General features: G+C 39.0%; 6 protein-coding genes across 8 annotated transcripts; 2 read left to right on the top strand and 4 right to left on the bottom strand.

The window, feature by feature from the left end:
• Nucleotides 1–26460: 26460 nt before the first annotated feature.
• galt (galactose-1-phosphate uridylyltransferase) lies at nucleotides 26461–52150 on the bottom strand. Its single transcript, XM_056404481.1, has 11 exons — nucleotides 52014–52150; nucleotides 50811–50980; nucleotides 50551–50626; nucleotides 50096–50144; nucleotides 48777–48906; nucleotides 47824–47880; nucleotides 42400–42522; nucleotides 36085–36217; nucleotides 34427–34510; nucleotides 29089–29243; nucleotides 26461–27293 (listed from the first exon to the last, which is right to left on the bottom strand). The coding sequence occupies exons 1-11, from the start codon at nucleotides 52045–52047 to the stop codon at nucleotides 27201–27203; spliced, it is 1104 nt and encodes a 367-aa protein (XP_056260456.1). The 5' UTR covers nucleotides 52048–52150; the 3' UTR covers nucleotides 26461–27200.
• An 875-nt stretch (nucleotides 52151–53025) lies between these two features.
• On the top strand, nucleotides 53026–57651 carry sigmar1 (sigma non-opioid intracellular receptor 1). The gene is made up of 5 exons (XM_056404219.1): nucleotides 53026–53295; nucleotides 53429–53480; nucleotides 54983–55131; nucleotides 55369–55461; nucleotides 55602–57651. The coding sequence occupies exons 1-5, from the start codon at nucleotides 53151–53153 to the stop codon at nucleotides 55829–55831; spliced, it is 669 nt and encodes a 222-aa protein (XP_056260194.1). The 5' UTR covers nucleotides 53026–53150; the 3' UTR covers nucleotides 55832–57651.
• A 3265-nt stretch (nucleotides 57652–60916) lies between these two features.
• On the top strand, nucleotides 60917–68922 carry katnal2 (katanin p60 subunit A-like 2). Of its 3 annotated transcripts, none has more exons than XM_056403673.1 (16): nucleotides 60917–61311; nucleotides 63149–63219; nucleotides 63566–63732; nucleotides 63878–63911; nucleotides 64021–64111; nucleotides 64219–64317; nucleotides 64607–64678; nucleotides 64826–64903; nucleotides 65293–65391; nucleotides 66327–66390; nucleotides 66555–66673; nucleotides 66798–66889; nucleotides 67043–67153; nucleotides 67830–67992; nucleotides 68221–68323; nucleotides 68458–68922. In XM_056403673.1, the coding sequence occupies exons 2-16, from the start codon at nucleotides 63167–63169 to the stop codon at nucleotides 68595–68597; spliced, it is 1485 nt and encodes a 494-aa protein (XP_056259648.1). In that variant the 5' UTR covers nucleotides 60917–61311; nucleotides 63149–63166; the 3' UTR covers nucleotides 68598–68922. The 3 variants fall into 3 exon arrangements, with proteins under 3 accessions (XP_056259648.1, XP_056259646.1, XP_056259647.1); XM_056403671.1 differs by lacking the exon at nucleotides 60917–61311 and adding an exon at nucleotides 62085–62210; XM_056403672.1 differs by lacking the exon at nucleotides 60917–61311 and adding an exon at nucleotides 62085–62210 and having other exon boundaries at nucleotides 68461–68922.
• Nucleotides 68923–69060: 138 nt separating this feature from the next.
• Nucleotides 69061–74308, bottom strand: hdhd2 (haloacid dehalogenase-like hydrolase domain containing 2). Its single transcript, XM_056403675.1, has 9 exons — nucleotides 74218–74308; nucleotides 72316–72425; nucleotides 71951–72053; nucleotides 71627–71732; nucleotides 71143–71227; nucleotides 70282–70447; nucleotides 70040–70090; nucleotides 69831–69894; nucleotides 69061–69570 (listed from the first exon to the last, which is right to left on the bottom strand). The coding sequence occupies exons 2-9, from the start codon at nucleotides 72414–72416 to the stop codon at nucleotides 69467–69469; spliced, it is 780 nt and encodes a 259-aa protein (XP_056259650.1). The 5' UTR covers nucleotides 72417–72425; nucleotides 74218–74308; the 3' UTR covers nucleotides 69061–69466.
• Nucleotides 74309–75174: 866 nt separating this feature from the next.
• On the bottom strand, nucleotides 75175–77791 carry ier3ip1 (immediate early response 3 interacting protein 1). The gene is made up of 3 exons (XM_056403676.1): nucleotides 77634–77791; nucleotides 77268–77369; nucleotides 75175–76927 (listed from the first exon to the last, which is right to left on the bottom strand). Exons 1-3 carry the CDS (start codon nucleotides 77722–77724, stop codon nucleotides 76872–76874), a joined length of 249 nt encoding a protein of 82 aa, XP_056259651.1. The 5' UTR covers nucleotides 77725–77791; the 3' UTR covers nucleotides 75175–76871.
• A 3119-nt stretch (nucleotides 77792–80910) lies between these two features.
• skor2 (SKI family transcriptional corepressor 2) lies at nucleotides 80911–88932 on the bottom strand. The gene is made up of 7 exons (XM_056404012.1): nucleotides 86931–88932; nucleotides 86222–86285; nucleotides 85335–85412; nucleotides 82854–82919; nucleotides 82539–82637; nucleotides 82239–82306; nucleotides 80911–80967 (listed from the first exon to the last, which is right to left on the bottom strand). Exons 1-7 carry the CDS (start codon nucleotides 88914–88916, stop codon nucleotides 80911–80913), a joined length of 2418 nt encoding a protein of 805 aa, XP_056259987.1. The 5' UTR covers nucleotides 88917–88932.
• Nucleotides 88933–144179: the final 55247 nt, after the last annotated feature.

Below are 144179 nucleotides of genomic sequence, written 5' to 3' on the forward strand. Positions count from 1 at the left end.
TTTATGCCATACTATACTATGACGTTTTTTGACAGTTTTATGCCATACTGGACTATAACGTATTTGGCATTTTTATGCCTTATTATACTATGTCGTTTCATTCCTTACCATACTATGATGTTTTTATGACCATTTATGCCTTAATATACTATCATGTATTTTTGACATTTTATGCCATACTATACTATGACGTTTTTTGACAGTTTTATGCCATACTGGACTATGACGTATTTGGCATTTTTATGCCTTATTATACTATGTCGTTTCATTCCTTACCATACTATGACGTTTTTATGACCATTTATGCCTTAATATACTATCATGTATTTTTGACATTTTATGCCATACTATACTATGACGTTTTTTTGCATTTTTATGCCTTATTATACTATGTCGTTTCATTCCTTACCATACTATGACGTTTTTATGACCATTTATGCCTTAATATACTATGTTGTATTTTTGACATTTTATGCCATACTATACTATGACGTTTTTTGACAGTTTTATGCCATACTGGACTATGACGTATTTGGCATTTTTATGCCTTATTATACTATGTCGTTTCATTGCTTACCATACTATGATGTTTTTATGACCATTTATGCCTTAATATACCATCATGTATTTTTGACATTTTATGCCATACTATACTATGACGTTTTTTGACAGTTTTATGCCATACTGGACTATGACGTATTTGGCATTTTTATGCCTTATTATACTATGTCGTTTCATTCCTTACCATACTATGATGTTTTTATGTCCATTTATGCCTTAATATACTATGATGTATTTTTGACATTTTATGCCATACTGGACTATGACGTATTTGGCATTTTTATGCCTTATTATACTATGTAATTTCATTCCTTACCATACTATGATGTTTTTATGATCATTTATGCCTTAATATACTATCATGTATTTTTGACATTTTATGCCATACTATACTATGACATTTTTTTGCATTTTTATGCCTTATTATACTATGTCGTTTCATTCCTTACCATACTATGACGTTTTTATGACCATTTATGCCTTAATATACTATGTTGTATTTTTGACATTTTATGCCATACTATACTATGACGTTTTTTGACAGTTTTATGCCATACTGGACTATAACGTATTTGGCATTTTTATGCCTTATTATACTATGTCGTTTCATTCCTTACCATACTATGATGTTTTTATGACCATTTATGCCTTAATATACTATCATGTATTTTTGACATTTTATGCCATACTATACTATGACGTTTTTTGACAGTTTTATGCCATACTGGACTATGACGTATTTGGCATTTTTATGCCTTATTATACTATGTCGTTTCATTCCTTACCATACTATGACGTTTTTATGACCATTTATGCCTTAATATACTATCATGTATTTTTGACATTTTATGCCATACTATACTATGACGTTTTTTGACATTTTATGCCTTATTATACTATGTCGTTTCATTCCTTACCATACTATGACGTTTTTATGACCATTTATGCCTTAATATACTATGTTGTATTTTTGACATTTTATGCCATACTATACTATGACGTTTTTTGACAGTTTTATGCCATACTGGACTATGACGTATTTGGCATTTTTATGCCTTATTATACTATGTCGTTTCATTGCTTACCATACTATGATGTTTTTATGACCATTTATGCCTTAATATACCATCATGTATTTTTGACATTTTATGCCATACTATACTATGACGTTTTTTGACAGTTTTATGCCATACTGGACTATGACGTATTTGGCATTTTTATGCCTTATTATACTATGTCGTTTCATTCCTTACCATACTATGATGTTTTTATGACCATTTATGCCTTAATATACTATCATGTATTTTTGACATTTTATGCCATACTGGACTATGACGTATTTGGCATTTTTATGCCTTATTATACTATGTCGTTTCATTCCTTACCATACTATGATGTTTTTATGATCATTTATGCCTTAATATACTATGATGTATTTTTGACATTTTATGCCATACTATACTATGACGTTTTTTGGCAGTTTTATGCCATACTATTCTATGACATTTTTTGGCATTTTTATGCCTTATTATACTATGTCATTTCATTCCTTACCATACTATGACGTTTTTATGACCATTTATGCCTTAATATACTATCATGTATTTTTGACATTTTATGCCATACTATACTATGACGTTTTTTGGCATTTTTATGCCTTATTATACTATGTCGTTTCATTCCTTACCATACTATGACGTTTTTATGACCATTTATGCCTTAATATACTATGTTGTATTTTTGACATTTTATGCCATACTATACTATGACGTTTTTTGACAGTTTTATGCCATACTGGACTATAACGTATTTGGCATTTTTATGCCTTATTATACTATGTCGTTTCATTCCTTACCATACTATGATGTTTTTATGACCATTTATGCCTTAATATACTATCATGTATTTTTGACATTTTATGCCATACTATACTATGACGTTTTTTGACATTTTTATGCCATACTTGACTATGACGTTTTTTGGAATTTTTATGCCTTATTATACTATGTCGTTTCATTCCTTACCATACTATTACGTTTTTATGACCATTTATGCCTTAATATACTATGATGTATTTTTGACATTTTATGCCATACTATACTATGACGTTTTTTGACATTTTTATGCCATACTTGACTATGACGTTTTTTGGCATTTTTATGCCTTATTATACTATGTCGTTTCATTCCTTACCATACTATTACGTTTTTATGACCATTTATGCCTTAATATACTATGATGTATTTTTGACATTTTATGCCATACTATACTATGACGTTTTTTGACAGTTTTATGCCATACAGGACTATGACATTTTTTGGCATTTTCATGCCTTATTATACTATCTCGTTTCATTCCTCACCATACTATTACGTTTTTTTGATAATTTATCCCTTAATGTACTCCCATGCAGCGGTGACGTGTGGCGTAGTGGTCTAAGCAGATGCTCCATGTGAAGAGGCTACAGTCCTTTCTGCAGTGGGCCCTGGTTCGAATCCCGCATCGGAAAGCCTTTGCTGCATGTCATTCCCCCTCTCTCTGACTCCCCATTTCCTGTCTCTCTCCACTATGCTGACCAATAAAGGCATAAAAAAATATACACTTCAATATATTTTTGACATTTTATGCCATACAATACGATGACGTTTTTTGGCATTTTTATGCCTTATTATACTATGTCGTTTCATTCCTTACCATACTATGACGTTTTTATGACCATTTATGCCTTAATATACTATGTTGTATTTTTGACATTTTATGCCATACTATACTATGACGTTTTTTGACAGTTTTATGCCATACTGGACTATGACGTATTTGGCATTTTTATGCCTTATTATACTATGTCGTTTCATTCCTTACCATACTATGACGTTTTTATGACCATTTATGCCTTAATATACTATGTTGTATTTTTGACATTTTATGCCATACTATACTATGACGTTTTTTGACAGTTTTATGCCATACTGGACTATAACGTATTTGGCATTTTTATGCCTTATTATACTATGTCGTTTCATTCCTTACCATACTATGATGTTTTTATGACCATTTATGCCTTAATATACTATCATGTATTTTTGACATTTTATGCCATACTATACTATGACGTTTTTTGACAGTTTTATGCCATACTGGACTATGACGTATTTGGCATTTTTATGCCTTATTATACTATGTCGTTTCATTCCTTACCATACTATGACGTTTTTATGACCATTCATGCCTTAATATACTATGTTGTATTTTTGACATTTTATGCCATACTATACTATGACGTTTTTTGACAGTTTTATGCCATACTGGACTATGACGTATTTGGCATTTTTATGCCTTATTATACTATGTCGTTTCATTCCTTACCATACTATTACCTTTTTATGACCATTTATGCCTTAATATACTATGACGTTTTTTGACAGTTTTATGCCATACTATACTATGACGTTTTTTGGCATTTTTATGCCTTATTATACTATGTCGTTTCATTCCTTACCATACTATTACGTTTTTACGACCTTTTATGCCTTACTATACTATGATGTATTTTTGACATTTTATGTCATACTATACTATGACGTTATTTGACAGTTTCATGCCATACTGGACTATGACGTTTTTTGGCATTTTTATGCCTTATTATACTATGTCGTTTCATTCTATACCATACTATGACGTTTTTATGACCATTTATGCCTTAATATACTATGACGTTTTTTGGCAGCTTTATGCCATACTGGAATATGACGTTTTTTGGCATTTTTATGCCTTATTATACTATGTCATTTCATTCCTTACCATACTATGACCTTTTTATGACCATTTATGCCTTAATATACTATGATGTATTTTTGACATTTTATGCCTTACTATACTATGACGTTTTTTGGTATTTTTATAACATACTATACTATGAAGTTTTTTGGCCTTTTTGTGCCTTATTATACTATATCCTTTCATCCCCTACCATACTATGACGTTTTTATGACCATTCATGCCTTAATATACTATGATGTATTTTTGACATTTTATGCCATACTATGCTACGACCTTTTTTGACATTTTTATGCCATACTGGACTATGATGTTTTTAGGCATTTTTATAACATACTATACTGTGACGTTTTTTGGCCTTTTTGTGCCTTATTATACTATATCCTTTCATCCCCTACCATACTATGACGTTTTTATGACCATTCATGCCTTAATATACTATGATGTATTTTTGACATTTGATGCCATACTATGCTACGACCTTTTTTGACATTTTTATGCCATACTGGACTATGATGTTTTTAGGCATTTTTATAACATACTATACTGTGACGTTTTTTTGCCTTTTTGTGCCTTATTATACTATATCCTTTCATCCCCTACCATACTATGACGTTTTTATGACCATTCATGCCTTAATATACTATGATGTATTTTTGACATTTTATGCCATACTATACTATGACGTTTTTTGGTATTTTTATAACATACTATACTATGAAGTTTTTTGGCCTTTTTGTGCCTTATTATACTATATCCTTTCATCCCCTACCATACTATGACGTTTTTATGACCATTCATGCCTTAATATACTATGATGTATTTTTGACATTTTATGCCATACTATGCTACGACCTTTTTTGACATTTTTATGCCATACTGGACTATGATGTTTTTAGGCATTTTTATAACATACTATACTGTGACGTTTTTTGGCATTTTTTTGCCTTACAATACTATATCCTTTCAATCCTTACCATACTATGACGTTTTTATGAACTTTTATGCCTTAATATACTATGATTTATTTTTTACATATTTATTCCATACTATACTATGACGTTTTTTGGCATTTTTATGCCTTACTATACCGTGTCGTTTTATTCATTCCCATACTATGACATTTTTACGACCTTTTATGCCTTACTATACTATAATGTTGGATTTTTAAAGATTTTAGAGTTAGGCAATACTTACACTTGTACAACATTGAAAACACCAGTATTTACATTTAAAGACATTTATTCATTATACAACAAAGTAAAACATACAATGTCTAATCTTAAGTATATACAGGAGTGTGTGTGTGTGTGCGTGTGCGTGTGCGTGTGAGTTTCTATGTGTATGCGGGTGTATATCTGGGGACACAGCTTAGACTGTATATAAAGATGTATGTAGCCTCTGTGACGTCACTCATAGGTTTGTGAAGAGCGGTTTTGAACCTCAGAGTGGGCTGTGCAAGCGTTGCAATCTTGCCAGTATCTGACTCCGCCAAACTCCCTGCTAATCCAAAAATCGACAAAGAGAAGGGGCACGTGTATATCAAAGACATCGGTGCATGCCGACTTGTTGCAGTCCCATGTTCACCTGCTTTTCACTCAAAGCAGCACGCCCTCAATTATGCAGAACTTTGAGCCTCAATAAAATTTAAACGAGTGAGCTGTATAAAAATTCACCCCTCTTAGAGTTGGCATGAAGGAGGAAATTAGCCCTAGAAACCAAAACTGTTTTTTGAGGTGAGTTCCTTAGTTAGCCTAGTTATAAGGAGGTTAGTTGCATGTGTTACGCCCATCAAGTTGTATACTCCAGTGATGACATACTTTTAAAAATGAGTGCCTGTGAGTACAAATAACGAAGGCACTGTGGGTGAGCTGGTTTTCAGTTGCTTTACTTAAAAAATTTTAACTGCCAACTAAATCAATACAATCATCACAAAAATCAAAATAATCACAACATTAAAATTACACTATTTCAAAAATGCAATAAAACTATTCACCAGATATTTCCATTTTATTTATGTTAATTCTATATCATTTTACTATTTACAATTATAATCTTTCCCTATATAAACAATTATCTTATTCCCCTTTATACATTAAATCACAAAACAATCATATTTACAATGTATCTATAAGAAAATCTCCCTCTTCCTATTTCTGCAGCACTGCAGCCTGTGTGCTTTCTGGTTGCCTAGCAAAGGTACACTGCGCTGTGCTGTTAATCAGCTGCGGTCCTTTATATAAGATCTGTAATATGAGACAAAACCCAATATCTGTCTGAGTTCTCCTACAGTGGCGGGTCTCTTCTCTTTGAGTGCCTGGACTGGAGCTAGGTCCTTAGGGTCAACAGTATAACCCTCTCCACTGACCATTTTCCCCAGAAACCTGACATTTCTCTTGAAAAGCTCACATTTACGGGGAGGGAGTTTAATACCATGTTGCTGGTACCTCTTTAACACCATTTTCACAGGCTGAAGGTGGTCCTCAAAGGTGGAGCTGTGTACAAGATTGTCATCAAGGTACGGCTGGCATATTGTGTCTCTGATACCTGGGGGCGGAGCCAAGGCCAAAGGGGATTCTTGTCCACTGATAGAGGCCCCATGTGGTGATGAAGGCAGTCAGTGGGCGGTTTTCAGGATCCAGGAACCCCTGATGGTAGCCTTCTCCTTGATCGAGGACAGAGAACCATGAACTGCCACTCAGGGAATCCAGCATGTCTTGTATGCGGGGGATGGGATGACGGTCTGGCACTGATTTACTGTTCAACTCCCTTTAGTCACAACGCAGGCGAAGACTTCCATCCTTCTTTCTTACACACACCACAGTAGAGGAGTATGGGGACCTAGAGGGGGTGATCCAACCTTTGTTCAGCAGATCTTGGAGCAGCTTCGGGATGGACATGTATGTTTTCTGCACAGGAGTGGGATCATTGACTGTGATGTGCATGTTCTGTGTTGATATACTTCCAATGTCATTCTCATTATATGTGAATGCCTCACCCTCCTCATGCAAGATCTCTCTCACTGCTTCCCTCTGGTACTCAGACAGGTGTTCCAGACTAACAGGAGGGTGCCACTTTGGACAGTCTGTATCGCCAGGGCTGATGTTTTCTTCCCCTCTCTGTGTTCCTGTGCTCACAGGGTTTAGGCTGACTGCAGAACAGGTGGCATGTCTGGTGAAAGTTGAAACTGAGGTCTCAGGCTGGTCAGGACAGAGTGTTGCAGCAGAGACAGTTTTTACTGCGTCAAGGTGGCCAAGGATGGTGCGCTGGTCCAGTGAAATTGCGTGGTTAGTGGTGTTGGCGATGGGAATGTTAATAAAAGCCCTTTTTTCCCAGTGTTGGTCTTTACCAGGCCCTCCATCACTTCCAGGCCGTCTGGTAGTGGGTGCTGGTCACTACTTCACAACTTCTTGACCCTTGAGCATGGCTCCCAGATGAGCTGGCACAAAAACAGTTGTCACCTCGATGGCAGGCAAGTGGACTTTTCTGCGGCCCGTTGTCACCACTCCAACACTTTCACTTAGGTCTGGGGTTTGAATGAGTTTCACCACCATCCTTGCTATTCTGGGTCTGATGGAGAAGGTAGCACTGACAGTTGCTATAGTTGCAGGGTCTACTCTGGAACCAGGGCTTTGAGTTTTAACCACCTCCTCAATAACATTGTACCCTATTATAGGTTTCTCTGCCAAACTAGGGTCTTCTGACACAAGGATGGGGACAGCAAGGGCCTCTGTTTCTACCTCCTTATTGCACAGCTTAAACTCCAATTTAACCCAGCCAATGAAAGGAATTTCAGTCTGGTTAGCTGCTAAACCAGTCAATGTTTCTGATCCCAGGAGTTCTTGAATGCTGAGGGTGGTGTGCAGGAGATGTTCGGCTCTCCAGGCCCCATTGATGACAGTAGCCTGTGCTCCACTGTCCCAGAGAGTTTCCACTGCAGCGTCATCTATCCTGCAGTTTACCAGACACTGTTTCCCGATGAGGATCACTAACTTTGTCTTTCGGTGTGGCTTCATATAGTTTACATGCAGGGGTTTTGGTGCAGATGTGGAGGGAATGCTTGTGAGCTGTGGTGTTCTTTTGTGTGGGTTTATGCCTGTTGGTGCTACCTCTCTTTCTCTTGCAGGTTTTTGTTGGGACCTGGGGTGTGGAACTACTGGTGGTCCCCTCTCAGCAGCTCATTCTTGTCTCCCATCTGTCTTGGCCTCCTACACCCACAAGAGACATAGCCAGACTCCCCACAGTGGAAACAGTGATCACAGTGATCTCCTCTATATGCCTGCTGACATGCTGCGCAACCCCTGGGTCTTGCCCTAGTTTCTGGCCTTGCTCTCAATGCTTGCAGGTAGGTGGTTGGTTGAGAGGTAGGGGTTATGGGTGCTGGGAGGTGGCTACCATGGCTGCCAGGAACACTTGCCTCATTTTATAGACATCAGCCTTAAGTTGCTCCAACATTAGATGGGTGGCGGAGTCCTGGGCTTGGGCTTCTTTGGACTGAGGCTGTGACACCTGTGCTATCTTTGGGGTGGGGCTTTTCACCATTGTTGAAGCTGTATTGGGAACTTCTGCCTGTATCTTACACATACAAGCTTTCCTACCACTGGTGGATTTCCTCAGCTTGTGACTTCTCACTGTGACATCACTCAGAAAGGGTTTCATTTGAAACTTTATTGAGTCACTCAGAAGACCTGCCTCGATTGCCCGGAGAAACTTTCTATGCACTAATTCTGGGTCATAGTAGTCGTTAGCCTCTCCATCACTTGACTTCCACAGTAGCCTCTCTTTCAGCTCGATGGCGTGGAACAGAAAGGTCTGAGTAGTCTCCTTGGACTCTTGTGAGTAGTAGCTTGTGGTAGATGTCAGAGGTGCTTTCTTCCTTGTAGTGCCCCTTCAGGATGGTTTTGAGTGTGGAGAGAGTTAAATTGCTCTTGATTTCAAGCATGTCTTTGAGATGGAGACCTGGGCCGACTGCTCTTATTACTGCCTCCATCCCCTCTACCTCTGAATGTCTTTTACAGAGGCCTGCTTCAATCTGGTGGACTAGACTGGTGTAGGACAGCTTGTCTTTTTGTCCTCCTTACCTTATCTGTCCCATGATCTTAAATTCCCTCCGGAGTGTGACTGCAGGCACATTGGAGTGATGAGGGTTGCTGCTGCTGGATGCTGGTTCAGAGATGAAAACTGGTCATTTAGGGGACGCTCACCTGCTGGTGAGGCATCGTGGTGCTTGCGGCTGAAAAGGTGGCTTTGATGAGGTGTAGTGTTGCTTGATCCTCTACTCGCCTCTCTAATCTCTTCCATGTATGAGAGTAGGCCTTTCAGGTACATACACTCACATTCTTCATAATCTTTATGAGCCCTCTCTTTGTTTTGCTGGAGAGTCGCCCTTCAGCAGGCATAGAACAGTTTGTGTACTCACATATGTTAATAAGTGAGTGGTCCAACTGGTATAAGGCAGCAGTGACATCAGTCAGTAAAGACTCCATATCTCTGTTCATGTTGCTGTGATGCTACTGATAATGATGAAGATGATGATGATGATGATTATGATGATTTGAAGATCTGGTTCATCTCACTGGAAGCGGCTCTTGCTGATCTCGGATTTAAGAACTCACTCTTGGCTGGCTCGCCAAAAATATGTTACGCCCAGTCTGTAAAAATATAAAACATATATACATATAAAACAACATACATTAATGAGTGGGCAATTAAATTCATAAATAAATAATATTAAATAACTATCCTATGTGCCACACATGCAGGTTCTAGAACTGAGATGCACTACATGTACATGTGTGAACATAAAAGTACCAAATTAACTGTGTGACTAACCATAACTGAAGCCAAGGAGAGAAGAGAGAGAGAACAAAGAAGGGGATCTGGTTTTGTTTGGTGACACCCTGGAGGGTCACATGTCACACATTGACCAACATTGACTGTTTAGTGAGGTCCCTGGGGGAGGGTCATCCCCAGGTGTGAGCAGTGAGGAATTGTGGAGAAGTGAGTTCTTTGTCTCTAGAACAAAAGAACATGTGCTCCATTCCCAACAACATTTTTTTGCCTCACTGTACATCACTTTTTTGGGACTTTTTATGCCTTATTATACTATGACATTTTTATGACTTTTTATGCCTTACTACACTATGACTTTTTTATGCCATACTATACTATGAGGTTTTTATGGCTCACTATAGTATGCTGTTTTTTTATGACTTACTTTACTATGACTTTTTATGCTTTACTATACTATGATTTATTTATGGGGCGGCATGGGGATGCAGTGGCTAGAACTGTCACCCCACAGTGAGAAGGTTCTGGGTTCGAACTTCGGGCCTGGGGATTTTCTGTGTGGAGTTTTCATGTTCTCCCATGTTGATGATCTCTGGGTACTCCAGCTAAAGACATGCACATTATGTTGATAGCTGACTCTAATGCCTTCCTATACTATGACGTTTTCATGCCTTACTATACTATGATATTTGTATGCCTTAATATACTATGACATTTTTATGCCTTACTAAACTATGACTTTTTTTAGACTTACTACAGATATAGACATACTAAAATACATACACACACCAATAACCACAGTTGTTGCTGTGTCTACCACACTGAAAACTTAAAGATTGTAAATTTAAGTTGTGTGAAGGTTATTCTACTTTCTGTTTTTAAAGAAAGGCGCGTATCTATCTCTGTCTCTCTCAGTCAATACTGCCCTGTGTGGTTCTGTCCTCTGAGTAGCTTACCATTGATTCAGTATAGATTGAATGGCCATCACTCGTCAACATACTGACCAAGCACTAACGGACCTGTGCCTTTGTGAATGTAAACTACTGTTATTGGAATTTGACGGGAATATGATAAAACAGATGCAAGCAACCACCACTGTTTCGACTAGCTAACTGAATTATCAACACAAACAAATCAAGTATAAAAACTGCATACTTGTTCCCTGTGTTGAGACAGTGTAGTGTGTTTTTCAGAATAATTGTCAATAGACAACAGGCATGTAAATGAATGTTAACATGAGGTCATGTTAAACTGATCACTCCATGACCAATGGATTGTTATTGCTGGTGTTTGTAAACTGCGTGATAAATTAAACCAGAAATATAAAAACCCGGTGTGAAAACCTGTAGTGAATGTAAAAAAATACCTTCAGAAAGAAAAAAAAATAACAACAGCAACTTGGTGGCATCTGTTTATAGAGGGATCATTGGTAGTCTACAGCTGAGTTAGCAGCACAAACTGGAACAAAACAATGAAAGGAACAATAACATGGACATTAACAATGAGATAAGACAACAATCAGGATACAAGAGAACAAGAGAAATGCGATGAGGCAGAGAGATGGGATTTGAGCCAGCTAAACCAGCACAAGCATACACAGCAGCAGCAGGCTGAATCACTTTATATACCTCCAGCCAGGCTACTTCTGCCATGTGAAGTCACTGTGTAACTTAGGATAAGACTACAGGCTCAGAGCAGTCTCACAGTAGTAAAGCAGGTATACACATTCATATAGAGAGCCAAGAGACGGTGAGATTAAGCATGAATGGACTCCAATAGTCATTTTGCATATGGATTCTACCTAAAGTGTCTTTGTCAGTGCCAAGGTTCTATGGATGGTAAAGTCGGTATGTCATAGGTCAATTAGTCCACCACTTTGGTTCAGATTGAAATTTAAAATTTTCCAGTGAAAACTACTTTTGGATGAATTATCATGAAATTTGTTGCAGACATTCACTTCAACCTCATTATAAACTTTGGTCATCGCTTGATTTTTCTTCAAGCCCATCATGGGGACAAAATTTAAATTTGTCAGTACTCTAGTGTAACACCTGCAAAAATAATCTAATTTGCCTTGTCTGTAATTAGCAAATTTTAGCATGCACACACTCAACTAAGATTTTGAACATGGTAAATATTATATATGCTGAACATATGCATGTTAAGCATGTTACCATGCTGAAATTCCATGTTAAAGCGCCGCAGCCTTTTCTATAGACACACTGACAAATGCTGCTCACTGGTATTCAAAATAATATGGTCCATCTTTGTAGCAATGTTTGAAATTGTGATAAAGTTACTTCACAGTTTTAATCTTTCTTCCTCTGCTATTCTTTGAACTATAACTTTCTTCATACAACTAGTACTGCCAAAGTAAGATATGGCACATAAAGGATGGTAAGTTACAAATTATGTTGTAAGTTGGTGTATTGAATTACAATACACTATGTTCGTACAGGCACTTTAAAGTTAGAGTTAATTTGAATTGGGAGCTGGAAGAAGACAGAATGGGGTCAACGTTAACAAATTAGTAACTTGAATTAAAGGTGGCACAACAATTTGGGCAAGTTGAATGTGTTTAATACTGTGGTTGTGCTGTTGTGCATGAGAGCCAGCTTGAATGAATATATGATCTCACTCAGCAGCTGGACACAGTCTACAGAGCCTGCAGCTCTCTGCTCAGTACTAATCACTAATGTCCAGTCACTGTTTGCTGCAGTTCCCTTTCTGTCCCTCGTCTGGTTCTTGGCTCACTGTCCCCTTTCATCCTCATACTCTCTTTATTTTCTAATTTATGTTTGTCTGCCTTTGTTGCTCTGCCTGTTTTCCAACATACCCACTGAAGCATATAAAGCCCTTGTTTTCTCGGTATGTAAAATAACTGTCACTCTTGTTGTCATTGTCTCTTTCCTTTTGTTCGCTTCCCTCTCTTTTAGTTACTATAATGCTAAGAGCCTGACATATGGAGTTTGATAGACCGCATCAGAATCAAATGGCCTCTTACCGCACATGTAGTGTTTTTTTTTGTTTTTTTTTATTAGTACAGATTTGAATGATTATATGTTCTTCTTTATATTTGCAGAACTCCACTTTCTTCAGCTAATGATTGTTGTGACATCTGTTTGATGTAAATTAGTGGGTGTTGCAGTGTTTATTAACAAAAATATGAATTCATTTCTCAAATTTCTTTAATTACTTTCAGAATGTAAGCTATTTCTGACATGTTTGCTTGGGCTGATTCTCACCATTTTTATTGTTATATTTATTTTTTGTAATGTTGCTTTTGGTTGTTGTGGCCTTTGTTTGGCTCATCTACACACTTGTATCTGCTCCTGTACATAATTATAAAGATAGTATATAGAGTGAGTAGTGATATAACATTTTCAGGTCTCTATATAGCAGTTTGCTCATACAATTCAGAGAGCTGATGTCCTGGGTTTGACCTTTATCACATATCATACCTCCTCAATCTCTCCATATTTCTCATTGCTCTCCACTATCACCTGTATAAAAAAGCAAAATGCCATAAATACAATCTTTGAAATAATAGTATCTGTGTCAGGTCAGTATGATACATTTCTCCCCGTATTATTGTTGAGTACTGGTGCAAAATTGTCAGTTTAAAAATTAGTTGGTTTTATTTGATAAGTACTAACACCAAAAATCTGACATTTACAGCTGCTGCTGCTGCTGCTGCTACTGCTGCTGGAGGAAGCAGAAATATGTCCTGCAATAAAAATCAATCACAGCTTCACTGGAGACACTTGTCATCCAGAGCGATATGAAAATATCTCCAATAAACAACAGCATTGAAATCTTTAAGGTGAATCCTCGTCCGTGTAGGACTTTCTGCTCTTTCCCAACTCTGCGGAGGGACGAGATCTAAATCTTTTATATAACTGACGAAGTAATGAGGGGTAGTAAAGCCCGCAGGTGGAAGCAGGTTGAAGGTCACCTGACGCACACAGGTGAGTTTGTTTCTCTACCAACATGACATCTGTGGCCGTGAGAAGGATGCAGAAAGAGAAAACCTTCACAGCAGCATAGTGTGAAAGAGATTTCTTGGCCATGTCCAGGCAGAGGATAGATGTTAGATGTTTCTGAAGTTGACTTCCTCTGTTGCTGATCAATAAAGAGTTTACTTCCTACTCTACCTCTGCACATTCCTCACTCTGTTAATTACTGTAGAAACACAAGGGTCATTTGCACATGTCAATTAATTAATTGGTTTTCTATTTTTTTATGAAACACAGTGCAAACAGTGTATAAACAGTTAAACGAAGGCTTGTTTTTAATGTCAGTTTGCAGGCATTGTATTTACTTATCTTCACATCAAAAATCAACTGAATGTGGAGTCTCCAGTAATCCTTTTTATTTCTAATATGAAGAAATTTCCATGATGGGTGCCCTTGTGTATCTTTGTCGCTCTCTCAGATCAAAATTAAAAGAATGCAAACAAAGATGGAGGTATGCACTTCAGAAACATCCTGCTGGGAGTCATCATTGCTTGCATTATAACGAGAACTGCAATGATTTGAAACTGGTACCCATAAGGAATGAAAATTTGTGTATTTGACAAAAGAAGTACAATTGCACTCAAGAGAGCACATACCTCCACCAAGGCCAAATAATCCTACACATGTGTTTTGTTTTCATAGGTTTATTTATTTATTGTCTAATTTTTATGCAAGACAGCTGTATTGTTTTATTACCTGTTGTGTGAAACGACTACGTCAGCATTAAACAATTGAGCAGCTCTACAACAGTATGACTCGTCGCAAAGTTCTGCTATTTCTACAATTTTATTAGTTGCATGTTCAAAGAAATACAGATGTAAGCATTCCTAAATGCTGCTGCAATGTTACTTACTCTTAATAATGATAATAATTATAACAACTCGGTGTGAGATTTTTTACATAAAGATCCATACATTATTTCCAGGGAAATTGATGAAAGTGTAGAAAAATGCCCTATTTCACAATGTTGAAGAAATCGATGAAAATAAATTCCTGGATCTGCCCTTTGACCAGATCCACATAAAATTTCTCTGGTACGTGCCTAATCCCTCCACCAAGTTTGGTGCAAATCAGTTCAGTTCTTTTGCGTAATCCTGCTGACAAACAAACAAACAAACAGAGGTGAAAACATAACCTTCTAGGTGGACGGAACTAGAAGGTCACTCAGTTCATAGTAAAGTAACCAGATCTGCCCCAAAATTTAACATGTGAAAACATAACCTCTGACTTAGACTAAAATAGCAGAGGTAAAAATTTCGTAACACAAAATATTGCGTTTATTGCCTTGAAATGTTTAGTTTTCTCAACTTTTTCCTTTTAATGGTGTTGTTCTTTTGTTTTTGTTTTTACAGGATGTTCTAACGGATTTTTGACAAGTCTTCTAGAAAAAAAGGTTTTGCACACATTCAAAGATAAAAAAAAAAAAACACATGAAGGAGGACTTTCTGCTTTCACAGTGAGATTTTATCTATCACATATGGTGAAGACCACATGGTGATATGCATCACCTCACTTGATAAATAAATCCAGGAGCAGCTCACAACGAGCGGACATCCCTCCTTTATATGAAACAAAAAAGCCACAGCTTTTTCACAAAATTCCACACTAGTCGGTGAAAACAGGTTTATATTTGGGAATTAAAACTGTAATCAGATTGTCCCCATGGGGTGAAATTGGGTTTCATCCACTCACTTTGGGGAATAGCTACGATAAAACAAATTCTACAAGACAATAAACAACACAAAGTGGACAGTGAGATAACACATAACAGAAGTGGACTGCACAGGTTAACAAGTGTTTCTTTACCAACACTATGGTGAACAGGATAAAAGACTGTTGTTGTTTTTTCTTGTAGCCCACAGACCTGGAGGCTGATTCCAGAAGTCCTACAGCATTCAATCTTTCCTATCTTGATTTGACCAGAGTTGAGGTTATCACTTGGAGCCTCTCAGTGTGCATCTATGTTTCATTATCTAGTAAGCAACATTAATGTCATTTTTTTTTTTTTAACATATCTGATTGTGGAAGAAGACATACAGTATCTGCCTCCTCTCCAGATCTAATCATTTCTCTCACTCTCCGATGAGAGTGTGGAGATTTTGGGATATAGCTGCATGTTTATCCTGTTTATCTTGCAGACACCAATAAATATTATAATCCAACAGCCCTCTCTATGTTTTTATGAAGTGGAGTTAAGGGAGTCTGGCTCTTTGCTGAGCTACAGCAGCTAATATTAAGTTTCTGAAATCCATCTGCTTGCTAATTCTCGTGGTAGCTATGAAACTCCTACGTGGCCCTGTGGGGCTATCGATTGTATCTGTTTCTCTTGTCACTGCTAAAGAAAAAAAAAAATACGATAACACCAACAGCTGCTTAGTCAGCTCTTATACAGATAAATTATCTTGGAGGTAGAGGAGGAGGAGGAAAAGGACGAAAGAGAAAATAAGGAAGAGGAGATTAAAGAGGGAGATGGAGTGGGAAAATGGAGGGAATGTAGAATGGAGATAAGGAATGAAGAGAAGAGAAAGTGAGAAGGAGGAGGGTGAAATTAGGGATGCAAGTAAAAAAACTGCAAGTAAAATCTTAATGTATACACCAGAACAGTCATTAATTCATGTTTTTCACTGTTGTTTTCCTAATATAATGCTTATTGTCATATATGAACAATTTCCCCAACCATTGTTAACCCCAATCACATGCAGTACTTAAATACAACAGATCATAAAAGGTAGAATAGGATGGTGATATTCACTGACCTCCAAAAGCATCTGTCTCAAATGTTTCTACCATTTATGTATTCAGACAGTTATTTAGCATCTCCTGCCGTCACACTAATACAGTAACAGATTCTTTTTTTCCCCTGGTCAGTACTTCAGCAGATGCATTAATGGATGAATTCATTTCACAAGAGTATTATACAGATTCCTTGTTATAGGGTAAACGTTACTTGTAATCTGCCTTGTGCATCACTGTTGCAATTTAAAAGTCTCTTACTGCCCTCTGTTGTTCATTTACATATTGCCACTTCTATAATGAAGTAGGCCTAAACCATTTTTTTTTTTTTTTTTTTTTTTGCACAGTTTAAATGATAACACTGCCTCTGGGGTGTGTCTTGTTTTCAAAGTGTCCTTTTTTTTTCTTTGTCACACTAGAGAGCCTCCCCATGCCATGAAAACCATCCTTCTTTGTTCATTTTCATTACACCAGCCCTGCAAGACTCCGGGTCCCAACTGTGAGTTTTCATCCTCTTTTGAAGTCTGCTGCTGGTCTGATTTAAAATGGAGCTCCAAGGCAGAGCTAAGTCATTCTTGGCCTGAAAAACTTTGACAGAAGAGAATGATGCATGCAAGAGCTTGATTTTACAGAGTTCATTTAGATAGATAGATAGATAGATAGATAGATAGATAGATAGATAGATAGATAGATAGATAGATAGATAGATAGATAGATAGATAGATAGATAGATAGATAGATAGATAGATAGATAGATAGTAGTGCACCCTCAGTTTTTGAAAGTTCATGTGATAACACCAGTGCTGTGGTTGTGTTTTAATCATGTCTTTGGTTCTCCCCATGTCAAAAAAAAAAACAATCCTCTGTTTACTCCCATTATGCAAGCACCGCGTGGTTGCAGGAGCCAACTGTGAAAGTTTTCAGCTTCGTTTGAACTCTGCTGCTGATCTGATTTGAAATGGAGTTCCAAGGCAGAGATAACTCGTGGTTGGCCTGAGAATTAAAAAAGGCGCACAACTGATTCACTCAAGGGAAAGTTTAATTTCAAGGCTGTTAAATTGCCTTTTCAGTTCGACAGATAAATCCCTTGTACTTTCTCATTCGAATAAAGACTAGACATTTCCTAATTTTCCTCTCTGAAGTGTGCAAAAATCGATCTGTATGTATGTATGTATGTATTCTGTACAGGCCTGAGCCCTGAAGGGCTCACCCGTGTTTAGCCACTCTTCTCTGGAAGACTTGACTCAGCAGAGTGATGGGTGTTGAGACAGACAAGAGTAGGAAATACACAGCTAGAAGGCGAGAGAATGTTGGACTTATAGAGACACAACTCCAAATTAATTCTAAAATTGTTCCGTGTTTGCTGGATGTGTCAATTGTTTGCTAACACGACAGCCACAGCAACTTTATAAGGTGATAATATGTCAGAGCTGTTGTGAGCTCTGGTGCATAGTGCATCTAGTCAGGGTGCACAGATGGAGTGGGAGGGTGCTGTGTCAGAGCCTCATAAAAAAGGCACTCGGGCTATAAACTGGAACAAATTGCAGGAACATCCTACAATATAATGCATAGTGCTATAATAAATAACCTCATAGTATATAACATTAAGTTATTGTTAAGTTTGAGCCATGATCCAACTATGACAAATTTTCTGGCTGCAGTTTGTGCAGGGTGGATGTTTTAAATAATTTTCTTTCAAATTCAGATTAAGTCGCTCTGTGGTGTCCTCAAATCCCGCCACCACACCCCACTCTTGTGTCTTGTGTTTCTCTCTGTGACTCCCTGTGTTTCGCTTTCTTCCCACTTTTTCACTTTAGCATCTACAGCACCCAGTGAGGTGACAAAGGACTTGCTCACGCCTCCCTCTAATTGGAGTCTACTGAGCTGTTAGCTCTGCCTGCATCTATCTCACTCTCATTGTTCAGCCGGAGAAGAGGTTCAAATTATTTTAATAAATCATTTTAAACTAATGTCCGCTTTACTGTCATGACCTTAGTGAACCAAAAAGGTCAGCATCTCAGAAGTGCAAATATAGATATATATTTATAGATATATGGTGTGTGTGCTCACTTTATGAAGGCCTTGAAGAATTTACTTATCAGCTCCCAACTACAAACGATGGGGTCCGACTCAAACACACTATTAATATGCAAATTTTACAAAACAATATCATTCCGTATTATTTTACCAGAGCGTAGCACAACCACAAAGTCCTGATGAAGCAGTTTAGGTTGCAGCTGAATGTAAAATTTTTTTATATTTATCACTTCCACGTTGCAATGCTTCTATAGTTGTTATACTAGTTTCCTACCTAAACTCTCAAGAGGGCACACTCTTCTTTAAACATCAACTAACACATTCAATCCTACCTTGCATATTTATCAATGGAAAGTGCACCCCCTTTCTCCTGTTCTGTTCTGATTTTTCCTCTAGCGCAACAGCGAAAGCATGTATGTGTGTGTGTGTGTGTGTGGGGGGGGGGGGGGGGGGGGGGGCAAAGACTGTGTATGCAGAGCGTCATGTGTGGAGGGTTGGGGGTGAGGACAATGCATCCATTGCGTATGGATGCGCAAATTATTGCCCTTAGCATGTAATCACTACTGAATACCATTTTAATGATAATAAAATAATGATTTAGTATCGCAAAATAATTGCTTTATATCTCAAAATTCAAAGTCTTTTGAAAGTCTAAGAGATACTAAAATTTAAGGGATTTAAGGGATAAAGATATTAAAGTAAGGTAAATGACTTAACCATCAGGCATTTGAGTGCTGGTGTATGTGGCCGTGCTAAGTTTGAGCAACCCACCATAAAAGGAAAAAAAATTAAAAATTTTTATAACACCTTTTTAAAATATAATAAAACCTAAACCATATTTGCCCCATGTCTTTAATCACTCAAACCATAATTAACACTATGGCCTAAATATAATATAGGACACACAAGTTGTTGTGTCTTTTGTGAGTACATAGAGCGGTGAACAACTGATAATAAAGTTTAGTCCAATATAACATCAGCTACTTAATTCTCTGCCAGCAAATAATAAACAGAAAAAGTGTCAAAGTTTATATTGTATTTATATATTGGAATTCATACAAGTGTTCATAATATTGTGCCCTCCCCCTGTCAGCATTCAGTGCCTCCTGTAACCGCACAACGTGTTACAATGAGGAGTTGCAAATTCTGCTAATCAGATTTCATAAAGCACATTTGGCATCATTAGCTGCGTTGGGAGAACAGTTCTCTACCACAACAGTACTGGAAAAGACAAGCAACAAGAATTTGGCAATGCAGCCAAGATATCATCCTTCCTCTGCCAGTGAGGAGATACATAGAGGTTACTCACAAACACAGACATGAACACACACATACACACACACACTCCTCACTGTCTGTGTGGAGATGGAAAGATATATCTTGAATACACACACGCACAGACACATGCACACACAGAGTCTCAAAGGAGTGATGAAATAGATGAGAAGAGGATCCACGGTGAGCCTGGAGGACTGGATAAATATTGACCTGAATGCATGAGGTCTGTCACAGTACATAAAAAGGGCTATACGCTTACTCCAACTCTCTCTCTCACACACACACACACACACACACACACACACACACACACACACACACACACACACACACACACACACACACACGCACACGCACACACACACACACACACACAGTTATACTTACACACTCAATCACCAACATCCATGCCCTCAAAGAACCTCTAAAGAACTCTATAAACTACATCTGCAAATCACAGTTCAACTATATATTTTAACAAAACCTGGAATCAATATTAATATTTATGGATAACTGAGATTGAGCTTGACTGGATGTGGTATAAATAATGAAAGTCTTGAGTGTGTGTGTCTGAACTGTGCGGTTGCCAATGTTCCCTTACATACGCACTGCTATGCATGGTATTTTTTATGTTTTTATGCTTGCAGGTGAGGGTGGGGCGTCACTTGCATATCAATTAAAAGAAGACGCAATAAAGGCTGATGATAATGCATTAAAAAAAAAAAAAAAAAAAGATTCTTCATGATCTGCTTCTGCTATTTCTTCCGTAAATACAACACTGCCAACCCACAGTTAGTCTGTTCTCCACCCGAAAGCCCAAAAAAGTTATGGACGAAAAGTGCGGCTGACAGAAATGCTACACTCTGTGTGTGAAAAGGGAGATAATTCATCATTCATTAGAATAATGAATATGAAATAAAATAAGAGCTATCTTGGGTGGGAAGCAGCAAAGAAATGCAAATTGGAGTTAAAAAAAATGCTTTTCATCGTGTAATCTTGTTAAACACATTAGAGAATATTCAAATAACAATAGAAGTTTCCAAAATTTGCTAAATATTTGCTCATAATTTAAGTGGAAACTGCTATGACCACTATGGGTTTCAATAGCTGGTTCCATGTTGGAGGTCAAACACTGCGCACAAGATGTTCAGGAGTATGTAGTTGTGGGGGATGGCTATACAGCTCTGATGCAGTGCTTCTTTGTAATAAAAGTAAAACTCAGCTTTATCAAAAATGTGCGGGTGGGGTAAGGCAGTAAAGAGTAAAGGTTCCCCTTAATCGGTTTACCAATGGGAGAAATACAAAGGTGAGTTCAGACTTCAATGATGCAACTCGAAGCAACATGAAGCCAGAACCACTTCAGTTTTATCTGTCAATATGTGGTAAACAAGATCTAGTATTCCTAGAGTAATGACAACTGCATGGAACACGCTACCTAATGATATGACATGAAGCTGATTGTCATGAGCCTGCAGGTACAGTCTCTCTGTAGTCTTGGTCCACTGAGCCTGATGTGTAGTGATAAGAGTAACTGCGGTAACGGAGAGTGAAGAGAGACTGCACTCCCATGAAGAGCAACCCTACATTCAGCTCGTGTAAGCAGCTTATTGAAACGTAAAAAGGCAAATGTTTGGCAATTTTGGCTGAGGTGGCTTCAATGATTATCAAACTTGTGGATCAACATTCTGTCTTCCGTTTGCTTTTTGCACAGCCAGCAGTCCAAAGTCCAAAATTGCTCAGTTTACAGTGAGATATTTTTGGTCAAGAGATGACTGCAACTCCAAGGTTCACAGTCTCATCTATTGCAGGTAGGATTACTCATGTAATCTGTTTTGACGGACATGCATCTTGGAAAGCCTGTTGCCAGATATGACTTAAACCAGCCGAGTGCGGCTCCTTTAATCCCAATGACATGTTACAGTATATGGATAGGGAGACAGTGATCCTTCAGCACCGATATTCACAACAAGAATACGGAGTCCTGCAAAAGATGGTCGGACTCCCACAGAGCCCTGATCTCAACATCATGAAGTCAGTCTGGGATCACATGAAGAGACAGAAGACACTCAGACAGCAACAAGCTACCTGCCAAATAAAAACTAAATGTGTACCGAGGGGAACTTGTGCTGTTTTAGAGACAAAGGGTGGCAACACAAAATTGATTTATCTTTTTTGTTTTGTTTTTGCAGTTTGTACGAAGTTCATGGTGTTACTTTTGGAAGCATCCTCTTTTGTGCAGTGCTGTGATTGTAAACCAAACTAGTATTTTAGTGCTTGGAACAAATTTTCAAACACACAGGGGCCTGTGCCAAATTGTAATACCGACACATACCTTGTCTATGGCTGTCATGATGACACCCTCATTAGCTGCGTCAAACAGTGATCCAGTTGGGACATGCATTTGGCCAACAGAGGATCAGTGGTAATGTCGGGGAATTCTGCTTTTACCTGAAACACAATGAGTGATACAAAAATCAGTCAAATTGATTCTTGTGAATCTTCCTACATAGTAAAATTGTTACCGGGGTAGCTCAGAGTGCACAACACAGGAGGAGAGGCTGGGAATTGGAACAACGGTTCATTTATTAACAAGCTGACATTATTTGTTAAGAATGGACAGCAGAGTCTTTGTGGGCAGAGGAGAGCAAAGGCTAGATGAGGGGGAACCGGGGGAGAGGTTGAGGCTGGGAGCAGGAGTCCGAGGCTTGAGACATGAGTAGGGGAGCTGAGAAGGGCAAAGCAGGCGTAGGGCAGAGGCTGAGCTGATCTAGTGCATTTTTCAGACAGAGCAGGAGATGGACAGGCAGGGGTCGGGCCGGAGAAAGGCTCAAACAAGCAAAGATGTTCATAAAGGTTGGAATGAGACTATACTGTGTAGCTGAGTCTATGATGTGGCAGTTGAAGCCCAGTACTTAAAACAGAGAAGACTGGAGATGATTAGCAGTTAGGTGTCTTGGTGCAGCAAGACACTTAAGCACCTGATCCCACTCCTGTAATCAGAGCACAACACAGCCAGACAGACAGACAGACAGACAGACAGAGAGAGGAGCTCCTGGCAAGGAGGGAGAGGGGGCACAAGCTGAGGGCATGACAGAAATACATGATCTCACACCAGTTTCAAATATTAAAAACATTTCAATCATCACGTGTGTTGGGGATTGAAACATGAGTCTGCTCTTTTCTGGAATGTCTTTAGGTGCTGGGTAAATAAATATGTGGAAATGTATGTGGTTTTTCTTTTTGCTCATTCACCCATCAAAAAGGTACATCACAATTCATGTCCCTTTCTGCAAGATATAGGACTTCTCATACTCACTCATGTCCAATTTGATAGTATTTACCACTCAGAAATCTTCTGACACTCCATTAAGATATTTTACTACTGAGGAAATCCTGTTTTATCCAAATCTCACAACTTCAGAAATATGATTCTATAGGTTATAGAAAACACATCACTTGGTTTCACAGTACTGATTCTGCAGCAAAGACAGAACTTCCACAGATAAAAGCAAAACAAGATCTTTTTAACTGGGCTTTGGTTTTCTTTGACACATTACAAACTAAAATACAAAGAAAATATCAAAACATTACCTTGCTCTAATAAAAAGAAAATGTTGTCCACTTGTCTCAGAACTCTGCTATGAAGGGATCTGAATGAATGGATTCCTGTCCTCTATAAGCAAAGGTTCCTTCCATTTTATTTTTGATCAATGCTGTTTCTTCTTCTTGACCTCCCACAAAAATACCTGCCTTTCTCCCTCAGGACTGTCTTCAGCTTCACCTGCAGCTGCAGGATAATCAGGACAGTAATTGGCTTTGGCGTTCTGTTGCTTCTTCCCCTGGTTTGGATCTTGGCTAGTGGTGCCTTGCTTTTCTTTCACAGCTCAACTCGGGGAAGCCAATTTACATCCATGTTAGTTTCCATCAAAGACCACCAAGAGAGTTGACCCAAGGGTGTAAGGCATGCCTCAAGAGCTCCCAAGCACTCTGCCGTGTGATGACACAAAGAGATAAGTTATTTAGACCTAAAAGTTAATAGTGACATAAATTAGAGATTATTCACTGTAATCAGCTTCAGGAAGTTGAGAGTATTCCCAGTTAAGGGAATTCTCTTTTCTGAAAACAGTGGTGAAACACCTTTAGATTCAAGCTGCAGCTCTAACACAATCATAATAGGCTATCAAAAAATGAATTTATAATCTAACATCTTATTTCCAGAATCAATCAACGTGTTAACTTTTGAACCCGTGGTATTATCTCCATCCACTATCCATATAAACAAAGTGAAAATGACGAATGACCTTGTTCTACTCACAATTTAGGATAAGACCTTTTGAAGCTGGAATATTATCTCCCACTAAAATGCATATGAACAATAAAGCGATCATGCATCAACCTGTCTTGGGGATGCTGGGAGGAAGGGGCATGGGGAAGCAGTTAACCTTTTTCTTGACCGGTCAAACTCAGATGGGATTCCAAGCATCCTTGGCATTGACCTTTGACCTAGACCTGAAGAAGATCAGGACAGGGAACATGCCCTAGCATCATAAAGGCCTACACCATGCCATCCTTGAGTGAAATACTGAGCTCCTATTTGCTCTATGGGCATTATTCTGGAGTTGAACCCGACCTCTGACTTGCCTGCTGAGGGAGACAAGTTTACAATAAACTAAAAGAGTTGGAGATTGCATTTAAAAGTTTTCGTACATGTTAAAGCATAGTCAGATTCTCAGCCTAAATCCAGGTCATCTTCCTCACTTTTTAAGCAACACCACCATCTGCTGTTGTCATAGTGAGAGCACACCTCATTAAACATGTCAAGAGTTACCTTGGTCTTTTTATTTGCATGCCATCATCTGACAAACACAAGTGAATGTTTAACTTGTTTTGAGCCATTCACCTGTAATCACTGACAGTCTGCATGAGTAAAGTTTCAGTCTTTTTATTACAAAAATCTTTTTGTGTTGCTGTCTCTCTGCCATGGCTCAGCAAACAAACACTGTCCTTTGAAGCGCAAAGAGGGTGTTTTGTACTGTAAGGACAGGACAGCTGATGCCTCAGTCTAGTGTCAGCTGAACTTGAGAACAAGGATTGTGGATTTTGTCGCCCATCACTAAGATCAAAATCGCTTTAGGAAGGAATCTCTTTGTGCCAAGTATGGACAAAGAAAACAGTTGCAGCAACCAAGAACCCGTTCAAAGCACATATGGGGTTGGTAGTATTGTAAAAAAAAAAAAAAAAAAAAAAGTGACCCACTACTTTAACATGTTGACTTCTTCAACGTCTCTGTCTCTCTCCACTGTGCTGAAGCATTCACCTCTGGTCCCTCTCTCTCTCTCTCTCCATGGTGCTGAAGCATTCACCTGTGGTCTGTCTCTCTCTCCATGGTGCTGAAGCATTCACATCTGGGCTCTCTCTCTATGTTACTGAAGCATTCACCTCTGGTCTCCCTCTCTCTCTCTATGTTACTGAAGCATTCACCTCTGGTCTCTCTCTCTCTCTCTCTCTCCATGGTGCTGAAGCATTCACATCTGGGCTCTCTCCCTCTATGTTACTGAAGCATTCACCTCTGGTCTCCCTCTCTCTCTCTATGTTACTGAAGCATTCACCTCTGGTCTCCCTCTCTCTCTATGTTACTGAAGCATTCACCTCTGGTCTCCCTCTCTCTCTCTATGTTACTGAAGCATTCACCTCTGGTCTCCCTCTCTCTCTATGTTACTGAAGCATTCACCTCTGGTCTCCCTCTCTCTCTCTATGTTACTGAAGCATTCACCTCTGGTCTCCCTCTCTCTCTATGTTACTGAAGCATTCACCTCTGGTCTTCCTCTCTCTCTATGTTACTGAAGCATTCACCTCTGGTCTCCCTCTCTCTCTATGTTACTGAAGCATTCACCTCTGGTCTCTCTCTCTCTCTCTCGCCATGGCATTGAAACACTCACCTCCGGTCTCCCTCTCTCTCTGGTGCTGAAAAAACTCTTTCTGGTTCAGAAACGATGAAACCCAGACTCTGTCTTTCTCTGTGGTGTTGAAACATTCAAACCCATGCTTTATCCCATACCACCCCCTTATTCATTGACTATTCCCTTCCCATTTTCAAATGTACAAAACTTAAGATTCATCATCATTTTGTGTCACCATTGACAGACTGTACAGTGTTGAATAAATGCATCAGTGTATATAGTACAAGACTGTACCAAAGTATCCTTTTTTCGCAAAAGTTGTTATAATAATGTAAAAAACCATAATAAAAACTTTAAAAACTATGGCAATAGCTTTCATTCTATATTTTATTCTCAACAATTTCTTATCAATATGTTTTAAACATTTCAAACCAAACAAATGGATGGATGTTAGGTGCCTAATAAGAATGCATGAAGTAAAATGTCAGGATAATACTCCTCTTCTGCCTGTTTAACCAGTTCTTTTCTATAAAAAAAAACTATGCATTACACAATCACACTCTATTGAGCCTGAAAGCTGACAGTTAACATATTCAAGAATTGTTTTCCATGTAAAAAAACATTCCCAAGAAACAAAATCCTTCATTTGAATCACAAATAACTCACTGTGTTGTTGGAAGAAAAAGCTTTGTGGTTGAAAGCTTTGCAACATAGCCAAACCACAAGCAAAGTTTGTTTAAATTCGACAGAAGGGACAGCGGGGTAGAAAGGAAGAACGTTCTCTCATTATCGCCCAAAAACAGAGAGGAGGGGGTCCATAGCACATTTTGTTTGAGGCCCATTTCATAAGAGCCCAGTAGCAGCTTTGTGTACACAGAAATGTATTAAAAATATATACATATATTGTACACTGTGCAAGTAAGAATATGTTTAAGCCCTGTGTTGGCATAGGCACTTTCACATGTCTTTCTTTTCGAAAACAAAAGCAATACATCAACAACACATTTCCAAAACGTATACTGTGATTAAAATAAAGCTGAGTTCCCATTTGTGTATTTCCCCCTCTCTTCTACCGATCACACAGGTTGTTTCACTTTGACTTCTATTTTCATTTGTCTTCTTTATCTTTTCTTCCTCCCTTTTCCTGGTTCCCTCTGGTTTTATAGTGCTCTTCTGGTAGGCTTCTTAGCTTCTCAGCAGCCTAAAAATACAAACATTGAGCTTTTATACAACTGTAAAGACAAATGCAGAGACAAAGAGCGATTCACTGCAATCCTGGATTTACAATCATAATTAGTGTGCTGGAAGAAGGTCAACTTTTTTTAATGGGCCCGTTGTAAGGGATGCAGGCCTCTCTGACCGTGTGTGTTCTCTGATATCTCAGTTTGCTATTTCTATTTTGCTATTTGTCTTTTTATGTAAGCTACATATGTGTGTGTCAGTAAGCTTCACATCAGATTCCATCGATTAGGTCTGATAATTTTGACTGAAGATTAATGACGCCATTGCACCTGAAAAGTCATCTGTGGCAAGAACCGTGGAGAAACACCCCAGCTGTCACAAGTGAGAAAAGTGAATGAGGGAACTCTGAGGGCAAATGGAGAAAAATTAATCTTGAGAATGACTATGAGATCTATTAAGAGATGCTTCGTATTTGCAGGGCTACAGATGAGCCTTTTCTCTAACAACATCAACAAGAATATCAACATTCCTTGTGTCATGTTTTCCACTGTTGAGAAGCTAACTAGTCCCCCACATATTACTACCCTGACTTTGTGTCTCTCAATAAGCCTACTGAGCTTCTTTTTTGTGTGGTCCCCCAGGGTTCGATTCTTGAGCCACTGTTATTCAACCTGTACATGATCCCGTAACATTGGGTCAAATCACAGATGACAATGACGTTGCTTATCACAGCAGCACAGATTATATTCAACGTAGCTCTTTCACCAGGCGACGATGGTCGCTTAGACTCACTCTATCAGTGCTTAGGGCAAGTAAACGGCTAGGGGCGGTTAAATTTCATTGAATTGAATAAAGACAAGACAGAAATCAATTTATTTTAAAGTTATTACAGAGCTTGTTTCCAGAGCCATAAAGACAAACACCCAAGACAGAAATCTCGGTGTCTTAATTGACTCTGATCTGAGCTTCAGTAGCCACATCAAGGCAATAACTAAATGAGCATTTTATTATCTCAAACAATGAGCAAGATTAGACGTCTCATGTCTACACAAGCTCCAGAGAAACTAGTTCATGCCTTCACCTCCAGCAAGGTGGACTATTGTAATGATCTTCTGAAAAAGACCATTAGACAACCAGCTCATTCATAAGTTCAGAGTTCCAACAAGAACCAGGAAAGGTGAGCACATCATTCCTGTTAAATCCTTAAATCTTTACAATTGCTCCTAGTGACCTACAGAACAGATTTTAAAGTGCTGCTGTCGGTTCCAAAATCAGTCAACAATTTGGGGCCAAAATATATTTCTGATCCAGAATAGGGCTCTTAGAGCTTTAGGAAGCAGTCAGCTGGCAGGACCTCGAGTCAGAACCAAACAGGGTGGAGCTGCTTTTAGCTGCTATGATGCACATAGATGGAACCAACTTCTTGTTGATGTTGACTTTCAAATTTTAATGAAAGGCCTTTGGTTGATTGGTTTCTGTAATCCACTTTTATTTCCTTTGTTTGCCTTTGGGGCAACTTTTAACTTATTACTGTACTGTAACTGCACTACAACTATTATATATTATTATATTATTTTGTTTCATATTTTATATTCTGTTTTATTTGCTTTTATTCTGTTTTTTATTCTTATTTCTTAATGTTATTCCAATGCTTTTGTCTACATCAAGCACTTCTGTCTGAAATGTGCTTTATAAATAAACTTGCATGGCCTTTTCCTTCATAGTCTCTGTATGAAAACAATAATACTAACTTTGTATCTCAAACCTCACTACTATATAACAGTGGAATTGTACATATATATTATATTACTCACCTGTTCAGGGGTGAGGTCTCTCTGCTCCAGAGCAAGCATCTCATACCCGACCATAAACTTCTTAACTGAAGCTGAGCGCAGCAGAGGAGGGTAGTAATGAGCATGCAGCTGCCAGTGGGAGTTGTCTTCCTTTAAATAGGGACCAGTGGGGGCTCCTGGATAAAGAGGGGGAAACATTTGAGTGGAGACACAGGACTAGTTTTACTCTAAATGGAGAAAAGGTCAATCAGAGACTTTGATTAGCAGCTTAATCTAATGTAACCTAACTGTTAATGTGTGTGATACTCTGTCAGTTCCTAATTATCCATTTCAAGAATATTTTAAAAAAATGGATTTGCAATCCATAAAATGAAACACATTTTATTATTACATTAATTTCATTTTGTTCAAAGTAATTTAAATTGTTTGCACATACATCAGGACAGTTTTGGGTTCAGTGACCATTCAGCTGAACAACTGTTCTAAAATCAGTATGTAAGGTATCTAAAACTGTAGGCAACAATGGCAGCTATAGCAACAAAACCTTGTGCAAACTAACTAGTTATGTTTCACAGGTGAAACAGACCAAAACTTGAGTTAAACTGACTGAAAAAAAACTTGGGAAAAAGGAATACTTGTGCTAAGTGGTAAAGGTATAAGCACAATAAAACAGTCTGAGGTGTTCTGATATAGAAAATAAAAGACTTGGACTCACATATGTCTGGTCTTATATATTTGTCTACAAGGACACCTTATTATGCGTTATATAGGGTTCAACACTAATGTCTGCAGTGCAAAAATGATATCATTCATGCTGCAGAATAAATGGTTTCAGATCTGGTGACTGTGAGGCCCAGATGATTTACATCATTTTCATATTCATCAAACCATCCAGAAACCCACCCTTCTTCCCTGTATGGAAGCATCTGCCTTCATCATGTTTTTCTGCTTCTTTATTCAGGTTTTTTCCTTTGTCACCATTTGCATTTGTAACTTCACAAAATCCTGCATGAAAAATTGCATTACTGCAAAAGTCTCTAAATCCTCTCTCTCGAGAGAGTAATTCCAAAGATACATTTTCAGTGATTTCTGACTGTATTTTTCATTTAAATACCTCCTTTGCTGCCTGTTTGGCTATCTGATCTTAGTGGAAGGTAATGAGGTGATTAGGGAGGAAGAAACTGCTGTGACATATCTGTCTTAAAAAAAAAAAAACACAAAATAAGTAAAAAATGGATCCCTGGAGGTATTGTGAGCTTTTCCTTTAGAGTCGGCTTTCTGACAATGGGGGCTGATCAGACACAGATAGGGGCGACAGGAGGGAGACATAAAGGAAACTAATGGATGGCAAAAGAAAAAGGAAGAACAAAGCAAAGACTAACGAGTGTAGATAAGGAATGGATAGAGATGGATGCTCCTATTAGTAGACAATTACATAGTTTTAAATCGTCCTTGTGTTTGTTCTGCTGCAAGTGTGTGGCTGCATGAGTGTGTGCATAATTTTAGAATTAACATAAAAGTTACAGATATTCCTAGATAGGGGGCCACCTGTTGTTACTGGTGTAATAATCAGAGACAAATCATAATAAGGAATAAGCAGGTAGCTTTATCTAATCCATGATTTCCCAGGTGACTCCAACACCATCCAACCACTTCTCCCTCTCCACTCTGCCACTAATAAACCTAGCCCTAAATAAAAGCCGGCTGCCTCTAAATGAGCTAAAATAAAGCCGAAACACAGATGGGGAGATAAAGCAGCTCATTATGTGGTCAGTGTGTACAGTATGTGTGTAGTGTGTGTTTGTGCTCAACAGCAAAGTCTCGTTTCACTTAATCCCCCTTGATGATCTTAAAATAACACCAGTATTTTGGGAGTTGAAAGTTCTTCTTGCAATTGAAAAAAAACAGTTGGAAGTAGTGCAGCAGTGGAAAAACACTAAGAAAGTGGTCCACTGCTAGATGTTACAAAAAAAAAGGAAAAAAAAAACCTTAATTCCACATAGTCAGAGGATCTTGAAACAGTTTTGGCAGTCGATATTTAGGGTTATTTGTTGCAATAGTGGGAAGTAATTCCATTTTAATTTGAATTTTTAGCTTTGATTCATACTACAGATGGCATATTACACTAACTGATCCATCAGAAGAGTGGTGTAGTGGTGTAGTTTATTTCTGAAACCGCTCTCCTCCTCTCTGCTTCACTTGAGGTGGCTGAAAGAGACTCAACTGGGGGAGGTAACGTGTCTCAAGCTGACAGCTGTGTGACGGATTCTTGACGGAAAATAGCAGCTGCAGGTGTTTTGACACAGAGAATGATTGGGGGGCAAACCTCACTTTGCACTTCTTTCCAGTAGGTTGCAGTTGTAGCTCAGGCAAAGCTTGTTAGTTCACTTTGGACAAGGTAACATTACCGTACCTCAGTTAAGGTGATGTGATATGAGCAATGTCTTGACATTACCGCAGACTGTTAGTCTGAATTTGCATATGTGTGTGTGTGTGTGTGTGTTTTTACTACAATGTTTTCCTCCATAACCTATTTAGTTTGCCACTAAAAAATAAGATGAACCTGCTGAATACCTGCCTATAACCTTGAAAACATGGCTGTTACATGACCTATGAGTTTAATGTCTACCTATGAAATAAAATGGACTAGCAGATTAAAGCCAAAACTTAACACAAGATCTGCAGGAGGCTTCACTACAGGCAACTCTAGACTGAGATTTTGCTTCAAAGATTGGATATCTGATAAAATAAAAAGAAGAAAGTGAGTCGATGACTGTGTCCTCTCCTGCCCTCTGTCCTTTTCTCCGCACTACAGTTTGGGAGAGAGTGTATCATCTCTCTTTTTATAAACTATCTTTCATGTGGGCTGCCTTGCTCTGAGCATAAAAAAGCAGCAACAGACTGACAGCAGCAGGTCATACCCGGGTATAGTGTGTTCAAAAAAGATACAGATCTTCATTCTCTGAAATAGATGAGAGGATATAATCATGGCTTGAAAATTGTCTCTCTTCAACATCTTAAATTTTGATGAGTTACTTTCTGTCTGTGGAGCCGTGGACTCAATTAAACAAGATTTATTTCAACCTCATGGTGAGTTCGTATTAGTCGGACAATATGCGGATGGCTTTGGCCTGAGGCTACTTATGAAAAGTGAAAGAAATATGTATATTATTAAATATATATTAATTTGGAGAAAGTAAGAAAAGGGACAAAACAATAGAGGAAGAAAAAAAAATGTGTTCTAAAGAACATTACCAAAGATCAGTGTCCCTGTTTTTGAAAATCGTTAAAACCATTCTGTCAGAAAAACAGGCATGTACTTATGTTATCTTGAATTTTCCTCTAGCTCACGCAGCAGTGAGGTTTCCTTTGTCTAAAACAACTCGGCAGGATGCAGCTGCAGCCGGGATTGAACCTGCAACCTTCAGCCTCTGCAAGGATCAATCTGACCACTCAGCCATGATGACACCGCTCTCCTTTCTGTCACAAATCACTCATCGCATCACCACACTCTGCTGAACCTTCATCCCACTTTGAACCGGCCAAAAGGTGTTTCTGTGACATCGCTCAACAAAAAAAAAAAAGAAAAAATGAAGGTTTTTCCCTCACTGTCTCAGTGCAGGTAACTATCAGAAAATGTCAGTGCTGAGCTTTAGATTCACACGAGGGACAGCTGCCTGGATGTCAAACACCTTTCTGTCTAAAGCTTACAGCCTTGTGTGTGTCTGAGCAAATTGCCTCTTCACGTTCACATCCACATCTTGACTGATGTGATGCAAGTTATTTCAAAATAGATTTATTTTGGATGTTATTGTCTGAGATCTATGCAAATGTGTTTATCACTCTGCGTGTTCTGTCAAAATGAAAAAGTAATTTGGCGCCTGTTGCAAAGGTGACAAGCATCCAGGGTTTTTGCATGTGTGCTTGCTCATTCACTTGCTCTCTGTCTCATTACGGCTACATTTCCTCTGACCTGTGGTGTTTTGCTGTGATGCAAACGTAATGGAGCCAAAAATGATTTTATAATGGTGACAATATGCAAAAAATCTGCATGCATGTATTCAGAGTGTTTAAATACAGCCTTTTTCAGAGTTCAAGTTATGACATAAAATGTAATTTAATGTTACTATTTACAGGTTCCTGTTCAGTCAGTGAGGCTTTCTAAAAGTCCTTGACCACTCTCTCATTTAAATATCGAAAAGACGAACGCTGTGCAGCTTTCCTGTCTCCCCATCCTACTTTAACTGAATTACACCATGAGTGCTCTTTTCCTGTGAGAACTCTGGCTTTCTATAGGAGACACAACATTAAGTATTCTGATGTGTCTGAGTGTGGGCTGAAGGGGTAATGAGAGAGTGGCATTAAAGCTGAGAGTTTCTTGTTTGCCAGTTTATTCCAGCAGAGATGACGCTAATGCAGCCAGAGCTTTCTAACCTGTAGAGAACGAGTTCTTTACTGTGACATTGGACAATCAATATTCATATGCGATATTAATGCCATGTTGGTGCATGATGTGAGCTAATATAAAATTACATTGGACAGAAAAGATTGGAGCACGCTGACTGATGAGACAAAACGATGGTGGAAGATGAGAGGAGAACCCCTCTGTGTGTAAAATTATATTGATCTTATGTTGTTACCAGCATAATACAGAGTGAAAATTGACTTCAAGGACAAAAGGAATGAGAAAAGGATGGAAGGATGGCAACAGAGTTAAAGAGAGGATAAAGAAAGGGAATAGTGTGATGAGATGGAGGGAGGGAATGGGCAACGGAAAGCGAGGAACACAAGAGGTGCAAAGAGAAAAGCGGGAGGTGGCATCTTTTCTGTTGCTTGACATGAAGATGTGGAGGTGGAATGTATTTAGAGTATTAAAAACCTGCAGGGTGTCGAGCTGTCATAAAAACTTCAGGTGATGTGTGACAACATTTTAATGCATGTCTTCCCTCTTTATCGCTTGTCATTCCTGTTTAGGAGTATTTTACAATCCTGACTGTGAAAAGACTCGATTTCACATATTTCATCACAGACTCTTGCAAATTACGGTCACAGAAGAGCACACTGCCTCCAGACAACTGTCAGCGAAGCTCATTCACATATCAAATTGACTAAGAGCACTAGCTTACAGCCGGCCTGATATGTGAATAGCCCCCAGTTTGTAGCTGTGCTCTTGGGTTCCAATGCACCACCAATCCGCAGATTGTCATGTATTTAGACTGAAATTATCTTTAATCTTTTCCCCCATCTGTCCCTTACTCCGTCTGTCACTCTACAGACGAGACTTTAAACAGGTTACCACATTTAAACCAAAACTTTTTTTTTTTTTTCAACCCTCCTGCTCTCCCACTTTTTGTCTTACCATGCCAGCCCATGGAGTAGGGGAAAGAGACTTCAAACAGATTGTCATACTTGGTCAGCAGTCGCTTCATAATGTCTGCCAGATCTGACAAAGAGAGAGAGACAGAAAGAGATAAAGTGAAAAGAAAAAAAAAACAATACAAAAGTGGAGGAAGCAAGATGATATTCGTTATTGAGTATTGTTAATAATGAATGACTTGAGTAAGGGGAGCTGAAGAAAGTCCATGTAAGAGTGAAAACTGAAAAACAGAAACTGAAAACTGAGCGAAGACTATACGGCTGGAAAAGTAGGAAATTGAAAAGAAGATAAAACTTTCATTCATCTTGAGGGGGAATGAAATATAAAAGAAACACCTGAATATATGATGAAAAAGTCAGACAGACCAAAAAAAACAATGTGCATACTGTAGTTACATAAACACGCACACAAGTTTCTCTGTTACACACAAACCCTGGACAGATCTACCATAGTTATTTGAATTATCAATTAAATTAACATAGTAGTACATTATTTCAGTCATAAATAAAAAGAATAATAAAATTGAATAATGCAGATAAAATGTAATAAAAAAACCAAATAATTACTCAAAGTGTTGATGATTTGACAAATGCCCAAACCCAATTAAGCGTCATGGTCCATGAAACCATGCATGATGATTTGTGTATGGTAGAAAACCTACTGAAAATACCCACAGGAACGAGTGTCTCTGGGATACATAAGTACTGTTGTGCCAACTTTGCACGTAATCGGTTAAATACCTCCTTGATTGAGCAAACTCTTAATGGTAATTAAGTCATCATTTTAGGCATCAGGCACTAGCATCAACAAATCAACCTGCTGCTCTGCTGGCTGCAGGCAAACTACTGGCACAAGTTGTGAATCCACGGTATGAAATGACTTGAAGTGCTGGATCATAAGTTGGTTCAGACCACAAAAACAACATCCTTTCTGGAATCTGCCGACCACAGGAGCTGATTTTGATTTGTTTTTCGGAGCTGATGCCTTTCCCATGTTTAGAGTGAAATAGTACGGATGGGCTGTGTCTCAGAAGACACCAACCCACTGATGCTTCTTTTCTATGTGCCTTAGGCTCCACATCTTGACTTTACACAAGATCAGTCAGCTAAACAGTCTCAACTGTCAACATACAGTAGGTCTTCCAAGTGAATCCGTAGTTAATTTGCAGAGGCAGTGGTGTATGTTCTTGAAGGAGAATGGGTTATCTTACTATATCGTCTCAATTTTAAGAGAATTAATTTTCTGAGACTAACAACATCTGTCAGAGTGAGTTAAACCCCATACTGTAGGAAAAGAGGGAACTGAACAAAATAATCATTTTATTTAACTATCAAGGTGCGTTTTTATGGTTTTATAAATTCTATAAAATTGGGAGGGCTGACAGGGATACAAATATATGTTAAATTTCATTAGTCTTTAGATCTGACTGGATTCATTTTCAATTTCTATCATCAAACACTATAAGCACCACTCCATGAACTAAAATAAAGTGATTCCTCCTCCCCAAGGGGCCCTGAGCGGGAACCAAACCTGCAGCCTCCACGCTGAGCTACTGACTCACCTTAGACAACTCAAAATTGCCTTATTTTTCTCTTAGTCACTCACTTGGTCAGTATCTTTGCACAACCACACACACTCACCCTCCCTCTCATCTGTTGTCAGGTCGCCGAGTCTGAGGATATGTCGTCGTGGTAACAGCAGCGTCTGGTAGGGCCACGTTGCCCAATATGGAACCACCGCCAGCCAACGAGAACTCTCCACCACCACACGCTCCTAAGAGGAATGACAATGTTTTTGAGTGTCAGGGGAAGTAATACCACATGTTTATAGATTTTATTCTTTCCAACTAAGTCTAAAACACAATGCTGAAAAGAAACCAGAACTTTTGGGATCTGTTCCAGAAGGAAGCGAACATCATTCAAAATGCAGATGACATAAAAATCCAACTTTATACTTTGGTGCAGCAGTGTGATTCACTCAATTCATCTCAAACATTGTATGGTTTAAAAAAAATTTGCAAAATTGTTTTAATATGGCAATATACCACACCAGCTTGTTGAAATCAATGGGAGCCAGTGAACCTGAATCTTGGGCATCTATGCCAATCATCATTCAATTGGTTGAGCTCCTTGAACACATCTCCTCTGTGAATTTAAATTTTTCAAAAACAGTTGAAGCATTTTAACAGTCAATTTATCCACCAGTAGATTACAGAGGACAGCTGATCTCACAATATGCTACTGCTTGACTTGTCTCAACCTTTCTCATTTCATGATTTTGTTCCTCCTTTTCACATTTTGCTTTTTTACAATCCTTCTCTATTTAGCTTTGCTCTGTCTGACAGATATCCTATAGACAATACAATCCAGCATATGTCAGCTGTTCGTTGCACGTAATTACTGTGCGACAGTGTAAGCTGTTTTACAGATGAATGGTGATTGAACATGCTGATGAACAAACCGTACTTCACATTTACCCACCTAATGTTAGAAGTGACATGCATATACAAATAAAGAAAGACAGTACAAATTAACTTGAGCAGACTGCTTTTGGCTTATGGACCCAGAATCAAAAAGACAGAGCAAAGGTTGACTGATCAGGTTTTCACTGAGTTTAAAATGGTAATAATACAGGTCAGTCGAGATTGGCTGTTTGCAGCAAGAAGCCTAATTATCATAAACTGTTTAAATGCAGAAAGTGTCAGAAGCTGAGATTTAACAAGCTGATGAGCAGGCACAAACACGACCTAACCTTAGTATTACAATCCATTAGAAATAGATTAGCTCTATGTTAGAGTGTGTGTGTGTGTGTGTGTGTGTGTGTGTGTGTGTGTGTGTGTGTGTGCGCACATTTTAACATATAATATCATACAATAACTGTTATTATAGTTATTATATTGGATTCTTGGCAAAATCGGAGGCACTCAAGAGGGTGGTGATTAAAAAGTCTTTATTTCCTCATGGCTTCATTATAACAATAAAAACATCCCTGCGTTTCAGCCATTAGGCCTTCAAGTATAAAATGGCCACCTTTGGCCTCTTCCATTTATAAAGTAGCATTAGTCACATGATCAGAATGGACAGAGAAGTTGTAACATGATAGGTCCAAGAATTTGCCAAGAATCTAGAATGATTTAGATCCCCACACTGAAGAGCACCAGAGCCACACCCAAGCAGCACTCCTAGCACTTTTTTTTAACTGTTATTATATATTTCCTAACACAACTCCCATCAGTTATAATTAGAGCATATGATGCACTGTATTAATTGATTTTTTTTTTTTTTTGGCCATTTTGGAGAGAGGAACTCTAAAACAAGCATACAAAACACACAGTCCTGACCGTTAATCAAGTTACTTAAAGGGGCTATTCGTAGGTTTTCTCTCCCACCAAACATAATTTCTTGCCAAGAGCGGTTGGTGCTGATTGTAGCTTGACAAGAACTTCACCATTGTTGTCTTTATAAAACAAGAGGTTATAATACGCCCTCTGAGCAGCACTATATCAGACTGGAGGCTACAGTGAGCCGCTAGCTGGTTAGCGTGCTAACTTCAGTAGAAGAAAAGACATCATAGAGACAAGAGTTAACATTGGTGTTGCTTTCCATCTCTGGAGACAGCTCTTGGTGAGTAAAGGAATGAAGTTTAATGCAAAACATCAAAACATTTCTTCTAGGCTGGTAAGAACTGTTAATGCTAACATTGGCTATGGAGCAATAGCAAAATTTACAAATGGCCCCTTTAAATCATGTAATATCAGCATTTCAGCTCAATCAAACACAACCTGAACAGAGACATAACTGGCCACAATGACTGAAACCACCTGTGCTGGTGTGCAGGGCCAGAGGCATTTACCACTGTCATCTCACACCATTTAATCCCTGGGATCACAACTCTCTAAAATTTGTGAAATTTACATGTATAACCAACAGAAAGTATATACTGGGAATCCTTCTGCCAACACTCATGGTGCTGGGCTCAGAACTGGAGTTGTTCCAAAAATCCACTGGCACGTATTTCCACATATTTTTCAAGATGTTATTTGGCTTTACATACTATGTCTACAAAGCATTGTACTGTTGAATGATAAGTCACCGCTTTATCTGTCAAGATGTCAAAACAAATTCCTCTTTCTTAGACTGGATACCTGCACATCATTTAAATATAAAACAGATCATCCTTTGTACACAATCTTTTAGTTTTACAAATATCTATTGTGTCTGCGACTAGGAATTTTGTTTTAGAAGGCTCTACTTTTTTCTCTCATTCTTTCTTTCACTCTTTCCTCTGATTTTCTTATTTTTTATTTTATTACATTTTTGTCTTAACCTTGCATTTTTATGGTATGTCAGACAATTGTATTTAATATTCTTGCGCTGTGTCAATAGTATGAAAAATAGTAAAACAATCTGATCATCTGTAATCAGACAAAGCAGAAAGAGTAAGAGCATCCAGGGCTATAATCTCCCAGAGGTTTGAACAAACTTGTCCAGCAAGGCATTAGTGCATAATTAAGGAATCTACAGGGAATGCTGTGCTGTTTAATAACTGTGGAGGAAAACAGAGAGTAATCTAAAAGAATCCCAAAGTGTTCAGTTCTCTTAATGAACTGCACTTGCAGTATAGAATTCTACTTAGTGCCTGGTACAATAACACTTTGACTAATGCCTCCCTTTCAACAAATAGGATATTTTGAGGAAGGAAAATGAGATGAAAAGGCATAAATATTATGTGTATCTGCAAAGTATTTAGTGACACCACTGTGAACAACATTTTAGGTGGTTATGCATTATTGATTGGATCCATTATTTTTACTTAAAGACAAAGATTTTACGATTTTTATTCTGGTGAAGGTTTCAGCTTTGTGCTCCTCTGCCTTTAACAGTATTATAGAGGAGAATAAAGATAAATAAGAGAGAACACGGATGGAGAGGAAAGATTGAGGAGGAGTGGGGTGAACAGAGAGAGAGGAAGCAAGTGTTGGATGTCCATAAAACACACACCTCACACGAGGCAAATCCTGCAGTTTTTTCATTCAATTAGCTTTAGAAAGTTTTTGTTACAAAGTCAAGTGTGTCACCTGGGAGCCCGAACCCCAATTCCGAACTCCTCCAGACACTGCAGTGTGCCAATTTACGGTCCTAACCTTGGGTCAGACAGACAGGAGCAAAAATACAAGCACACGCGCACACGCACACGCACACACACACACACACACACACACACACACACACACACACACACACACACAAATGCACTAACGGAGGACAGGACCAAGTAGTTTAAGGTATTCTTCCAAACAGACACACACTTCTGCTCCCACTCTGATTTTATAAAGGTCAGTCCCCATGAGCAGCTGTCTAGGAGATTCTAAGTGTCTACTCTGCTCTTCTCAAAACCTTAATGCTATTCTCTCTCACACACACACGCATGCACGCACACACACACACACTCCCTGTAGAACAGGTATCAGCTCATTCCCTGAATGAATCAGTGGTTCTCTGATTTCCCTTTCCTTCTTACCTCCACATCTCTTTCTCTTTCTCTTTCTCTCTCTCTCTCTCTCTCTCTCTCTCTCTCTCTCTGTCTGACTTTGTGTCTCTGTTTCCGTCTTTACTTGTCTCTCTCCATCCCTTCGTCTCCTTCTTTTGCTCTCTCTCCTTCCCTTTTCATCTTACCCCTCTGCCTCTGTCTTACTTTGTGCTTCAACTCTTTTCGGTTAATTTTATACTTGCTAATCAAGCCCATTCTCTGTCTCCAACTATTCTTGAAGAGGAGTGAAATACTTTTTCTTTAGACACTCAAAGAATCAGCTTGAACTCAGGAGGAGAAAAAGTAGAAAAACCCTCCTATTGAGATAGTCCCCAAGTGGATTTCAGCTTCGTGTGTAGAAAGTTCTAGGTCTTATTTGGTCCAAACGTCTGAAATGGGATATTCCTTGGTCTTACAATACATTTTTTTAAATCACGGTTATATTTTCTAACAACATGAATGCTTAACTCTGCATATCAAATGTAAAATGACATTGAGATGATGTTTGATGCATTGATAACCCTAACCAATGTCTGATGAGTGGATCAATACCAACTCTGTGTTTTAAAGAAACAGTCCAGCATTTTGGGGAAAACTTATCTTCGCTTTCTTGCTGAGGGTTAGGTAAAAATATCAATAAAACTCTCATGTCTGTGCGGTAAATATGAAGCTCCAGCCTGCCACAAGTTAGCTTAGCTTAACATAGAGAGTGGAAACACTCAACTGCTAATCTGACTCTGTCAAAAGGTTAGAAAATCTGCATACCAGCACAGTGTTTTAGTAATCGAGTCCAGGACTAAGACTCAAGTCCAACCTGATTTTAAGGACTCAACTTGAGCATTGACTGCTTTCGGACTCAGAAGTTTGAGATGTGGACTCAGACTTTTATTCCTAGTTTTAGTGGCTCGACTACAACACTGTACCAGCACCTCTATAGCTTAATTATTAACAGATTGCATCTTGTATTAAACAGACTGGAGTCTCCAATCCTGGCCAAGATAACCACAAACAGATATAACATGTTTGTAAGTGGATTTTGTTACCTTTGGACAATGCCAGGCTAGCCGTTTACCCCCCCATTTCCAGTATTTATGCTGAGCTAAGCTTAACAGCTGCTGGCTCTTGCTACATATTTACCATACAGACATGAGAACGGAACACAATGCCTCCGGCCCTGGTGAAAAAAACTGAAAAAATTTTTGTTATTGCTGTATAACCGCAATAACAAAAATCTGTTCATTACTACTTAAACTCAAGGACAATTTAGAGGTTTAGAGGTCACCTAAAAAGTAAGGTTACAAAGTGCTTCCTGTTAATCTCATTAGGACAAGATAAACTGGCAGCACATTTTATTGGCTTCTCACTGGATAAACACACATGAAGCCAGTTTCAACAAGGGGTTTTAGCTGTGAATATAACCTGAGATTAAGTATATTAAATAATTAAGTAGCATAAGTAAGACATCTTCTTACAGCTTCAGGCACAGAGAAAAAAAATTTATGGCTCTGTCAAGTTTAATTCTCCTGCAGAAAGTTCATGGTTTCCACTAAATGTCTGCTTACTAATAAGACATTTGCCAGCATGGTAAATGTGCTCAGACCCTGTCTTTTTTTTTTTTTTACTGTTATTGAACCTCCACACACATGACTGGAGAACCACTCAAAAAAACACCCACACCCACACCAACACCCAAACACACACACACACACACACACAGGGTTGGTTTTCCTTCACGCAGGTTGAAGATGTACGCTGCAGCATTATGCTAATTAGCATCTCTGCTGTCCAATCACACGGTTCACTGACTGAAAGACAGGCAGAGGATGCTGATGGGAAAAAGAGAGAATGATGAAGTAAGAGAAAGAGTGGGAAACATGGCAGGAAAGGGTGGAAGTAGATGGATGTGGGGAGAGGCAATGAGGGCAATCACAGTGAGAAAAATATGATGCCACTGTTTTTGAAAACATTCCTCTGATGTTTATTATAAACCACGAACATATAATTATCTAAAATGAATTTGATGTTCCCTTTATCACTGATTATATTACTGATATTACCCATGTTCATCAAGTCCAAATTTCAATGAGGTAATTCAAACTAAGTAGTTCATTTATTCATACATACCTTTTAAATTACGTATTACCCATTATTCATTTACTGTATCTGGGCCCAGGTTTGTTGCGTATCTTAAGGTTTATTCACTGTATTACCCTAATTGCTGCAAATTGTCTGTTTTCTCCCACAACAAGGGGGAAAACTGCCTTCTCTAAGCGATTGTTGAAAGGTATTTAGGTGAACCCAAACTCAAGTTGGACTTAATGAGACTGGAAGAGAAGTAAATTACGACTTTCTGAGGGTAAAATCTATCATTAAAATTCCTTTTGAAGAATCATTTGCCGGTGTGTTTATATGTGTATCTGCTGTACCTTTTTCTCAGCCTCTTGCTTGGCGTACTGCAGCAGCAGCGGCTCTCCATGTTTCTGATAGTACGCTCTCTGACAGCGGTCTGACAGAGCCGGCTCATTAGGCAGGAAGTTGCTGGCCCACACCTATAATGTCACAGGGAACAGGAGGAAGATGGAGGAAGTTGATGATGAGACATGACAAAAACCTCTAGAAACTATCTATAAAGTTAGAGTTATGTACAGTAATACTGCACTTTATTTAGAAAATTAAAGGAACCTGTCAACTTTTTCCCACCGCCCTGATTCCAAATGGTCACATTATACCTGTGATTTGATGGGGTTATATAACAACAGCACTCAAATAAATATTTCACAGATGCTGAGATTTCTTGGTTACAAAACTCACTTTTATTTTTCTCTTTCAGGCTTTTTAGATTGATAAATGGGTTTTCTACTGCAGCCACCACTTTCATTTATTTCAGTACACTGTGAAAATCAACCTGCAGACACTAAAATGTAATTGAGATGGGTAATTCATCACAGTGAACAACATCAGCTTGGTTTCATGTACAAGCATAAATGGCCTTGAAAATATGTGTAGGGTCCTACAGTAGATGAACACAAATCATCTGTCAAACTTGGAACAGTTGTGCTGATTTCACGAGACATTTTCTGTATTTTGTGTTTTGCCAAGTGCTCAGCTCACTGGTCTGAAGTGAAGGCGAGTCTCTGCTGAAAAAAGGTGAGGTTATGTGCTTCTGTATATAAATCACAACTACCAACATTTGATTAGGTTTTTGGGGCTGTGTGCTTATGTTGTCATGCAAGTGTCAATCAAATCTAACCATTAGGAAGCAGCTTCGTTTTTTGAGTATTATTTACTTATGAATATTAAATGTTATTCAGACTTCAGTTTTCAGGGCTTTAAGCATATAGTAGCTCTTGGATTAAAATAAAACTCACTGTAGATGCATACTCTGAATTTATTTATCAATGCATGTCTATTGTGCATTTACGTCTGCATGAGTATCCTATTTTTGATCATACTTGGAATATGGGGTTTAAATGGATCATGAAAAACCTGGTTATTCAAATCCCTGTTTACATGATCATAACAGTATCCAGGTTTCTGATCATGCGATTGCAGCCGCGTCTTGATTTCTAACCATATCAAGTTCTCGAGGTAGTGTATCCAGTTTTTTAAAATTGGGATATGTACACATGTGCAAAACATAAGCAGGAAACTCCAAAAACCCGATCATAACATGGATACTAGTGAACACACTCTGTCTGTCCACTGTCCTCACTCTATCCAGCAGTTCTCTGATTCATTTACTCAGTAAATCCCTTAATGTACTGTACGTCTGCCACTTTCTCCCCTCAGTCACATCTCTACCAGATACAAAGTAAAACACTTTAAAAAAGGGTGTTGATCCCATTTACTATTACAAAAACAAATACTCTCAATAATTCTGTTGTGCACAACATTAAAGTCACACCAAATTATAGCTGTAGCAATCAGTGTGAAACTGATTATTAAACCAACACAACAACTGATTCAGCTACAGTTAACAAACTGTAAATGTCGGAGCGATATTTAACGTGCCCATAGAGACAGAAACACACACGCACTGACAAAATCAGCTTCCTGATTGTGGTTAATAACATCTCAAAAAAAAAAAAAAAAAAAAAAAGATTTACAAGTTCAGTAACAAACACATTGTTCAATCTTTGCTCTCATCAGCCACCAACTGGCATTCTGTACCACACACTATTCACACAACATGAGACAATGGTATTAACTGTGACTGAGGAAGTAAACATCCCTGAAACAATAAACGTTTGATGCCAAAAAACAGACAGATACTGTAGGTCATTTAATTTGTGGAAACCATTCATCTGTGTCACTCACCTCGACAAACAGCACTGCAGCCCATTTTAAATCATGTTTTGGAGTAAACACTTTTAGGCTGCAAAATTAGCTTCATAATGCACTTCTACGGCATTTCAGAACGCTTTTTATGGTCTACAGTGAAAATCACGACAGGCATCAAAATAATTTATTTTGCACTTTATGGCATTTTAATGGACGTAAAAACAGGCAAAGACTGCCAAATGACTGGGGTGTTTACATATTGGTTTGTCAAAAGTGGCGCCCAGAGTATGAAATTATGCAATGTATATTCATGCTCTGAGCATCAGACCTTCACCAAAATATTGATTAGTGATGGCTGCACTGAGGAGTATAAATGTGTGTATGTGGCCTACAGATGGGTTCCTTGTCATAATTTGTGCAAGTTGTCCAGGTTAGGAATTGCTGGAAACTGCTTTGTTTTGATTTCTAGAGAGATTCTAGGCCTTTTACAGTATAGTTTTACTGAAAGGAACATATTTGTGCCACCAAGAGTAGTTTTTCCAATTATTACATTCCATCGCATCATGAACAGAGTAATAATCAGAGGCATTCTCTGCTGCTTTGAGCAGCACTGCTTCAGGCTGCATGGCAAATTGTTTTCTGATTAAACACTCCTCTTCTCACCCAGAATGCAGTGCAGGAATCCCACTGTCATAGGCTGCTATAAAAGGAAAAGGGAAAAATAAGCCGCATTAACTCCATGGGGAATGTAACAAGGGTCCTCTTGATGATTAGCACCTTCATCATTTTTTTATTTTGAGGCAGTTTATAAGTGTCCTGCTGGCCTTGCCTCAGGGGCACGTGTCATATAATGCAGCTGTATCCTCCTCTGTTTAGATTCATGAATAATACGTAGTATGTAGTAAAGCAACTGCAATCAGATAATTGTTGAAAAAAAGCTGGGAATTAGTAATGTTTCCTGGCAGTTTTGCCCTAAGCCTTGGTAAGATTCTGTACACAATTGCTGCAATGACAGTAAACAATCAGATTAGCGTAATGTTAATATTAATGGCTTTTGAATATTGGCTAAAGGCTGTGCCATGTTTATAATCATGATCCTGGAAAGACAAAGATACAAACACTGTGTGAACTGTGTGAATATGCGTCAATATTCTACATCTGCAAGCCTCCACGCATTTTTAATAGTATCTGCACGCCTGCCAACATCTGTAGCTCTGGGTCTATTTGAACACCTGTTTTTTTGTATACACAGATCTATCTCCTTTCCAGCAGCAGACTGCTGATTCACAGAGAAAAGTAGAAAGAAGTAAAGATAATACACTCTATTCCTATCAGAGAGAACTTCTGAAAATGACAAGTATTACTCTTAACAGCTATTATGACACCATCTCCGCTTTTAAATTCAGCATCCAAGTGCTCTTCAACAGTGAAATACGTAGTTAGGGTGTAAGTATGAACTCGATAACCGTCTGCTCCTGAGAGGCAAATGTTTTCAAACACATTCTCTGCACTTCACAGAATTAATACTGTATATACTTTGGGCTGCTTATATTAAAAAAAAGGATATTTCTATTCCAGAGGCATAAGTTTCCCTCCTTCACTTACATGAAAATACATACAGCTCCATTCCTCTGAGACCAAAGTTATCAGAAGCAACACTGCCTCCAGAACATGATTAACATTTTCTGTTCGTTATTCTTCAAAGTTTTAGATCTATGCTTCATACGTTTTGGCCTGGAGGGTTTGCCTGGCTGTACTCACAGACAGGCACATATTAACACTACTCCTCTCTTGGACTTTGATGTTGTAAGAAAGGGAAATCTGGACTGCAGGAAATAAGAAACAAAACCGCTAAAACTTTTAAAAAGCTCCATCAAAGGCCGGATCCAGGTTTGATTTTGAGTTCTTTTATACTGGACCACACGAAAACAACACAGATATTCTTTGATCTGGTAACACTTATACAAGTTCACAAGACTTTGACAGCACCTGAAAATATATATTTTTGGGCTTTTAAACCATCAAAAACATGAAATTGAACGTGTTGAAGCAACTTTCTGAAGAAACAAATAAATAACAGCCCTTGGCAAGGAAAAAGATCTGTGATGGCAGATTTTGATAGTGTTATTCTGAGGTCACATACTGCCCTCTGCTGTTCATTTCTATATCACAGTCTCAGAAAACTTGGAAACAAAAGCCTACTTGGATTTTTTTTGCTCTATCTGTCTGTCTGTAGAGAGTCAGTTATTTATTTTACCCCAAAAGCCTGAGGTTTCCCTGGATTTGAAATGTCATAGATTAACCAGAAAAGAGGGACATCAGCGACTAAATGCAGTCAGCTGCTGTACTGTGTAACAGCAGCTGTTAAGTTACAATAACTCCTTCAATGAGCTCCTCATCAAAATGACATTAAACTTTTGTAACTTTTCCATTTCAAATATCCATTATGTTTTTGTAATGTGCTACACAACTGTCATTAGGAACATCTTTTCTGTTTGATATTAAAAGCAGCAGTGTGGACGGCAGTGAATAATTAGTGAGCTTTGATAGGCATTATCTTAGCTATTTGCCCCTGCTTTCAGTCTTTATGTTGCGCTAAGCTAACCAGCTGCTGGTTACAGCTTCATATTTACGGGACAAATATGAGAAATATGGTATAGATCTTCTTATGTAACCGTCAGCGAAAGAGCGCAAAAGCTTATTTCCAAAAATCTCAAACTATTCCTTTAAACATTTTCAAAAAGCACTCAATAAAAACCATCAGCTCTTGTTTGAGTACTGTCCTCAGCATGAATGAGACTATATTCTCAAAAGGTCTGAAAGTGGTTTTCATCTGTTTAACATATTTTTCCATCTCAATCACAATGAAATTTGTTTACATTTTGCTCAGTCAGTAATATTCTGATCATAAATACAGTTAAATTTGGTATAATAGCCTCATTCAGAGTGGCATCTGTGGCCAAAAAGTCATCTTTATTTGCTTGGATAACATATTATTCTGACAATATTGGAAATTCAATATATCACTTTGTCTGCCTCAACTAACCATCCTTCTATTTTTGTCGTTCTCCCTCCTGATTGTGCTGTTTCTCAGCATCACACTGTGAAGTAATAGTCTAACAAGAAACGTCTCTGTCTTTCCGAGTTGTCAGTCTTGCTTGAATCACCTTACCGAATGGACAAACACGAAAAGACAAGAAAATGCCTGAGCAGTGATATAGGTGTGACTGTCTATAAAAAGCAATAAAGGAGGAAATAACATAAACACACATTCACTGATGATTTTAACGAAGAGTCAATTAACAGCTTCTATGTTGAGACACGCCTGGCTCAAAAACTTTTTAACACATGTCAACGTCATTGTCACACTGAATCTGAAAAGCCAGATGTGCAAATTGGACCAAAGTCAGATTGTATTGTGCAAAAGTACAAACATATTTTAACAGGTGGAGCTGAAATCACTCAAAATCCAGACAAGGTTGGAATAATGTAGCAAAAAAAAGGGGTGATGTGTTTGCGCATATGTAGAAGTCAAAAGAACAGCTTGCATGTGTACGTGAATTTCCTACCTGACAGTGAGGATGTGGATTTGAACAACCCATCATGGCTCCTTTATTCTCAAATATCTGAAAACAGAAAATAAGAGGGCAACTTAGTCCTGACTTTAGTTCCTTTCATCCTTTGCAAGTATGACATTTTACTGATCCCCTGGTTTAGAATATGAGTTAGAGAAAACCTTTTTATCCTAGGTTGACCTGTAAATATGATCTAAAAATGTCAATCCTTTACAAAGCACACACTGGTTGAATTACTGTGTAGACTGTGCTGGAATATATAGGCTAGTGATCTGTGATTGACTATTTGATCAATTTGCATAATACAATCCTTCGGTTAAATTGTCTCTTTAATAAAACACAAAAGAAAATGGATGAAACCCTTTGGACATTCAGCCTTGGATATTTTTAAACTCAGCAACTATAGTGCAACAATTTGTTAATTATTCCTCAAACTGTAATTTTATGGCTGTAGGTTGTGTCTTCTCACAGTAATGGCACATGAGGATATCCAACACACTGAGCTAGCTTCAGTGTGCATACACCTATTAATGTACATGGAGATGTACATCAGCCATTAACCTCTAAATCGACCAGCAAAATGCAGTATCTTCATTTGCTGTCATATTCTCTGCATGCGATATAAGAAACGTTTCAATGCTAGCTGTATAAACTTTGACATCTTATCTTATCCATATCCTTCTCTCTCTGCTGCTACAGTTTGAATTTGCGAGTCTGCCCAGAGGCATCATTAAAGTTTCAACTAATCCAATAAGAGAGGTATTAAAATGAAAAATTGGAAAGCGCAGAAAACTGGATGATCAGTGACGCTGGAGCACAGGGTGAAAAGTTTACGTCATACAATTTTACAAGTATCCAGCCCTGGGAAAAATTAAATCATAATGTGCATAATGTGATTAGGAATGTGTGTGTGAATGTGATTAGGAATGTGTGTGTGTAGCACATACCTGAACCCAGGGATAGGTAGTGCCAAGCTCTGCAACAAGCTCCGTCCACTTGTCAATCACCTTAACAACCTCTTCTATTTTCATGAGAGGGAGGGTGACGTCAGACCAGGGATGGAAGCACATGACCTTACTGTAAAACACATAAGACAGAGAGAAAAGCAGCAGAAAGCATGTACACATTAGGCAGGTAACAGGTGCTGCAGTACTCTGAAACTTGAGGAAGTTGTATTTATTTTATTATTGATGTTAAAGTGTTGTTAAAAATGTTTTTGTTGTCGCTCCTGTGATTGTTCTGCTAGTCATGAGTAATAAATGTTTTGTCTTTCTTGGGTTTTCCTTGATGTACACTGATTCCATTCAGTTCAAATATATTATTCAGTTGTGTGTCTTTAAAGAAAAAAATATCTACACAACAGGCTGAGAATTTGCAATGGTTTTAAGCTACTCAGCTCTCTGCTGTGCGTGTCACGCTACTGTGTATTGTGCATCACAATTGTAGTATTGTAGATCAGAAGGCTGGTTCGAAACATTTCACGTTCATGACTTACTTACAGCATACTCCCAGGAATAAAGATATGCAAAATCTGACCACAGGTAAAGCTCTTATTCCCTGCTTACCAATATACAGCTTCTGAGGTAAATATCACTGCACTGAAATCTATGTCATCGTAAACATCTTTCTGCAGTTTTTATTAGTGTGAAACACCCCCATCTGCTGGTGGCACATTGGAAACACACATCTTAATGTATGTATTACTGTGTGTTTGTCATTTTGTTTTGCATCAAGACATCCATTAAACAAGTGGCACGCAGTGTGTTGATTAACAAAGTGAGCTTCACCAAAGAGGTGATTATGATGATGCCAACCGCAACAAGTAATGAAAGTTGCCTCATCATGTGAGTGCCCTGATTGCACTCATCAGTTCAGATTTAATTAGTCATAAATATGAATTTATGAAAAAATTATTAAAAGTATCATTCATTAAGATACATCCCTTAATAAATTCTAACCTAATATACTAATTTATATTATGTCATATTACATGTCATATTATATATTCACTGTACATTTCTTAACTATATGTGTCATTAAAACGATTGTATTATTGGTATTGTATTTATTGGTAAAGGATCAGGCACAACATCAAACATATCTGTTGTTTGATGTTTGAAGTTGTAATTACCCTTCATTGTCAGTCCCTCATCATGTTTCAATAAATGACGCACAAACTTTTTATACAACGAGAACGAGAGAATTCACATGAACTGTTCAAGTACTGTACAGTATGTCTGTCTTTGACATCGTGCTTTGCTCTTACCAGACACCCCTGGCAGCTTTAGACTGGAACAATGGGTGCTGAGTCGGACCTGAGGAAGAAACAGGAAATGTGAGTTGTTTCAAAAAGTAATAATGTGTGACTGTGTACTTTCAACACTTTATTTGCTTTGTAATTTTGACTGAGCAGTTTATTGGGCTTGAAGTTATCTCAAAATAAAATATTTTGTGCCAAAATATAAACAAAATACTCCTCAAATTATTCAATTTAAGCAGAAAAATGCTCTACACATGCATGCTAAATAACAAAAACAGAATAATCACATATATAAACGCAGCAAGCAAAGAAGTCAATGTGTAGTGAAGTGGAAGTATGGACTATGCAAACAAAAATTGGGTTTGATTCTTATATAAATATAGCAAGTAGTCGTTTATTTTCCATTACGAGAAGTAATGACTTGTTATTAGTACTTTTACAGTATCAGAAATTGCACTCACCTGGATCCGGAGCATCTGGCTGAAGAGCAGGGAAATCATTTCCAAAAACAAAAGTACTGTCATAGTCTGGATTTACCTGGAGGGATGGAGACAGACAGATAAACAGACAAAAAGGGGATTGAAATTCAACATTTATTGCGTTGTCCAAATTGAATACCATTAATAAGGCAACATATGTTGTTTGGTAGCTAACCATTACTAAACTAACTGTCATTCCCAGTGTAACAGTTCACATCTGCTCATTTATTACATCGACTTACCTCTCCATTTGCACGTGTGTTGCCAGGACAGAGTGGATTGCGGGGGTCATATCTGGGAATGTGCTCCTCAGGAGGTTTTTCTACCTGACCTGCCCAGGGTCTCTTCATGCGGTGGGCCGACACCAGGACCCAGCTGTCCCGCAGAGGGTTATAACGCAGGTGCTGATGTTCTGAGGTATATGATACATGCAATAAGACAAGGCAATTCAATTAAACATACATGCTTACAGAGAGTGCTGGTTCTTTTGATATCCAAAAACCGACCTAATCATGCTATTTGTAGTGCTTGTACAGCTAGATGGAATTACTTATGTGTCTTGTTGAATGATGCCAAGCATGGCTTCAATTAATTATTATTTCAATTATCTATTAACATATCATTTTAAAAATCATATTTTACAAAATAATAAATCACTTAGTCTATCCAATGTCAAAAAGAATAATATACTCCTTGTTACACATAAGCAACACATCCAAACGTATTCAGGAACAAATGGGTTAAGTGCCTGTAGATTCTTCAGGATTCATTGTAGTAAGCAACAGGAACTCAAGTCACGAGGCTGCACAGCTGGCTGTGTACTAATGTAAAGCAATCAACAGTGCAACCTGTCAGTGCAGCCTGACAAATTAGCTTTATCATTACATTGTGTCAGTGGGCACACTGAGTTGACATCACAAAACATACTGATTTCAGGAAGCCTACCCAAAAATATACAATCTCTTTTACATGGAAACTCAACGAGACCAAATTCGGTTGAAAAATATGCAAATTTTACCGTTGCTCTAGTATCAAACAAATCTACCTCATTGTAAAATATAGCTGAAGACATTTTATGAATTGCTTTGACCTACCAGTAAATTTGGCTGGTAAAAATTCCACGAAGCCTCACTTTGGTTTGCAATATTGTTCATTTTTAATCATTTGGTTACAAGTGTGATACGTTTTAATGTAGGGTAATGGAATAGTAATTCTAGAGGCTGCCAATATCGATGGAAATGCTCGGTAGAGTAATGAATCCGAGCAGAGTTCAACAGTGTATCCTACTTATTTGCAAATTGTCTGTTCGTGTGTATTTTGAAGTTCAGCAAGGTAAAGTAAAACTGCCAGACTTTAAATGGAGTTTGGAATTACTAGCTTTGCACAAACGTTAACAGTATCTGCTGCAGCTACGCCTCCTCAACTTTGGTGATAAAACTCCATACCTTTAGGATCAAAACTGACTTCTTTTCCGCTCATTTCGGCCGTGTTGTTACCTCTGTGTTAGCTCTTTCTGAACTTTAGGTAGCTATTACTAGAGCCATGCAACGAGAGAGTCGCATCGGCGCAGGTCCAAAATGCTTTATCGTCACGTGATTCATAGATCCCGGAAGTTCATAGCGGGGAATTTGAAAATGTAAATACAGAGACACAGAACTGCAATTTTTGGTAATAAATAGTCAGTTAATTAATTGGTTTACGATATTTATACAGCAGTGACTTTCAGATAGGACAGAGGGAGATCAATGGGTGACTATCAATGATTGTCATGAATTAATTTCATTAACTTTCATTACATTTCTAATAAACTCAGAAACATGAATAACATGATAATTAGTTTGTGCCCTTTCCTCTTTGTTGTCGTTACCTATAATCTACACCACAAAGGGGTAAAAATGGTTAGCTCAGGTCAGCGGGAGCAACCTTACCATCACTAAAGATGCTAACAACAACAAAATATGTGAGAAATTCACTTACCATTTGGAAGCTTAATGTATGGCTCATTAAAAATAAGAAACAGGGTAAGGCTTTTAAAACCTCAGCGAACTGAGACATAGGGTGACGCTACTGTCTCATTGCATGGATTCTTCAGGCTCCATTGAATTTCCCTATGGTTCTTGTGGTGAACGAGAGGGGAAGAAAAAGACAGAGAGAGTTAGACAAACCTATATGTACTCTACATGTGATTAAAACCCTATATATAGGTACCTATACCAAAAGTATGGGTAAAAACGGCCAACTAATAATAACATGAAATTTAAATCTTCGTTTTAAATAAGGTGTCTTAAAATGTATCTTTGTGTGTTAATCTTTTTCATATGAATATGCGCAATAAATCAAAAACCACCTAAAGAGGGTTTTACAGTGTGCTGGCAACCCAGGACTCGCTGTTGCCGACACGACAAACTCGGCTTGTGATTGGCCCATCAGCCACATCCCGCCCCCACCTGAGCAGGAAGAAGCTGTCAGCTGGACTCCACGCCTCCTCTGCCGATGGCGTGTTTGGAGTAACCTGTCTTCCCCCGTGTGCACATGTAGTCAGACCTGCTGCTGTGTCTCTGTCCCTACGTGTTGTTTCAGCCATGTCTGTCGTCAAAATGAGTTTAAGACTGTTTGTGTTCGCCGTAGTCACCGTCCTAGCCGTGCTGCTGCTGCGGCACTGGATGGCCACCAAGCAGTACGTTTTCAACAAAGAAGACGTCGCCAAATTGGCCAAACAGTACGCAGGTGAGTTTGGTTATGACGAGCGTTATGTATAAACTGAGTCAAGACCACCCCGTAGGTCACTTAAGTAAAATATAATAATGAATAAACAGTCGTCCGAGCCCTCTATATTTACTGTAAATGTCTCTATTCTCAGGGCAGGACCATGAGCAGGCCTTCTCTAAAGTGGTGGTGGAGCTCAGGAAGAGGTAACAGTTGCATTGTTTTGCACTAGAAGCAGGACACTTACTATTATGGAAACACTCAGAGCTGCAACTAATACAACTTTCATAATCATTATTTGATATGAGCACTTGATTAGATTCAACTTAGAAATGTGTATCAGAATTGTGATTGACCCGTATTCTGTCACTTGACTTACCATGACTTCCAGCATTAGACTGTTATAGTATGTTCAGTTCAGCCCCTGTTTATAGTCAGGTGATATGAGGTATTGATAACTGGGCCCCTGTTTACCAAACCTGCTAAAAGTAAAATATTGGACTTGTGTGAAAGACAATAGTAAAAATCCTCCCCTTTACAGCTTCTCAAAAACTTATGCTGTTGTTGACACTTTTTACTTACAAATGATCTTAAATGTAATAGAGCTCCAGTGGTCTCTTAAGTTTGTTACAACTGGATCCTAGATGACTTTTGTCCAGTAATAACAATACTAATACATAAGTTGAAGCAGTCTAATTAAGAATACGGTATGTTTAGTTTGTTATTTGCTTTCGAACATTTGTTTGGTTGCTATACCACTTTTTTCTCTTTTGTGCCTTTATTAGGGGTGCAAATGAACAACAAAAATACATCTAACATTGGTTTTATTTGCAATCACTGTCTAGCATCTTCATTGTCTGCATTTGTCAGTGTGTTTCTGAATTCTCCTTATCATATGATCTCTCTGATGTACCTCATCTACCAACAGCAGAATGTCCTGCAGGAGAATTTTGTTTCCATTGCAGTTAATTTCCTATTGTTTCATCCCTATTTGTACATTCAAAAAAATACTAGATTGTTGTTCATTTGTGCCAGATTTTGCACATATTAGAAAAAGGAATGTTTTTTTAAAACAATGTAAAGTATGACAGATGAGGGCAAAACTGTGCCTCTGATTGGCTATTCCTTCTCTGAGCAGACATGTGATCACTTGAATTACTCTTAAAAGTTACTTTTACACTTCCCTGTAAGTAGGAGGACACCACCTGATAAATGTTATTGCTCACACTAAGCAAAGAACTTTCTTAGTCTTAATTTGGTACTTTAGAGCATCCTTGTGTAATTCTTTGACTTTTTGTAAATGCCACCAATTCCTCACATTTCTGAAGCTGGGCCAAGTGAATATTCAGCAGTTTTTGCTTGATCAATACCCTAAATGATTAATCAGTTATCAGAATTGTTGATTGACAAATACTTTCAGCACTACTTGCAGATAAGCGATTTATTCGAAAGGTCTTGTAGGAACCAGCTCAGTTTTACAAACTGAAGCAGACAACAGCTCTGCGTCTTTGCACTTAATCCCTTGCTGGAACCCTTGAGTTTATCTGGACTGTGATTGGTGGAGATAATCATTCATCACTCTTCCTTAGGCAGTGTTTCAGTAATCGATATGATGTGACCATGTATTGTTTGGTCACTAGATGAATGTTTTAAGCTGTGTTGTGTCACAAAAAAAAAAAAAACAGCTAACAAAGTGTGATTGAATTAGGTATCCTGGCCACATCCTGCCAGATGAGGACCTCCAGTGGGTGTTTGTGAATGCTGGAGGTTGGATGGGCTCCATGTGTCTGCTCCATGCTTCGCTTACAGAGTACTTGCTGCTGTTTGGTACTGCAGTGGACACAGGAGGACACTCAGGTGAGGAAGCAGGGGGTTAAAAGTCAAAATAAATCAAAATGAAATGAAGATCAGTTGTGGGGAAACTTTAATTTTGAATTCAACAACTTCTGTTGTTGTCATGCAATGATGGAAAAAAATTTATTTTTCTTGGCAGGTGTAATGTAGATCCCCTTGTTCTTTTCATAGGATTTTGTGACCAATCTGTGTAGAAAACTATATGAATTTAACTCCATATCGACTTCGTGCTTCTGCCAGGTCGTTACTGGGCTGAGATTTCTGACACCATCATCTCTGGCACCTTCAGACAGTGGAAAGAGGGGACAACCAAGAGTGAAACTTACTACCCTGGTAATACCTTAATCATTGTTAATCTGAAATCTTGTGTTTTTATATAAATGTTTGACTATTTGTCTTTTAATTATTGGGGTAAATGTATCTGAATGACAGAAACAGCTAGTGTATTTTTTCTGTCTTTTGTCACATCACAGGTGACACCATCGTACACGGTGTAGGTGAGGCAACGTCAGTCCAGTGGAGCGCAGGGACATGGATGGTTGAATATGGCAGAGGTTTCATTCCCTCCACGCTGGGATTTGCTCTTGCTGACACCCTGTTCAGCACCCAGGACTTCCTCACAATGTTCTACACTGTACGTGTTTACGTCAAGGGTCTGCTGCTGGAGGCTGGTACACTACTTACAGACGCTGGAGTTTTCTGAGGCCTGGTTGAGGCTCGGAGACCTGCACATGGACATCAGAAGTTCGCCTTGTCATGCCATTTTACCCCTGACCACTAAAATCTAGCATGGGGTGAAATCTGTGCAGAATAATTCCAAGTTCAAATATTAAAGAATTTTTACCTGAAATTGTAGACAATGCAAGTTTGCTCCAGCACAGCTGATCCCGTCATCATTCAAGTTCAAGTTCTCTCCCCTCATAAAGGCTTCACAAAAGAAGGTGTTCGATTCCACCTCAACTAGTAGTCTTAACATTTACCCTGTGATGTCAATTTGCTGTACTACTCAATCAATACCACCTGAGAACATATCATTCTGAATCTAAGCCATCACATAGTCCCTCAGTGATACTCAACATCTTAATCCACACAATAAGCATTCCTAAGAGAGCACAAACTGCCTAAATAGTCAGGTCTGAGGTCTTTGGTACCCATGAAAATAGACATTATCCAATTTAGGATCCAGTTTAAGGAACTGAGGCCTAAAGACCTTACAACTACTCCTGCCAAATCTGAGATTCTTCTGAGAAAAATAAGGCAATATATGTAACCAGGTTTAACTTTTTCAGCAGCCAATAAAATTTACAAATAACTAAATATCAGAAAATATAAGTTCAAACTGGTTGTTGTTGCACATTTGGGTACCAAGGAAATACTTAAAAATGAATATGCAATGCTTAATTTGGCTTGTAAAACAAACACAAAATATATAATGAAATGCCAAAGCCACTGTTTTCTTAGTTAATACCCATTTCATATTTATATGCATGTGGATTCTCAGTAAATGAGGAACTTGTTTGAATCTAGCTTTACGAAGATCTGCCTCACTGATATGTTGGTACTATATATTTTTAGAAAATGTTGATGGGGTGATATGTTGAAGAAACCTGCCTGGATGATGTGTGTGTAATGTCCCATCTTGGCCAAATATGAGCCATTCTCAGATCCGTACCAGCTCAGAGACAGCAGTGTTTTTAATGATTATAGTTGTTCTCGACTATTTCAGATCTACTGTGCAGCAATACATTTATTTCAGTGGAGCAATTTTCACATTTCTCCTTTTTCTTTCATTTTACAATCCTAACATTTTTATCTCAATCCGTAAGGGTTCAATCCTGATTTTTGTTTTTTCTCCCAAACCTTCTATAGAAGTTATCAGTTAAGTCTAATTATATTTGTAAACCTAGACTTTTTTTTTAAACTATAATGCAAAAACTTACACTACAAACTTTAGTAACTTAGACCTCTGCTGTGTTATACTGTAATTGTACATATTTCATTCATTCATTTAATTGGATGGATCAAATTTGTAAAATGACCTCATTCAAAAACTGGTTTTATGATATTAAATAGACTTGGCACAATATCTTTTTTGAAAATGTAACTGTAGAGATAAACTTGAATGATTTTGACTAATCTACATGGCTACAGTTTCTTTGCACTAGCCCCACAGGGCAAAAACAAAGCACTATCCACAGACCTTGTCCTCTACAGTTCCACATTTTAATATAGTACTGAGCAGAAAATCCATCTGGAAATCTTCTTCGTGAAATTGTACTGTAAAAACAAATCACTGCTGCTGTATCTCCCATCTCCAGATAAAACAGCCTTATTCTCGGACTGATGCCTGAAGCCATCAATGACCACACAGGGTTTCCATGGGAGTGAAAATATACAGTAAAAGAAACTGAAAGATGGATAGAACACCTGTTACTGTACCTTAAATGCTGATGTGCAGATGTGCAATTTACTGTAAGGTGAAAACTGACAGTGCCAGAAGAAATAAATGTTTTTGAAGGAAAATGATACAAGACTGTTTTAATTATTATTGCATACATTTTCATTAAGATCAATCTAAAAGAACTCACCTGTACTGAACTTTCACTGTAGCCATAGCACCACTGGCATGTAGAGGTCAACTGCTGCCATTGGGACCACATGTTACCACAATGCTGTAAGTAAAAAACAGGAGCCTATAATCACAGTATTGCTTTTCAGTGAACTATTATCACAGCATGTAATTCATCACCTTTACCCTTGCCTTACAAAACAAACAAAAACAAACATTAGGGATAATCTTTAGCAGGTAAACAGAAGGTGGGTGAAATCACAAAATTGACCTTATACTCTGGAAAAAAACAGAAGATGAGGTTAGAGATGAGAATAGGGATTGTGGGAAGGTAGAGGGATGGTGTTATTCAGTAAAACAGGCCAACAGAAGAGAAGGACACATCCATCCTCATCTCCATCTGTAAATGTCAAGAGGATGCAGACAACCTGATCTGTTGTCATCATATCCATGGGAGAGGACTAGGTGATGATGATAGAAGTGTGTGTATTTCATGTGGGTGTGTGTTAGCTTATGCCTGTTTTTATGTGTGTGTGAAAGTTAATGCTTGTGTACACGTTCTACATACCATCACACGTGCCATTCTGTAATGTTCCTGCTCCTTGCCTATCAATCCATCTGTGCATGTGTGTTACCATATTACCCAAGATATGGATTTAATGTCAGCTTAACAAACTGGCCCGACCCCGCTGCCCTCCTCTTTAAGCCCTTTAAAGGAGATGTATTCAGAATCGAAAACAGGCGGCTGGTGCTGAAATACCAGCGTGCTCAGGAAGCAGCCACACCTTAATGGGATAGACGACGGCCTCTTTGACTAATTGCCTGGCTTCTTCCAGGCTGATGATATCCTCCCACCACATGTTGGGACTGTGCAAATATATCATTTAGGGGTGGGGTGAACACACACACACACACACACACACACACACACACACACACACACACACACACTCACACACACACTCACACACACACACACACACACACACACACACACACACACACACACACACAGAGTTTGGGATGTAAGTAGAAAATATTACATAAGATGCATACATGGAAAAACCACACCCAAAAATTACACACATGCACATTCAATCAGACAACCAAAATAAACGTGTCAATAAACAAAACAAGATTCGCAATCACACAGATGAAAAACCAGTGACACACAGCCTTCTCAACTAGGCTCACGTAAATAGGTGTCCTTTAGAATGAAACATCTGACCTGGGAAATGGATAGAACCCCTAGGGCTTCATTGAGGCTCCAATTTACTCACAACATAGCTCTTTACTGCTCTCTACTGCTCATATTTAGTTCACTGACAGCAATATTTGTGACTACAAAGAAGTGAAACTGAAATAGGATTACAACAACAGTGCAATATTCGCTTTGTCATTATGCAAGGAAAGGAAATGGAAATCTGCTCTGATTTACAATGATGTGAGTAAAATACAGCCAGAGAAGTTATTGTTATTTAATTTAAAGTTTATTAAGACTTATCTGTTCTAATTACTACTCTCATAAACAATTTTTCTTTGAAAGAAAAAAATTTAACTAGAGGTTTTTGCCAGAGCTGTCAACATCTCATGGTCATTTTCTTTTCTTTGACTCATAAATATCTTTGGCTTTGTAATTATGGATATGATAAACTATTTAATTTAATTAGTGCCACGGGTGCTCAGCTCCGAGGCACTCCTCTGTAGAGGAGTGCCTCGGGATCTATTAATATTCTGTTTTGGGTTTATTATTCTTCCGCCAAATTTCGGCGCGTAACTCGTCCCGCAGCTTTGAGAAAACCCTGGTAATATATACATCAAAACGTGCGTCTTGATCCCGAAAGGGGTGCTATGACTTTTGGTGTTAAAATTCCAATTTTTCCCAAAGTTATTCCCAAAAAACTGTGAATAAATAATGCATTAGGAATGCATTGGAATTTTCTTTAGAACCCCACCTTTTTTCTACAAAATTGCACCTTTTTTCTGAGTCACCCAGCTCTCTCATACCTGCACGTAGAAATGTGATTCAAACTATAAAACGGAGGAAAACTTCTGCTCTCTCAAAAAGACAGGAACTGTTTTTACATAACATGTAAACTTTTCAAACTGTGAGCACTCAAAGGAGGAGTGCAAATCACTTTTTCTTCAAAGTTAGAGTGAAAGCGTCAGTTGGCTAGAGTGCGTGAAGCAGTAAAAAATAACCTTTATTTTTATTTTTAACTCAAGCTCACGGCCAAACCGTAAAAAGGAGACAAATAATTCTTTTCTCAAAATGTAGACATAGTTGTTGGGATTCATAAAATGTAACTTTGACAGGCAGGGTCTGCACAAAATTTAAACGTGGGTGCCGAGTCCGGCAGCAATACCTGTCTCATTCTCATTGACACCTAATGTAATCGTCTTTTTTTTTCAAAAGAATCTCACTCTGTCTCCGCACTGAGCTTACTCACTCATTTTAAGCAGAGGTGGAAAAAGTACAAAAATATTGTATTCAAGTAAAAGTACCAATACTTTGATGAAATATTACTCAAGTAGAAGTAAAAGTACTCATCTGAAAATGTACTTTAAGTAAAAGTTACTTAGTTACTTTCTTTGTGTGGGGTGTGAGGGTAGTAAAAATAGGACAAAACTATTTTGTTTTTAATTAAAGAACAAGTGTAACAAATGTAAGTGCAAAAACAACAACTTCACAACAACTGAACTTCTTGTTCAGTTTAAGTAGCAACTTAAAGTTAGTTGTTTTGTAAAGTTAGTCACTGTTGGTTCTGGCTATTGGTATACTGTCAATGGTTCTGTCGCGTATTTTTCCCCTGTAGGTTGAATTGTTATTTTTACTCAGTAACGGATAGGATTTATAAAGTAACTAAGTACAATACTTTAGTAAAAACGTACTCAAGTAAAATACAAAATACCGATTTTAAATTGTACTTAAAAAATCCAAAATACACAAAAAAAGTATTCAATACTCAGTAACGTGAGTAAATGTATTTCGTTACTTTCCACCTCTGATTTTAAGGAATATCTGAATAAAATAGAAACTGTAGAAACTTCTGGCTTCAGTGTCTGGCACGGTCTTTTCGGTTTATGAAAAGAAGTAACAGTTTTCTCATAATTTGCAGTTGTTTGAAGCCATGTAGAAGCCAAATTCTGGGCAGATTTTCACATTGCCATAGCAACGGCAGCTCCTGACCTGTGTGCGTGCATGCGTGCGCCTAGCAACCAGATAACCAACTCTCCAAGCTCTGCTAGCTTTACATTAGCCGCATGTTAGGTCTTAAATTACATTTAGTTAGGTCTTAAATATGTAAGTCCATTTACTGCTTCCTTCGTTGCTTTTTTTTTTGTTTTGTTAAAAGAGTGAATGAAGTTGTGACGGTCTCCGCTGAGACAGAGGAGAGGAGAAGCTACTAGCCCTCTCTCGCTGTCACTTCTAGTCGCGTTGCTCTCCTCCCCAGTAATGTTAAATTTAGCACAGAAAAAAACATAATAGTGGTAATTTAAATAGCGGTTCATGGGATTTATTAACCCTCAGGGGTCCCTCCTTCCTTTTTTGGACATTTTCTTCACTTTTCTTTTTTGATTTGCTGATCATTTTGGCTCTGTTACAGCTGAAGGTATGGATTTCTGCAAGAAAGTGTCTATTTTGACATATTTTTAAAATCTAATGTCAGTTACTGTTACAGGTCTATTATACACTGGTAACACATTTTGTACCCTCTGGGGTTCCTCACGTCCAAAAAAGGATACACAAAGAAAATGCTATAAAATCATCATATATCAATATTTTTTTCTGCTTTTTTTTGCATACATCTCTTAAACCACTTCAGTTCTGCTCCAACCTACCAAATGTTTATTAGTTTTCAGGATTTTAACCCTTTAAATGCCCGTTTGAAGACATGTTGCCTCTTGTTTTATTAAAAAAACAACACAGAATATGAGATAATATATGATGGAGGGATGTGACATTGTTTTATATCAGAGTCTTTTATATCAAGAGATTTCTCAAAACCAGAATATGATCAGGGTGACTTTTGAACACTGGAAATAAATCATGTACTCATCCCGGCAGTAGCCCCCGTGGCACTCAAAATTTCCCTGGAATTTTCTAGTTACTCTTATTATTTCAGAGGAAATTGTGTACATTTTCAGAAAAAAAGTTTTTTTGTCTAATAAATATAATCTTAATATTATTATATAATTTTGACAGCTCTGTGGTTCTATGGCATAGTCATTGTTAAGCAGTATTTAGTCCTTTTTTCGGTATTTGTATTCACCTTTTTTTATACAGTGTATGGTATTCATACACACATACAAAGAAAATTGACACCTGTTAAGAACGGAAGCCCTGAAGGGACAGCGTAACTCCCCATATAAAAACAAAGTGAATAGACTAAGAAGAACAACCAACCGTAAAAAAACAAAACTGCCAGACTTGCTGTCTCACTAATCTTTCAGAATCATGATGGAGCTTTCATATCAATCCATGAAAATTGCTCATCAAGCCCGGGAGGCGGTGAGTGTATAATGGCTTTAATTTTTTTTTGTATTTTCAAGCAGATTTGACGGACAACCGTTGGTAAATTGACAACTTTTAGCTAACTGGGTCATGAAAGCTTATGGCAGAATTAGAGAAGACGTTGCTTGTCCCATATGACATGTAACGTCATACTGATTAATAAATGTATCCACTGCCAAGTCAGTGTGCTTTACACTTTATGTCATGCAGCAAACAGCAGCTAAACTGTCACAACTAAACAATAAGCAGCTAGCCGTTGAGCTAATCAGGCTAGTTTTGCATGCAGCTAGAGACACAAATACTCAGCGTCCACTGGTTGCCTAGATACCAAGTCAGGTGGTTGTCATTTGTGGCAATTTGTCTCCCTCTACTGGCAACTTGACTCCGTCTACTTCCCAGTTAGGGTTAGACACCGCAACGACGCTCTCCGCACTTGTAGGAAAAGTGTAAGCTACTGTAATACTCAAGTACTGTAGTACTACTATACTATACTACTGTCTTCAAGTACTGGGCTTCAGCCCTTTTTCGCAGCAGACATATTGATTTGTTAAACACAAGTGTTATTAATTACACTGGTGCTGGCTGTATGATATAAAAAGAAAAAAAACCTTTTCTGATTTCACTGTAACAGCAGACTAGTCTCTTATTTCCTTGCCTTTCCAAAATATCTGGCAACAGTACTTCTACTAAAACAAATATATTGGGACACTAAAATAGGAAAGTTAATGTTATTAGTAACACATGCTTTTCCTACTATGACAAGTCAAAATGTCTGCTGTGAAAACGACCTAATTCTAATAATAATGATAATGACAAGAGTACTTGTTATAAGTTATTTTCAAACACAGATAATATCACACCCTGATTGAAACAAGCTTTAAATTTGAGCTGCTTGTGAGTCTCTGTGATGAAGTAAGCTGTGTGATGTCCAACAGGATGAGCTGAGGACTGAAATGAGGAGGAAGAGCCTTCTCATCCTCATCTACCACCACCTGCTGGGGCAAGGGTCAGTATGAAGTATAACAGCAGCAACTTCATGATATGTGAGGTGGATCTGGTCTTTGTTACAATTGTTACAGTTGCAAGTGAGAGAACACTTGCTGCTGATGCAGCAGGTATGTGAGTAACATTAATATAAAGGTTTTGCCAATTTGTAGCCTACAGATGGCTGGAAGGACGTTTTTCTCTGTGTGTGTATACACAGAAAGTATAGATACATGCAATTAATAGACAAAACAAACAAACTCATGTTGGATTCCCTAGCCTCACAAGAGACAAGACAAAGCAGAAATAGTTGGTTGTGTTTCTTTTTTGATCTTTACAATGTGTGTGCATGTATGCCTGTCCACCAGCTATGTGGCAGCAGCAGTGGCCTTGGACCAGGAGACAAATGGAGGTGTGAGGAAGTTTGAGGTTTGCGATAACATCGATCTGGAGATGGTGCTGATGGAGTATGAGAGTTATCACTATGTCAAGTTCCAGAAATATCCCAAACTTATCAGAAGAACAGTAGAGCCAGGTATATGACCACTACTAAATCACTGAGCAACATACTCAATGGGACAAATGTGCTGCTAAATTCTGAATTATTGGGATGTGCTTGTTAATTCTCAGTGATAGTTTGTCAGTATTGTCTGTTGTATTTCTGTTTTTTTCTGGTCAAGGTGAAAATAGAATTGCAAAAAGTGGAGTAAAGAGGTAAGAATGTACAGCTCTCACACCTTTATTTTATTTTATGTTCAAAACATAATAGTCGTACCTTTTCCTTCATGCTGATGGTATATCTGTGTCTCTCTTTGTCCCTCAGGAGCCCTTGTTCAGCTGTGAAGCCTCTTCCCAAAATCAATCCGTCCCAGAGGCCACAGTCTGGAAACGGAGCAAAGAAGGCAGCCGCCAGTGTAAATACACATATACAGCATTAAGCACATGACAAAACAATCAAAATAAGTATATAAGATAAAAAGTGATTATTCTTACAACCTGATGACTGCGTATCATCTGCCAGGAGAATGGTTCGTCTGTTCCTTCAGAGTCATCAGAGTTTGGTCTCAGTGTTTCATCCATTAAAAATGGACCAGCAGGGGAAGTAGCGACAATCAGGAAGGTACTGGGGAAGTTATTGATGGTTATTTTTAAAAGATATTTCTTTATTTGGATTTCAGACATTATTAATGCTATGGTTTTTCACCATGATCACCCACATTTGTTATTGTTTTATTGTTTCACTAAAAATTATATTTGTATCTCTTGCTTCCAAATCTCTCATAAATAGAACACCATTCCTCTTTTTATTGCAAATTACAATTTGAAACTGAATCGCTAGTGCCTGTTTTGTTCTTATTCTGCATGTGTTCACCTACATGTGTCAGAAAATCATGTATTTTCTATTTTAGGGACAGGTGACTGATGGTAAGGGTTTAATCCAGGATGCTGTCAAAGGATCTGGTATTGACTCAGACCACATGGTAATTACACTGGAGTGTCTGAACACTGAAAAAACAAAAATAGTAACAATCCTAATGAAAACATGCAAAAATACTTTTTGTTTTTGTTGTATGTTTTTTTTAAATGGCGCAAAATACTCAAGAACTTTTTTTATGTTGTTTTTGCAGGAACGGCTGCTGAAGCCCCTCAGTGGCTTTTCTGGAATGAGTGGCGAAATGACAGAACTGGCTGCAATCATCAGCAGGGTACTGCACACACTCAAAGGCTATACAGTATACACTGAACAAAAACAAACTTGTAAAGGAGCTGAATATATTCTAAAAATGTGAAAGTATCCTTTAAGTGATTTTAATGATACCAAATATGTCCACTAGAGAGCAGTGAGAGCTTTGTTGTGAATGAATTGATCTGTTGTATTAATGAAGGCCCAGGTTCGATCTATTTCCCTTATCTGATGTTTCATTCTAAAGGACACCTATTTACGCAAGCCTAATCGCACCAAGAGGTGTGTGTGTGTGTGTGTGTGTGTGTGTGTGTGTGTGTGTGTGTGTGTGTGTGTGTGTCCATTTCCAGCTGATATCTTCCACATGCAATCCTTCACTCTGTGTGTTTGTGTGTGTGTTCACCCCTAAAGGACATCTATTTGCACAGCCCCAACGTGCGATGGGAGGACATTGTCAGCCTGGAGGACGCCAAGCGATTAGTCAAAGAGGCCGTCGTCTATCCCATTAAGGTGCGTCCGCTGCCCAAGCATGCTGGTATTTCAGCACCGGTCACCCATCTTCGATTCTGAATACATCTCCTTTAAAGGGCTTAAAGAGAAGGAGGGCAGCGGGGTCAGGCCAGTTTGTTAGGCTGACATTAAATCTATATCTGGAATAATATGGTAACACACATACACAGATGGATAGATAGGCAGGGAGGGAAGCAAACGCACATGGAATGCCATGAAGAATTTATATACAAAGCTACATTAACACACATTTGCCTCTGCATACAGAAAATTCTCAAACAAATAAAAGCAGGCATGCAACCACATTAGTACACAGACAGAAAATACATACACACACTTCTATCATCATCACCCAGACCTCTCTCATGGATATGATGACAACAAATCAGGTTGTCTGCATCCTCTTGACATTTACAGACGGAGATTAGGACGGATGTGTCTATCTTCTCTTCTGTTGGCCTGTTTTATTGAATAACACCGTTCCCCCACCTTCCCACAATCCCTAACTTCTGTCTCCATTATTATTCATTCTCTGAGGTATAAGGTCAGTTAGGTGATTTGAGTCAGCCCCTGTTTGCCACCTAAAATTCAAACTGATTTGTGATATGTTGTATTTGCAGCACTGATTCAGCCATACATCAGCCTAATCTGTTTCCTTTGCACACAGCTCAGCTTCTTAATGGTCTGCAGAAAATGGAAATACATGTTACGTTGCTAGAAGTTGGTAATAATTTCAGAGCTATAAATGCTTTTTATATTGAAATATAAGATGATTTGCTAAAGGTTTGTGTCTATGCTATTGTCATTTTCATAGATTCACTCACTGCACTCACTTATCACCCCCTCTTTTCCTGCCTTCTCTGCCTTTTTTCTTTCCTTTACTAAATTTATTCTCCCCTCTGTCCCTTTTATCTTCCCCTCTTCCGTCTTTACAGTACCCACAACTGTTTACAGGCATTCTGTCTCCATGGAAGGGCTTGCTGCTCTATGGCCCCCCAGGTAAGACCTCCAGTGCTGTATTCCTTCTTCAGGTTCCCTGAAGGAGGAAAAACATGTTGTTTTCTTGCTGTTCATTGTGTCCTACTACGAAGAATTTTAGGTCCAACATTTTGGAAATTTACCTGACATGTAGTCTTGTGACCATCTGGCTCACATACACACAGGCACAGGTAAGACGCTTCTGGCCAAGGCCGTGGCCACAGAATGTAAGACGACCTTCTTCAACATCTCAGCCTCGAGCATCGTCAGCAAGTGGAGGGGAGACTCCGAGAAACTGGTCAGGGTAGGTTGCTGTTCAACACATAAAACAGATCAAATACAACAAATAAGAAAAAAACAAGTTTACACAGTCTCCTGTACTTTTTTTGTTTGGATGTGTGTAAATCTATGTATGTATATTTATGTAGGTCCTGTTTGAGCTGGCCAGGTACCACGCCCCATCCACCATCTTCCTGGATGAGCTGGAGTCAGTGATGGGCCAGAGAGGAACCAGCATGGGGTGAGCTGAACCAGTGTGGTAAATGCAGATATGGGAGTTTTACCAGTTTTACCAGCGCTGCTAGAATACTGTACCAACACTGTTTCTCCCACAGAGTTGACCCTATAGTTATTGTGTACTAGTATAGTATAGTGGACTGATGTCTGTTTTCAGAGGAGAGCATGAGGGCAGTCGCAGGATGAAGACAGAGCTGCTGGTTCAGATGGACGGACTGGCAAAATCAGAAGACCTGGTGTTTGTACTGGCTGCCTCCAACCTGCCTTGGTAACACTTAGCATAAACACATACTACTTGCATTTATATTTAATAATGATAATGACAACCAATTAATATTTCTGTATTGCCATTTCATAAAGGAAGATGAAGACAGATTTTTTACATCCTGCTTTATTTCTCTCTCACACACTTGGAAATTTCCTAAAACAAAAACATGCCATTATCGTCATAACATCTGCAGTTCAAAAACACCAACACCACTTCAAAAGGATGTTTAATTTGCAGCCACTGAGAATCTACTTCAAATATAAATGCATAAAGAAACAAGTTAAAAAAAAAAGACTATTTTCCTTTCTTCAATCCACGAACAGGAACTTAATTTTTACAATTTAAAAAATGCTAATTTTGGGTGTCGTGTGGCGTAGTGGTCTAAGCAGGCGCCCCATGTGTAGAGGCTACAGTCCTCGCTGCAGTTGGCCCCGGTTCGAATCCCGCATCGGACGGCCTTTCGCTGCATGTCATTCCCCCTCTCTCTGCCTCCCCGTTTCCTGTCTCTCTCCACTGTACTGTCAAAATAAAGGCATAAAAAGCCAAAAAAATAAACTTTAAAAAAAAAAAAATGAAAATTTACAAAGAAGACAATAATGGTATTTAGAGAGCATATAAAATGATAATGTAGTGAACTGCTGTCTGTACAGATTTGTTACTAGTCCTCTCATCTCAGGGAATTGGACCACGCCATGCTGAGGAGGTTAGAGAAGAGGATTCTAGTGAGTCTTCCACAGTCACCTGCTCGCCAGGCTATGATCTCTCATTGGCTGCCTCCTCTCAACTCCACAGGAGGAGTGGAGCTACGAACTGAGTTGGACTATGAAACCCTGGCAAAAGTGTGTTACAGTGTGATTTTGAGACAACTAACTAACCCTAACCCTAAATGTTTCAATCATTTATAATCATTTATCTGCTGCACTTTTTCATTAATATGAGAATTTTCATGTTTGGGGTAACTTTTTCAAATCTGTCTCATTTCCCCTGAGGAGAAAGAATATATAATCAAAATACACTGACTCTGAGTTAGGCCTTATCTGCCTGTGTTTTTTGTGTGTGTGTTTCAGGGCATGGAGGGTTACTCTGGCTCTGATATCAGATTGGTGTGTAAAGAGGCTGCTATGAGACCAGTCCGCAAGATCTTTGATGCTCTGGAGTCACATCAGGATGGTAGGACTACATACATTTGCCAAATGAATAGAGGATGTAAATCCACATAAGAAGATCAACTCCCACAACAGCCATGTCTTCTGTAAGTGTCCCCAAATAAAACACTGTAGCCTCACTGTCATTTTCCTTCACAGAAGACACTGACTTGCCAACCATCCAGCTGGAAACTGTGACAACAGCTGACTTCCTGGAAGTCCTCGCACACACCAAACCCTCAGCCCGAAACTTGATGGACAGATACACAGCCTGGGAGAGAGAGTACGAGTCTGTCTGAAGACTGAAGGATAAACAGACATGAAAAAAAGACTTTCACACTAACACTGCAACATATCTGGATGAGATTTCTTTTACTGCATACAAATTCACCTACTGCAGTTAATGTTACACTTAGTGGGAGCTATAGCAAGAGTTGCAACATTATGCTCTTTTGGCCTATGTTTTTTAAGCTTTGGACATGTGTCACATATTACAAACCTGGAACTGTAGGTTGGGACAGAACTGGTCTGACAGCTTAAAGCCTTTCAGAAACATTGTATGCACTAGTACTTTGTGTGTCAAATTATGACTTCATATTTGACACTGAGGAAAAAGAGAAACTTAAGACAACGCAGCAAAATACTGAAATAATGTGTAAATACAAAGGTCCTGAGCCAGTGTTACTAATTTTAATATTGTCTTTCTTAATTTTGTTGATCTGTACGATGAGCATAAGCACAAAAAATATTAAACAATAAATACCAGCTTAATATTTTAATTCAAACTTAAATTTATACATCATGATATAATGGCAAAACATTGTGGCACATGTTATTTTGGCAACGGATGGTTGGCACTTCTAAAATGCATGCTTTACTTTTACTTTTCAACATTTTAGACCTAAAGAGAAGAGACAGTCTAACACTCAAATGGACATTTTTGACATAGAGAATATTGGGACAGTTAGTCAAACTTAAGAACTACAAGATGGGTATTTTTACTTTACTATCATGACAAGGGTGTGAGGGGAAACTTTTTACTCCCTTATGTCCACTGTAAAAACACCAATAGTCTACAACAGTGATAACCGGTGGCTGCAGTGTTTCTTGTGCAAATCAAAGCCTGTATACTAAAATGAAACTGTAGAATTCTATTGTTACATGTGGCTTATAGCAGGTTTGTCAGGATGTGTTCAACAGCGTCTGGAAAACTGTCACAAGTCAGGTGGGGAGGAGGGTTGATTTTACTCTCATCTCCTTCTCTGTATTTACCTGAAAGATGGCAGGAGGAGAAGTTGGAATGGCATCAACCACAAAAACAGCAATAATAATCATCGTATTCGGTTTAGTACATAGATAATGAGATCAGATCCAATGAAAGGCACCATGAATATGTGGTTACAATGAAGACACAACTGTGGAAGAATAATTTCTGTTTACTGTGCAACAGGTAAATTTAGGTAGAGACAGGAAGAGGAAGTGAAGCTGGTGGAGGGATGAGAATAACTTGAGGAAGATGTCTTTTTTCTTACCAGTTCTGACTAGAATACCCAACATCCCTGCGTTCTGAGCCCCACCCACATCATCTCTTGCATCCTGTAAGAAAACAACAAGGGGACGCAAACTATCAAAGACCAACATGTGATAAAATGTACAGCTGTTACTGTTGTCTGTCAGATAAATGTTGAAAATTAACTAAATGAACTTGCTGTTAATGAATCACAGTTGAAAATATACTTACATCTCCTATCATGACAGCTTCACTGGGGCTACAGCCTAAATCAGATAGAGCCTATTTGAGGGAAACAACCAGAGACCAATGAGAGATTAATCAAGTGTGTTAATCAACTCTGAATCCAATTTAGACAATGCATACTAAAACAAATAATTTAAATTTAAAAAAACAAAACAAATATAATAGAAACATATCATGAGGTGTACTTGGGGGGGAAAAGGTGAACAAAGTAAAATTGAATTTTTAACCTGTTTGAAGAAAGTCTTTTCTGGCTTTCCCACCACAGTGGCTTTACAGTCTGTGGCGTACTCTAGTCCCGTCACAAAGGGTCCAGGACCAAGGGCCAAACCATCCTTACGTTTGTAGTACCGAGCCTTATGGATGGCAATGAGAGGCGCTCCATCCAGAATCATTCTGAGGAGAAATGCAAATGATTAACAGGCTGCAGTGACTGTATCAAAAAAAAAAACATTCAGGGGAAAACTAGGAAATTAAGCAATGTAAAGTTTAGAGGGTAGAGCCTGACTTTGGCAGGAAGTTCGTTCTATCAATAATCCTGTATCTTTTACTGGTTAAAAAGCAAGGTTATTAAAAGGTTAAATCATCTAAAAAAAAAAAAAAAAAAAAAGGTAAATTAAAAAGCTGATTTTGGATTTTCAACTGTTACATCATTTGACCTGATGGAAAACTATCTCAGGCTGCACGGTGGTGCAGTGGTTAGCGCTGTCGCCTCACAGCAAGAAGGTTCCGGGTTCGAGTCCCGGCTCGGACGCGGGAGCTTTCTGTGTGGAGTTTGCATGTTCTCCCCGTGCCAGTGTGGGTTCTCTCTGGGTACTCCTGCACTCCCACAGTCCAAAGACATGCAAAATGGGGACTAGGCTAATAGGATACTCTAAATTGACCATAGGTGTGGCTGTGAGTGTGAATGGTTGTCTGTCTCTATGTGCCCTGCGATGGACTGGCGACCTGTCCAGGGTGTAAGCGGTAGAAAATGGATGGATGGATGGAAAAACATCTCAGCTCAATCCCCCATACCTTCACTGAAAAATAAAAATTTATCATAGTCTCGTGATTCACTGATGAATGTGTCTTATGGATGAGTTTAGCACCTGAAAGCTTTGTTGAGTGTTTGGTAGTTGAAGTGATCAGGAGCGAGTCCAACGACGACAGCATTTGGTTCTGACGTGTTAATACCTGTAAACAAAGCGAAACATACAGTAACTGTAACTGCCTGAAAATTGTTAGTCGGGTAATCAATTTTAAGCTTGATATGCCTATTCAGTTATCAAGTCATTTATTAATAACAATCAATTACAGCTTCACAAATGTGAAGAGCTGCTACGTTTCTTCGCTTAATGTAATTTTAAATGGAATACTGAGGGTCAGAATTGATTCTGGTCATTTGGGCCTTTGTAACTAATTTTAAGAACAAACTAAATGAGTAATGGATCAATTGAAAAGGTGATGTGCAAAGGGGAGATCAAATATGAGTGTTTTTTTCATCTTCATCCAACAACTGAAGCAAGGTATCTCTCTCTCTCTCTCACACACACACACACACACACACACAACACACCACTTGGAGCCCAGTACCAGTGAAGTCTTCCAGTGCACTGTCCTCCACCAGCAGCAGTGGTCTGTGCTGTTTCTGCTCTAACAGACTCCTCGCTGCACTCAGAGACGTGAAGATCTCCTTTTCCTGCACAAAGTAGTTCATTTTCAAAGGTCAGGGAATAAGGCAGCACTCCTGAGATCAACATCAGCACAAGAATCTACTTTTTGGAAAATAAAGACATTGCTGTTTCTTTCTGAGGCAGAGCACCCAGCAGAATCTGACTTGTTTCCGCTTATTAAGTTCATGTCTTTAGCATTACAATAAAAGCATCTGCACTAAATCAAAAGTTTTTGACCTTTTACCTGGAGATCGAAGTTGAGACGTTGCAGTCGTTCCAGTAAGTTCCTCTTGCTCTCCTTGGTTGTGTTGGTCACAAATTTCACAGCTACAGACGCCTGTCGTAACCTCACGGCACCAAAACACAAAAGCAAACATCTTAAAATCTAAAAAAACAAAATTATGATACAGTGACACTGGAGAATTTGTGGTCTTTAAACGACATGACAATGTGGAGCAGTGATTACACTTACAACCAAATAATTGTAGATCAGTGGTTTTCAGTCCTGAGTCCTAAGGACCTGTCCTGTTGGTTTTCATTCATGCAGTAACATTCAAACTTTTGACCCTGCATTTTAAGTCTGTTCGTGGTTTGGGGGCTGTTTCCTACCTGTTCAGGGCGTCCTGCGCCCCGGGTACCGCTGTGTCCTCTATATGTAACGTTCCACTCAGGTCAATAAGCACGGCCTTCAGAGCTCGTCTGCCCGCCATGCTGGAAACCTGCAGAGGACATGGTGAACATGACCCAAGGTTAGGAAAATGTTTCATAGCTTGTAGGGATGCAGTGGCATGTGAGCATGATAGCCTGTTCTACACCTGCATCTGTTCTGACACTCTTTGGTTTTTTACTGCTGTTAGGACATTCACACACTTCAACCAAGCATAAAACAGCCAAACACTCAACAGACATTTTTGCTGTTAGATAAGCACCGCTTCTACTGCAGTTTCTGATTCTGATTTTCTAAACCCCTAAATATGACCAAGGTCCACTGTGAATGGAGCTTTACTCAGTTTAAAAAAGCTTATTCTTTCAAAAATAATTTATTATTTTAGAGATTACACATTCATAATCATAATTCACATCGGTAGTGGCAGAACTGATCAGATTACTGCGTTATTCAAACCTATATCAGGACAAACTGAGAGGATTATTGACTGGTTTGTCTCAAGCATTTATGGTTTCCTGCCTAGAATACAGATTTTAGGATTCTATTTTATTGGTATTTGATTTCTGACTGTGTGATCCCCTTTTATTTAGATATGCTTGGATTTCTGTCATGTAGTTATCAATGTGAGGGTACAATTAATGCTCTTAATACCCACCTAAAATAGCTTAACCATACACACTCACACTCAGCCTGTAGATCCTGTATCTATTATTTGTATTTAGCTCAACTAATAACAGGAAATAGGAATAACAGGCTATGCCAAGCTGAGAATAAGCTTTTTTCTGAGCATGTGTGTGTAGCAGGAATGTTAACAGGAAACTGGGGCTGTAACAAGCTTCACAGTTCTACAGCTGACTCCTAGTGTGTCTGTAGTATTAAACTGCCCGGTTTCAAAGCTTTCCAATAATACTCAACAGTATGCAGCGACATTATGTTGTGTGAACAAGTATAACATAAATTAGAAATCCCAATGTTTCCAAATACACTAAATATATTGGGTGGATTTTAGGGAAATGTTTATAAGACTCAGTGGTTTCTATTTGATGTACCGTTGTTGCCAAAGCATCTTAGGTTATAGACCTTAATCGTGGCAGAATAAGCACAGGTGTAACTAATGACATTAATTACTCTGGCCCTTCATCGCCCTGGGATGCAGCCATCGTTAATGTTATGTAAATACACCTGTGTTTTTCCTACCATCACAAGACAAATGTGAAAAAGTGAAAAAGGCACCACTAATCCTACAATACCTCATCATAATCATGGTATTATATTTATGTTCTTTACTCACTGCTGTCACACTTAAAGGTTCTCATCTCTTATTTAGTAACTCCACTTTATTTCTACAGTATCCCTGTGTTATTTATTATATTTCTATTATGGCTTTGCATTCTTTCTGCATTACTCCACAATGTGGTGGAATAACTTGTTAGTCTTGTTTTTAAGGCTATTTGCACGTCCTTTAGTTTCACTGCAGTCTCACTACTCATTTTATTAACCTCTACTGTATCACTGTAACGTTCATGCTGTAACTGTGATATTTAATGGTTTAGCACTTCTCAAGCAATTTACCACATTAGAATAGTATACTTTTCAACCGCTATTACATGTTTAGCTGGAAAAGGCTGTAGGTTTGCTTATAATAGTATAAATAAGCCACTGTTGGACCTGCAGCTTGTGCCACACATGAATGATGGAGACAATTTACGTAGCTGTTAATTTAAATTTAAAATTTTCGCACATATATCGAGTTCATTGCTGTTCGTTGCTGTTTCAATTCTTGTGTAGAATATTGTGTGCAATAACTATAAAGTCAGTATGTTTAGACAACCTGCCTGGCTAACCTTTAGCAACAGCAGCTGTCCCTCCTGCTTCCTGTTGATGTTTTCTTCTTCGTCGGTTTAAATTGGACTTGTGCTGCCCCCTGCAGCCCATACACTGCAACTGCTCCCACTCTCATCAATTTCTGAATCATGTTAAAAGTATTATTTTCTCTATTTTCCTCGGGGAAAAAAAAAACTAAAACAAAAAAAACAATTTTAATATCACTCTCTCTTTTTGATATCACCCTCTCGTCTTCTCTCTATTATTATTTTTCCAATTTATATGTTGTAATCAGATAAGAGGGTTATCTTTAACCACTTAATCACTCATTAGAATAATAAAAAAAAAAAAACATATGTGTCCCATCTCACTAACAACCAACAGATGTATCGCATTAGAGCATCTTTTAGGGCATTCAGATAGATTTAATGTGGCGGGAGGTATTATCAAAACATCAAAAACCTTCTCTCTGCACGATGCCAGATAACACTGATCAAATCCTCTTTTCATGTTACCTCCACATAGTGAATAACACTGTTTCTTTTAGTTTTCAGTTTTTGTGTCTACATAGTATGCAGCTCAGAAGATGGCTATGGAAAACACTGTGCTGCACAACAAAATATCTAAATTAGGACCATCTTTGAACTCCCTTCTCATGGCTTCAATTCAATGTTTTGGTTCAGATTTTGATTGTTTTCTCTCTCTCTCTTTTGTTTGCTTTTTATGTTTTATATGTTTCTTTTGGTATATTCACTGGCCCTTGCTATTATTGGAAACAAACCTCTGACTTTGTGGCATGCTTTGTGGTCACATATTTTCTATTCTGGATTTTTATACATTTTGTCTCCACATTTTTATGTTCTTGAACTTGTTTTTTGGAATCAATTAAACTAACAAGTGGCACAAAAAAAATCGAAAATTATATGATTGAGCAGTTAAAATGAAGAAGAATTATAAAGCTGCTTCAAACCAACCTGTCAAACCACATTCTCAAGATTTATTAGTCAGACCACCGACCCAAAAAACACATAACCTATCCTGTGGAGAGCAGATACATATGCATGTTGACTCGCCTGTGATCGCTTACAGATTTTACGGTGAACCCACAGCTAAACTCCGACTAATCACAGATCAAAGTGGCTTTACTGTGCAAATCTCCCTGATAAACATATGCTTTTAATTCCAGCAGATCCCCTTTTCCCTCTCACGCCCCCCTTATATGCATTTAGGATCAAAACTAGTGTTAATAAAAATGTTTGTGGAGCTTAGCAGGGGAGGGAATGGTGATAATTCACAACATATGGGGATTATTAATGAAATGGAGCACAAACATGGTGTATATCTATACAGAACAGTGGTGGAGAAGATACTGCAGCATCCTACTCAAGTGAAAGTATTGCTGTTTTGTCAAGTGCGAGTAAGGTACTGTTGTAAAAGCAAGAAGGGGCTTGTTTCAAATGTACTATTTATCTATTTAGAATAGATGAAAAGTGGTTGCAGAGGCTTATTTAAATGGGAAACAGCAGAAACTCCTGTCCACATGTTCTCTGTTCCTCTGCCACACTCAGAAAGAAAAGATGATAAAAAGTATTTCATTATACTGAATAATACATTTATGGGTGTGTAAACAGTACAAAAGTACATTGTTGCAAGTTGCGTTTGGCAATAATGTTTAAAATTTACATTACACATATTAAACAAAATTCTAACAGAACAAATAAAACACTGCCCATTTTTGCGCTTCAGTGGGTAGAGATTACTGAGAATGAAGGAGCTCTAACTGTAATTTCTGTTCAGGTTTGGTTTTGTGAAACTCTTCAGTAGGTTATGAGTTTCCTTCACTGTCACAAATGAGGACTGCAGGACCATTAGAACTATACAGTAACAGTCTTTTTGACAAAGTGTCAACAAGTGTTGAATGTCTCCTTGTGTCTGTCCCCAGAAGTCCACCGTTTAAACAAAAGCCTTCTTCTGACAAGGATTACGGTTATAATTTTAGCAGCAGGCACCAGCATAATTTCTGATTTCCAAACATAATCCATGAGTCTTCACTGGTGACTAAACTGTACACCTGGAGCATTGCATGGTGAGAACCAGTCCTGAGCCCCATTTAAAAAATACATATACTGTGCACTGCAGCTGTCCATTATGATATTATGGGAAGTGAAACTGGAAATACCGTCCAGACCTACTGCTGACAACACTTTGCCATATCTATAAAAAGTGACAGGTTCCTCCTTGGTCACACTAAAATAAAACATATGACACATATCATCATGAAATCATTCAAACTGATTCCCTTCAATGTGTCTGTGACCAAATATTTGATGATAAAAGTGAAGACAAACACTGTGCAGCACAAAAACAAAACTCTAGGATCTATTTTATCTATTTTGTCCTTTTGGTGTGACGCTGACAGGGATGTTAGGGGCCAACACAGGCCATATTTTTGTCCATGTGGCAAATGAGTTCTCTCGTTTCAGTTTTGAAATTGATTTTGTTTTGTTTCTTTTTTTTTCTCCTTTCATCCATTCCCCTACCAATCGTTATGTGAAAACCTTTCCATACTGCTGAAGACTGGCAAAATGACACACAATACAGTGTGTGTCTGTGTGAGCATGTGTAGTTGTTCCTTGGCACGTCTGGTCCCCTGGCTTCATACTGGTGTGCAGTGTTAACCAAACAGCAACAACAGGACGATGCAGGCTGAATTCACTATGATTAAAGGTACTGGAAAAAACAAAACACATAAACAAATGTTTCTTATTGGAAACTTTAGTTACAAAATCCTCATACTCTCAGTAGTAGAGCTGGGCATTTGTGCACTGACCAAAATGTGTCGGTAGCACTGAGTATTAAAGACTGTCAATTACTCAAACTTAGCTCAGTTTCTTAGTCAGGTGACCATCTTTCTGATCAAAACAAAATTAAACCTTGATCTATTTTCTATTTCTATGATGTTATCAGGACATTTCACAGGACACCCAGCCCTACTGAATATGACATTCACACAATATTTCATCTTAGATTATTAAACATTGTCTTTTTTTTTTTTTTTTAGCTTTCCCACCTCGCATGACAGTCCGGACTGAACGGATGAGATTGAGGATCTGGGCTTTGACTCCTGGATCATCCCCAAAACCTCCGACTCCCTGGTCAACACCCCAGCCGACTGAAGACAGAGAGAGATGAAGAGGGAAAAGACAAGAATGTAGAAAGGATAAAGAAGACAGGAAGTGGCAGAGGGTAACAGAGGAAAAATAAGACAGAAGATGTGTTTATGTGGATTTTTAACCATTTAACCTCCTTTTATTTTCCCTTAAGTAGCTGGGTGTAGTAGAAAGCAGCTAATATCAGCTAGCTACTTTTAGCAGGTATCCACCGTTATCTCAATAAAGTGTGAAGTACGTTATATAAAATATGGCGGAATACTTACTCTTGCTGAGAAACCGCTCCTCATGTAACACAGCAATTGCATTTGTGCACAGAATAGCGGTCTGGATAAGGGAGTACAGCGTAAACGCCATGCTGGCAACTTCTTCTTCTTCTCCTTCTTCTTCGTGCACCACTCCCAGAGATGGAGATGCCGTAAACGAGCAGCGGAGGTCGCGCAATGGAAGAACAGGACGTCCCTCCCACAATGCATCCATGGTCCCTCTGTTCACTTCAAAGTGGTCTTGTTCAAGGGCTGCACCCTCCGTGTCAGGAACTAAGGAAGGGAACTTGTACTTAAAAATTGTACCAAAATACGCTTCTTAAAAAATATTTCAAGGACAGTCGTAATTAGAATTGGCCATAACATTTTTTAAAATTTGTATTTCTGTATTTCTTTTCTTATTTACGCCAGATTATGTATTTCCCCTAAAGAAAATAAAAAATAAAATAAAATAAATTATGTAAAAGGCCAAGTAAGATAAAAAAAAACAAAACAGAGAAAAACATAATTAATTCATTTCACTTTAAATTATTTTTCTTTTCTTTTTTTTTGTGAAGATTGATATCGCAAAATAAAAAGCTGTGGTCATGTATAAATGTCTTTTATATCTCTATATCTTATCATTATATAACTGAGCTACACTGTTGTTTGTGACATCTCTTATTTTCCTTTATTTCATTTGTATGTACTGTATATATATTTATTTATTTATGTATTTGTTTAAATACATGTGTTTTATATTATTTATTTAAATAATTTTTTTTTGAGAGGAGGTAGTCCATTAAGTGTATGACCTTGTGAGCTCTCTTGTTTCACTTCTGTTTTTATATTGTTAAAATGCAACTAAAGTACTAATTGTGTGTTTATGAAATGACCTTTCATTTTCAAGAGCATCAAATTATCACATTTGTAAGCTATAGTATCATTAAATTCAGAACAGAAATCCAATAACATCAGCTAGAAGAATTTCATTTACATAAACAATAAACAGTCCTAATCGTGAAACCAAATTCTGGTTGTTGTATAGACTTTTAATTTACACATAAATAGTAGAGAAACTACAAGAACATATTTAAATACATCTGCATTAACAGTTTATAATGATAACATTCCTCATCAGTAAATGACCATTTTATCCATTCATTCATTTCATTCTATTAACAGGATGAGGGTAAGTTCTCATTTTTATTCTCTCTGACATACATTGGACTGCACCGTCATCATCGTGTCTCTTTCTTTTTCTTTTAACATTGTAATAAATAATATTTTCACAATCAGGGTCTGATACTCAAATAAATAAACAAACAAACACATACAGATAGACATGACTGTGGGGTTCAGTGTTCTCACTTATGACATTTTATACAGTCAGGTGAAATCATTTACAGGTAGATATACAACACTGACGAACTTTGCTCCTTGTGGCCCAGACATTCTCTTGGAGAGCAAACAAGCAAAAAAGCAGAATTGGCCTGTAATTGTCTGTTCACCATCTGCCAACACCCCAAATATATTTTAAAGGCAGATACAGCAGCTGATTGTGGCAATTTTAACCTCACCTTTGGGTGGAAATGAAGCCTGTAAGTTGATGGTTAGAAAATTTGAGTGGAGGTTAAAAAGTACCTTCAGGGTGCCTTTAAGCAAAGGAGTCTCCAGCTGTGCTGTTCGATATGCTCAGAGGTTAACATGAGGAGAATGTTACTTAATACACACTGTAGATGTGACAGGATGATGTTTTAAAAAATGCATAATGCATAAAAATGCAAAATGCATAATCAGATGCAGCAAAATCTGCATTGAACATAATACTGTAGGTTTTTTGTACATTCAGGAATCACTCCCAAATACTAGAACTATGGGTAAAAGTGGGAAAGCTTTCTGTGACACAAACCTGTATTAATACTGATCAAATTGCACCATTAGGTTTAAAAACCCAACACATCAATGCGGCCTGTGCTCTGAACCCTTTTCCCCCTTTATTTTGTTCTTCATCTGGCATCTTCCTGTTAGGGAAAACTAAAAGTTCATGTGAATCTAGTCTCACCAACATCTGATGTCTTCAGTGATCATGTTGATAATCAGGGGTAATGATGATTCGTGTTGACAAGGAAGTTTGTTTTGGTCAGTAAACACAACTGGACATGAGGAGGAGAATCCCTTTGGGATCTAATGTTGACAATAAATAAAGGTTGGTATGTTTGTTTTTTCTTCAGGGTCCTCATTTGGTGATACCACAGCAACAACAACATTAACAACAGCAAAAAATCTTGTGTGAAATCCATCCTCATCCACAATCTGGTGTATGTACAATTGGGCCAGCAGCGGTCATAGTCACAGACTTAACACCGAGTCTTACCAAATCTATGACTGTTCTTCTTTTAAGAGCTTGGAAAAAAATTCAGAGTGTCTTTTTTTTTTTTGAAGAAGAAGTCTACAACTGCCTTCCTGGTGGTTTTCGACAGCCCTAGAAAAGTTTTAGAGTCCACAAAGGGCAAGAAAGGCTGTGGTTGCTTTGGTCCTGGTTGGGTAAAGCTTTGAGTCTGACTGCCAGTGCAGCAATGAGGAAAAGAGAAGGAGTCTCCTGATGTCACCAGTTCGTCTTCCGCTCAGTTCAGTCAGTCTGGGAGATAAATGTGACCAAGGAAACAGGGATGAATCTTGCCAGTGGCTACCCCATGGCAGTATGAACTGGTCCAAATGAGTCATTGAGAGTTTAAGTGCAGGGCTATTAACAGAGGTGGTGCTGAAGAAGCAGCCAAATACTAATAATAATCTCTCCTATATTTCTCTGTCAGTTTTCCTGTGAGCTGTTTTTTTATTCTTGGAATATTCACAGAAATCCAAGCAGCTTCTTCCTGTTCGATGACATTTTCTTGACTCCACCTGTAAAGACGTTAAATAAATTAAAATCGAACATTGGTATCATGGTCTGGTTTGCAGAGAGTTTCAGAGATTAATAGGATTTAATAGTTATAGTATCGTCTGTTACAATGTGTCCAGAGACTGGTGTTGAGGGTTAACTTGTGAAAAGCACTGTGAATGCTTTACACTGTAGCTATCAGATGGCTGACCTTCGCTGAGGCAGGATAACTACCTGTCAAGCATGTTACTCAGTAAAAAGTGATTGAATTTCATCTATAAATCACCGACTTAAGTAAAAGAAAATAAAGCTAATGTGCAGATACTGTATTTTATGTTTTCCCCCTGGTCTGGCTGTGAACTGTTAAATGATGAAAAGCTGCATTATTAAATTAATAAAAAAATAGTCACCTTTTAGCTACTTGTTGAGATGTGAGCTGATCTTTTCTTTTCTGAGGATGTTTGCGTAAGGAATCTGAAAGAAACAGAAGTTAGAGGCAAAAGTTAGATTAATCCACAAAAGACAAGACTTTGAAAAACACCTTTAAATACAGCAGTAAATATACATATATATTTATATATATATATATATATATATATATATATATATATATATATATTATTAAAAAAATGATTGGTCACAGCCCTCAATGTGTTCCTGGTGTGTGACTTCAGCTCTGATTTTTACCAAAGATTCCAGTAATAAATAGCAGTTAAAATGGTTCAACATTGACAATTATTTCTGCATTTAGTCTTGAAATAATGGATTATGTGAGGCTTAATACATTCTTTTGTCTCAGAAACTAAATGTCTCAAAAACACATTTATCTATTTTTGAAAAGAAAGAAGTGAAACATGATTAAGATTTCATCACAATTATACTTGGAAATAAGTCAGTCCAAATTTTAAAATATGCCGCAGCAACATAAATCAAACTTTTTTGTTGGAGTTCATTTTAAAGTCTGTGTGAAATTAATGTGTCATTACTCTCAGACAGATCCATCTGCTTCTTCTAGACACATTTGTCAATTTTGAACATTTTATGTGTGCACGTGTATGTGCACGCACATGCTTGTAAATGAGTTTGAAAGCATGTTCAGTCGCGTGACTTTGTGGCTACATGAGTGCAGCGCGCTCTTGTGTGCGTCTCGTTGTACGTGCAGGGTTTGCGATCATGTACGCGTGTACACTTGTGTCAGAAAGCAAAGACAAACACCGTCTGTCAGCACGTCTGCCAGCTGCTCTGGTGATTGATGCGGACGGAAACGCTCAGACGGCTGCAGAGGAACTTCTCACCCATGAAAGACAAACTAGATGATTGCCTCTGCCTTTTGATGGACAAATAAGCAACAGCACAAGTGCCCAGTTTCACTCCCATTGATGCCTTCTCTTCCTTTTCATTTAATTTCTGTTTTAGCTTTAAGACTTGGCTCAGGATTTCTTATTTATGTCTACAATCTACCGTAGTTGTAGTGTTAATTGAGTTATTATCGTCACATTTCCTGAACCATTTGGATTTTGTCTTTACTTGTTTGAACTGTGAAACTATATTTTCTTGAGTAGTGCTTCATAATTAGTCTTATCATTATAAAAATCATTACCAAGACTGTTTTTCAAAGCAATCAGTGAGGTTTTTTTTAAATTCATGTATCTATAAAAGGATGTTTTATTTGTCATTTAAAGGCGTAGAAATGATATTTATTTTCTATCAGTATTCAGCACTGATTGTATCATTAGTCGTCTTACCATCTGTAACTGTTGGACCATCTCCTCTCTGTAGGCGAGCTCTCGTTTCATCTGGTCTTGAAAATTATCTGAAATTAGTGTAAAAATCTATGATTAGCTTGAGCAGTATTATCATTTAAATAACTGATCAAGTCACTCAGCTGATGAAGGATAAAGGACAGAAGCAATAGGGGAAAAGAAAAGTAAAGGAAGAAAAGACAGACAGGTACTGAGGAGAAAGTGGAAAAGACAGGGAAGGAGACGTTGCCCTTCAGAGTAAGAAAAAGAAAAGAGCAGTGAGGAGAAAAAAAAAAGACTTACGGAAGACAGGAAATGGTGAAGTGCCCTTCAGAGCGTGAAACTCTTGCTCCAGTCTCCTCCTGAAGTCGATCTGCTCCAGCAGAACCTTCTGAAGCTCCTCTGCAGGAGCAGGACAGAGCAGAAGAAGAAAGTGAGATGAAGGAAGGAAAGGAAGACCAGGGGATTACTTGTTACCTGCAGTCAAATATTTCTGACTTTTGGGGCGGTGTGTATGCAATGATTCCTCTGTGCAATACTAAGCAATAAGGATTGGGCTTACGTTTTTTTGTTTTTTAGTACAGCATAGTGAGGGTTAGTCAAATGAACAGTCTTTACCTTTCTCCATGTTTTCAACATCCTTCTTGAGTGGGACAGGAGAAGCAGCTCTTTGGCTTTGATCACCTGAAAACATGGAGCGGTCTCAGTCAGAGGTAGTTACAGTATATCACTTACATTTGGCACCAGGAGTCGTTTCGTTCAATCCTTCCACAACACCAGACAATATATTTCATTTGTAAATCATATCTGCGTCACATGAACATATTTATTGTTATGGACTGATTCCCCACCAGTCTTCTCTCAATGTATCCTCCATGTATTTTTACATGAAGATTCTGAACCCTGCTCTATTTCCTAATGCTCTCTCTGTCTTCAGTGAAGCAATGTAATTCACTCCTTGGCCTCTGGGTGTCAGTGTAAGTTTGTGGTAATGGAGAATTTTACTGCATTTACTCCCTGGCAAATTCAGTCTCTTCTTGCAGTCAAATCAAAAAGCTTCTTATTAAGAAAAGAGGAAAAACACTAGCATCAGGACACTGATATTGGACTAATTGAAAGTTGAAGTGAATGTCTGAGCTGATAAGTAAAAAAAACTGGACATTCCACCAATTTTACTTAAAAAACGCAAAGCCTGCAGGTTACTGTGCTCTCAAACTGTTGCATTAAAATGTCAGCAACTGTAGTTTTTGGGCAGATGAATTGTTGTACCACAGTACATTTGTGTATAAGAGTATTATCAAATGTATACAGTACTTCATGTGATCTGTATTTTGTCTATGTAGATCTACTTGTTGCTTGAAAACTTCACAGTTTCCGTTTTCCATTTTACACAAACATCTCCATCTCATGCTGTTTTCAGATGTACCAGTTTGAAAAGTGTCTGCATTGTTTTGCGCGTACCTATGTGTTTGTGCTGACGTCTGAGTTGTGACAATGAGGCATTGAACGCCTTAAATGAAGCAATCCAGCATCCTCGATGTGTATATTCTCCTCCAGTCATTTCATATCTTGGCTCCTTAAGCCTCCCTATGCTTCTCTCTCTCCCTCATTTAGAGCAGAGAGAGCTCTCCTCTCTCCTCCTCTCCTCTCTCCTTTCCTCTCCTCTCCTCTCTCTGTCTCATTTGACAAGCAAATTTGCAGACAGTGCCTGAGGATAACAACCTCGTTTGACAGTCAATTAACCGTGAATAGTCAAAGCCAAGGCGGTTTGCATTACATAAATGGAAAATTAGATTATTTTTTCTCCCTAGAAACAGAGGGAGAGTTTAAAGACAGTGGAGGGGGGGTGGTGGGACTCGGAGGAATCAGGCCTTCTAATCACGTAGAGCTTCCCACCGCCCAGGGAGACGTTTGGCAATCAGGGGAAAGGTGGTCTCATTTAATTTGTTTCGTGTAATTTTTCGAAATACATTATACATTATGCGCAGGGATCATTACGGTGTGTGTGTGTGTGTGTGTGTGTAGGGGTTGAGGGAGTGGGGGGTAGATATAAATGTTGGCACAGATGTCATAAAGCACTTTTAATGTCTTCCTGACAGATATAAAAAGGCAATAAGCTGTGATCTTTTTCAAACGGGAAGGGTTTTTTTGCGCTGAGGAAGGGAAAAAAAAAGGCAATTATGTCGGCAGCGATATGGGTCTAGGATGGAGATTGCCAACGCGGCTGCTTATCTCTGAGCTGATGTTTTCTTGTTGAACTATAACGGCCCCCCTAAGAGTAACAGCCCTGGTGACAATGCTGCTAAAGAGAGCAGCTGTGGCAGAGTGGCGGCAGGAGCAGCTTTCCACTGCTGTTTCATCTCTCTGTGTATTATTATGAATCCCTTAACTCACCGTCTGATAGGAGGAGGAGACTGAGGTGGATGAGGCTGAAGACTGTGGAGCCTTCCCTCACTGCTTTAAGTATTGAGTCTCATTTTTTGTAATAAGAAGAAATGTCACTGTAATTTTTGCATTAAAAAAAAAATCAAATTTTTTTCCAACTGAGAACTTTTTGAGTTTTGTTTGTTTTAAATATGGAAATTCATCTACACATTGTGCTACATTAAAAAAGGGAAGGAGAATTGTAGCTTTTGATGCCATTAATGCAGATTTTTTTATTTAATATTGATATTTATTTTTAAATGTCAGACTTCAAATACATATATAAGTATATATATAAGTTTTTTAGTGATCGTAATTCTAATTTGCTAACTTCCATTTACAGTAAAAAGTCGCTTTTGCATGCATTGCATTTGAGAGGTGTTTTTATTTAATTTCCTAATGTACATGTTATATCAGGATTTAATCTGCAGTTTTATTAAGACCTCAGTTAATCTGTGATATGAGATTCAAATTACTGAGGAGTGAAACCAGATGCAGAAATTAAGTTAACCTTTTCATCCTAATAATTCTCTTCAGATAGTATCTAACCTGCCATTTTTACATTTTGCTGTCTTGTCTGCATTTATGTATTTGTTGTTTTCCATCTGACCACAGCTTTTCTGCAACCACTTCCAAAAAAAAAAGAAAAAGAAAAACATAAGTGAGTATATGTACCTGAGCTCTCCCTCCAGTAGTCTGCTGCTGACGTCTCACTCTCTGGTGCAAAGAAACTATTCTGCTCTTTGTTTTCGTCTGAGAGAGAAAGACAGAGACACAGACAGGACGAGAGATTCAGTAAGGCCCATTGGTTGAGCTGGTTATCCGGACACATGGAGATAACTAAGTGTGCGCATGGTGTGTGTCTCCGTTGCGTATATGGGCCATATGGCCACGCGTATGTGTATGTGAGCACACCGCTACAAAACACACACAAGACATTTTCTTCAGCAAAAGGGTCAGAGTGGGAGATGAGAGGAGCAAATGAAACGTCACAGGAATATGAGCCTTGCAGGGACACAGAGACACTATAAAACCACTCACTCAGACAATAAATGAAACAAAGATGCTATAATATAACCGACTCAGATGTCTGATGAAACAGATAGTGTGTAACAGTTTGCTGAAATAGATTGTGTAATGCTATTTGATGAAACTGTAAAAACCTTATCAAACATTTGATGAAACCGAGATGTTGTAAAACAACTGCAGGGTGAAAGACGTAGTGTCAAGAAACCCACGCAGACAGTAGAGCGAGCAAAGTGCTTTTTGTAGATTATATATATATGAAAGACAATCTGTAGTTTAGTTTTGCAAATGCTTGATGAAACAAAGAGAGTGTGTAATATATTTGAACTTTTTGCGCAAACACTATTTAGCAGTTGAAAAGGATGAATTGCATGAAGCTGATAGACATAATTACACTTTTAATGCAATCAACACTATAATGCTCAGAATAATTTCCTTTCATATAATTCCTTAAATTTTAAAACTCTACATTAGAAAAGACAAAGAGGAAAGGAAGGAAAGCTTTAAAAACAATAGATTAAAATGTCTGTGCTCACCAGAAATGCTGGAGTTGTCTTTGGTTGCGTACGCGGGTAGCCCTTCGTCTCTGTTTTTGTGAATCTGGAAATCACACATAGTCAGTTAGCATTTCATATATCGGTTATGCATCATACAGTTCAGTTACATAACAATAAGGCAGATTAATGCCTGTATTCTTTTGATTATTTGATATGATGGTTATTTTTCGTTTTCCTTTTTCGTGTACAAATCAATTTTTCCTTCAGTGTTGCTCTGCTTTTTATCAGTCAATGGTTGTATTCATTTGTAATGATCTAAATTTCAGTATATGGTTAAGTCTTTTTTTTCCGCTCTGCGTCTCTGAAATCAGTGAGATGTATTTGCAGTATGTAACTCAATGAATGATTTAACTTGTTGTAGTTTAAAATGCTCCTCATAAATCTGTGTGTCGCTCCCTCCTCCTCCTTCTCCTCCTGCTCCTCTCTCAGAGGCCTGGTTAATGTGGGAGTCGACAGGTTAAAGATTAGAGTTGCCCTAACAGGCTGAGGTGACAGAGGGAGAACAAACACACCGTGGCTATTAAACAATCCACGCCTGGGCCTATTAGCCGGGATCAGAGTGGGGTGACTGTTTCAATTTCTACAGGGAGAAACCAGCCTATCAATCTGCTTATGCAGATCACATCACTGCCTGACTGCAGCACCATTTAAATAATAATTAGCTAAAGTGGCCTAGAGGGATATTTACGTTTTTGTAAGCTGGGTCCTCTCGGTGAGGTGGGTTGGAGCTGGAGAGAGGCAGGCTGGCTGGAGGGGAAGCAGGCAGGCTGGGGGACTCCTGCTGGATGGGGTCCGAGGAGGAGGGAGGGGAGGTGCTGGGGTACACAACGCCACTCCCTCTCTCCTTCCCCCTCTCCTCTCCGGCACTGTCGCTCAGTGCAGGGAAGTACAGGTTGGTTTGAGTCTGTGGCGGCCTGCTTGTGAAACTCCCTTCCTCCTCCTCGTCCTCCTGCTTCGATGACTCCACATCCACCTCCCCCTCCTCCTCGCTCTCCGCTCCCTCTGCTTCTCCGTCGCCTCCACTTTCACTGCCATAACTACAGCTGCTGGTGGGTGATAGCCTCTGGTGGCGGTCTGACCCGGCGACCACGACCCCAAAGTCCTCATCTGCTGCCCCAGTGACTCCTCCACCATTGCTGTGGAGTTTGGCGAGGCTCTCTGCATCCTTGATGACGGGGCGGAAGGCCGAGCCATAGCTTGGCTTCCTGGTTTGGAGGGTCGGGGTGTCCAGGAGTTTGAGCCAGCCCTCTGATGTCACAGGGCGAAGGTCAGGGGTTGTCGTGGTACAGTCTGGGTCAAACAGCCCAGATCTTGGAGTGGTGGTCCCATTGCCAGAGGCCATGGTTGCACTGACACCATTTCCATTGCCAGCTACAGCTCCAGGCTCACTGGGGTCTGAGAGATCCAGAAAGGCCTGTCTGAGAGAAGGGTTGTCTGCCAGGGAGGTGAGGGCACTGGGCTGGGGCTGGAGGTAGGTAGGGACAGGGATTCCTCCCGCTGCTCTTGGTGGCCAAAACATGCAGAAAGGTGGATAAAAAGTGTCTTTGCGGCCAGGCCATAAAAGACCAGACAACCCTGCTCCTTTCTGCCCAGCTGAAACATCACTGTCCTCTTTTTTCTGCTGGCAGAGGCCAAATGCTGGGAAGGGGTAAGGTGAGGGGAAGAGTGATGTTGGAGGGAACTTTTGCAGCATGCCGAAGCCTTTGCTTGGGACGGGGATGACAGGGTAGCTACGTGGTGTTTTACGAGGAGACAGACTACCTCCATCCAGGTCATCCTCGTCTTCAAAGCGGGCTCTTTTCTGAGCGCCCAGGTCAGGTCCCATCATGTGAGGCACCACCGAACCTGGGAGAGTCTTCATGGGCCCCATGGAGGGACAATGGGCTGAAGAGGGCAGTGCTCTCTTCCGGCTGCCTCCATTGAACATAGCTTTGACGTCTTCCCACGCATAAACTAACTCATCAGGTGGGTGTTTATCAGTGAGTTTGAGATGCCGTCGCCAGGAGTTAAAGTTGGCAGCATCAGGTTGGGTGTACTTGGCGTCTGGTGTGCGATGGGAATGGAAAATGAACTTATTTGGGGAGAAGTACATATTGCAGAAGGAGCACTTGATGCATTTGGCTCTGGAGCTGTTGTAGCGTGCCGGTATGAAGTTACCACGGCAACCCCAGGCGCACTCGTGTGTCACATCGAAGGCAAAGTTATCGGGCAGTTTCGGCGGCGAGTTCTCTCCCAGGAAGGACTTGCACAGGCGCTCTGCTTCACGCTTGGTGATCATGCCACAGCGGCGTGACGAGATGGGCATGGCACCAGCCCGACGGAGGATCTCCAACTGAACCGGAGTGCACTGGACACAGGTGATGCCCAGTGCCACGCGACGATTATGAATCTCATTATAACTGTAGTTCTTCAGGAGTGTGTTGGAAATCTGCGCCAGGCAAAGTCTCTCATTGTTATCGATGACCAGTGATACAATGGGAACGCCGTACAGGATGACCTGGCCAACCTGGTTGGGCTTCAGGGGTGAGGAGGAAGAAGAGGGAGAGGGTGAGGACATAGAAGAGGATGAGGAGTGGATGTGGGTGGGTCTGGGTGGAGTCATGGGTTCCTGCTGGTAGCCAGTTGAGCTCGTCATAATGATGTCATTAGAGCTTGAAAGATGGGTTTTATCCATACTTGGAGAAAAACTGTAGAAGGACCTAAGTGAAAAGAAAGAAAGAAAGAAAGAAGAAGAAAGAAAGAAAGGAAAGAGAGAAAATAAATAACTTATATATTATATATAAAATGAAATAGCTGATAAATCCGTTTAATGCGCTTATACTACCAAAAACTATATAAACAAAATGTGTAGGAAAAATTGTGTACAATGAAAATACATGATTATTTTAAATGAGATGTATCTAAATTAAATGAAGCCAAGCACCACAATACTTTTATTTTCTATGTATTAAAAAACTCACTCAATCTGGAAATAATTTGACATCAATATAAATTTTAAAAATGAGATTTGACTTCGGCTTCAAAATGGGATTGCTGTCATCTGAACTGCTCTTACAAAATTATTGAGTGCACAGAAATGCTTTAAATAATTATGACATTGTTTGAAAATTAAAGACTGGTTAAGTGAGGTGCTTGGTTCACAGCAAATGCAAATACTGGATATATATGTCACTTTCTGCATTTATTCCTGTATTTTCAAATTATTAAATCTTGAAGATCAGTAAATTCATTTGTTTTCCCAAAAATTATAGTCTCTGTATTTCAGAATATAGATCCCCATTCATAGCTCTAAAGTAATGTGTGTTTCCCTGTCTGTGTTTTCAAAAGCATCTGTTAAATGAACAAACCATGAAAGAGGACAATAACATACTCTTCTAAAATATTTGTTACAATAGATGTACAGTCTTATCCAGCTATCGAGCCACAACTTAATGCGTAAAGTTCAAGACGTCCAGAGACCACAGTCTAGTCTTTTTTGAAGTACCTCTGTGTATATCTATTTAGATATATTCTAAGTAGCATTATCAAGAAAAAAGCAGAAAATTTATAGTGAGAAAGCATATATAACATTGGGTGAAAGCAAAATTGACCATGTTATATTATTTCTGCATTGTTTTTTGCAACACAAAGCACAATTTTTAACTTTATTGTAAACATCTGCTTAGTGGTGAATAAGTTATATTACTTGGATATTCGTTTTAGTTTTTCATCAAGTTGGCAAATTCTGAAATTTATATTTTAAAAATTCTCATTTTACATACAGCATAACAAAACCTTTTTTTGTGCATCACATGTGTGATGTTTTCAGAACAAAAACTACCGCCGAAAAAAGAGAGAAATTGGTTTCAGTTTTTTCCCCAGCTAATTTTCAGGAAATGTTTGTTTCAACAAATAAATTACTAATATATTTATTACTTTTATTTATGTCCACAATATATTCGAGAAAACGCTATTATAATAACAATACGGAACAACATGGTATTAAACAGGCCACAAAATGAAACAAAACGAAAAGATGTCTTTTCCGAATGTACTTTAAACAAATTATCGGCGCAAAATATGGACTACTGTGGTGTAGAATTGTGTGGGCTGAGCAACGACCTATGAAGGAGCCAATAAATTAATTAAGCAATTAGCCCAACGCCCAAACGCAGAGTTCATAGTTTAGATTCAAATCGTCTGTTGGTTGAACTTTTAGGCTAATTTAAGAATTTTGGTACCCAAGTTTAATTCAAGGCAATATGTAACGGTAGCCTATAGGCCTTCAATGAAGTACTGCGCTTCTCATTTAGTCAAGCGTCCTGTAACTTATTTATGGAACATTTTGAGGCAGACTAAACGATCTGTTTAACAAAAAATGCGTTAATAATAATACGATTGGATATACTAATAATAAAATGAACATTACAACTAATAACAGCCTAATAATACAGTCTAGTAATTTTAAATTAGGGTCAGAGATGCAACGGAATGTGAACAATTCACACACATCTTTTCAAGCATTTTCTTCTTCAAATCGTACCTGTTTTCTGCCCAGTCGCTCATGTTAACACGTGCAGTTTTCATTAAGCAGGTATATTTTTACAAACATTTTAGTCAACTTTAGCGTACAGCTGAAATGTTCGAGCAGTCCTTACCTCTGACTCCCGGGAATAATCCCAAATGCGTCAAAAACAAAAAAAAAACCCGTCAAGAGAGAAATCGATTTGTCCTACACAGTTTTAAAAAACTCATTTTTATCACGTGAACGACCAGATGTAACTGAATTATATCCGGCAAACATGGAATAGGCACCAGCTTCTTTCTCCAGCTGACTAGTGAGCCTGCTCGTGAGATGTGAGTAAACTGCGACGCTCGCGCCGGCTTTATTCGCTTTTCAGAGACACCACGCGCAGTCCTGATCCGTCTCTCTCTCGCTCTCTCTCTCTCTCTCTCTCTCTCTCTCTCGACAACGCACCTGCCTCGAGTTTGATTGGCGTGTTGCGCGAGCTCAGCCCACTATCCAGGACACACACACACACACACACACACACACACACACACATTTTATTTCTCCACATACCCCATCCAACTGAGCAGACCTGCTAACTGCCACTCAAAGGCTGGAAAAGTCAAACTAACGGCGCGGACGGGCGGAAGGATGGAGAGGCGCACGATCCTGCACTACAAACACATTCGCTTGTGCATGAAATGACCCCCCTCCAAGGGTGAAACTCTCATAAACTATAAAGACAATACAGCATATCCCAAACAGAATTTGAGATTCACATCATTTTGGCTAATGTACTCACTTATTAGTGACTTAATGAATATTAATTTTGAATTAATTTGACACTGCACACATCTCTACAACCAATTGTAACTACAGTACAAGCTGTCGCTATTAGATGGGTGTCTGCCGGTCCACTGAACACTCTTAAGGGGGTGGGGTGGGGGGGACTTTGACATTTAATAGCCTAGTTTGGAAAACCCTGGAATAAACAACACAGGAGTGTGACTTTTGATACACAAAGCCCTGAGTTGTGAATTAATTAACAAACTGATGTTAAAAGCGACTGCTGGCACCAGACACAGGCAGCAGATGAGCTTGGCATTGGAAATGTAGCTTTTAAACACAGACACAGTGTGGAGTAAAACATTAGCCTGACCATAGGGGCCAAGAAAGAGAAAATAAAGGCTGAGGCAGCAGTCAGACAGGCAGGCAGTCAGGGGATCAGAATAATGTCTGTCAGTACAGCTGATACTCACATTCAACGCTGAGAAGGCTTTTCTAAAAACGACTCTCTATACATATGCAGGATGTTCCCAGGAGATAAAAGGCAGCAGGAAGCATAGTGTAGCCAATGTCATCTGTTGTAATTGTGGGTCAGGGGTGTGCAGCTAGAACCTAATGCTAAAACAGCAGAGACAATTCACTTGAAGAGGGCCATCAAAAATTGCAGGGGGGGGGGGGGGTCAGATCAGTAGCCTATTCTCTGGGGTGGCACAGGAAGTTCTAGCTACGTCCCTGCTCCAAGCTCTTAAACCAGGCATGTTGCTCCTGCTGCTCAATTACTTTTTCCACTAAAAATATGAAAGCAAATTACAGATATGACTGAAAAGACCTAAATATGAAGTCTATAACCCAGATATTAGCTGCCTCATAGTCATCAGCAAATGTTCGAATGATGAAAGAAAGGATCTCATTTAACTCTGAATTGGAATTGAGTGAACTGTTGTCCCAAATACTGATTGTCCCTGTTAATTAAAACAACTTCATGAAGTTCTTTTAGGGACAAATTCTTCCATGACCCATGGAAGAAAAACTTTGTGCCAATAGTAACTGGCAGTGGCTGTTCAATTGGGATGCAAGTTCTAAGATGGGTAGGCCATAGATAGGCTACAGTTCATTACTGAGGAGGACTGTTGGGGAATAGACCATAGAGTCTTGTCAAACAGGCACTTCTCATGAGTTGCAGGGGTAATACATTTTTAACAGCATGTTTTTGATGATACATGAAGGCCAGAATAACTTTGATGCATATAGTGTCCCTGCTGTTATTCAGGCGTGTAGGCCTGTAGGTATTCAGAATAATAAAGAATTACCATGGGGCCAAAACAAGCAGGGATGCAGTAAAGTAGTATATATGGCTAATGTCAGTGTATTTCAGTAGTACAGCCTGTGAGCCTTATTAAAATGTTTCTTCACAAAGGTGTAGTCTTAATCGTTGCCTTAATTTGCCTAAAAAGACTTTTGTACTCTTGTAAGTGATTTAGTAAGACTTAATATAGCGGATAGACGTAATAGCCTTTTACTTCCATGTCAGCCGTTTTTTGTAAATGTTGAAGACTTTCAAAGAGATAAAAGTTACTTTAACTAAATTACAACATAGACATTTGAGAAGAAAAGAGTGATCCAACTAATTTTTTCCTTTTTGTTAAACTGTAAATTACACATTTCTCCGTCTAAGCAACTGTCAAACTGGTTAAAAGGCTGTTGGATACTAATATTGGGTGTAATTTATTCCCTACCAATCTTTATTCAGTAGCATCTTGATAAACATGACAGGACCGCTTTTAGGCTCAGTCTTAAATCTGTGCGTGTGTGTGTAAGCGACACAGAGGAGAACACGAGCCCCATCTGCCTCTTTTCAAACCAATTTAGCTTGTCACCGCGCGTGCTTTTGTCTCGCGGACGAACGCCACGGGAGCACTCGCTGCGATGGGACAAGAGGGGGGCCGCGGGCGCGAGCCACGCACGGGCCGCAGCTATTGAAACGGGTGACGTCACAATAGAGCGATGAGAGGAAATACTAAAGACAGGTAGAGTAGCTTTAAGAGCTAATAACCAACCATTTTCAATAGGAAAAAAAATCAATGTAATGTTTCTAAATATTTTATGAATACTTCAGTTTTTATATGTCCAGTGTTAGAAGCTGCCTAAGCGTATAGGCCAAGTCATGTTTCTGTAAGGTCCCACCTTTAGAAACATAGGTTTTTAAAGTTTTTTTTTTTTTTTGCGATAGGATATTCTCTAACCGAACTATATATGGAATTTCCGTTAGCTATATTAATAACTTATCAAGGTTTAAGTCGTATGGCAACACTAACATAATAAAATAACTAATGTGAATTCCCTGTGTTTTCAAACGACAACAACGAATCACTTTTTGGAAAGCTCATAATGATGCACAACTTTCTGTCTGTCTGAGAAAGATGTTTCTGACATGTTATCAAAAGCGGAGCATGTCTAACCCATGTGAAGCAGGAAAAGGCTTATTGGAATACAATAGCGCTATTAGCCCCTTTGGAATACAATTCACTTTTTTCATAATGCATTAGCCGGTCGCCCTACTGAGAAATTAATCATGCGTTTAAAAAAAGAATTGCTTGTGTGACCTCGGAGGGTCAAACCAGAGAGAGAGAGTGAAAGAGGAAGAGGGAGTGCTCCAAACATAACAAATTAAGAGCTACAACACTAAGTGAGCTTGAGACATTTAACATCAAATCTGTCAATAAATGAAACATGCCCCGGGTGAGTGATTACCATATTGAAATGCATCACCTCCTTTTCTCAAAACGCACTGGGTCCAGCCTGAATCACCAGACAGCACCAACTTCCTTTTTATCATTAAAATCTTTTCTTAAAAAAATGGAATTGGTAAAGCTTTAATCATATGTGGTTTTTAATAACACAATTACCATTTTACTTATGTCTCTCTAAGAATATAAAATATTACACAAATCTGTATTTAACCAAGTCCTAACATATTCCAGGCCATCCTAACAACCCACCAGCGCTCATATTAATTTATTGTGGATTTAAAGGCAGATGTAGGCTACAATATGGTGCACAGTCGCCCTGCATGCCCCAGTTTTAATCCTTACTTAATGCTGCACGTCTTTTACTGAATGAGTGTTCTGTTCATCTGCACTGAAGATTTACTGTGCATTACAATTAACACACATCTTAAATAAACTGGAAAAAAAAAACCCAATGATGATTATTTACATTGTTTTTAAGTCCGCCCACTTTCCTTGATGAGGACAAATACGTTGGATCTGGACGGGGGGAGTGGGTCGTGCGCACGTGCGCGTTCTGCTGTGTCTCCTGTTATGTGCATTTTATTGCAGTATGAATAAACTTATCAAAAATAATTATACATACACATATTTAGTCCTTCAACAGCCGGTTATTAGCCTACAATGCATCCTATTAAAACAAATTACCTATATATAAAATCAGGACTTCTCTGTTTTTTTATTTTTACTTTTTTAGCATAACATATCATTACATTTTGGTCAGTTTTCGTTTTATTCATCATATTAGGTTAATTGTTACCAGCACACACAGCATATGTGAAACATTCACAGCACCAGTAAAGGCGGGCATCCGGAGCCATGTGTTCTAATTTAGCTTTTATTTGTCATGTCTCTATTTTTACAGTGTTCCCATACCAAGACAGACGCAGCCCTGCGAACGGTGCTGTCCTCAGTTTGTTGGATGTGAGCTTGCCTGGGGCGGTTGTACCAATTAGTGCAGCAGACCAACCACTAAGATTCCCATATTTCATCAAAGATCTGGAACATTAGCCAGAGTGAATTATTAAGAAATGATCATTTTACAGAATATGATGTGATGCAATGTTCAGAGGAGCTGAGTGTTTTTAGCAGCAATACATGCATAGGTCTTAAATCCTCTATAATTGAATGCATAGGCCCCATAGGATTTTATCTATTTATTTTTGTTTTAATGTTTTTTTTTATTATTCAAGAAAAAGTAATGAGTTTTTTCCTTAGGTGTCAGCATAATAATTAATTTAACCATGATGTAATGAAGGTAAGCTATACATGTGAGTATAGTTTGTTTGTAAGTATGTTTTATTTTTTAATTCCTCTAATGACTTAAAAATCCAGACAGCAGATCTGATTTGTGTGTGTGTGGGTGTGTGTGTGTGTGTGTGGGTGGGGGGCTGTAGGGCTTTGTGTGTGTGTGTATTGGACTGTTTCCTCTCCAACTAGGCACTACATAATGACATATATACACGATTAAATAAATCAGTGAATAAATAAGTAAAAAGCTGCTGTTACACAATAATGAAACTCTTGGCTTGAGTATCCACTTTAACAATATGGGGTATCAGAAACACCATTTAGTTCATGTGGGTTTACATTATATTATAGAAAAGTCCTGTAGAAGAAATCCTATCGAGAGACTCTGACATAGGCTGCACTGTGAGGTTAAGTACACTGTGGGTTTCACTTGCTGCAGACAGTTAAATCTTATAATCCAGAGGTGTCAGTCAGAGACCCTCGCTAACAGTTTGGGTGCAGAGGCCTGTTTGTACCAATATGAAAAAATAAACAACTTCCTTAATTTAATTTAATTGAGAAAGTGTTGACCTCACTTCAATAGACAAACCTTCCTCTGACAAAGCAGGTCTTAGTCTGTGTCTGCTCATGTAAATAGAGCACACCAGGAAAACACTGTGTCGAAAACATACCCCTAAAATTAATAATATTATTCTTGTTAATATGCAGACATTTAAATGCCCATATAAATTAATTAATTAAACATAATATTTAATTATTTAGCATTTAATGAGACAAAGATGTGCACATACATTTCAACATAGAAGACAGAATTCAACAGCAACCAGTCCTATAATGAATAAATATCTATTTAACTTAATGAAATTAGAGAGTTTATATACCCTTGGGGTAATTTGTGATCGGTTCAACTCTACTATTGTTATTGAGATTTACATTGTTTTGAGTTCACAGTGGCCTGACTTGATACAATGTTTTATTATCCTATCAGTGTCATTTTTCCAATTCCACTGTGACGTTTGCCACATTTACTATGGGATCACCATGGTTGTATTTCATGAGCGATTTTGTAAAGGACTGAATAAGGATACAGTACACTGAGACCTGCTGGGAGATGCAACTTTACTTACTGAATGATCCGGGTTCATAATTAAAGGCTTCCTTGACTTTTAATGACCCCTGAACACAAGCAAAGTTGTGGAAGTTACTCTAAGTGGAATGAGTGATGAGACGTTAACAGTGAACACTGAGCTGAAGCCAATTAGCTCTATATTGCAGACAGACTGCTGGGCGCTACAGTGTGCTTTAAAGGCAAGCAGAGAGCCTACAGGGTCAGAGAGGGCGGGGTACTGTATGTGTGTGCGTGAGTGTGTGAGGAGAGAGAACACAACATGCCTGAATTGGGACATACAAAGAGTCAATTTATAGATTTACTGTATTCTGAATGTAAGAAAGTAAAGCAAACATGACGAAGGTTTTATTAAATGTTCAATCTATCTTTAGAGTTGGCCGCTAATTCTTGTGGTGCATTTTATTTTCACTGCATTGCTTATGAAACCCTTCCAAAAACTCATGCTTCTGTAGCATGTCTTGGAAAAAGCAATGGGTGCTGAGTGTTGTTGGACGTATTGTAGAAAGTATTGTTTGAATCAACCATCACAAAAACAAAGACATTCTACTACTAGCTTTATGTGGTTTATTCAGATGTGTGACAATATGGGTATGATGTGAAATTTACAAACTAATTTCCAGGTTGGCGGTTAGCTGATCCATATTTCCAGATGCAGAGCGACAAATGTTGGAAATGGTGCGATGGAGTTGAGATGGCCAAATTAACTACAAAAATATTCCAGATTCAAAAGTTGGTGGACATGACAACTCCATCGCAGTGAGTATTTAGTTGGCTTTATTTTGTGGTCAAAGTTTCATTATTTTTTGACAACACTTTCTTGTTTCCGTGGGAAAGCTCCATTATCAATCTAATCTGGGAAATCTATTAAAGTCCTTGATGCTACACTATAGAAAACTGTCAGCGGTAATGTAATGTATACAATACACTTTGAGGTTAATGGGCTAAAACATGCAACGCCATCGATATGGTTCTTTAAACGTTCTATCTTCTGAATATGACTCAGATGTGTTTATAAACATCATTTCTTATAACTTTGAAATGGGATTTAGCAGTGGGGTACCTGAGCTAGGTTTTAGACATATATCTGATATTCTTATTGATACTGATATTGAAAACTAGCGAATATATAAAAAGTCAACGGGAGCTCAGTGTTTTGCTGAAGAGCACACTCATTCTCACACCCTGTGTCTCGTGATCTTGTGGTTATGGGAAGTGCAATATAATAATTAGGTCAACTGCTTCATTCATCTTTTCACACAATTTTGATAAAAGTTACTGTACTGCTCATATTTACAATGTTGTTTTTCTTGTTTCAGCCCTTGTATGCCTAATTATCTTTTACAGCATTATACAACACTAAACATATAACTTCATTTTCTGGATCAGATTTGTAAAGAGAAGAAAAGAGGCAGAGAGGAAGAGAGATCTTAGGCGAGCGACACACTGTATAAGACTATTATCTCTCGTCCAAGAGAATCATTCAGTTCTCCGCGGGGTGTCAAAGCGACACATCTCGGCGGGGAGAAGATAACTAACCGAGATGATCTCACAGTATCACGGCTTAATTTTCTTTACTGGGGAATATTCGGCAGTAATGTAACTTAAATAGGCCATTGTGGAGCAAACTGCCTCGTTTTATATGGGACATAAAATCATGGAAACTCACCAAAAAGGAAGATTGGCACTTAGGCCTGCACAATGCGTTGAAATGGATTCTGAATGAATTACCACAAATGTCGTCCCATAAGGCCTGTGCTCAGTATTTTCTCGCTGTGTGCATGTGTGTGAGAGCTTGTTTTTTCAACGAAAACTTCAGTTCCTCATTGTTATTAACCTTGTACTCATTGTAGAAGAACTCAATTCCCACATGATTATGAGCACATTTGAAAAGAAAAGGCGTGATTAAGGGCAGGAAAGTAATTGCCTTTTCTTGTCTGTGTACGTGGGTGTTTGTACATTTACATTTTACTGGAGCTCACATGCAACAACTGACAGGTGAGGGTTGAGCGTGTTACTCGAGGGCACTTCAGCAAGACACATTTCAGCTACTGCTGTGACTGAACTTGCAACCTGTTGGTTACAGCACGGTCTTTGGTTCCTGCAAACCAACCAACAAGAATAGCAGCTTGAATCAAATCTATTTATTAAGCAATATATGGCTAAAAGTATGTGGACACCCCTTTCACGTTGTGGACTTTTGTTCTGGGGCTGTTTTTCATTAGTCCGTTTAGTTCCTGTTATGAGGGATCTTAATGCTACAGTGTATAATGATCTTTTAAATTCTTTCCTTCACAAAGCCAGGTCCATTAACAAATGGTTTTCTGAGTTTGGTATGGATGAACTTGGCTGGACTACACAGAGCCCTGACACCAACCCCGTCCAACAAATCCCTGCAGACAGGTTCCAAAATCTTGTGGAAAGGTTGTGGTTCCCGTTAAACACAGCCACATAATTTATATCCATGTAAGTTTATATGCTCTGTACCAGATACATGGCGTCTTCACTTCCACTTGTCCATGTTTCTGACTTGTTCGTCCATCTGCCCAAGTAAACAAGAGGCATGTTAATGTGAACGTTAAGGGCTCTATTAGTGCTGCAGACAGGAAGCGGAACAACCAGGGCTTTTTCTATTCGTCTATTATTAATGAGGACTGGAGGTTAATCTACCGCTTAATCACCAGGCAACATAGAGAGTGATGCAGAGAATGGAGGGGGTGAATAAAAGGGACGAGTGGAAAGAGTTGACTTTCCGCAGAAATCAAACAGAGGAAGTGAGAGAGGAGAAGAGGAAGACATCGTTATTGGTTACCTCATCAACTATGAATCAATCAGCAACAAATATGGATGTGTAAGAAATCTCTGTAATTGTCCCTGTGACAATTAGTTAAAACATGAGATCATCCCATTAGTGCACTGTGGAGTAAATGTTGTCCCATCTCAGTTAAAACGGCCTGGGTTCATACAGTAACTGTCTTGTGTTAGAAAATAAAAAATAGAGGGGAAATATTTCATCTCTGTCTTTTTTTTAGCTGTCTTGCTCAGAGTAAAACCTTCCACTCAACCGCAATATACACAAAAACTGCTTTTGGTTATGCACCTTCAATTTCCAGTCCCATTTTGTTGGTTGTTCTTTTTTTATTCCTCTACACACTGGTCAAAGAAGATTTTTCTTATTCCCTAAGAAACAAAATCTAAAACACTCATAAAAGTAAGTTATACAAATCAGGATTAGCATGCATGTTTTCTATTTACATTTGCTTTTTCCCCCGAGTTGTCAAAAACGTATTTATTTTGGTTTTGCAATCTTTTAATCAACCCGAAATGAAAACAATATAGACAACAAGTTAATCAGAAACATGTGCCCGATGCTCATATGTGAAAAGTACAAAAAAATTACATGATTAACAAATTTAAGACAGCTGTGTATTGTGATACTGTGTGAAAATTATTCAGTTTGCAACCACACTGTGGGGTCTTTTGTTTGGTTGGAAACTGCCCAACAATAAGCACTTCTTTCACTGTGTCAGGATACACATGATCGAGTCCAGCGCATGTTTGTGTGTGTGTGTACCTGGTGTTTGTGTCGTCACAGTGTCACATCAGCGTGAACCCCCCCCCCCCCCGACATGCTGTAATTGTGTAATCCTGTGATCTGGCTTGTAATCCCTTCAAACATACAGTACAGTATCAGAGGTCTCTGCCAGATTATACTTTGTGGAGTTGATCTCCATTTATTGTTGATGTGTTGTTAAAAAATAGGCAGAGAAATATCAAACCTATGAGGAAGCCTGTTCAAACTAAAGCAAAGAATCTTTTTCATTTAGCTATGACCTGCAAAATTGAGATGAGTCCTCTACACTTTTAGTTTCATTTTTTTAAAAAACTGAAATTCAGACAAATAGATGACCAATAATCTGTGTTAATATCAAAGAAACAGAAATATGCTTCTGTTTGAACAAATTTGGAATGGTATCTCTCCACGCTCAATCCACATCATTGTAAAACATGAATTTAAAGATAAATATGGAAAAATATGAAATCTGACACCAAACACAACCAAGAACAGTCTTCTGGAAAGAACCAACTCACACGTTTCACTGGCAATTACTGTTCAAACACAGAAAAACAGCACTTTTATTTTTCAATTATTTGATTTTTAATTATTTGATATTTGTGTTAAATGCAGTTCCGCTCAAGGGCTCGCCATTATAGATAGAGGCTGAGTTTTAAAGAGGGGCCACCAGGCAAAATGGTAAACAACAGAATTAAATGGTAATAATTATTGTTCCAGAAAATAATTATTGTTCAGCTGCCTATCTGCTCTGGTGTTTAAATAACAATGAATATTAGCTGTCTTTTTTTTCCTGTAACAAAACTGTGTGTGTGTGTGTGTGTGTGTGAGGATGAGGTGGTTTAAGTCAAATCACATATGCAGGGCACAGATAGGTGCACACAAGTGGCAAGCACAATAACACACACACACTCAGCTGGAGATTAAAACACACACAGATAAATAATATATATATATTCTGCATGTTAATGCATGTTGTTCCATCAAATATGTTATCATTTTTATAACCAAAGGGATTACTCAACCCAGCAATTCGTTTTTTTTTTATTACTTTTAGTTACTTTCTGATTTATTTGCAATATTTCTAAGGTGTAAGTAATGAAATGAAAAAACATGACAAAGCATTTCAATATTCTGACAGTTTTAGAAAAACTCTGACATTAACAATGTGCCAAATTCTAATTCTCAGAATGATTTTTTCCATGGGAGTAATTTTCCAAATTGATCTGTAATAACTTTTCATAAACAAAACAGATTTTGTTTCTCTGATACAACAACTTTTTGCTCTGCCTTCCAAACAGGATTCTATGCACCACATATGGGTGGATTTTACATCTGTATTGTTTTTTGATGTGTTAATCCTCCACAAGTCAGTATCAAAACAGCTTTTATCTTTATTATTTTTATTATTATGATTCTGCCTGATCTCTCTGAATTACTGCTGATCCACCGATGCGTAAATACCCTTCTACCACAGTGTGTGAACTGAGGGATTAACAGCAGGGCCGAAAGATACATGCAGGATATGTGACACTGATCTCACAGCACTAATGATTGCAGAAATGTGAGCCTCTGTTGTTTTTGATGACACCCAAACACACTTGAGTCACATGTACAAATTTATAAACACACAAACAACGCCTGCTCGCTGACGTAAGTACATACACAAACATATAGTGCCTTTCACACTACAAGATGTTTTTCATGTCTGTTTTGGTTGGATTATTTTTCCCACAAAATTACTATAATCTATTTTCACAACCTAATGACAGATGTCATGGAGAGGAGAATAAAAAAATATTTTTAATATTAACACTGGAAACCTACTTAGGTTCATTGATACACAGGACATTATCCTTATAATTACTTTGACTTATTTTTGAGTTTGATTACATTTTAGAGTGATAATCAGTGCAGTATAGTGCAGTACAGCACTATACTGTAAATCTTACACCTTCAATCATAATGGACTTTGTTTTAAACCTGTTGTTGCACATTGTTGTTGCACCTAAACTTTGAGTATATATAACTTACAGTTAGTCAGTGCATCAACTAAATGCATAAACATATAGTAAAATGTTGCCACATGGTTGCCTACCAATTGTCTTCCAGTTGACAAATAGTCTACAGTCACAACATACTCACAACATGTGAGTTAATGTCAAGCCACTTTTTCTCATACAGGCCGTAAATCACAAATTAGCCTGACAGCTTTACCTGTACAAGATACAACACCTTATAACTTTAGACCTTAATTATTCACATGAATATCTAGCCGTGCTAGCAGCATGGCTGTAGGGATAGCAGTGTCAGTCTATAAGAACTCATTTGTCCCATCATCCATCAAGATTTTAAACAACAGCAGTTAAAAGTTGTTCTGGTGGAACATTGGCATGTGCAATATTTTAGTTGTTGGTTTAACATGCAATATGCTGTTACAATGTGCAATACTATCTTATGTTATCTTATGTAATCTACATCTTATCAATCCAATGGTCGGTTGGTCCACCAGTACTCCAGACTGAAATATCTCAACAGCTATTGGATGGATTGCCATCAAATTTGGTCCAGATATTGAAGGTCCCCCCAGAGGATACATTCTAATGACTCTGGTGATTCTCTGAATTTTAATCTAGTGCCACCATCAAATTTCTTGTTGTTTGTTTTATTTCAAAATGATGAAAAAAACAACACCCTGTAAAGTGTACGTCCAGAAGAGCAGTGAATCCCATCCTCTCTAAAATTGGCTGGAAGTTGTTGAATCTCTGTTTTGAATGTCAAAGGTCGGTCAGATTGAGCTCTACATGGTGAATGAGGAGAGATCTATCCACAACTGGAGTAAAACGCATCTTATCTTCCTCTTTTGAAATCACTCTAATCTGAAGGCATCAGGACAGCCCAGGTTTTTTTGGGGGGCATTTTTCTGCTTTTATTTGATAGCACAGTGAGAGGTCGATAGGAAAGTCAGGAAGAGAGAGTGAGGGGATGACATGCAGCAAATGGCCGTGGATCGGATGCGAACCCATGGCAGGTTAGGACTAAGTCCATGTGGTACACGCTCTACCAGGTGAGCCACCGAGGCGCCCCAGCCAAGGTTTCTAACCTAAAAAAGTTTCAGTGGATTGGGATGGGAATCTGTGCAACACAACACAGAACACTGTAACATGTTCACTTTAGTTCCTGTTGTCCTGAAGTGGTCCCGCTGCCCTGCATTTGACTCTTAAAATACTCTGCCTTTACCAGCTTCCACTCTAAAACATGGATTAAAAATCATAGCTGAGAGCATAAATATGTTTGTGTCTTTGGCGTGTGTATTTGGTTTTTATAAAATCCCCACAGCATATTACACTTTCAGGGGCTCTGTGCGCTAAGTAAGAATCACCAAGTGTAAAATTGACAGATGGGGCTATCTGGGTTTCCTTTAAGTGCTCAGGGACACTCACACAGTTTGGGTGGGTCTCTTGTCATCAGTGGTACTTTGGTTAATGATGACAGCTGCACTCAGTCGTGATTTACTTATTTTAAAAGAGAGAGTTATCCTCCAACACCACCCACCTCGCCACCCTCACTCACCCTTGCTTCCTCTCTCACATGAAATTAAGGACAACATGTTGACTTCTAAATCTAAACATTAAAAACATATGCGGTCCATTAGCATAGTCCCCAGATGTTGTGGTGGTAATCCCGGGCCTTCTGCCATTCTGATTGGCCCAGAACTTTAATCATGAGATTGTTAATGCAGAGTACTGAAAACAATGAAAGTGCTCTGTGTGTCGGGAGCTTTTCATGACACACGCAAACATTGGAGTTTTCAAAACAGATTAATCTAAAAAGTGCCGCAGGTTGACACAGGATACAGGATACACTATATGGTCAAAAATATGTGGACACAGCAGTATGTGCTTTTGGTCAGCTTGTGCGCTGTCTATAATTAACAATTTTTTGAAATCTGATAATGTACGCCACAGGTATCTGTGGCAGGACTTCCGTTAAACCCTTGTGTCAAGCATAAATGCAGCTTGAGGCAGTGGGAGGGTAACAGAAGAGGTTTTTTCCTAGGCCCTATTCTGTTATATATATATAAGTATTTTTAAAAGGTACCTCCTATCATTTATGTGGATGATGTTTAATTACACATCTCATGTAAAACTAAAAAATTAGAAACATTGTCCATTACACATAATGGCATAAAGTAAAATATTGGATGGCAGATAATTTCCTACAGTTCATAGCTGACAAAACAGAGGTTCTTATTTCTGCCCCAGCTGGAAAAAAACCTTGATCAGACTTGGTCAACCAAAACTACCTGTCAAAAGTTTCCTACAGGTGCCCCAACTCTTTTTGATCACTCACAAATCCTCTGTTTATACAAGGGCAGTGTTGGATCAAACTGTGTTACTGCACTTTCTGATGCATTAAGAGGACAATACTGTAGGAAGTAGTGCTCTATATTACTATCAGAATGGTGAGAAAAAGGCAAGTAACAAAGGGAGACAGACCAGCTGGTCAGGGGTTCATCCCACAGCAAGATAATGAGCCAAAACATTAGAAGGAAAGAATCAGACGGTGGTTTCACATGATGGAAGACCAGCACAGTCTACAGACTTAAACCCAATGAGGCAGGTTCAGGATGAACTGGACAGAAAGTGAATGCAAAGCAACTTGCACGGGCTACACATTTGTGGGAACATCTGCAACAGTCTTTCTTAACAATATTTGAGAATGTCATGGGTGTGTTTGGCTGCTAAATAAGTACAAAAGTTAGTTTAGTTCTAATTTAATTTAAACTGTTTCTGTGCTTTAATTTCAGAAACACTGAATCATGTGCATTTAAATAACATCTGGAAAAATGTAGATGTTCTGAAACTTTAAGTTCTCCACTTCTGGTAGTGTATACTTCAGATGATGCTTGCACACATGTACATGTCATACACTCAGTTCAGGACGGAAATGCAAGGTCATGTGGTGCAAAAAATCTTAAGGCGATTTAAAATGGTTATTTTTCAGACACAGTTTTAAGTTGATCCTCTGAGTGTCTGATCTCTAAATGAACGTTACAGATTTAAATCTCTCACTCTTTCTACTCACTCTCTCTGATCCCAGCCTGCATGTAAACCTCTGAGTTGTATTTGAAACCCAGAGGCCACAAACAAGATATTTAAGAGAAAGCAGATCTTTAAATGTACCATCTACTGGCCTTCTCAGCCATTTGGTTGATGTTTGCCAACAGATTTTAAGTTGCAAATGGAAACAATGACAGACAATGACAGAGTTTTTTGTTTTCTGTTCATGTTCTTAAGCAGGAAATTTTTTACATAAGACTCCGGTACATAAACAGAATATCAGGTTGAACCTAAAAACGTATGCTATTAAGCAATTTTAAATCCAAAGATCCAGAAGACTCTTTTTAATGCAACCTGGTCTAGAGAGAAGAATCAGACAAATACAAAAGTGAAAATTCAATCACCAAAAAAAAAAATCACAAAAAAATACTTTGAGCTGTTGCATGCTTAATTTCTGCTTCCTACTCAAACCAAGACAGCTGCTCTCAATATGAAAACATAAGGTACAAGGATTATGCTTAGTCTCAACGCAGAGGTTGAGCCACAGAGAAAGCACGATAAACATCTGAGTTGTATTTGAAACACAAATGGCACACACTCGGTTTAAGAGCCAATAAAAGCATTAGGGATGCTGATAAACTACTTCGCCTTGATATTGTTCTGAATAAGGAAGGGTGGAAAAGATGTGCTCTGGTTGAACTGACATTTGGAACAAGAAATCAATTAACATCCTACAGAGAATAAAGTATTACATATACAGGCAACAGACAGGTAGGCATGTATGGGATTAGATTTGATTCACAATAACTGGAAAAAAACATTAATTGTAAGTCAATAAAGATATTGGTAGATTTTCTTCAATTCCTACTGACGCATAAATAACTCCAAAGGATACTTCACCTGTTGAATACTTCCTATTCCACTGTGATTTAAAAACAGAGTGAGGGTGTAGAGAAAACATCAGTACAATATTTGAACAGCACTTTTGAGAAAGAAGAAACAGACGCAGTGACATTTAGTTGTGCTGTGAGAGACTACCAGGCGAGAGATGTGGGATTAGTTTCATATGGCTGTTGTCTCTCCAGCTGATGCAGGTCACAGTTTTATAAGCCTCTGAGATGTGCTTGAAACATAAAGTTCATCCTGGGCCAAAGGCAAACACATTCCAGGAATAGCTGAGCTTTATTTCACATTTGCACATGTTGTACTGTGCTGTACATTATGCACAGTATACTATATGTGTGGTGTGGAAAAGTAGACTGACATATAATATTATTATCACACATCTTTTGATATCTTGAATCTAGTTAATGTGTTGTTGCTGGATTGTGATGCTCACTGCATTAATCACAACCTCATTAATTAAATGACAAAGATTTCATTCCTGATTATTTCTTAGTTGACTAATATACCTGAGAGTGTTTGCCTCGTTAATATAATGTGTGTGCTCCCTTCCATGCTTTGCCCCCAATTACAAATCCCATTCATAAACACACACACACACACATGTACATGCGTGCTTGTCTTTGAACATGTACACATACTAAGCAAAGACCTCATGGCCTAATCAAATTCTGTTATTAGAGAAAGTAAGTATGCCTTCTTCTTGGTTTATATATGGCCAAGCGATACAGACAAGCAAACAGGGGCTGAAATAATATATCTGAGTATAGTAAAATATGAGTTGATCAATAGAAAAATCAATCCTCCACAATTTTAATAACCAAATGATTGTCATGTGAAAATTTAACACATGCACACACACACACACACACACACACACACACACACACACACACACACACACAGACAGACACACACACACACACACACACACACACACACACGATGGATGACATATGGCTCCAAACATATGGATGCTGTCATTTGTAAACCTGACAGTTGTATAAAGCCAGCTTGTTAGCGACTAAGGAGAGTGTGCTAAAGGAGTGTTAACTTTCCTGAAAATGTCTCAACACTCAAAGACAAAAGTTTAATTCAAGTCTAGATTATAAATGTTCAAAGTGTGAAAGATTCCACTGTTGGAGTTACATGGTTTTCAACATGACAGCAGAGGTACTGCACATGTCATTTTACAGTAATGCCGTTCATATAGGTCAAATCGAGGCATCGAGTCACTTAGCTGCTGCACTGGGTAATCTGTGATCGCTGCGTATTTACAGAGAATATCAAATCTCTCGCTTTCTGTCTCTGTACATTAAGATTTTCTGGTATTTACAGCAGCTTTTAGTTATAGCGTGACATCTGTATATTGAAGTAATCGCGAGTTATAACAGGATCAGGTTCGTCCAGCTTCGGATTTCCATGCCATGGGGTTAGAGTTAAGGTTAAGTGTTCCTTGACCTTATGAGATGTAAATAATGTCGGTGTAAGAGATTTCTGTTTTTGTAATGGTGGAGACCTTATTTTGCAAATAAAATCTTGTTTGGCAAAAATATTTCATAAATGTATTCTACTAGAATCCTCTGTTTGATTCATTATTACCATAAGCAATGTTCATCTTTGGACTATAGTGGTCTGTGGTCGTACTGGAGAGTTACCATTCATAAACACATGCATACATATGCGTATAATATGTGTGTACAAAGCTTAGCAATATCTCTCCAATATCTCTATAACTCTCCAAATGTAAGTAGAGAGAGATGGGAATTATTGCCCCAAGATGTTTCCATTATGGTTTTATTGTTGTGTGACAGAGGTTTTCAGGATTAGGATTAAAAACATATGCAGCTGATGCACTGACATCTAACAGCGGCCGATTTCCACACATTTGCAATAAACAAACAATGTATTATGTAAAATACAATATCTAAAATTCAATGTTAATCTTACTGTTCAGAATATGTAGTTTTAGAGTTGAAAAGCACAAACACTGGATCACACTTTTCTTTTCAAGACGTACAAAAAGGAAATTACAATTTTAATTTGTTTGATGTGGCAAGGCTTTGAGTTTTGCATTTCAGCACCATGGACAGAGACAAAAAGTGGTATATAACTTTCTATTGTAAACATGGTGAAAGAACTTAATGGTACAAGTAATGTGATTACCATGGATCTCAAGATATGTTGCATGTCTTATCTGGAGCAGCAGGGTAAGCGAGGTAACCCAGATTTTCTTCTTCATAGCCATGTCATCCAGCTCTGCCTGACTGATTCTATGGCATTCCCCGGCCAGGTTGAAAGGCAAATGTGCAGCAGTACCACTCTGAGCTCTTTCTGTACATTTGAGCTCCTTACTCTGTCTCTAAAGTTGAGCCCAGCCACTCTGCAATAGAAGCTTATCGGCCACTTGAGTAAAGCAATCGTATTCATTTCGTGACTACCCAAAGCTCATGACCACAGGTGAGAGTTGGGACATAAATTCAATGGTAAATTGAGAGCTTGGCTTTCAGGCTCAGTTCTGTCATCACGACTGTCAGATGCAATGACTGCATGAGTCAATGCTGCAGTAATTCACCTGTCAATAGGCTCCATCTCTTTTACCCTTGCAGTCACTTTGATCCTAGAATGAACCATGTTTTTTTTCTGGTCTCAGACTTGGACTTTAATTCTCAACCTTTTCACCCTCAGCAACAAACCACTACTGCACACACTCGAGGCTATTTCCCAGTGAAGGCAAGAGAACTACATCAAAAATAAGCAATGCATTCCTGAGATCCTCATACTAAACACTCTTCACTCAGACTGAATTGGTGACATGGATGACATGGGCCAACAACAAACTAGACTTGCTACTAAGACTAGAGAAACAGCTTTGAGTCTCATTTTGGCTCTCACTCTAACTCCTGCTCAGATCCTACTCCCTCTTTGCCTGGAGCAAATTCCACATCCCAGACCTTTACACCTAACACCATATATGACATACCAGCCAGATGTCTTGGGAAACCCCAAATGAGTGAGTGTTTCAGAGAAGTGCTTCGGAAACCACTGGTCAGGGAAATCTCAAAACTAAATATCATCAGTGTGTTATCATTACACTGTGGCACAGGGTAAGGCTAAAATTACTTAATTTGAGTGTTTGACCAAAGTGTGCCTGTAGACTCTATAGGCACATTTTGGTCTTCAGTGTAGAGGAATAAAACAGGGGGAGGTACACGAAGATCAGAAGCAAAAAAATGGTTTATTAAACTTCTAAATGATCAGGCTACATAGGGAGTTAATTCAGCTTCTCACCATGGTGACATATTATGTCACCATAAAATTCAACTAGTTCTGTATGTCACAGATGCAGGGAGGATGAAGGTGATGGGAGAAAGAGGTCCATGACCCAGTTTACATCTCACTGCAAAAGGATTATAACTGGAGTTCAAATAAATAGGTTTATGTCGTGGATTTTTCTCTGGTCTAAATTTGTTTAATTTTATTAATTCATGAGGCTCCATTATGAACTCATTTAACATCAGTTTTTATTTTTAGTAAGTTTTGAGAAACCCTGAGGAAATCCAAGCATTTTGGTTCCTAACAACACTCCTTAATGGATTGTTTGGTTTTTAGACTTTCACGCCTTCCATATGTGTCACTGGGCGTTCCCCTTGAACCCTTGGAGAAGACTGACGCGTTAACATCGCTTTCTCTCTCCCCTCTTCCTCCTCCTCTTTCCCTCCCTCCCCATTCTCTGTCCTTCCGCCGTCACGTCACACAGCGTGTCCTGCGGGATCCGGGAAATGATTAAGGAAGACAGTTTCAAATACCTTTCAAGTCTCTCCCTGATGGCACCGCAAAGTAGGTGGGCATGGAGAAGGTGGGAGCTGGCAAGAGGAGGATGCCAAGCTGTCTGATAGAGACAGGAGAGAAGGTAAATATGTAAGTATATGTGAATTTGTGTGTGTGCGTGCCTGTGTGTGTGTCTATGTGTGAGTTGAAAGGGTCATGAGTCTGCATGTGCACGAGGGTGTGTGCATGTTGGTGGGAGGAATGACTGCTGGTATTTTGCTGGTGGATATAAAAGTCTGTGGATAAGTGCGTCCACTTGTATGTGCAAGTTATAATCAGTGTGCACCTGTAAACTGTATGCGAATGTGTATATGTGCGAAAGTAAGAATAAGTAAGAAAAATAACAGAGGCACAGTGATACAAAGCCTTTTGAGCTTTCTCACAGCAAAATATATTATCTCCTTTAAACCTGTAATATACTTCACATAGGAGTGCTCATAGTGACATACATACAGGGTCCCTCATTGTCACATGCTGCTCATTGGAGTGTGTGCATGAGTGAATACATATCTGTGTCTGTATGTATGTCTATGTATGTGCCTATATATGTGTGTGCATGGGTCTTTGTGAGGGAGAGATAATGAGATCTTGTTCAGCTGAGGCCTGGTCTTGATCCCCAGAAGCCCTGGACTCATTTCAGTGAGAAACCTCTGAGTGAATACGAAACTGAGCACCTCTGGCAGAAACACAAACCTGGTCTCAAGTACAGGGATCCGAGCAGACGATAAGACCGTTATGCACCATAAGCCGACAGAAGGCCAGGATGATAGTCTTTGTTCTTTTTTGAGGATATAGTTTTTTTCTGGCATCATTCCTCAATTTCCCTTTTTCAAGGAATACAAAAGTCCCTACACGGTAACTAAACTGCTTTCTACAGTCTGTGGGGTTTTTCTTTGTGTAAACTGCCTTTTCTGAGCTGCACTTTTTCATCTCAGCTTGTACAGCAGAAAAAAGAGGCCCTGAAACCTGTTTTCATCAGCTGCCCAAGTACTGGTCAGGAGGGGGGTTGTTACATTATTTGGAACAGGATCTTGATTTTAACATCTGCAAGACAACTGAGCAAGAATAATCAAAGAACTGCACCATGTGCTAGTCTGTTGTGCATACTTTAAACAAAAACTTGTTATCCCATACAGCTATTGACAATACATACACTAGTTTTAGCACAGACAGACACAAGTCAAAGTACAGTCACAATTTCATCTCTTCCTGCTGTTTGTTTCTTGAAAGCAGTCTGATGTTTACAGACAGCTGGTAAGTTAACATTAGCTACTGGCTACAAAGCAGACACAGACCAAGCAAAGTAGAATCTGCAAGCTATTGACTCCCATGGCTAATGGGAGATAATGGTGTGCCACTAAACACAAATGAAGATCTCAGATCAGTGCATAGTCTCTTTCCAATGTCCTCCCCTTTATAGTTATGTTCGTTGGATTGCTATGATATCCAGAGCCACAACACTTGTGTAAACCGCAGCAGGTGTAGTACAATTATAGTTAATGGGTCTGTTGAGACTAAAGACAACTCACACAGTTAGAATTATGCATCTACTTTTTCATCTACAGAAAATGAACTTTTTGTGTACATTGTACACATTTTACACGCATATTTTATGCAGAAAGAAAATATCAAAAACTAATCGAATTAATTCCATATATCACCGGGCCCTAGTTTGCAGTGACTCAGTTATGTAACCAAAGTTTACATAAGACTTTTTCCACATTAACATTAAAGAATATCTAATCCGGGCCCCATGGTAAAAGCTTTAACATAAAGACCATTTTGCTGTCAGTACTATAATACTACTACCACTACCACTACTACTACTACTAATGATATTATTATTTATCCAAAAAACACCATCCATGTCACAATTTAAAAATTTAAAATACACTGCTTAACCCACACTGGTAATGTTAACTATGTTTGATAACTGCCCATAGTTGTGAAATCTTATCTCAGTATTGTAAACTGCTGTGCAATCTCTTTTCTTTCTTTTCTTTCCTTCCTTCCTTATATCTCTCTGTCCTCTTTCGCTCTCTTCATTCTTCTTTCACTCCTCCCTCCTCCCTCTCCTCTTCATTGCTGTCAGCTAGCTTCACCATGTGAGTTAGCCAAAGCTATCACTGTTCCCTTTTCTTTTTGGCATTGTTCAAACTAAATGGAAACAAGGTAATTAGCTTGTTACAATTAAAGCGAGACGAGCGGATGAATTGTAATCACCCGCAATGGAGTTCCTGCTTTCTCCCCTGCAGCCTCCAACAGGCCAGCTGAGCTATCCTCATTTGCATAATTAAAATATACAAATGATAATGGATTTTGTAGTCAATGTCCAGAGGCTGCAGAGGCAGGGATGAGAAGAAAATATGAAATCACAATAACAACCACACTGGCTTCGCCTAGAGGGGAGGGGAGGGGAGGGACGGGGGAGGAGGAAAGGAAAGAGATGGGAAGAAAAGAATGTGGTGCCACTGGAAAAGATGTAAAGAGAAAGAAGGATGTGAAGATAATGGAGGATAAGCGAGAAGAAAGAGAAAAGACAGCCTGAACATCAGGGAGAGCAGAATAAAGGTGGACCAATTACATTTGCAAATAGCACACGCCTGGCCCTGGCCTGCGTTGCCCTCCCTCTAGGGAAGTCTTTCGCCTGATTACATGAAATTGGGATAGAATTAAACATCTAAGAGTTGTCCTAAGACAAACCAAAATGAAATTAGAACCCGACTTCTTTTTTACCTTGGAGCATCACAGAGCTGCACGGCAGGGAGGGAAGGAGGAATGGAGGGATTTTTGCAATTAGGTGAGGGACAATGTCGGTGAAATTAGGCCTTAGAGCTGAGTTCTTTCTCCCTCTGCTTTTTCTTTTTTTTTTTCCTACCCTGGCTTTCTCTGTAGTTTTCTTCTTTTTGCTGTGAGAAAGTTCGGAGGCATAACAGCTGTGATCTCTTGTTGCCGATGTGGTAATAGGCTTCAGACACACACAGCCCCGCTACGCCAAAATACATTTACACACACACTTGAGCCTTGGTGATTTGGCCTGTATGGCAGCTCAGTGCACAGAGAGTGTGGCAGTAGAGTGGAGTGTGCTGTGAGCACTGGGCATGGCCCCAAAACAACAACTGAACAGCTCTCTAGTCACTAAACAAACTTCTTTCTCTCTACAGTAAAGGTTTGAGGGAGGGGGTTCTTATGTAGCGAGGAGCCTCCTTAAAAAATTAAGTGTTACTTGCCCCATCCAAAAAAAAAAAAGAGGTAAGCACTAAACCAAACTACAATTTGGAAGTTTACAAAGTTTGCGACCATGTCGTAGTTCGCTGATAGCCTAACATATGCTTTTTATTTCAGGCGATTGTATTAAGGCTTCAAAAATCATTAAAGCAGAGTTCGTTTGTGAAGACGATCTTGCAGAACATAACATGTGACTATCATTAACTTAGGTTTGTCTCAGATCTTATTTTCTGCAGTAATCCAAAAGCCAATGTAAAAATCCCATTGGCTTTTTGTCAAAGGAACCAGGGTGATGCTAACTCCTGGGCTGGCCAACAAAAATAGGATATGTCATCCCTGCCGCACTCTATAGCCACTCTGAGGTTAGGGAAACATCACTATGATGATTAAAAGAACGTGCAATAGCAATGTCACACAACTTCTACCCTTGCTTGTACAGACAACAGTCACACAACAAGAGGTCATTGTCAGGACAACATAAACTTTGGTTGTTTTAAGCGTTTGAACAAGATACCGCTACTTTTGATGAGATAATTCTTCTGATGAGAATACTCTCCTTCTTGTACATGTCATTTTTTTTTTTTTTACACTGCTTTTCTTTTTCATCCATTTCCACCTCCATGTGTCAGGAATGATTTGTACTGCATTTGTCTCCTCCTCTTCTTATTCCACTTTCTTTTCCATCCACTTCTCTTAGCGTTTCCCTCCATGATGACTCAAGTGCTTCTCTCTGGCTCTCTTCCTTCGTTTGAAGCTATTCCCATGAAAACTGTATTACCAGCATGTGTGCAATGAAATGAAATGTTCATGGTGGTGTTCGAGGGTTCCCTCTGTCTCTCTATTTAAACAGTCATTTTCTCTGTTCTTTTGTCTTCATTCTCTCCTTATGCTCGCAATGACAAACACACACACACACACACACACACACACACACACACACACACACACTGTATACTTTTACCTCTTCTTTTTGTCTTCCCTCTGCAGCCATTTTCTTTGTGTCCATATTCCCTTTTACATTTCTCTGAACTCTTTTCTCTCACTACACAAACAAATCTGCCCTTTACTATTCAGTCTTTATTACTTACACTTTATTCTTTTGTTAAAGTTATACATTCTTGTATATAACTCTGTATGTGTTTCCCTGTTTGCATCGGCTCCCACCTCTCTTTGTCTGTGTGTGTGTGTGTGTGTGTGTGTGTGTGTGTGTGTGTGTGTGTGTGTGTGCGCGTGAGTGAAAGCAATAACAGTGGCAGAGCTGTAAGTAAATAATGAGGAGTAATCAAAGTTAATGGAACCCAATGGGAGCCACAGCTTCTGTGTGTGGCAATAATCTCATTTAGAGAGAGAGGCAGATTTAGTGGATAATTGGGGCCTAAGTACTCACTGATTCCCCTGCTAACTAACGGAGCTGCCGATGCTCGTTTTGTTTGCAATCACGCCGACACAGATGGAGCGCAAACAAAGGAGAGACGTTCGATGCATTCCCTCGTCTTGGCACGTGTTCTTCCTCGCTTTTCTTTCCTTTTTCTACTTTTTTTCTTCTTTTCCACTTTTACCCCCGTCATGTTTCCCTCTCCTTTCCTCCTTCCCTTTTATTCCTTCCTCCACACTTCTGTTCTTATAGCTTTTTTGTCATTTCCCTTCCTATTTCCATCTCCTTTTTCTTCTTACCTTTCATCTTGTCTCCTCTCCTGCTTCCTTTTCATCTCCTCGCCTTCTTCCCTTTAAGCTCCTCTGCTTACATTTTCTCCCCACAGGTCCCCTTTTTGTTTTATCTCGTCTTGTTTCCATTCTTTCCCCTCACCTCTCCTTTTATTTCTTTTTTTCACCCTTTTTCTTGGTGCTGCTCATTCCTCCTACTCCTTTCCTTTCTTCTTATCTCCCCTCATTCTATTTTCATTTAACTTGTTTCCTCTCTTCTTTCTCTCTTCCTTTTCAGCTCATTTCCTTCTTCCCTTTCTTCTCCACGCTTCCTTCTTTTCATCTTGTCTTGTCTCCTTTCCTTCTTTCCTCTATTCCTTATATATGTCTTTGGTCTTGCCTTTTCTCCTTTGTCCCTGTCTTCTCTCCTCTCCTTTCTTCCTTTCCTCGCCTCTGTGCTCTTGTCTTCTTGCCTTTCATCTCATCTCATCCCATCTCCTCCTCCTCTCTCCTGTATGTGTCTACGACATAAAGAGAGGTACGTACATGTATGTATGTGTGGACATGTATGTTTGTGTGTGATGGAGTTAATGGAGGATGTTGTCAGTCGCACAGTGGGGTTCCACTTGCTCTTGGGAAAGACCAGCCTTTGCACCAGGTGTATGTGCGTGTGTGTGGGCGTGTGCGTGCATGTGTGTGTTTTGGGGTGGGGGTGGGGGGGTGTTCTGTGTGTTTTTACATGCAGCGGTCCCCGAATCATATGTGTCCAGATGTCATTACGGAGCAACAATGAATGTGTGTGTGTATATGTATGTATGTGTGTGTGTGTGTGTTGTGTGTGTGTGTGTGTGTGTGTGTGTGTGTTTGTGTGCTTGCGCGCTGCTTTTCTCTATTGCTATACAGCTGAGTCTTTAACCCTCAATTTGATAAGACAGACAAATCTTACTCAGCATGAAGAGTGGACCACAGTCAAAACCTCCCTGTCTCCTTCCCCTTCTCAAATTTCTTCTCCACCTCTTTCTAATCATGTGTCTTCCTCTCTTTTTCCTTCTTATCTTGTTCGTTTCAGCTCAACTTATCCCACTTCTTCCATCCCTCCCATTCAATTTTTTATGGGCGTGAATCTCAGATGAACAGTATTAACAAAGCATCTAAATACTAAACGAAATTAACAAGAGAAATAATTAACAAACAGAAAAAACATAAGCCACCTGATTTCCCCTGTGTCTCTTTTGTTTGTTTATGCATTTCTATAATCTTTTATTTGCTTTTACCTTTCTTTTTTCCGTTCATTTTTGTTTTCTACCTGTCTTTCATCTACACATTGTGATTAAAGTATGATGAAGTATGCTTGATCAGTTCTCATTTCATCACATACTGCATTATAATGGGCAACACTGACTTAGGGATCAACCTGCTACATTATCAGAACTAAGTAAGAGTACAACTCCAGGTCTCTGTGGCAATTAAATCTGCAACTGTGGCAGCGTTAGCGCCTTGCTTTTGGTCTAATCTACAGAGACTCATTACTCTAACAGGTTTTTCTTCTCTGTTTGACTGTGCACAGCAGAATTCGATCATTCGATGTTGTTACACACTCATCAAGCAGAGTAATTTTTCTAGGGTGCCAAAAAGCCTTGCAGGTCAGGTCACATATTTAAAAGTGCAATTTGCAAAGCCTTCCAGCTACATTTAATATTTTTAAGTATGGTTATGCCACTGTGATTATAAGTATATGTTGAGTGTGTGAACACATGATGGTGTCTACAGATGTGTGTGTGTGTGTGTGTGTGTGTGTGTGTGTGTGTGTGTGTGGAAACAGCTTAAAGCAGCACAGCAGGGCAAAGCCAGACTATAAAAGATGTATTTAATCTGAAGATATTCAACTCAGGTTATTTTTACTTACCATCATGCAGTATTAAAAAGCACAGTTACAGTTATTGTGCTGTCAGGAGGTAGTTACACTTATTGGAGGGGACCTTGGGAAAGCAGGAAGCAGCTGAGATTAAAGGGGGGGCTGTTTAATCAAGGAATGCACACACACACACACACACACACACACACACACACTGAAAACACAGTTTGAGCTCACTTTCACACTGAAAACATACAAAAACCACATCGCACAATTACACTTTTACACCTGATGTACAAATATGTACACCTAATAATGAAATAATAGAGCACAATTTGTTCCCTCTCACACACACACACACACACACACACACACACACACACAACACACACACACACAACACACACACACACACACACACACACACACACACACACACACACACACACATCTAAGGCTTCTAGAAGCTTATGAACATAGTGTTTCAGTTAGGTCCCCATTACATAAATGAGCAGGATAAGATGCTTAAACGTTATTTACACACAGGGCAAGAGGGGATTAGGATCGACCCTTCCTTTTGTTTCGTTTTGTCTTGTTTTATTTCTGTTTTTTTATTTTATTTGCTATTTTTTCCCATTTTACACTGTTTTCCTCCCTTCTCTTGTTTTCTCTGAACTTAAACTCAAAAATTATGGAACTGTCCACTTCGCCAACACAATTCACAACTTATCTTTTTGTCTCTTCTTGTTTTACAGATTCAGCTCCTTTATTTCAAATGGTGTTTGTTCAGTACTGTATGGTTTACATACACTGTCAGTACGTGATATAAAAGCAGATGAATTGAATAGAATACTGTTATCGACTCCTGCCTACAAACAGTACAAACAGTATCACTAAGTGAGTCAGGGAGTAAATCGACCTCTGCGTATGAGAGCTAACTGGAGCGACAAGTCATTCTGTCAGAAGTCCTGATTGGCTCATTTAAATACCGCTCAGGTGTAATTGGCTGGCAAATTAAACTGTCATTATTGGACAGGTGAGAAGGGAAAAAAAGCACAGGGAAGTGACAGGACAAAATAGCCACTGTTCTCTCATGGGAAAACTCTGGGAAATAAGGGAGACAGACATATACACACAAAGAAACACACACACTTAGAGACATCATTCTAAAGTACACATGATGCATGAACTCACTCAAGCATGCATAAATACATGCAGGCCATCTGAGTTTTTGCAGAGACAGAAAATGAAAAAGTGCATATATTTACTTAAATACAACTGTGTAATTCCTTTTTCCTTTGACTTTATTTTTTACTTTCTTAAGAGTCTCTTGTTATTTGGCTTTTTCGAACTCAACAATCTATTTCTATCTCGCATCTCTCGTCCACTTTCTGTTTTGACATGACTCAGTAATAAAACTGATGGATGGACAGTGACCAGAGCTTCTCCAGGTGAACCCTGACCTCCCAGAGTGTGTGTGTCACTATGGCCCATCTGTGTGGGCCGTTAAGAGCCTCTCTTCCTTTGCCCTCTTTTTCTGACCCACATCCTCAATGGTCAACACTGAGAGCACTCAGGCCCTGGGGAGCTTGTCTCTCTTTCTGTGTGTGTGTATGTGTGTGTGTGTATTTATTAGTGTCAGTACATGTAGGGGTGAGTCTTAGGAGGGAAAACACGCAAAACACACACACACACACACACACACACACACACACACACACACACACACACACACACACACACACACACACACACACACACACACACACACACACAAAGAGTTTTTCATGATCTCATCAATGGATTGTGAATACAGTATTAACGATGGCTGGGCGGCCCCTGGCCACTACTTACTGAATCAGATATGTGACATCTGATATGGCTTCAATTTGAAATCCATTTGTAATGCAATATAGCAGTGTACTTCATGTGAAGGTCAGGACCCAAAGTTGGGTCACTGAAAGATCATAATTATTTTTTGTATGAAGCAGATTGCCTGAAAACCAGAGTCATTTGCTCTTTTTTTGAAATTTTGAACGGATGTGTGATGTACTCTCAACTTTGAATACTTGAAAGTCAAGCCTTGTACGTGAGCCTGCCACGAGATATAAATGTATTTTCTTGATGGAATATCTAAGCCCAAAACATTTTAAAAACAGATTTTCATTTACACTTGCTACCAGTTATTTTCCAAATTCATTAATTAATAATTTGGCTGAAAAATGTAAGAAAAAACTGAGACATGCCCAAAAGCCCAAGGTGACATCATCAAATTGCTTGTTTTGTCCGACCAACAACTCAAAAGCCAAAGACCTACAAGACATACAACAGAGAAAAGCAGCAAATTTCACATTTGAGAAGCTGGAAGCTGTGATTGTCATTCATAAAAAAAAAAGTGACCAGTTATTAGCAGAGTTCTAGATTAATTGTCTAATGTGACTAATTTAAGCTCTAATTTAGACAAAGCGTGGACTACTTTGTTGATATCCTCTATGTTGATATTTTGTGTCCTTATAATGTTAATGTGTTAGAAAATGAATTCCAGCTACTACCTTTATATACTGCCTTTATATTTTTATCTAAGGGATACACTGTCCCTTTTGCTGAAAGTCAATAATTGAACATGAGAAAATGTGTTGAATTTTTTGAATATTTGTTGATTACAGCCACAGTTCCGCATCATTTTCAACTTTGAAATAAATCCGCACAGCACAGAGAACCAATCCTCTGGAGCAACAGTGATGCTCATTGCTCAAGGTACTGATCACTGTTGAGGAAATGGACACAATTTCTTTTTCAGGTTTCCCTAAAGAGATGTTCCCGGCCACAAAACTGACTGATTGAGCTCTAGGCTACAGTTCAGCAGTTATATTATTACTCGCATATGCAAACAAAACAAAATTGAACCTGTACAGTTTAAGCAGGACATTACAAATGTTTGTGTCCAACTGTTGCACAGTAATTACATGACTTTTACTGTTAGTCTGGCCTCACTAGATGATAGAGTCAGAGCTGGAGGTTTCAGTAGGGAGCGCACAATATTTTGCCTCATGCTAGCATACTATTAATAGGTGGTATTGAATATGACATTATAATGGCCAACTGTATTCTGCTAATGACATGGTCCAGTGAACCATCTGTCTGGGGAATGACAGGACAGTAGACATTGGATCGGCTGTCAGCGGTGATACACACGCGTAGAGATATTCTGTTTGTGCACAGACACACAAAGTCACACACAAGCATACATTGCTGTCATTAAGTGCTGTTTAAGATAGAAAGCCTTTGCTCGGTGTGTGTTTGAGTGCGTGTTTTTTGCGAACAAAGCTCAAACAAATGGATTCAATACCTCGAACTGTGTCTGTGTGGGCGTGTATGTGTGTCTCAAAGGCCCGTGCCCCTGTTGTGACATCATCTATGAATGTCATAATTGAGGGTCGGTAAATTGCCGCTTTTCCCCGCTCAGCGTCGCCCCATGTGTCAATACCGAGGTTCAAGGTGACGGTGCGGATCAATACGCAGAGACAGGAGCCATCCGTTGAATTTACAGCCCAGTAACAAGAGAGCCATGAAATGACGCTGCTGTAGCCTTCAGCAAGCTGCTGGACGAGACTGCAGCACTGCCGGCGAGCATTTGTCAAACATGCACACCAGTGATTCTCGGAGGAATTTTCTGCTCTTGTTGTTGTTTTGGAGGATAATTTTGGTTTGAGTTTTGCGTCAGTCACAACTGTGGGTGGTGTTTTGATTTTAACTGTACAAGTTTTCATTTTAATGAATAATAGGCCATTTTCAAAGGAGATATTTTTAGTTGTCATAAAGGAGCAACTACAGGTGAAACTAATAATATTAACAATGGCTCTGTTCCATTTAGTTTTCCCAGTGAGTCATGCCTGTGAGCCAGCATGTAGGATAACAGGGCCCAGAAGTGAAACACCTGAATGAAATACAGCTATTATTAATATGCTTAATTACACCTGTGCTTCTCTGATGAAAATAACCAAATACATTAAGTTAAGTAATTAATTCATATTTTGAGGTACTTGTACTTCATTTTTCCTTTTTGGTTACTTCATACTTGTTTTTCACTATATTTTAATGGAGAACATCTTTTTTTGCCTCCTTAAATTCATCCAACATCTCTAGAAGCTATTATTAGGTAAATACCCAACAGTATGAATTAGTTATCTAACACATGACAAAGTTATTATTTATAATAATAAGCTTGGATGATAAAATAAATAATAATATAACAACCTGAAGGGAGCTGTTCTCCATAATCAGCAGTTTTGATATTTAAATACATTTTGCTGATAATATGTCTGTGCTTAAAAGACAATCCAAAAAAAAGCAGAGGCTAATAAAAGACTGGCCAAAAGGACCTACAGTATTCCTTCTGTGGAACAAGGAGTGTGTATTTCTTCTTCAATGTAGTTACACTAGGAAGAGATTGCTTCACAGCCAGTATGGAAAGTAGGAATCTTTCAAGGTGCATATGTGCATGTTCTATTAAGATAGACTTGAAATAAATTTGAACCTACAGTATTTTTTAAGTGAAAGTTTGAATGGATGACTATTTACTGTTAAATGTATATCTTTGCATTGTGGTGTTGCTATTTTTACCTAAATAAGGGATCTGAATATCTTTTCCACCACTGCTGTGCTTTTCCTGCCATGTCACGGCTTAATGTCTTCAGTCATTTTTCCTCCTTTTGCATGCGGCCTTTAAATGAATGTGGTTACAGGCATAGATGGATTCCTGAATGGGCCTACCATTCATAGGCTCAAGGAGCCCAAGCGATCAGAAAGCCCTGAAGTTAGACCTTCTTAAATGACTGTTGTTACCATTTCCTTTTGGAAACCCACAGGGCTGCAGTGGTCCAGACTGTGTTCTTTGCCCCTAATCCTTCAATATTGAATATTTATATATGTACAATTTCTTCCTATCAGTAATAATACTGCTGCACAGTTCATAGTTAGACTTAATTGAATATATTTGACAGCAAAACATTGAAGTGCACAATCTGTTTTAGTGAAAAATGTCATTTAAAGACAAAATCTTAAAAAAAAAGAATGAAATCATACTGTATGTGCAAGGTTGGGAACTACAGTAAAGAAAAAAAAACACTTTTTCATTTCTTTGGTCTTGTAAACAGCACTTGTGCATGAGTTCACATACATGTATGGGTGTTTATGCACATGTGCGTTTGTGTGCAGTTATGAATTCACACAGCAGCTACAGTGTCCAGCAGGCATGGATGTCACAATGATAGTAGGTGAGCTGTGAAGGTGACGATGCCTGCCGTGTGTGTCGGCGTGTGTGTATGTGTTCCAGGTGATGGATTAGCTTCATTTCCAGTGTAAGCCGTCTGTTGTAAGTGAGTGAGGGTGTGTATGCTTGAACCCCAGCAGCAGGAGGGAGTGTGTTAGTGATATGTGTGTCTGCTGGACCATGTGTGTGTGAGAATGTGTTGCTGTCACATTGTGTCTACTTATAAGTGTCTTTACCTGCATGTGTGCATGGCTGTAAGTGTGTGCGACTGTGTGACAGTGGCTGAGTGATGGGTCCAGTATAGCGTGTAGTATAGCAGACAGACGGTGGGTCTCTATCGCCGGGGGCAATGGCGAGGTGTGTGTACAATCAAACGTGTCTTGACAGGCACGATGGACATCACACAGTTATGACCTCAACCTGCTGCAGGTGACCCCCCCCCCACACACACACACACACACACGCATGCACTCACACAGACACACTCTCAATTTGAATTATTGTTCTTTTGGTGTTTCACTTTTAAACTTATTGTAGACAAATCCACACTAAAATACTGTTTGCTAGTACAATAAAATAAAAAAAACAACATTTAGTGAGTAACATTCAGGGGAGATTAAAAGAAAGGGTCTTATTTGCATAGTTTTTATTTCATGCCATTCATGTGTGCAGGCAGTAAACGAGAAGTCAGTCAGGGAAAGTCTATAGCTGGGTCCCAATTCAGAGGTATGACATGTTTCCACTTTGCGTCACCAGCTGTGCCCGCCCTTACTGCTGCGTTGCAAAGCACCGCTCCTCTCGCCTCACAAGCTTGACAAAATTTTCAAACACAAGGCCCTTATTTTTTTAACAGTGGTACCATTAGCTGTTCAACTGAGTTGAAACAGTAGGATGCGGAGGATGTGGCTCCTGAACTGAGACACAGCTTGTAATGCACATGTTCTCAGCCGGCTGAAGTGGAAGCTTGACAAACTTTTCATGTGTATACACCCTTTGAATGCAACATCATGTATGGAGCGGCATCTTTGAACACAATATCCTGTTCTCTTAATACATCCAGTGCTTGCAAATAACATTTTGGGTAAAAACTTCATGGTCCACATTTGTTTTCTCTTCTAAATTAAGTTTGATCAAATAGCCGAATATCCAAAAACAAAACCCCCCAAAAAACAGAGTTATAATGAATTGGAATCATTAACTGAAAAACGACAGATTCAAAACAACATCAGGAGTTTATAGCCACTCACTCAGTTTAAACTCTAAGACATGGGCTACAGTGAGGTGAGAGAGGCTACAGATATCTTCTGGTGTGTGCAGGTTGGCGTTGTTTGTCTTTTCAGTTTCAGTTATCAGGTAGTGTTTCAGAACTGATGATTAATATATTTAGAATAAACCATATATGGGTGTCCTATCTGCTGTGCATAAAATAAATGAATAAAACTTTTTGATTTAGAGAAGTGAAGTGAGTAAACAGAGTGGCTTTGACTGCATGTCTATTTGTATGTGCGAGTACATGCTGGTGTGTGTATGCAGACGTTTGTGTATATGTATTCTTTCTGTGTGTACACACTTGCTTGGCGTGTGTTTGTGTGTCTTTTTTTTTTTTTAGTCCCCCTGTGAGCCCAAAACAAGGTAAACGTATAATAATAACATCTTCAGAATGTATCTTCCCATCTTTCTCCCTTGAGCAAAACAACCCACACCACATACCTCCTCCACACCTCCTCCCTGCCTCCTCCCCCCGGCGGTGCGAGGAGCATCCGGGTGTGAAATGTAAAAGGGAGAACGCTGTCGTTCAAACTGTCCCAACCACCAGTGTCTCCCTCTCTCTCTCCCGCCCTTCCTCTCATTCTTTTCCCTCCCTCTCTCTCTCTCAGGTGGGCTGGCTGCTGCAGGTTGCAGGTGCGCAGGACCCCTCAGCCAATGAAAAATGAGTGCCGTCGCGCGCCGTGACTTTGATGAACCTCACCGCACGTCGGCCTATCACTCTTCTCCATTTGGCTTCCCCCGGAAAAACCGCCCTGCTACACATCCACACAGTACACACACACACGCACACACACACAGGTGGCGAACACTCGGGACCAAATATTTGTCTTGTTGAAGGAAGAGGCTGCGCTCGGGTAAATACGCGGTCAAGAGTGCCTGTTTGTCTGTGTGTGCATGTGTGTGTGTACTCACACAATACCCAAAACGTGGAGGGTGCTTGAGATTATTTGTAGACACATCTGTTAAAAAGTTATTTGACTTTGAAGCTACTGCACTGAAAAGTTGACTGAAAATAAACAAAGTGATTTTTAACAATCTGACTGCTGAAAACTTTGGGTGCATTTCATGTCCGTGTTGATCTGTGTAGTTGTGCAGCATAAAAATGTAATGGTAATGTTAAATAATAAACCATTTCACTAGAAATTAGACAGAAATTTCTATTTTCCAATGAATCTAGATTTTTTATTATATCTATTAATATGATGATTACACAGCAATCTGCCAAAAATGATCTATTGATATAATCGTTATAAATGCACAGGACTTTTAACTCCATCCACTCTGTTATGTGAACCTTCTTTAAATGTTCCACCTCCTCCCTCTCAGTCACACACATTTCTCCTCCCTGCACAAAATATTTTTGAATGTATAACACACATCCACAGTCCGGAGGTCACTACTGCGTATGCATGTGTAGCTCTGCACAAGTGTGTGTGTGTGTGTGTGTGTGTGTGTGTGTGTGTGTGTGTGTGTGTGTGTGTGTGTCACAGACATTGTGTGTCTGATATCTGCAATGTGAGCAGCTATAAGAGTCGGGGGGCTAATCTCTCCCAGTTGGTCCCTAATCCTGTTCTAATCCCTTTAAAACTCTCTATCAGCCTCTCAGGACCTCAGCGGGGTTAAATCTTATCAAGTCACACACCAGAAATGCACACACACACACACACACACACACACACACACACACACACACACACACACACACACACACACACACACACACAATCATCCTGTACTACTGGTTAAGTGTTAACAAGTCACCACCCATTGTAAGTGAAATGAGCCTCTCTCCACTTCTTAAATGAGATTATGTCATTGTAGGTTGCAGGTGAAAAAACCTTTGCTTAATCTTGCCATCTTCATTTCTCCTCACTCACTCATATCCCCTCTCACTCACTCTTTTTCTGTCTAGCTCTCAAAATGGAACAGAAGCAAATGCAAGACAACAACATTTGTAAATTTGCTGATTTTGGGGACTTAAAGGTATTTAGAATCATGGACACTTTTGATCACACACAGTGGCTGCTGATTGGATGAAAGTGTACTTAGTCCTCAAAATAATTAAATGCAGCATTTACAATACAATTAGGGACATCAGAGCTCAAGATCACGCTAATGTGTGAATTTCTATGATCTTGCATCCCTTAACCAATAGCAGAAATGTTAGAGTGACCCCAAAGCTGAAAATCAATAAAGGAATGCATGTTTTGATGTTTCTGCATTACCCTGTTCTTCATAACTGGGCCTGGTCCTAGTATAAGAACAACATTCTTCATCTAGGTTAGTTTGAACCTAATCAAGCTAACTTTGTTGTTCCAGGGTCCGAAACTGTGCAAACAAGAAAGGAATGGATGAGATAAAGGTATAGATTATTCTGTGAGTTTGTCATTTTCTGTATCGGGACATCTTGCGGTGCATTATCATGATTGTACAGTGACAACTTATACAAGGGAAATGTGTTTAAATTGTTTGTAGTCAGTTGATCAGTTCCTCCAGTGAAATCAATGGTAACAATATGTAAAGCATCAATGCTGTTATAGTCTGTGGGCATGGTATGCTTTACTGTTCTAATAAAACACAACGTAACTTATCTTGTTTGTACACTCCTTGGTAAAAATGTCTGTAAAATGCAAAAAAAAAAGTACCCACTTTCATTACACAAACACACACACACAGACACACACACACTCCCTTTAATCCTCTTGTTCAACCCCCCCCCTTTCCCAAACAGACAAACGCATTACACAAATGAAAAACAAGTGAGAGAATGGAGGAGAGGCAGGGAGGAGGAGGAGGAGGGAGGGTGAGTGAGATTTTATTTAAGTGTTCTTGTAAGCCATCTAAGATATTAATGTTGCAAAGCTACTTATCAATATTTAAGAACATAAAAGGAGCATGAGGGCAGAGGGTGGTTGTGTGTAGGGAGGGCAAACCAGGAGGGACCTGCACTCTCGAAGGTGTGTGTTTGTGTGTGTAAGTGCCTGTGTGCTTGCCAGAACCACAGTACAACCATCAGAGACGAGATGAGGTCTCTCTGACAGTTAGAGAAGAGGAATTGCTTGGTCTCTGTCCCACTAAAAGCTTTAACACACCCACAGACATATGCATACACACACACACACAAAGAGAGAGAGAGAGAGAGAGAGTAAGCGCTGTTAAGTGATGGTCAGGAGGGTAAATACAACTGCTAATGCTCCATAACCACAACATACTTATTCTATGTTGTGGTTAAAATGCACTGATTTATGTTTAAGTGTGTATTTATGCGTTTATGTATGTACACATTTATGTGTACTGTAAATGTACATGCATGAGCACGGGCATGTTTTATGTATTCTGTCTGCACTGTTTGTATTCACATATGTCTGTGCCTCATGATGTATCTGTGTATATGTTCTGCAGTTTCATATGGTGCTGTATTTTCTATAAGCCACAGACACTTGGATCTGATTTAAATCTGATCTGACTGGAATCTGATTTTGTTGCATCTGTTGTACATGTAACTTGACTTTGTTGACCCCATGAAATTCCCAGCACTGCACCATTTTACCAAGCGGAAACATGTTTGATGTCTTGCGAATTACTTTACACACATTTCACCAAAATTAAGTCTGATACATTTGTTCTCTTTAGAAACTTTTGGATCTCATGTTGAATTTTAGATAAACTTAGAAATTGAAAAATGTTTGAGTGGATAGTTTATAATTACCGAGCCACCATCAGAAAAGTGTGGTTTAAGAGGTTAAATGACTTTTTAGGCGTGTATTTTAGAAAGGGACATAAAAAAATCAAAGTGACAAAATATTGTCACTGTCAACACGTTCTTCCTACCTTTGCGGCCTCCCTCTTACCTCTCTGTTGTGTTCCCACCATCCTGCTGTCTGTCCATCTGTCCGCACCTCCATCTTCTTTGTGCCTCAGTCCCTCCCTAAACATTAGGAATCATCAGGGAGGGTGACAAGAGGTCTATTTGCATGATGAGACAAAAAGTACTGCAACCTCTCTGGAGGGACAAAGAGAGAGACAGAGAGACAGAGAGAGAGAGAAACATTGTCAATTCTGCTGTCATCCAATGAAAAAATAAACCAAAGCAAAAACTCCTTTGTCTAAAAAACTTGAATCTAGCATTGAGTGTTTGTGTATATGTGTGTTAGTATACAACAGACAAAGACAGTAAGGGGTGAGCAGCATGAACAGCACTCCGCAGGTGTTTGCCACCTCTGTATTTCGAATACATTAGAGTGACACAAACACACACACACACAACACACACACACACACACACACACACACACACACACACACACACACACACACACACACACACACTGACCTCTGGACAGTGTTCTGTCTTCCTTTGTCTTCCCATGTCATCTCTAGTGTTACACATCCAAAACACTTTCTGAACACAAACCACTAAATGATGGCTGCAGGGCGGAAGAGGTGTGTGTGTGTGTGTGTGTGTGTGTGTGTGTGTGTGTGTTTCTGAGGACAAGAGAGAGACAGAAAGCACAAAAAACAAGGAGAATGATTTTGTGGGAGTGTGAATGAGGGAAGCTGTGTGTGTGTGTGTGTGTGTGTGTGTGTGTGTGTGCGATGACCCTAGGCAGGGCTAGATGAATGGGTGTTCTGACCTCCCTACAGGGGTGCAGGCACGCTTATTTAAACAAACCACCCTTAGGTGTGTAGGTGTATGTGTGTGTGTGTGTGTGTGTGTGTGTGTGTGTGTGTGTGTGTGTGTGTGTGTAAGACAAGCCTCCAAACTTGGTTTTACAGAGAGCAACACCATAAAAAAGAGGTATTATATATATATATATCACTTTACCTCCACCCTCATTTAAGGTGACTTATCAAATATCTAATATAAACATAAAAATAAAAGAAAGAAAATGATTTCAAACTAATGCTGGACATGGAAATAATTAGGCATTTCTGAACCTATAAATCTGGCAGTGTTAGTGCTTTGCTCAACACAGGGCAGCCCATATACCGTATGAAGTGTGTGTGTGTTGGTATATCAACTGGTCAGGTGGTCTGGTTTGTTGGTTCATGTTTTTACTTATCTGTATACACCGTATATTATCTATATATTTATGTCTTTTCGTCATTACACCTTAGCTGCAAGGAGGAGAAATATCTCCACTCCTCCGCTGCACATGTAGCTCAGTTTGTAAAGTTTACAGTCTGCCACACTGTTGCTCCTCTGTTAGTTACTATAGTTTTCAGCTTTCTTCAAACCCATAAATATCAGTATAATTTGGGATGACCGACTCCAACTGTGAGCCAGGCCTTATCGCCCAACATCAGCCTCACTGCAGCCATGTTCCAAAATCTTATGGGAAGACTTCACAGGAGTGGAGGCTATTGTATCAGCAGATAAATGCCCCTGATTTTGGAGTGAGGTGTTCAATTATCACACCATGGATGTAACATTCTGGTGTCAAGGCACTCTGTTTTCCAAATCTGTTCCCATGTACTTCTGACCTTGTAGATATTGGATACGTGAACATCCAGGGCCACACTTGAAATTCTGGGACCTGTGATACTACATTTGTCAACCCCACATGGAACCATGTGGAGGAATATAATGTAAAATGTTACTGGCACATGAATGTCCAAAACTCCTTATCAGAGAGGACATGGGCTGAAGTTTAAACCAAGGACCTCCTTGTTGCCACCATGTTGCGTAGTGATAAAGAGCTATCATACTCTACTAATGTTTGCAAGGTCTGAAATGTCTGAAATGTTCTGAATAAAATACATGTACAGCACAAAATATAGACAAACAATTGGTAAAGCTGCAACATCTGCTAGTATGAAAACTCAGCAGCACTTCTACTATATGACATGCACACACACACACACACACACACACACACACACACTCTCTCTCACACACACACACACACACACACACACACACACACACACACACACACACACACACAAACACAAACACACACACAAACACAAACACACACACACTCAGTGCTGCCTCTGTGATAATTTCTCTGGAGAAAGATTGGGCCACTGCGTTCCCTTTGGAGTTGGATTTTGGTTGTTAAATATTTACTTCAGCAGACCAACTGAAATGAATAAAGTTGTTGTTGATGATACTACTACTTGCATCATTATTCATTTAATGTTAACTTAAAATTTTAGCACCTTTTCAGCTTACAGAGGTTAAGAAATACACATTGCAGATTTAACCACACCAAGTTTGTTTTTAAATGAGTAAATAATTTTCAGACTCTTTCAGCAGCGAATAAAAACACTGTACTTACTCTATAGGTAGCCTCAGACAGCGTGCTCCTGTTTATTTATTTATTTTACATAATCAAGACTTACATTTACTTGTGATGAGTACTCAAAGTGTAGTCAATCAGCTGTTTCCAGCTGTGTAAATAAATCCAAAGCCCTGACAATAGCTTTCACAATTCAACAGCAGGTTTCTCCAGGTTTAAAGTATGCTTGAATAACAACCCTGTCTGTTTTTATAGTGTATGTGAGAGAAATTTGTTCTGCATCCAGAGAATCACATTGATTTTCCTCTAAAAGGTGAATAAATTGTGTATGTATTTTATGGAAACAGAAAAATCCATGCCGCTGTTTACAATGCTTGCTGCTTCTGTAAATCAGAAGGTGATCAATGTGCATATTGACTGATCCATCGCCTGAGTGTGAGTATATACTATCTGTGTATGTGTTTGTGTGAATAAGTGATTACATATGGAAACACAGTGCATGTGCAATATGTCGGTTTACATATTTACATTTTGTTTAAAGAGTAACTTTTCATCTCTTTTTTGGAGTTTTTTCTGCATTGGACTGTGTGTGTTTGTATACATGAGCCTGCAGGTGTTTACGTTTCTATGCCAGTTATTGAATGTGTGCAAACAGGCATGAGGTTTGTGTGCAAGTGTTTGTATGTGTGTGAGTGTGTGTGCGTCATTTCAGCCCTCCAGCAGGGTCATTTCTGTATTGACAACCTGCTTGTCCCTGTCATACAGAGAACATGAGTAGAAAGGCCATTCTCATTTAGCCTGATAAAGCGCCTGTAGCATCATAATGACCTCTAGCCATTTATAAATCATACTTTAACATGAGGGAGACGGACCTCTAACTGCTGACTGATTGCAGAATTGATCAAAATTACTTATTCATGAATCAGAGTAGCATTTCTGAAGAGTTCTGTGCACAGTCTCAGTCACAGCATTTTGAAAGGTGATACATTCATGTGGGAAATAACATGGTGGTTATGATACGATAAATATTGTAGTAGTTATATTTTGGCTGATCTTTTGCCTCATGTTGTTATGACTTTATTCCAGTGTACAAGTCTGGACCCCATTACTTTGGCCTATTTAGTTTTTTTCTTTCCTTTCTTAATTTCTTTCTATCTCTGAGTCCATCTATCTTTTCTTCTTTTTTCCACCTACCTCCCTCATCATATTAATCTGCATAGGAACAATCGGTGGCTCATGTTTACTGATTCACCCAATCAGGTATCAGTTCTCCCTTGAGGTTCAAGGTCCCCATCAACAAACTGTGTGTGTGTGTGTGTGTGTGTGTGTGTGTGTGTGTGTGCTGGACAAAGGAGGAAAATCCCAGGGAGAGCCGTGCAGAATGTGTTGATCGATCCTCTGCAATTACCAGCCAATCGAAATGTGATTTATTTCCCAAGGAATCATTTCAATATCAAAAGAGCCAGTGAGCAAATGGAGGGTGTGTGTGTGTGTGCGTGTTGGGAGGGAGATCCTTGTCAATAAACTACCACTTACTCCTCTTCCTCTGTCCTTCTATGTCTCTCTGAACCCATCTATCCATCCATCTCTACATTTTCTGCCTGCTCTTTCACCCTCGTCTTCATCTCACTTCCTCTCACTCCCTCGCTGCATCCTGTCTCTCCACCTAAACCTCTGTCTTCATCCCTACCCTTTCCCTCTTTTTCTTTCCTCTTCTCCTCATACACTCATCCTGTCCATCTCTCCCTCGCTACAAACATCATTTCTCAATCTAACCCTCCCCTATATTCCTTCCCTCTTTCACTCCCTTCTGCCTTTTTTCTCCTTCCAGCCCCCTCCCTCCTCCCCTCCCTGACTGCTCCCCTGTGAGGCTATCATTCTGAGGCCTTGTCAATATGACCAGTCAACCAAACAAAAAGACCAACTGACCAACTGAGGTGTTTTGACTCTTAATCCCCCCCAACCCTCCTCCTTCCCACTGTTTCACCACCGCCTCGCCCCTCCCCTCTCTCTTCATCCCTTTTTTTGCACTTAATTAAGTCGCCAAGTGGCTGTCAGGAATAATTTTTTGCTGCGGCACGGGGCCGAGGGCCGCGGTGGACTTGACATTTGATAATATTGCGTCTCCACGTTGATTGAAATTGATTTTAGGGGGGAGCGAGGACCCCAGCTCGCCGCCGCCGTGATCGTTTGACAACTCTCAGCCAATCAGCCCCAAGGACAGCCCGTGGACCCCACCCCCCTCCCCTTCTTTGGCGTGGCAACTCATATTCCTACGAGTGATGGCTGGGCGCCTGCTTGTGTATGTTTGTGTGTGAAAGAGAGACAGTGTGTGTGTATGTGTGTGTATCAGGGTGTCAAGGGTCGGACATGGAGTACCGTCGCAGGGTCATGGAACTGGCAGTCACATTTCCCATAAATCAGCTGGCCAGTGCAGAGGGAAACGTGTGTAAGTCTGAGCGTGTGGACAAGACTGCCTGTTCCCTGACGTGTGTGTGTGTGTGTGTCTCAGCAACCTCTGCCCTCTTCAGCTACATTTTTCCCTCGCTAGCTAATAGAGGGTATAATGTTAGATGCAAATGACTGTTTTAATTGTTGCCTTATTAGCGGGGAGTGGGGGTATTAACTAAAGAACATCATGATGAAATGCCACTCAAAAGCAAGCTGCAGTCGGAATCAATCAGGGTAATTAATTACAAACACGAACACCACCATCAGTGTTTCCATAATGTTTACAATCAGACTCCGGAGCGCTCTCACTTCACTTCTCTCTCCGACTGCAGGCCCCGACCTGAATCTAGCGGCGGGGCCTCGTTTCCTGTGCTGGTCCCCAACATGTTTACTGCTATCTTTTTATGAGCTGTTGTCCCAGGGCAAAACTTAATTGTTATTTTGTTGTTTGAAAAGATAAAGTATTTTGGAGCACCCTGCCTAAGGAGGATATAGACTGGCAAAGCAGTGTTTTAAATTACTTGAAATGCTGATTTAATTAGTTTTGACCAATTTTATTCTCAGTGTATTGGACAGATTCTTTGGTTTTCAATTATAATTATGTCTGGCAGAGTCTTTTTTACTGTTTATCTTACTGACACTTATTTATTGTTATTTTACCATGCTTTGTAACTTTAATGAAAAATGCAATTCAGATAAGCAGAACCGCATCAAGTAACATCATCAAGTTATTAATGTGATTTTTTATGGAAACAAAAATTTGAAAAGTATTACACATCTATTAAAGTTGTAAAATGCTGAACTTTTTTCAGTGTTATGCAGTTGGAAAATTCCATTAATTCCATTAATTTACTATGTCTTCTTATTTTTAGTACTGCTGAAAATAAGGCTCAATGTTTTCAGTTTGTATTTACCAATTATTACTTTTTTTTTTAAAGTAAATGTATTCTCAAAAAGGAGCAGACAACTTCAAATTGGTTTTGATTTCTTATCCTCATGCACAAAAAAATGTATTTCTCCTGCTGCAAAAGGGCAGTTGTCGATACAGGTTGTAGTATTTTTACCCAGATTTGGCATTTTTTATCATTTATTCTTATTAAAATCAGTCATGATAATTCACATAATTTATTTTTAAATGAAAACTGAAATTAAACCCAACTTGAAACCATGAACAATTTGACCATATTTCTGATGTGAGAATGTCCTTAAAAGACAAGACAGTGGCTTGTTGCCAAATATTAATGTGTGAAAAGCCCTTGAGCAAGGCAATCGGCTTCCACAGGCCTGCAGAACCACCTGATGAAAACTGAGTATGTTAGTAAGAAATTCACTAATTAGAAATCCATGAATCACACATCTTAACATCTCTGATACGTCACAGTGGAGTAACATTTGAATGTAGTCATCTATAGGACTGACCGTTTTCCAGCACCTACCCTGTAAACATAGTAGAATTATTTGTGAGGTCCCTAGCCAATTCCCATTCAGTCTTTTGCATTCTCATTTGCTCCTGTTTTAATTGGGTTATGGGTGTCACTTGGTGTGTCTCTGTCTGTCTCTGAGAGCCGTTCCATATTTCTGATGAGGTTCTGTCTTCTAACCCCCTTTTTCTGGCGCTCTAATCGCCTCTCACCGCTCCAGGCAACAGAAAAACTGTACCAGACGCACACAGAGGGGAAATTGCTTTTATTTTGCAGGGGGCTTGTCTAAATTAATTGTGATTTTTTTATTCACCAGCAGTTAACTAAAATGTTTGCTCTGGTAACATGGCCTAGATAAAGACGGTCTCAATCGCAGCCTGAGAATGAACAGGAGTGGTTTGACAACTATGGTCAACTTTCCTATAAAGGCCTTTTGATTCATGACAAAAATGTCATGACATGTGAAGCCCTGATCAAGCTCTGGTGGCTCTTTTGGAAAATAAAAAAGACTTTTTAAAGACTTGTATCCAATAATTCACCATGTAGAGAAAAATGTAGGAAACACACACAAAAAAGAAAGTATTTGGAGCTTGATGCAGCCTCTTGAAATAAACGTGGAAGATAAATCGCTACTGATATTCTTTTTCTTCTGGCATAGTAACTCCTCTCTTTTCATGTCATGCATGCTGGGATAAGTTCCAGTTTGGTGGGTGGATGGATAGATGAGACTGTCTTCAAAAGAAAATGACAGAATTTGTCATTTGTTTCTACACCTAAAACAACCTTTGATTAAGTTTGCTCTTCTAACTCTGCTGCAAAACACTGTTAGACCCTGCTCAGATCAACTTGAGCCTTTTGTGAAGCCTCCAACTTTGATACTGGAAACTGCTTTGAATCCCAGTCCCTGCCAACAGTCGATTATTGTTTGTTTTAGTCATGTCCTGGATTTTTGGCGAACATTGACTTATTTGTTTCATTTGCTTAAACTTAATCAAAAACTATCCACCATCAGGGCCATAAGTTTAGAAAACACTCATATGGGTTATTTTGGAAGGCAATGACATACGACCTGTTTTCTTGTTTAGTTTGGAGGACATGTAGGAAGGGTATGTCATTTCCCCCAAATTTCCCATATTGTGATCTCTAAAGGCTAAATGTGAGACGGGTTTTTCACTATGAAAGGGTTACATAAGCAGGTGGCAGTGAATGGATATATGGTAAATATCGGCTTTTAGCTCTGTAGAGAGGTCAGGATATGAGAAATGCTGTCAGTCTGTCATTACATTATTCAAACTTGAAATCTAACCTGTATAGCTAGTAACTGGAAACTCCTTCCTCTCAACTTTCTTTCCTTTCCGCTCCTTTCTCCTCATGTTCCTTCCTTATCTCTTACTCCTCTTTGCTCTCCTTTCACTCCCTCCTCTTTTATCTTGTGTGTCTTCCACTTTCCTCTGCCCCCTTCCCTCTTCCACATCTCTCTCCTGCCCCATCCGCCTCCTCCTCTCCCCTCTTCTTTGTCCTCTCTCCCTCCCTCCCTCTCACCCCCTTCTCCCCTGCTCAGCCTCCTTGTCCGACAACCCAGCTATTAACCTCTGGCCTTGCGTCTCTCCTCCCATCACCGCTGCAGTAATTAGGAGGTCAATCCAACCCTCCTTTATCATTTACCCTGACACACACAAACACACACACACACACACACACACTTACTTACTACTGACGTCCCTGATAGCACACAACATGACAGATTTGTTGCATTACCAGCTCCAACCAAACATAGATACATGAACATGTATGCAAACACTCTCACGCACTCAGTGCAGATTATAAAAACTTACAAAATTCTCACATACAAAAGTCAACTTGTTAGGGGGAGATCATTATTCAGTACTATAAGAAAGAGTCTCTCAGTACAATCATATCATAACATAAAATATCTGACATTTCTGCTGGGTGGCAACTAATTTATTATTTTTAAGTGATGCACCTCATGGAATCATTTTGCACATATCAACTCTATTTTATATGTGCTTGAAGATTAAAAGTAAAATTTGAAAAAAAGGAAAATCTTCACATTAACTTGTTAGTTTTAATAATTTAGGAAATATCATAACATATAGAGCGAGTGATAATGGTACTCATATTACTAAATGGTTACATTTCACCAGATTTTATATTTGTTAAATACTAATGCATGAATGAAAGTTTACACACAAACACATTCAATATGGTAATTTGATGCATAATTTCAACGTGTGTTATGAGCTAATCATGCATTTCAGAATATGTTCATCTACATAGCACAGGTACACACACACAGAGAGAGAGAGAGAGAGAGAGAGAGAGAGAGAGAGAGAGAAAGGGGTTGACAGAACTGGGCAATGAGCTGTCAGAGCAGTCTCTCTGCATCACACAGGTCATTGGCTGATCCCTGTCTGTCTCTCTCTCTCTACCTTTCTCTCTGTCCCCCTCCCTCCCCTCATCCCTCCCTCCCTCCCTCCCCTGCGTCTCATTAACACAACATACAATTAAAGTGCGTGTATCAGTGTCAGACCCCTGCTATTAGCACCTCATCCTAAATGGCACTTGGCAGAGAGCTGAATCGCAGCTTCCTCCTCGCAGTCAAACAATTAAAGGCCTCACACACACGATCAACGCCAAAACACGTTAACAACTAATTAGCCTGACACATCAGCGTACAGTCCGGCTGCAGTGTGTGTAGTTGAACTGACACTGTCCAGCTCCTCTCACCACCTAAGACATACTTTGCTATTGCTTTGACATTGTTCGTTGGTTTGCATCGGTGTCATGTTGTTTAAAATAAAGTCAGCATATTTACACCAGTCACTTCAAGACAAACTAAACTATTGTCACTGTCCACACCACAGTCCTATCAGACTTTGCTAGCTGGCGCATTTTCCAAACATTGCAGTGGCTGGAAAAAAAAAAACAGCAGGCTTTCTTACAAAACACTAATCTGTAGTACCAGCACGGATGACACCCAAAACAAGGGCCAAAAAATTGTGGGTGAATTTATCTTATGTCCCATGCACTTATTTATTTAATTCATTTAGAAATAAAGAAATTGTGACTCACTCTACAAAACAAAGCTCAAACAGCAGCATGGATTGTAGAGGTGAGAACCCAAAACTCTCCCGCGAATACTAACATAGTTTGTGGTTACATCTTATATCATTTCAAACCTTTTAACAGAGGAAGTGGATTCTTTTGTTGTTACAAAAACTGTGTCATAATAATGTAGTAATTTAATGTAGATGCACAAATTAGGCTCATTTTCAAACTAATCTAAATTTAGATTTATATCACAGGAGAAAGATTTATTCTAATGACAGCAGCAAAAACAACGACAGAAAGTGAAACTTTCTCTTGGGCAATGAATCTAAAGATCTTTAAGTATATTTTCAACGCTTTAAAAAAGCACAAACTGGACGAACAAAAGTTTTCAACAGGCACAGTTGTATGTTTCAGGGCTGACTGCAGTGATTCTCACACACACCTCTGACACACACTCTGTCTCTCTCTCTCTCTCTCTCTCTCTCACACACACACACACACACACATATTATACCACACCCTCTCCCACACTGCAGCAGTAAATATCTGAGATCTAAATCCTCTTCACAGCGTTGCCTAATTACTCCCAACAACATGGTAGCTGATTAACTTGTAATTGCTGCTATGAACGCAGCCTGTCCCTCTCTCCTCGTTAGGGTTATTACTGACTATAATTACCGCTAATGTGCAGAGAGGAACACACACACTCACACACACATAACCTCAAATGTACACAAACATACTGTACATGCAGGTGCATGCTCGTGCACAAACACCTGAACACACTTTTTCTCTCTCGCACACACTCATGCACACACCTCACCAGGAGGATACTTAGTTTCTTGGAAACTATGACTGGAGCACAAAGCAATAACGGTGAAATTCAGGCAACTAAATTCATTTTCAGTATGTTGCCTCATTTAAGCAATGCAATTCACAGCAGCCAAAACACTGTAATGGTCTTCATATATCACTTCATGTCTCGCTGGTGTCCTTTAAACCTCATCCCTTCCCCAAAATCGGACATTTTTGTCCCTTGATCATGCAAGTAACGCTTATGACATGTTAAACCTCTGCTACTTTCTCCTGAACATTTGAAATGCCATTATTTTTCATTTTATTTTAGGTTAATTGTGATGACAGAAACATACAAACTGCGGCTTTTTCTTCTTCTGAAAGTAGCCAGCAATGGATAAGAGTACCAGTTGAAAAGAAAAAATAAATAAATAAAATTTAGTGGGTAACAACAAAGCAAAAATCTCCTCTAATAAATTACTGGACCAAGCTAATCCTTTAATCAGATAACACCACAAAAACAATCACGTTTTGGAAGTGTTTGTGTCATGAAAAATTCACATTCCTAGTTTTGTAGTTTTTACAAAAACAATCTCCTGCAAACATATGATTATCAAAATGTATTTTCCATGTTTTTTTTTTTTTTTTTGGGGGGGGGGGGTTGTTTTAAGTATATCCTCTCATCACAGAGATCATATCCCAAATTGTTTTGATATCCTGCAGGAAATCAGATAAGTAGCGACATATGTTTTGCATTTCCATAAAAGCAACATTTGAAGAATTACACTAACTATCCGCTTGTAAAACCCAAACAGGGAATTGAGAAACGCTCATCTGTTTATGAACCTTTCCTTCCTGTGCGCTGCAGAGAGAATGAAAATACCAGTAATATTATCATTATTATTTATATGAATAAAGATACGTTTTTGCTCTGCGTGTACAGCAAAAAAACAAAATAACAAAATATAAACACTTGCCCAGTGATTTCTGATTGGAAACTACGTAGCAGCACTTAATCATGTTTATCGATGAAAATAAGTCGTCTTTGAACTGATACACATCACTAAGCTGTGTGCCGACAGCATGATGCCACCATTGTTCATCTTTCTATGCTCACTCTGCAGTACCTCTTGTCTCCCTTCCTGCTTCCTCCTGTGTAAAAAGGCATTTGCGTGAATCGAAATCCGGCTTAATCGTAAGTCTCCAACTAAACTTGCTGTGGAGAAAGCTATGAGCGCAAAGCTCCTTTTAAGTTCATAATCACTTTCTCCTTTAGTCGGGGATAATGGTACTACTTGTGGGAGATTTAGCCCACGTCTGTCTCTCTCTCTCTCCCTCTCTCTCTCTCTCTGCTGCCCTCCCTCTCTGTCTCTCTCTGTTTTCCCCAAACACTATCTCTCTTTCTTCGGACCATTAGTGATATTGCCGGGCCGCAGACCTCTGTGTTAAGTCACTTAATCAAAAGCAATGGGTTGAAAATCTTGTTTGGCCTCTTACGTCTGATTCATTCCTGCAGACAAGAGCAGCAGAGAGACAGAGAGAGGGCCGGGGGGAAATAAATGGAGAGCGAGACAGATAAGTAGAGGGAAGGGAGAGAAAGTAAGTGAGCGAGTGTTGATGGTAAAGTGAGATGGCGAGAGGGAGAGAGAGTGTGAGAGAGAAAAGAGAGGACATTAGGTCGGGGTCCTATGTGTTATCAGATAAGCAGCAGCAGAAAGGCTATCATTGGCTCTTTCACCCTCTGGGGATGAGGAGGCCACTGTTCCTCTAACCACTTCTGACCACCTCTCACCCACACCCACCCACCCACACCCACCCACACACACACACACACACACACACACACACACACACAAACACACTTTCTGTGGTTCTTCTCTTTCTCGAACCTCATCTGACGTCTATGTCAGTATAATTCACATTTTACACAAAACCTTTTCCTCTCCTCTCCTCTCACACAACACAATCAAACAGAGGCCCTCCGAGTGAAATGTTCCTGAAACGATTTTGAATAACAGACCAAAACACAACAGGTCCTCCAAATGAAACCGCATAATACTTTGTAACAGCCCTACAAAACAATACATGGAAGTGTTTCCTGATCTTACAAAGTGATTATAAGGACTGGCATCGTCTTTCAGTGCCTTTCTAAAATTCATATCATATCACACACAAACACGGACGGTAATGGTATTCATGGTAGATCTCACATTTTTCAGACACTTCATTGGCAGAGGAGAGATAACGACGAAACCTGCAGAAAATCTTCAGCCCATTTTAAACGAACTATATAATTCCTGCCCTGGGAAGAGGGCTTTATTACTTGAGCATATACATATATGTAATTTTAAATAAATCTGAAGGGTTGTAAAATAGTTCACTGAATAGAAATGATCAAAGTAAAACAGAAAGCAACTCTAAAAGTTTTGGAGGCAGAGGACAGAACAAAATGGTGCCACTGGAAACCCCTTACATTTTTAAAAGACAGGATGTTGTAAATGCACCAACCAGCAGCAGACACTCCTTAGGCCGGGTTAGAGGCAAAGACTGCACTATGTCAGTGACGGTCCTCACAAATATAGCAGTGCAAACATGCATGCGTTTTGTGTGTGTGTGTGTGTGTGTGTGTGTGTGTGGTGTGTGTGTGTGTGTGTGTGTGTGTGTGCATGTGTATAGAGGAGATGATGGGTAATGGGCTCTATGCTCCATAGGGGGGCAAATGGAACATACGGAGCAGCAGACCTCTCCTACTGCTGTACTACACACAAACACATACACTCACGCATTTTACTCTCATTTATTAATTCAAAAGAAGAGAAGAAAAGTTTCCCTTCCTCAGTGCAGCTGACATGTTTAAATAATAGAGTGTTTGTCTTGAGGAGAATGTGCAACAGAAGAAGGAGGAAACATAAAAGGAAATAGTTCTCATCAGTTTCCATCAATAAAACTAACTTTCAGAGATACTTGCTGCTTGTCCTATAGAAACAGGGAAATACTGGCTATAAAAGTCAAATTCACAATTTGTCAAAAGTTGTACGTGCGCTGAGAGAAGCAGACCGTCAGTTCCCTCATGGTTATGGTGAAACATTATACCATTAATGCACTACTGTATATAAAGCTTTTAACTTGAATGCACTCTACGACTTTGTCTTAGTTGTTATAGTTATATTAGCAAAGCACTTCTCTCCAAAAGTGGAGAACCGCCCAAAGCTGAAGATCGATAAGATGGTTTAAAAGTCATAAGTGAATTGAATTTTCTTAATTATGGTAAAAGTCAAAAAGTGAGGTATTTTGTTGTGAATTACCCTATGATGCACATCAGGGTCACATAGTAATCCCCCACCTCTTAATACGATCGCAGTTTTCATTTCCTAATTGAGAGAGAGTTGGATTGAGGGAGATGGACGAGAGACACTGGTATAACTCACTCATCCCTCATCTCTCTTCCTCTCTCTTTTAATAGCCTTTTATTTCATGTTTCTTTTTCCCCCCTCATTCCCGCTGTCCCATATGTGAGTGTTCAAAGTCTCCTGGATTTGGGACATTGCATTGTGGGATAGCACAACTTAGTGGAGTCAAGCCCCTTTTAAAACACACCCAAAAAGCGATAGAAAATCCTACTCAGACCAAATCTTTTAAAGCGCTCCATCTCTCCTTTCTTTCGGAAATGCAGTTAAAGAAGAAATGGAAATATAAAAAATTAAAACACAGAATTGAATCTGCTTTTTGGCTTGTCAGTGACATAGAGGATATAGGAGATAGACGTACAGAAAGAAGTGTTACAACAGGTGAAATTTAATATAAAAATATCAAACAGCAATATTCATGAATCTTCAGTTGTGCACAAATTATATTTATGGTTGGCCCAACATTCTTCACAAATCTTCAGGTCCACAATTTTGCACAATAATTTTGCGCAACACTTGTTAGATACGTATCATCTTTGTGATTTTTAATTTGAATTTGCAAACATTCAGCTTCCAGCCTCTCCTGCTGAGAGTTTTTACTATTTTACCGTTGTTTATCTCAGGAAAAAGAATACAAGTGTTTGTGATGAAGCGTGTGCTGCTGCAAGTGTTGCTGAGTCTCAGGAGGGGTGGATACTTCACATCAAACACAGTCTAGCACCGCACACACAATGTGCCGCCTCCTCGCTGCCACAGGTGCACTGTGAGAATGCACTGTGTTACAAACACCTCTCAGACCTTTAAGGACGCCCAATTCAATTAACAGGCAGACACATGCACACATTCATGCACACTCAAACCCATCCATCCACCCACCAGCCAATCACCTAATACACAAATTTTGGTGCAGATACACACACACATACACACAAAGTTGAGATTCAATCCTGTTGCAGACGCTTCTCAATTCAATTAAGACACACTGAAATACTTCTTTTGATGTCAGTATTGGCTATCAGGCACACACACCTGATGCTAGCAGCACTAGTGGCCTCATAGTCTGCAACACAATGCTGCTAAAAGCTATCATCATCTGTCTAGCAGTAACAACAGTTATCAGGCAATAGTGATATTTTCTAAGGTACAACAGAAGAGTGCTGTGAATTCAATTATGCAGCATTGTATTGCATGCGAGTGCACTTTGTGTGTGGTTGTGTGTACACATGCACATGTTAAATATGTATGTGTGTTTCCTTACTGCATGCAAATACAATTTCCATTTGATAATGAGCTTTTCTCCATTTCAGGATAAGAGCTCATATTGGAATCACGTTCCTGAGCTAACAAACCTTATAATAGTGTTCGGTTTTATTGTAAGAGTAATTGTATGAAAAGGCGAGATAATACGTTTGTTCTTCTCCTTTATCTTGAAAATACACATATATCTAAAGTATTGGTATTGCAATGGCCTCCTAACTGATCTAGTTAAACAGGCTGTGGGCCGAAGGCTGCTGCTAGAGTCCTACCTAAAAAAGCAAATTTGATCTCATATCTCCACTTATTCTCAGAGTTTTGCATTGGCTTTTAGCAACTTTTGTCTTCTTGCCTATACATGACATTACTGCGCACCCTCCTGACCTGTGAATCTAAATCAATCAGAGCTGCTTAAGTCCTCAAGCAAAGGCAGCTGAGATCAATTCCTGGTTTTTATGATTTAGGTTGTATTTGTAATTTAATGCATCTGTTTGTTGATATGGTGCAAACCATTCCGGAAAACTGTGTTTCTGGTTTGTTTAATGGACACTGCCAAATTAAATCAAATCAGGGTTTTAACAGAAGTCAGCTGAACTCAGCAGTAGCTTGTTCATCAGAGTTTTGGCAGTCCCTGCTTCCCTTTGTCTTTCTCTGATTAACGACACAAAATGACTCAATCTTGGTACTCTTCTACAAGAAATGGAGGGGGAAGGAAGTGACTCAATGGTGAGTTGTGTGAGGGAAGGAGAGAGTGTGTTTGTGGATATTCAAGTGCAAGTGACAACCGTATCCTTTTGTTACAAAAAAACGTTTTTGTTTTTATGTCCCTGTAAGTGCAACAGTGTTCTGTGTATTTAATGTTTCATGATGCAATTGCTCTGCATCCAAATCGCTGCAAGAGAGTTGATAAGGTTCTCATACCTCCTAGAAATGATGCACCACATCCTGGTTGAGGGAAAAATGCTCTTCAATTGTGACCAAATGTAATGACCCCGACCAGAACTGACTGCTGACATTAAAACCTGAATGTTAAACCCTTTATGGGTTACTTTTGTGCTAAATATCCTCAACCCTGGTGTCAGGACCCCATGTGGTATCTCTTAATAGGTAGATGGGGTGATGGGAGATTTCTGAAATGAGTTTTTCAAAACTAAGAAAAAAATATTTACAAGAATCACTAAAGGATCATACAATTGAAATTTCCCCTTTCTTATCTTTCTTATCATATATTTTATTTACTGTATTTATATTGGTGAAACTTTGTGCAAGTAGGAAAGAGAGCATTTTGTTCTCAGCAGATGAGAGTCATGGCCGTCTCGTTGGCAAGGAAATGACATTTTTGATTGTAGCGCCTGTTGTGTCCTTCTACATGAATACACAGCAGCGGATTTTGCATATGTAAGGTTAAAGTGGCGAAGCTCATCCTGCTGTATTCAATCCTTAAAAAAAGACATTTCCTTTTTTCCCCTGAGGCTGTGGGTGTTGGGGTAGGTTGAGGTAATAGATGAGAGAGGGGGGCAAAATGGCATATGTGTGTATCTGTTCATGTATACGTGCACACTTGAGTGCATGCACGCGAAATCATTTGTGTGCATATGCACTCCCTGTTCATCTGAATGGGGATTCATTGGGCAGCAATTTCAAAATTAAATGCTTTTGGTCAGGCAGATTGCTTTACGTCTCTGTCATGTTGCTGTGAATGGGATGCAGCCTTTGATGGATATGAGGACTGACAGGAAAGCCCCCCTACACTCACACATAGACACACACACACACAGACACACACACACACACACACACACACACACACACACACACACACACACACCACACACACACACACACACACACACCACTTTATTCGTTCTCATCCTCACTCCCTCCATCACTCTATCGTCAGGCTCCTTTGCTTTATGTCTTTTGTCCCTCCATAGCGCAGATCTTTTTTTTAAAGATTATTTTGAAGGTATTTCTGATTCATAAGATGCAACTAATGCACATAACACCACATGTTCTTGATGTAGACTTAAGTTAAGGCTGCTGGCACATAAAGAAAGTTTTCTACTTTTTCTGTTTTGTTCGCACACCCAAATGCATCAAGGCTTCTGCTTCTGTTGCAGTTACATTGTTTTGTTACATGTTGCGTAACATTCACAAACTCTCAGTGTTATACAAAAAACAACAACAATAAAGCTAGAAATTGTTGTAAAAAATG

The sequence above is a fragment of the Seriola aureovittata genome, chromosome 18 (assembly GCF_021018895.1).
Source record: "Seriola aureovittata isolate HTS-2021-v1 ecotype China chromosome 18, ASM2101889v1, whole genome shotgun sequence".
Lineage (NCBI taxonomy): Eukaryota > Metazoa > Chordata > Actinopteri > Carangiformes > Carangidae > Seriola > Seriola aureovittata.

Coding starts and splice junctions, on each gene's coding strand:
- hdhd2 (XM_056403675.1), bottom strand. CDS start 72,416: ATGGCGGGCAGACGAGCTCTGAAGGCCGTGCTTATTGACCTGAGTGGA. Junction 71,228..71,626: donor TGCACTGGAAGACTTCACTG/GTACTGGGCTCC, acceptor CTTTGTTTACAG/GTATTAACACGTCAGAACCA. Junction 69,571..69,830: donor GGGTATTCTAGTCAGAACTG/GTAAGAAAAAAG, acceptor GCCATCTTTCAG/GTAAATACAGAGAAGGAGAT.
- ier3ip1 (XM_056403676.1), bottom strand. CDS start 77,724: ATGGCGTTTACGCTGTACTCCCTTATCCAGACCGCTATTCTGTGCACA. Junction 77,370..77,633: donor GGAGCGGTTTCTCAGCAAGA/GTAAGTATTCCG, acceptor CTCTGTCTTCAG/TCGGCTGGGGTGTTGACCAG. Junction 76,928..77,267: donor AGTCCGGACTGTCATGCGAG/GTGGGAAAGCTA, acceptor TGTTTTTTCCAG/TACCTTTAATCATAGTGAAT.
- galt (XM_056404481.1), bottom strand. CDS start 52,047: ATGAGCGGAAAAGAAGTCAGTTTTGATCCTAAAG. Junction 50,981..52,013: donor AGTCAGTTTTGATCCTAAAG/GTATGGAGTTTT, acceptor CATATACCTCAG/AACATCAGCACCTGCGTTAT. Junction 29,244..34,426: donor CTACTCCATGGGCTGGCATG/GTAAGACAAAAA, acceptor CTCTTTATCCAG/GAGCCCCCACTGGTCCCTAT.
- katnal2 (XM_056403671.1), top strand. CDS start 62,157: ATGATGGAGCTTTCATATCAATCCATGAAAATTGCTCATCAAGCCCGG. Junction 62,211..63,148: donor CTCATCAAGCCCGGGAGGCG/GTGAGTGTATAA, acceptor GATGTCCAACAG/GATGAGCTGAGGACTGAAAT. Junction 64,318..64,606: donor AAGTAGCGACAATCAGGAAG/GTACTGGGGAAG, acceptor TTTCTATTTTAG/GGACAGGTGACTGATGGTAA.
- sigmar1 (XM_056404219.1), top strand. CDS start 53,151: ATGTCTGTCGTCAAAATGAGTTTAAGACTGTTTGTGTTCGCCGTAGTC. Junction 55,132..55,368: donor GGACACAGGAGGACACTCAG/GTGAGGAAGCAG, acceptor TGCTTCTGCCAG/GTCGTTACTGGGCTGAGATT. Junction 55,462..55,601: donor GAGTGAAACTTACTACCCTG/GTAATACCTTAA, acceptor GTCACATCACAG/GTGACACCATCGTACACGGT.
- skor2 (XM_056404012.1), bottom strand. CDS start 88,916: ATGGATAAAACCCATCTTTCAAGCTCTAATGACATCATTATGACGAGC. Junction 86,286..86,930: donor AGGACCCAGCTTACAAAAAC/GTAAATATCCCT, acceptor TGTGATTTCCAG/ATTCACAAAAACAGAGACGA. Junction 82,638..82,853: donor TGTTGAAAACATGGAGAAAG/GTAAAGACTGTT, acceptor CTGCTCCTGCAG/AGGAGCTTCAGAAGGTTCTG.